This window comes from Drosophila simulans, unplaced genomic scaffold (assembly GCF_016746395.2).
Source record: "Drosophila simulans strain w501 unplaced genomic scaffold, Prin_Dsim_3.1 Segkk97_quiver_pilon, whole genome shotgun sequence".
Lineage (NCBI taxonomy): Eukaryota > Metazoa > Arthropoda > Insecta > Diptera > Drosophilidae > Drosophila > Drosophila simulans.
The window spans coordinates 1-118,028 of NW_025416892.1; the positions used below are offsets into that span (position 1 = coordinate 1).

The 118,028-nt window shown below is 41.3% G+C and overlaps 5 protein-coding genes and 13 long non-coding RNA genes across 85 annotated transcripts; 2 read left to right on the forward strand and 16 right to left on the reverse strand.

The window, feature by feature from the left end:
* The first annotated feature begins 9,865 nt into the window (after positions 1-9,865).
* Positions 9,866-19,328, forward strand: LOC123327470 (katanin p80 WD40 repeat-containing subunit B1-like). The gene is made up of 2 exons (XM_044923891.1): positions 9,866-9,916; positions 18,792-19,328. The coding sequence occupies exons 1-2, from the start codon at positions 9,914-9,916 to the stop codon at positions 19,326-19,328; spliced, it is 540 nt and encodes a 179-aa protein (XP_044779826.1). The 5' UTR covers positions 9,866-9,913.
* Positions 11,958-12,766, reverse strand: LOC120285760. Its single transcript, XM_039298349.2, has 3 exons — positions 12,715-12,766; positions 12,348-12,644; positions 11,958-12,271 (listed from the first exon to the last, which is right to left on the reverse strand). Exons 1-3 carry the CDS (start codon positions 12,751-12,753, stop codon positions 12,257-12,259), a joined length of 351 nt encoding a protein of 116 aa, XP_039154283.1. The 5' UTR covers positions 12,754-12,766; the 3' UTR covers positions 11,958-12,256.
* A 7,217-nt stretch (positions 19,329-26,545) lies between the features above and the next one.
* LOC120285773 lies at positions 26,546-27,363 on the reverse strand. Its single transcript, XR_005545055.2, has 3 exons — positions 26,939-27,363; positions 26,858-26,883; positions 26,546-26,798 (listed from the first exon to the last, which is right to left on the reverse strand). It is a non-coding gene; the product is annotated as an uncharacterized LOC120285773 (long non-coding RNA).
* Positions 27,364-38,222: 10,859 nt separating this feature from the next.
* Positions 38,223-40,778, reverse strand: LOC120285762. 16 transcript variants are annotated; one of them, XR_006542170.1, is made up of 9 exons: positions 40,028-40,777; positions 39,953-39,968; positions 39,844-39,870; positions 39,693-39,775; positions 39,544-39,627; positions 39,468-39,483; positions 38,604-39,400; positions 38,528-38,543; positions 38,223-38,457 (listed from the first exon to the last, which is right to left on the reverse strand). It is a non-coding gene; the product is annotated as an uncharacterized LOC120285762 (long non-coding RNA). The 16 variants fall into 16 exon arrangements; XR_006542177.1 differs by having other exon boundaries at positions 38,223-38,381; positions 38,431-38,457; positions 38,604-38,689; ... (1 more) ...; positions 39,544-39,968; positions 40,028-40,778; XR_006542168.1 differs by having other exon boundaries at positions 39,544-39,775.
* Positions 40,779-40,925: 147 nt separating this feature from the next.
* On the forward strand, positions 40,926-60,303 carry LOC123327469. Of its 2 annotated transcripts, none has more exons than XM_044923890.1 (2): positions 40,926-43,799; positions 59,162-60,303. In XM_044923890.1, the coding sequence occupies exons 1-2, from the start codon at positions 41,427-41,429 to the stop codon at positions 59,609-59,611; spliced, it is 2,823 nt and encodes a 940-aa protein (XP_044779825.1). In that variant the 5' UTR covers positions 40,926-41,426; the 3' UTR covers positions 59,612-60,303. The 2 variants fall into 2 exon arrangements, with proteins under 2 accessions (XP_044779825.1, XP_044779824.1); XM_044923889.1 differs by having other exon boundaries at positions 40,926-43,709; positions 59,072-60,303.
* LOC120285763 lies at positions 44,169-56,169 on the reverse strand. Of its 9 annotated transcripts, none has more exons than XR_005545015.1 (7): positions 46,314-46,499; positions 45,974-46,255; positions 45,892-45,916; positions 44,868-45,833; positions 44,605-44,806; positions 44,419-44,467; positions 44,169-44,364 (listed from the first exon to the last, which is right to left on the reverse strand). It is a non-coding gene; the product is annotated as an uncharacterized LOC120285763 (long non-coding RNA). The 9 variants fall into 9 exon arrangements; XR_005545016.1 differs by having other exon boundaries at positions 44,868-45,757; positions 45,808-45,833; positions 45,974-46,499; XR_006542162.1 differs by having other exon boundaries at positions 44,868-45,452; positions 45,522-45,833; positions 45,974-46,499.
* LOC123327471 lies at positions 51,570-52,443 on the reverse strand. The gene is made up of 3 exons (XR_006542181.1): positions 52,199-52,443; positions 52,076-52,135; positions 51,570-51,894 (listed from the first exon to the last, which is right to left on the reverse strand). It is a non-coding gene; the product is annotated as an uncharacterized LOC123327471 (long non-coding RNA).
* On the reverse strand, positions 52,846-53,758 carry LOC120285772. Of its 3 annotated transcripts, XR_005545053.2 has the most exons (5): positions 53,573-53,758; positions 53,233-53,514; positions 53,151-53,175; positions 53,067-53,092; positions 52,847-53,017 (listed from the first exon to the last, which is right to left on the reverse strand). It is a non-coding gene; the product is annotated as an uncharacterized LOC120285772 (long non-coding RNA). The 3 variants fall into 3 exon arrangements; XR_005545052.2 differs by having other exon boundaries at positions 52,846-53,092; XR_005545054.2 differs by lacking the exon at positions 53,067-53,092.
* LOC120285771 lies at positions 54,095-54,859 on the reverse strand. Of its 2 annotated transcripts, none has more exons than XR_005545051.1 (3): positions 54,820-54,859; positions 54,258-54,749; positions 54,095-54,194 (listed from the first exon to the last, which is right to left on the reverse strand). It is a non-coding gene; the product is annotated as an uncharacterized LOC120285771 (long non-coding RNA). The 2 variants fall into 2 exon arrangements; XR_005545050.1 differs by lacking the exon at positions 54,820-54,859 and having other exon boundaries at positions 54,258-54,398; positions 54,468-54,813.
* Positions 54,884-55,796, reverse strand: LOC123327472. 3 transcript variants are annotated; one of them, XR_006542183.1, is made up of 5 exons: positions 55,611-55,796; positions 55,271-55,552; positions 55,189-55,213; positions 55,105-55,130; positions 54,884-55,055 (listed from the first exon to the last, which is right to left on the reverse strand). It is a non-coding gene; the product is annotated as an uncharacterized LOC123327472 (long non-coding RNA). The 3 variants fall into 3 exon arrangements; XR_006542182.1 differs by having other exon boundaries at positions 54,884-55,130; XR_006542184.1 differs by lacking the exon at positions 55,105-55,130 and having other exon boundaries at positions 54,885-55,055.
* LOC120285765 lies at positions 57,234-68,095 on the reverse strand. Of its 3 annotated transcripts, XR_005545035.2 has the most exons (8): positions 67,811-68,095; positions 67,333-67,613; positions 67,249-67,274; positions 58,682-58,741; positions 58,217-58,500; positions 58,133-58,158; positions 58,049-58,074; positions 57,234-57,988 (listed from the first exon to the last, which is right to left on the reverse strand). It is a non-coding gene; the product is annotated as an uncharacterized LOC120285765 (long non-coding RNA). The 3 variants fall into 3 exon arrangements; XR_005545034.2 differs by having other exon boundaries at positions 67,333-68,093; XR_005545036.2 differs by lacking the exons at positions 67,249-67,274; positions 67,333-67,613; positions 67,811-68,095 and adding an exon at positions 58,805-59,041.
* On the reverse strand, positions 59,531-65,614 carry LOC120285761. Of its 10 annotated transcripts, XR_006542161.1 has the most exons (8): positions 65,439-65,614; positions 65,099-65,380; positions 65,017-65,041; positions 61,169-61,194; positions 60,230-61,119; positions 59,967-60,168; positions 59,781-59,829; positions 59,531-59,726 (listed from the first exon to the last, which is right to left on the reverse strand). It is a non-coding gene; the product is annotated as an uncharacterized LOC120285761 (long non-coding RNA). The 10 variants fall into 10 exon arrangements; XR_006542160.1 differs by having other exon boundaries at positions 60,230-61,194; XR_006542156.1 differs by lacking the exons at positions 65,017-65,041; positions 65,099-65,380; positions 65,439-65,614 and adding exons at positions 61,253-61,277; positions 61,335-61,616; positions 61,675-61,860 and having other exon boundaries at positions 60,230-61,194.
* LOC120285774 lies at positions 63,184-64,114 on the reverse strand. 2 transcript variants are annotated; one of them, XR_005545056.2, is made up of 4 exons: positions 63,589-64,114; positions 63,507-63,531; positions 63,423-63,448; positions 63,184-63,373 (listed from the first exon to the last, which is right to left on the reverse strand). It is a non-coding gene; the product is annotated as an uncharacterized LOC120285774 (long non-coding RNA). The 2 variants fall into 2 exon arrangements; XR_006542185.1 differs by lacking the exon at positions 63,423-63,448.
* Positions 68,096-77,648: 9,553 nt separating the features above from the next.
* On the reverse strand, positions 77,649-81,629 carry LOC120285764. Of its 13 annotated transcripts, none has more exons than XR_005545021.2 (7): positions 80,717-80,731; positions 80,031-80,647; positions 79,831-79,973; positions 78,964-79,492; positions 78,882-78,906; positions 77,858-78,823; positions 77,649-77,796 (listed from the first exon to the last, which is right to left on the reverse strand). It is a non-coding gene; the product is annotated as an uncharacterized LOC120285764 (long non-coding RNA). The 13 variants fall into 13 exon arrangements; XR_005545032.2 differs by lacking the exon at positions 80,717-80,731 and having other exon boundaries at positions 77,858-77,912; positions 77,977-78,823; positions 80,031-80,681; XR_005545026.2 differs by lacking the exon at positions 80,717-80,731 and having other exon boundaries at positions 80,031-80,296; positions 80,366-80,678.
* Positions 81,630-86,104: 4,475 nt separating this feature from the next.
* Positions 86,105-90,007, reverse strand: LOC120285770. Of its 2 annotated transcripts, XR_005545048.2 has the most exons (5): positions 89,822-90,007; positions 89,482-89,763; positions 89,400-89,424; positions 89,316-89,341; positions 86,105-86,778 (listed from the first exon to the last, which is right to left on the reverse strand). It is a non-coding gene; the product is annotated as an uncharacterized LOC120285770 (long non-coding RNA). The 2 variants fall into 2 exon arrangements; XR_005545049.1 differs by lacking the exons at positions 89,316-89,341; positions 89,482-89,763; positions 89,822-90,007 and adding an exon at positions 86,839-86,864 and having other exon boundaries at positions 89,400-89,409.
* LOC120285767 lies at positions 87,832-89,024 on the reverse strand. The gene is made up of 3 exons (XR_005545041.2): positions 88,351-89,024; positions 88,088-88,289; positions 87,832-87,955 (listed from the first exon to the last, which is right to left on the reverse strand). It is a non-coding gene; the product is annotated as an uncharacterized LOC120285767 (long non-coding RNA).
* A 371-nt stretch (positions 90,008-90,378) lies between the features above and the next one.
* On the reverse strand, positions 90,379-104,153 carry LOC120285759. 14 transcript variants are annotated; one of them, XR_005544971.1, is made up of 11 exons: positions 102,656-102,678; positions 102,473-102,591; positions 102,066-102,091; positions 101,979-102,007; positions 101,842-101,925; positions 101,705-101,788; positions 101,568-101,651; positions 101,431-101,514; positions 101,291-101,375; positions 100,736-101,238; positions 99,923-100,663 (listed from the first exon to the last, which is right to left on the reverse strand). XR_005544971.1 is itself a non-coding variant. In XM_039298348.2 (6 exons), exons 1-6 carry the CDS (start codon positions 102,670-102,672, stop codon positions 92,784-92,786), a joined length of 357 nt encoding a protein of 118 aa, XP_039154282.1. In that variant the 5' UTR covers positions 102,673-104,153; the 3' UTR covers positions 92,365-92,783. The 14 variants fall into 14 exon arrangements, 1 of the variants encoding a protein (XP_039154282.1); XR_005544972.2 differs by lacking the exon at positions 102,656-102,678 and having other exon boundaries at positions 101,291-101,369; positions 102,473-102,645; XR_005544973.2 differs by lacking the exon at positions 102,656-102,678 and having other exon boundaries at positions 102,451-102,645.
* A 13,037-nt stretch (positions 104,154-117,190) lies between these two features.
* LOC120285758 lies at positions 117,191-118,022 on the reverse strand. Its single transcript, XM_039298347.2, has 2 exons — positions 117,699-118,022; positions 117,191-117,517 (listed from the first exon to the last, which is right to left on the reverse strand). The coding sequence occupies exons 1-2, from the start codon at positions 117,816-117,818 to the stop codon at positions 117,230-117,232; spliced, it is 408 nt and encodes a 135-aa protein (XP_039154281.1). The 5' UTR covers positions 117,819-118,022; the 3' UTR covers positions 117,191-117,229.
* Positions 118,023-118,028: the final 6 nt, after the last annotated feature.

A 118,028-nucleotide genomic window follows, 5' to 3' on the forward strand; every position in this document is an offset into this window, starting at 1 on the left:
AGGATCGACGGTGAAACCACGTCTAGGATAGGAAAAATTAGAGCTGGAGTTCCCCAGGGCAGCATATTGGGTCCGGTCCTCTACTCAATATACTCATCTGATATGCCCTACCCAATCGTAAAAGACTATATGCGTCACATATCCTTCCCTGATTACAACCAAACAAATACTATCTTAGCTACATATGCAGACGATACCATAATTCTTAGCCGGTCCAAATATACCAATCTTGCGATCAACCTAAATCAAAACTACCTTAACGTTTTCTGTAGATGGTCAAAAAAATGGGACATAGCAATTAATGCAAAGAAAACCGGACACATTCTCTTCTCCCTAAAAAGAGAAGAAACTAATGCATACACTCCTCCAACAATTAATGGACAAAGAGCTGCCAAATTAAACAAACAACGCTATCTCGGACTTATGCTAGACAGAAAACTGACCTTTGGAGCACACATAACGCTACTAAAAGGAAAGACTATAGCTGCTTACAAAAAACTAGAATGGCTAGTAGGAAAAAATAGCCACCTACCTAAAAACGCAAAGATTCTACTCTGGAAACAAATTGTCTCCCCAATCTGGCATTACGCCATAGCAATATGGGGCTCGCTGGTATCGGACACCCAAGCAAATAAAATTCAAACAATGGAAAATAAATATATCAGGCGAATCATTAACGCCAGCAGATATACAAGACAAGCTACCATAAGGACTATTTATAACATTAAATCATTCGATGAAATTTTTGATAAAGCAAGCCAACGCTACGCCAACTCCCTTACTGACCACGAAAACCCTCTAATATACGACCTCCTAATTAACGCCTACAAACCTATCAGACTGGAACTAAGCAGAAGCAGATACGTCAAGCAACTCTCAAAATATTTCCTGCCTCTCCAACAACACCAACCAAAACCACCTGCGGAACCCACCTACAGCTCCATACATGATTATACAAAAAACGAGGAAGCTGAAATAGTCGCCGAAATGAGAACCAGATACAGACAGACCCTTCCAACCCTCCTCCTGATTGCTGACCAAGAATTGGAAATAAGGCAATCTATAGCTGAGAAAATGAGAGTGGAAAAGGAAAAAGCCGAAAGGAGAAAAGCTTTAGAGAAGGGACCACCAGACAGATGGTGTGAACTTGAAATAAATTATTACAGCAAACTATTCAGAAAAGGACTAAGGACCAGAGAGGAAATTCTTGAATTAATGCTCGGACAACCCACCACTGTAATCAAAATAGTAATCCCAGACTACGAACCCGAAGCTGACCAACCTAATTAGTCTTCACAAAACAAATAAAGCAATTAAAACCAAAAATACATTTATTTACAATTAATTCCTAATTAATTAAACTATTTTAACAAAACACTTATCTAATTGCCAACGCGACTACACTAAACCCGCGGCTCTTCCGTTGCTATGTTCCAATAACAAAGGGCCTCCTAATTAGTTGCAAAACGTACCTGAAAAACAAAAGACTAATGCAACCATAAAAACAATTATAATACTCACCACCAGATTAGCTTCCACCAAATGTACCTGAAAAACAAAAACAAAAATTAATGCAATAATTATAAAAACAAATAATTATAAATATAACACTTACCTCCCACCAAATGTACCTGAAAAGAAAAACACAAAATTACACAATCACAAAATCAAATAACAAATATAATTCTCACCCAATCACAAATGTTACTTCCATTTCCATGGCTGCTCCCATAAACTTCCAGCTTGACGAGCGCCAACAGAGAACTGACGCTAAAACCTAAAAGCAAACAATTAACAACATTTTAAACAAACTAAATTAAATCAAATAAAGCACTTACCGCACCGACCACAGACAACAGCTTACCTACAGCTTATGCATTAGACAAGAGGAGATGGGCCCACCAATCGTAAAACAAAATCGCCAATTTTTGCGACTTTTAATACAAAAAATCGACAATATTACGACGCCGTCTCCGCCTCCTGATGCCATTGCTCCAACAAGGATAACTAGCGCAGAGCTGGCGCCACACAAACAATCCGCATTTTTTGTCCTCAAATTGTTTACTTTTCCTCAGTATCGCATCTCCTACGAGTTCTCCGCTAAACTACAACGAAAAGATAATTAATAAGAATATGATACAAAAGATAATTAATTAAGAACAAAGCAAACCGGACAGGCAAACAACCAGGCGACAACAGGCGCCAACAGGCGGTTCCATCTTGCTGACGATAAGCATGCAACTGATCTTTCCTAGATGTAAATCCTGAAACAAGGAAGCACAAGCTAAAACTGGGAATAAATTACTTTAACAAAACACTTATCTAATTGCTAACTCGACGACACTAAACCCTCGGCTCTTCCGTTGCTATGTTCCAAAAACAAAGGGCCTCCAAATAAATTGCAAAAAGTACCTGAAAAACAAAAGACTAATGCAACCATAAAAACAATTATAATACTCACCACCAGATTAGCTTCCACCAAATGTACCTGAAAAACAAAAACAAAAATTAATGCAACAATATAAAAACCAATAAATTATAAATATAATACTTACCTCCCACCAAATGTACCTGAAAAGAAAAACAAAAAATTACACAATCACAAAATCAATCAACAAATATAATTCTCACCCAATCTCAAATTTTATCCATTTCCATGGCTGCTCCCATAAACTTCCAGCTTGACGAGCGCCAACAGAGAGCTGAAGCTAAAACCTAAAAGCACCAAGATTGTAAATTCTGAAACAAGGGAGCACAAGCTAAAACTGGGAATTAATTACTTTAACAAAACACTTATCTAATCGCCAACTCGACGACACTAAACCAGCGGCTCTTCCGTTGCTATGTTCCAAAAACAAAGGACCTCCAAATTAGTTAAAAAACGTATTTGAAAAACAAAATATTAATGCAACCATAAAAACAATTAAAATACTTACCACCAGATTAGCTTCCACCTAATGTACCTGAAAAACAAAAACAAAATTAAACAAAACGAAAACAATGCAATAAATATGAAAACAAATAAATTATTAATATAATACTTACCTTCCACCAAATGTACCTGAAAAAAAAAAAAACACAAAATCACACAATCACAAAAGCAAATAACAAATATAATACTCACCCATTATCTAATTTTACTTCCATTTCCATGGCCCCAATCGTTGCGACGGCTCTCGGCAACTAATCACGCTCCGGAGGCTCCAAGCTGCAAACCCTGGCGAAATGGCCACAAAACGCGGCGCATCTAGCCACTCAAGATGAACGACCAAGCCACAATCATCACTGTCGACTCTCCTGCCATAACGAGACAGATCCCATCACAATAATGGCAGCAGCTCCAAAACTACGTGGCGACCGCTGTGCCGGACCTTTCTTCAGGCATCCTCTTCCCGACGACCGCCGAAGCTGACCTGCAATTTTAACAAACTAAATAAATAATTGCAAACATCTACCACTGAGGGTGGAAGAGAAAAACCATCAAATGACAGCAGCGAGGGATAAACTTACCACTAATAAATTACCTGCAACGCTTTCCGGACATACATATTGCAAGTGGCGCGCATCCAGCGCCTGAAGCCAATTTCCTGCCAAAACACAACTAATACTCACCTCCAATGACTCTCGAGGCCTCCAGCGACTCGATGCTTCCGTTCTCCTGGCGGGGGTAGCTGAAAAGAAATAAATTATACAATGTTAGTCCTACAATTCAATGTTTTATATAAAATCACTACAATTTTATAAATGTAAACATAATATGCAAGACGATAATGTTACCAGTCCACGTCTCTGTCTATAATCCAAAGCTTACAAAAAAAAATACTAACTTAACATTAAATACTAATCTATGTCCAAGCCCCAAACTCACCCCATGCAATGTTAAACTCTAAATTCAAATAATTGTACCTACATATTGCATAAATTGTAATCAAAGGCAAAATAAATTTGTGGATGCGGAACAGAATTCATTCTGTCTCCGTACCTCCACCTACAAAGTTAAAAAAAAAAAAACCTACAAAGTAAAAGTTAAAAGGGAAAAATTAAATAAAATAATTTAAATAAATAAATAAAATAAATTAAATAAATAAACCAATAAATAATAAAATTAAATTATTTAATTTAAACAAACGCGCTTCGCCTGCCTTTTACTTTCACGCGCAATTAACTAAACTCGTTCGTCAATAGACAAATTATTTGTTATAAATTGTCTCCGGCCGCAAAGTATTAAACCGCGACAACAATTAACATAGTGTCTAACGAAAACGAACAATAAAACAGTAATTGTGCTACCGCGAAAAGACGCCGCTCAACCAAAGAATATAAGGAGAAGAATCGCCGAGAGAAAGGAAGAAAGTACACCTGGAGAAATCTTAGAAGAGAAGGAGGAATTCCAAACCAAAGCAACGATAAACTGGAGAATACATTTAAATCAAAAATCCAGGGTATTTATACCACTACAATTATCGTATAAAATTTATAAATTTTTAAATATAACAAAAAATAAAAATGTCCAGTTCTGACCACCTTTTCTCTGAAGACGAGGTACTTTCAATTACCTCAAGTGAGCGATCTTCCCCTATTCATGTTAATATTTCGCCTATGTCTCACGGGTCTGGCAATTCCCTGGTTAATACAGTCAATATTAACCAGAAGAAATTGCCTGCAAATCATAAGAAAAGCCCAATTAACTCTTCTTGGGTAGCCTTTAATTTCTTTAATTCCCTTTCTCTAAATATGAAAGAGAATATAAACGCTAAAAATGCCCAAAGAGACCCCCTCTCGATCACCAATACTGCTGCAGCCAATGTTGGCGCCAAAAGCAGCATCTCGAAGGGGAAATCGCCATCTTCTCCTCCACTCTCTTCACAAATACACAAGCGAAATTCACTCCCCACAATGACTCACACAAACACAGCTGCACTCACAAACACCGACGCTACTCAAAGAGAGTTCAAATCCACCACAGCGACCTGCACTAATGCAGCTGCAGCCACTAATACGGACACAGAATTAAGAGGCGCCAAACCGAGCGACGCTATGGGAAATTTCCCCTCTCTCCCACACACCGACAGCGCAGAGAAAAATCTCAGCTCATCCACCAAAATTGGACGCAATGCTTCTTCCCCTCCTTCTTATACACACACACAAATAAATAAAGCCGCCGAAACAAATTTAGAAAGCTGCTCTAAATCTCCCGCGCTTGCCAATTCAAAAATTCAACCCAACAAAGCCAATGATATTGACAGTGGTGAAATTGCTCCACCACTTATACAAATTAACGAAAGCAAGCAGGAGGAAAGACCAAGTACAACTGCCAAAGCTTTCTGGTCAATTTTTAACCCTAAACCTGACACTTCTAAACTCAGCCTAAGCAAAAAACCCACCATTCGCTCTGTAAATACTGGGAAAAGAAGCATTTCCCCTCATCAAAGGAGTGCTTCTTTACGCCCTGAAGCTCAGGGTGATTTAAAATTCAAATCTAACAACAGATCCATGCCCACTGTGGGGAATTTAACAACAACTCGCACCCTTAGTCGGCCTGCTGCCAAGCGGGACTTATTCAAATCTCCGTCCAGGAGCCCAGACGAGCAACCCATGAGTTTCTCGGAAGTGGTTGCTGGAACAGGTCCAATCTTTGTGGCACCCACAGTTCCGGCTCCTCTAACGAAAACTCCGGCCAAGAGGACAAACGATGACTTGGACTGCTCCAGTTTCAAGACGCCAAATAAACGATTATGCGTGACCACCTATTTCAAATCTCCCAGCATTTTTCCACCCCTCACCACACCCGTTTTCCAAAGCAAGGCAGCCAAATCTGTATACGAGGAATCCAAAACCAGGAATCGACTCTCACACCAGCCGTTACCCTGCAGCACCAATGCTCCTGCACGCAGCGCAACGACGGCACCTCCTCAAAATACAGAAGCTGAGCTGCCACCTTGGAAACTTGTGCCACTAAGCTGCAGAGCGCCACCCATTCTCGTTGACGATGTCAAAGAAATTGTCCCGCTCCTGGAAAAGCTAAACTATACAGCAGGAGTCTCCAGCTACACTACCAGGGCAACTGAAGGGAACGGGGTCAGGATCCAGGCCAAGGACATGACCGCCTACCACAAAATCAAAGATGTCCTTATAGCAAACGGCTTTTCTCTATTCACCAACCAGCCAAAGTCCGAGAGGGGCTTCCGAGTTGTAATCAGACATCTCCACCACTCCACTCCATGCTCGTGGATTGTCAAGGAGTTGCTGACGCTAGGATTCTCGGCGCGCTTCGTCAGAAATATGACGAACCCGGCTACAGGGGGGCCCATGCGCATGTTTGAAGTGGAGATCGTCATGGCCAAGGACGGCAGTCATGACAAAATTATCTCACTCAAACAAATCGGTGGGCAAAGAGTGGATATTGAAAGGAAAAACAGGACACGGGAGCCGGTCCAGTGCTACAGATGCCAGGGCTTCAGGCATGCCAAGAACTCATGCATGAGGCCACCAAGATGCATGAAATGCGCTGGCGACCACCTGTCATCCTGCTGCACCAAGCCAAGAACCACCCCTGCTACCTGCGTCAACTGCTCTGGAGAGCATATTAGTGCATACAAAGGATGCCCCGTTTACAAGGCTGAAAAACAAAAGCTTGCGGCAAACAACATTGACACAAATAAAATACGTACAATTAAAGACGCAACCAACAACTTTTATAGACGTCAAGGCCCTCCTCCACGCAATAACACCCCTAGGCTGCCACACAGCTCAGCAATCCTGAACAGATCAATTGCTGAAGCTCGCCAGGAGGCTGCCAGAAAGTCGGTGTTAAATCCTTTCCGACAGAATATGAATGACAGAAGGCCACGTCTTTCCTCCCATGACACCGCCATTCAGACGCGGCTGAATAAATGGCGCCGAAACACCAACAAGCTACCCAAAAAGGGTAGGATAACTTCTAAAAACAATGCAAAGCCAAGAATGGTACTCAAGACAAGCAACCCAGCGCAACGACATCTGGAAAATTACCAGGACATGCTCCGAAATCAAAGGAGTGAAGAAACTGACCAGGAACCGGAAAATGGTACTCCAATTCCCAGGCAATTTAGCAACGACAGCCCTCCTACTACCAGCAGAGCTGCCAGAGCAAGCTTCAAGCCAAGACTTATTGAAGAAGCCACGCCATCGCCAATAAACTCCAATTACAACTTACAAAAAGGCCTCTCGGACGACCACACAACAAATCTAGCAAATAGAGTCGACAATTTAGAAAAGAAAATTGACAGTTTATTGGCCTTAATCATACAAGGAAGAGTTAACAATCTTGACATGGAAACTTCCAATTAATCCTACATCTACTTATACTTATTCTAACGACATCTATATCCGATGGAAAAGCGCACGTCAATCTGCTCCCAAACTCCTGCACGGTCATCTCCTTCCTCGACGCAGCCTAATTTTCTTAGAATACAAACTCAATTAGATAATGGCATTAAAATATAAACAATAGAATCAATACTCACACCTCAAAGCATCCGGATAATCAAGCTTACGAAAACGCACTCCAGCTGATACTGATGAAAGATACGGAAAAATACAAACAAGTCCTATAAGATGAAGCGGTAGATCGATATGAAAAGGATTAGTGTGGCAGAAACATGATGAATAAAAGGCGACTCGCTGCAGCAATTTATGCACAACGTCACTTACCTGAACTATCTTGCCACACGGTCCTGATTAGTATCCCTTATCACCGATGCAATCTACATGCATGCTGCGCTGCAATAGACGGGCTGATCCAGAACGACGAGCGCCTACATTAGTTGACGCTAAAACCTAAAAGCAAAACAATTAACCAATAAACAATTAAACAAAACAATCAAATATTGCTCTTACCTCCTTGACTACAGCCAACTGGTAATCCAATGCAACAAACAAGAAGAGGCGGTCTCCGCAAAAGAAAAACAAAATCGGCAGCTATCGCGATTATAAACACAAAAAATTTACATTTTTACGACGCCGTCTCCACCTCTTGATGCCACTGCATCATCAAGGATCACTAGCGCGGAGCTGACACCACACTTATAAGCCACAAAATCCGTCCCCAAAATGCATAATTTTCCGCAGTATCGTACGTCCAATTATTTTCCGAAAACCTGTAAAGAAAGAAAAAAAACCAATAAGAATATGATACAAAATTAATAAAGGACACACAGAAAAACGTAATACTTGCCAGGCAAACAAGCAGATACAGATATGCGATTCCATACTCCTGACGCCACGCACGTAAATCCTTCAACGCAACCGACAATAAGAGACAGGCACCGCAAAAGCAAAACAAAATCGCCAACTTTCGCGATTTTAAATACAAAAAGTTGACAATTTTATGATGCCGTCTCCATCTCCTGACGCCAACGCATAAATAAGGATAATTTGCGTGGCGCAGATGCCACATCAATATGGTGCAAAACTTGTCCTCAAATTGCATATTTCTCCTCAGTTCTGTATCTTCGACGAATTCTCTCCTAACCTGTAATGAAAGGAAAATAAATAAGAATGCGATACAAAGATTACTCAAGAACACATAAATAATAACAAACCGGACAGACAAAGTAGCAGATGCTAGTGGACGGCTCCATCCTGCTGACGTCAAGCACGCAGCTCCAGCTTCAAAGACTCTAACTATTGAAACAAGGGAACACAAGCTATTACTGGGAAATATATATTTAAAATATAATACTTATCTAATTGCAACTTGATGACTCCAAAACCGCGGCATTCCAGCTGCAATAGCACAATAACAAAGGTCCTCCAAACTAGCTCTTACAAAATGTACCTGAAAAGCAAAAAATAAAATTAAAATCAACGCAATTATAAAAGCAAATACAATACTCACCCCAGACTAGCTTCCTCCTTAAGTACCTGAAAAACAATAACAAACGCTACTATATAAACAAATATACACAAAGATAATACTCACCTTAAATTAAATTCCACTCAATGTACCTGAAACAACAAAAATTAATGCAATCATCAAATAACAAATAACAAATATTATACTTACCAAATTCTATTTTTACATCCATTTCCATGCCATTCTTGTTGCGGCCGCCCTCTGCAACAAATCTCGAACCGGCGGCCACTAGCTGCCAATCCTGATGCTACGGCCACAAGACGCGGCGCACCTGGCTCTCCTCGGTGATAGATCGAGCTTCAATCCGCACTGACGACTTCTCACTAGAGAGCACTCCACCACCATAACGCCAGCAGCTCAATAAAAATGCAACGACAGCTGCGTGGGATTTGTCTGCGCAACTCCTCTTCTTGACGATCGGCAACTTGCATCTGCAACACAAACAATCTCATTAAACAATTGCATAAATCTGCCACTGACGACATAACGGATCTTCACCAAATGACGGCGGCGCTGGATGCTGCCACCAAGAATAACTCACCTGCAACTCCAGCCGGACATACTTGTTGCAAGTGGCCCACTCCCTGCGGCCACAACAGTCCACAGCCAACACACAACAAAAACTCACCTGTAATGGCTATTTAGGCTCCTCAGCGACTCTATGCTTCCGTCCTTCTGGCGGGGGTACCTGAAAAGAAATAAATTACACAATGTTAGTCCTAAATTTCTATGTTTTCTGTAAAATCGCTACAATTTATTAATGTAAACAAAACATGCAAGACGATAATGTTACCAGTCCATGTCTCTGTCTATAATCTAAAGCCTTCATAAAAAATACTAACTTAACATTAAATACTAATCTATGTCCAAGCCCCAAACTCACCCCATGCAATGTTAAACTCTAAATTCAAATAATTGTACCTACATATTGCATAAATTGTAATCAAAGGCAAAATAAATTTGTGGATGCGGAACAGAATTCATTCTGTCTCCGTACCTCCACCTACAAAGTTAAAAATGGTGCAAAACTTGTCCTCAAATTGCATATTTCTCCTCAGTTCTGTATCTTCGACGAATTCTCTCCTAACCTGTAATGAAAGGAAAATAAATAAGAATGCGATACAAAGATTACTCAAGAACACATAAATAATAACAAACCGGACAGACAAAGTAGCAGATGCTAGTGGACGGCTCCATCCTGCTGACGTCAAGCACGCAGCTCCAGCTTCAAAGACTCTAACTATTGAAACAAGGGAACACAAGCTATTACTGGGAAATATATATTTAAAATATAATACTTATCTAATTGCAACTTGATGACTCCAAAACCGCGGCATTCCAGCTGCAATAGCACAATAACAAAGGTCCTCCAAACTAGCTCTTACAAAATGTACCTGAAAAGCAAAAAATAAAATTAAAATCAACGCAATTATAAAAGCAAATACAATACTCACCCCAGACTAGCTTCCTCCTTAAGTACCTGAAAAACAATAACAAACGCTACTATATAAACAAATATACACAAAGATAATACTCACCTTAAATTAAATTCCACTCAATGTACCTGAAACAACAAAAATTAATGCAATCATCAAATAACAAATAACAAATATTATACTTACCAAATTCTATTTTTACATCCATTTCCATGCCATTCTTGTTGCGGCCGCCCTCTGCAACAAATCTCGAACCGGCGGCCACTAGCTGCCAATCCTGATGCTACGGCCACAAGACGCGGCGCACCTGGCTCTCCTCGGTGATAGATCGAGCTTCAATCCGCACTGACGACTTCTCACTAGAGAGCACTCCACCACCATAACGCCAGCAGCTCAATAAAAATGCAACGACAGCTGCGTGGGATTTGTCTGCGCAACTCCTCTTCTTGACGATCGGCAACTTGCATCTGCAACACAAACAATCTCATTAAACAATTGCATAAATCTGCCACTGACGACATAACGGATCTTCACCAAATGACGGCGGCGCTGGATGCTGCCACCAAGAATAACTCACCTGCAACTCCAGCCGGACATACTTGTTGCAAGTGGCCCACTCCCTGCGGCCACAACAGTCCACAGCCAACACACAACAAAAACTCACCTGTAATGGCTATTTAGGCTCCTCAGCGACTCTATGCTTCCGTCCTTCTGGCGGGGGTACCTGAAAAGAAATAAATTACACAATGTTAGTCCTAAATTTCTATGTTTTCTGTAAAATCGCTACAATTTATTAATGTAAACAAAACATGCAAGACGATAATGTTACCAGTCCATGTCTCTGTCTATAATCTAAAGCCTTCATAAAAAATACTAACTTAACATTAAATACTAATCTATGTCCAAGCCCCAAACTCACCCCATGCAATGTTAAACTCTAAATTCAAATAATTGTACCTACATATTGCATAAATTGTAATCAAAGGCAAAATAAATTTGTGGATGCGGAACAGAATTCATTCTGTCTCCGTACCTCCACCTACAAAGTTAGATACAACTGATACTCACCAAATGACGGCAGCGATGGATGCCGATACCAAGAACAACTAACCTGCAATCGCCGGCCGGACAAAATTGTTGCAAGTGGCCCACTTCCAGCGGCCGCAACAGACCACTGCCAAAATGCAACAAAACTTACCTGTGATGACTCCTGAGGCTCTCTGCGACGCGGTGCTCCTGTCCTTCTGATGGGGGTACCTGAAAAGAAATAAATAAAACAATGTTAGTCTAAAATTTTAATGTTTTTTGCAAAATAATTTCATTTTATAAATGTAAACAAAACATGCAAGCTGATAATGTTACCAATCATGTCAATGTCTGAAATCCATGCCTAAAAAATACTAACTTAAAAAATTAATACTAACAAACTATGTCCAAGCCCCAAACTCACCCCAAGCTATGTTAAACTCAAAAATTCAAATTATTGTACCTACATATTGCATTTATTGTAATCAAAGGCAAAATAAAATTGTGGATGCGGAACAGAATTCATTCTGTCTCCGTACCTCCACCTACAAAGTTAAAAAAAAAAGAGCGCCTACATTAGTTGACGCTAAAACCTAAAAGCAAAACAATTAACCAATAAACAATTAAACAAAACAATCAAATATTGCTCTTACCTCCTTGACTACAGCCAACTGGTAATCCAATGCAACAAACAAGAAGAGGCGGTCTCCGCAAAAGAAAAACAAAATCGGCAGCTATCGCGATTATAAACACAAAAAATTTACATTTTTACGACGCCGTCTCCACCTCTTGATGCCACTGCATCATCAAGGATCACTAGCGCGGAGCTGACACCACACTTATAAGCCACAAAATCCGTCCCTAAAATGCATAATTTTCCGCAGTATCGTACGTCCAATTATTTTCCGAAAACCTGTAAAGAAAGAAAAAAACCAATAAGAATATGATACAAAATTAATAAAGGACACACAGAAAAACGTAATACTTGCCAGGCAAACAAGCAGATACAGATATGCGATTCCATACTCCTGACGCCACGCACGTAAATCCTTCAACGCAACCGACAATAAGAGACAGGCACCGCAAAAGCAAAACAAAATCGCCAACTTTCGCGATTTTAAATACAAAAAGTTGACAATTTTATGATGCCGTCTCCATCTCCTGACGCCAACGCATAAATAAGGATAATTTGCGTGGCGCAGATGCCACATCAATATGGTGCAAAACTTGTCCTCAAATTGCATATTTCTCCTCAGTTCTGTATCTTCGACGAATTCTCTCCTAACCTGTAATGAAAGGAAAATAAATAAGAATGCGATACAAAGATTACTCAAGAACACATAAATAATAACAAACCGGACAGACAAAGTAGCAGATGCTAGTGGACGGCTCCATCCTGCTGACGTCAAGCACGCAGCTCCAGCTTCAAAGACTCTAACTATTGAAACAAGGGAACACAAGCTATTACTGGGAAATATATATTTAAAATATAATACTTATCTAATTGCAACTTGATGACTCCAAAACCGCGGCATTCCAGCTGCAATAGCACAATAACAAAGGTCCTCCAAACTAGCTCTTACAAAATGTACCTGAAAAGCAAAAAATAAAATTAAAATCAACGCAATTATAAAAGCAAATACAATACTCACCCCAGACTAGCTTCCTCCTTAAGTACCTGAAAAACAATAACAAACGCTACTATATAAACAAATATACACAAAGATAATACTCACCTTAAATTAAATTCCACTCAATGTACCTGAAACAACAAAAATTAATGCAATCATCAAATAACAAATAACAAATATTATACTTACCAAATTCTATTTTTACATCCATTTCCATGCCATTCTTGTTGCGGCCGCCCTCTGCAACAAATCTCGAACCGGCGGCCACTAGCTGCCAATCCTGATGCTACGGCCACAAGACGCGGCGCACCTGGCTCTCCTCGGTGATAGATCGAGCTTCAATCCGCACTGACGACTTCTCACTAGAGAGCACTCCACCACCATAACGCCAGCAGCTCAATAAAAATGCAACGACAGCTGCGTGGGATTTGTCTGCGCAACTCCTCTTCCTGACGATCGGCAACTTGCATCTGCAACACAAACAATCTCATTAAACAATTGCATAAATCTGCCACTGACGACATAACGGATCTTCACCAAATGACGGCGGCGCTGGATGCTGCCACCAAGAATAACTCACCTGCAACTCCAGCCGGACATACTTGTTGCAAGTGGCCCACTCCCTGCGGCCACAACAGTCCACAGCCAACACACAACAAAAACTCACCTGTAATGGCTATTTAGGCTCCTCAGCGACTCTATGCTTCCGTCCTTCTGGCGGGGGTACCTGAAAAGAAATAAATTACACAATGTTAGTCCTAAATTTCTATGTTTTCTGTAAAATCGCTACAATTTATTAATGTAAACAAAACATGCAAGACGATAATGTTACCAGTCCATGTCTCTGTCTATAATCTAAAGCCTTCATAAAAAATACTAACTTAACATTAAATACTAATCTATGTCCAAGCCCCAAACTCACCCCATGCAATGTTAAACTCTAAATTCAAATAATTGTACCTACATATTGCATAAATTGTAATCAAAGGCAAAATAAATTTGTGGATGCGGAACAGAATTCATTCTGTCTCCGTACCTCCACCTACAAAGTTAAAAACCTGATTAGTATCCCTTATCACCGATGCAATCTACATGCATGCTGCGCTGCAATAGACGGGCTGATCCAGAACGACGAGCGCCTACATTAGTTGACGCTAAAACCTAAAAGCAAAACAATTAACCAATAAACAATTAAACAAAACAATCAAATATTGCTCTTACCTCCTTGACTACAGCCAACTGGTAATCCAATGCAACAAACAAGAAGAGGCGGTCTCCGCAAAAGAAAAACAAAATCGGCAGCTATCGCGATTATAAACACAAAAAATTTACATTTTTACGACGCCGTCTCCACCTCTTGATGCCACTGCATCATCAAGGATCACTAGCGCGGAGCTGACACCACACTTATAAGCCACAAAATCCGTCCCCAAAATGCATAATTTTCCGCAGTATCGTACGTCCAATTATTTTCCGAAAACCTGTAAAGAAAGAAAAAAAACCAATAAGAATATGATACAAAATTAATAAAGGACACACAGAAAAACGTAATACTTGCCAGGCAAACAAGCAGATACAGATATGCGATTCCATACTCCTGACGCCACGCACGTAAATCCTTCAACGCAACCGACAATAAGAGACAGGCACCGCAAAAGCAAAACAAAATCGCCAACTTTCGCGATTTTAAATACAAAAAGTTGACAATTTTATGATGCCGTCTCCATCTCCTGACGCCAACGCATAAATAAGGATAATTTGCGTGGCGCAGATGCCACATCAATATGGTGCAAAACTTGTCCTCAAATTGCATATTTCTCCTCAGTTCTGTATCTTCGACGAATTCTCTCCTAACCTGTAATGAAAGGAAAATAAATAAGAATGCGATACAAAGATTACTCAAGAACACATAAATAATAACAAACCGGACAGACAAAGTAGCAGATGCTAGTGGACGGCTCCATCCTGCTGACGTCAAGCACGCAGCTCCAGCTTCAAAGACTCTAACTATTGAAACAAGGGAACACAAGCTATTACTGGGAAATATATATTTAAAATATAATACTTATCTAATTGCAACTTGATGACTCCAAAACCGCGGCATTCCAGCTGCAATAGCACAATAACAAAGGTCCTCCAAACTAGCTCTTACAAAATGTACCTGAAAAGCAAAAAATAAAATTAAAATCAACGCAATTATAAAAGCAAATACAATACTCACCCCAGACTAGCTTCCTCCTTAAGTACCTGAAAAACAATAACAAACGCTACTATATAAACAAATATACACAAAGATAATACTCACCTTAAATTAAATTCCACTCAATGTACCTGAAACAACAAAAATTAATGCAATCATCAAATAACAAATAACAAATATTATACTTACCAAATTCTATTTTTACATCCATTTCCATGCCATTCTTGTTGCGGCCGCCCTCTGCAACAAATCTCGAACCGGCGGCCACTAGCTGCCAATCCTGATGCTACGGCCACAAGACGCGGCGCACCTGGCTCTCCTCGGTGATAGATCGAGCTTCAATCCGCACTGACGACTTCTCACTAGAGAGCACTCCACCACCATAACGCCAGCAGCTCAATAAAAATGCAACGACAGCTGCGTGGGATTTGTCTGCGCAACTCCTCTTCTTGACGATCGGCAACTTGCATCTGCAACACAAACAATCTCATTAAACAATTGCATAAATCTGCCACTGACGACATAACGGATCTTCACCAAATGACGGCGGCGCTGGATGCTGCCACCAAGAATAACTCACCTGCAACTCCAGCCGGACATACTTGTTGCAAGTGGCCCACTCCCTGCGGCCACAACAGTCCACAGCCAACACACAACAAAAACTCACCTGTAATGGCTATTTAGGCTCCTCAGCGACTCTATGCTTCCGTCCTTCTGGCGGGGGTACCTGAAAAGAAATAAATTACACAATGTTAGTCCTAAATTTCTATGTTTTCTGTAAAATCGCTACAATTTATTAATGTAAACAAAACATGCAAGACGATAATGTTACCAGTCCATGTCTCTGTCTATAATCTAAAGCCTTCATAAAAAATACTAACTTAACATTAAATACTAATCTATGTCCAAGCCCCAAACTCACCCCATGCAATGTTAAACTCTAAATTCAAATAATTGTACCTACATATTGCATAAATTGTAATCAAAGGCAAAATAAATTTGTGGATGCGGAACAGAATTCATTCTGTCTCCGTACCTCCACCTACAAAGTTAAAAAAAAAAACGATTTTGAAAATATTGTATTAAATGAAAATAAAAATACCATATTGCCAGACCCTTTATTTGTCGATAAATGCGGGAGTACTGCTAATACCACAGAAGCCACTGAAAAAAAGCCTGCCGATAGCCCCTTCCCCATTTCCATTAGCAAAAATTTTAGCACTTCCTCGCCACTAACACATGTAGATACACCTACACAAGACGATGACGCCAGTGCACTCAACACAGAGAAAGCAGCGAAAATAGCTAGAATAATTTTTCCCACACACACACCCTCATGCAATACCAAGCCGATAAAACCCGCCAAACCATCGCCCACTACCAAAGATTCAAGCTCAAACTCAGCAACTAAAACACCCACTAACACAGACACAGCTACAGCAACACAGAAAATTCTTCCCGCCAAAACACATGTAGACACACCTACACAAGATGACGATATTAATGCAACCAATGCATCAAAAACCGCTAAAAGAATTTTTTCCCACTCACAACTACTTGAAAACAAGCCAACACAGCCCGCCAAAAACTCTTCACCCCTCACCCAAACGCAATACACAAACAAAACAGCCAAGACACACACCCACACAGACAAGCCCACAGCGTCACAAAATCTCTTTCCCGCCAAAATGCATATAAGCTCACCCACACAATATAACGACACTAATGCAACCACATCACCAAAAACCGGTCAAATAAACCTCTCTTCACATTCACACTTATGTGAAACCAAGCCAACACAGCCCGCCAAAAACCCAGCAATAGCAGCAGCGAGCATAGCAGCCAAGACACTCACCCACACAAACAAACACACAACAACACAAAACTTTATTCCCGCCAAAACACATATAAACTCACCCACACAACACACCGACAATAATGCAACCACAGCATCAAAAACCGACAAAGCAGCTTCTCCCTCCCACACATACTTACGTGAAACAAAGCCAGCACAGGCCGCCAAAAACCCGCCACCCCTCACCTTAAAGCTAATACCTACCATTGCAGCCAAGACACACACCCACACAGACAAACAGATAGCATCACAAAACCTGCTTCCCACCAAAGTACTTATAAACATACCCACACAACATAATGAAACCAATGCAACCAAATCATCAAAAACCGCCAAAGAAGCTTCTCCCCCCGACACATACTTACGTCAGACAAAACCAATAAAGCCCGCCATAAGCGCATCGCTTTCCGCCCAAGACTCAAACCCCAGCCCAACAATCAGTGACGTCACAGCAATCAGTGCTGTCACAGCTATCAGTGCTGTCATTCACGCAGGCAAACCCACAGCTACTCAGAACATTTTTCCCGTCAAAACTTTTGCAGAATTGGTTAGAGAAAATGCAAAACGCTCTCCAACTCCAATGCAAAATTTACCCAACGCAAAACATGACTCTGCCGCCCTTGGACGCTCACCGAGTGCAGCTAGAAAAAACCTAACAAAAACACTGATTTCTCCCAAAACTCCTGGGAAGCGCCGTGGGGACTGTCTGGATGAGGGCCTAATTCAAACCTCTAACAAAAAGGTTAGAATACGCGACGATTTCTCTGATGATGATCTGGGAGTCACAAATCTACCCTCTGAAACACCCATATTCAAAAGCAAAGTAGCTATTAAAATTCGGCAAGACTCGAGAAGAGAATCTCTGCAGAAGTCAGCTGAAATGGACACAGCTCCAGCAACTAGTCCCTCAAACACAGTAGCTAACCCCGACCTACCGCCCTGGAAAACAATTCCAGCTAGCAGGAAACCACCATCTATCTTCTTGACCAACATTCAGCAGATTATTCCGCTAATAGAAAAGTTAAATTATAAAGCCGGGGTCAATAGCTTTACCACCAAAACTGAACTCGGCAACAACATAAGAATCCAGGCTAAAACAATGGACGCCTACAATGCAATTCAGAATGTTCTCCTTGAGGCAAACATACCCCTCCACTCCCACCAGCCAAAGAGTGAAAAAGGCTTCCAAATTGTAATAAGGCATCTCCACCAGTCAACCCCGACCAAATGGATTGAAAGCCAACTTCAGGATATTGGTATAGCCACAAAACTTATAAGGGCAATGCAGTTTAGGGACACAAGAAATCCTATGCGCATTCATGAGGTTGAAGTTGTACCCAAGGCTGACGGCAGCCATCTCAAGGTCCTGCTATTAAATTCCCTTGGAGGACAAAGGGTCAAGGTCGAAAGGAAACGGGTATCGAAGGATCCTACGCAATGTCATCGCTGCCAGTGTTTTGGGCATACAAGGAATTATTGCAGAAACCCGTTTAAATGCATGAAATGTGGCCAACTGCACGCCACGGTTTCTTGCACCAAACCCAAAAACCTTCCGGCTTTTTGTGCAAATTGTAATGGAAGCCACGTAAGCAGCTATAAAGGATGTCCTGCTTTCCAAGAAGCAAAGCAAAGACTATCCATCAACAAAATTCAATCCCTAAACTCACAACCCACGCACCTTCATACGCTACGCAATAAACAGCCCTACCCAAAACCCACGCACCTCCAGACGCCCCGCAATAAACAGCCCTACCCAAAACCCACGCACCTTCAGACGCCCCGCAATAAACAGCCCTACCCAAAACCCACGCACCTGCAGACGTCCCGCAATAAACAGCCCTACACACACCCCCCCCCACGCACCGTAAACAACACTAAAATACCCGCTAAAATAAGCCAAGTAAAGATGACGCAAAGGAATATATCCATAAGCAAACGCCTAAATAGAATGAGGAATCTGGACAAGAAACTGAGGAAGGAAACAAGCCCGCCGACAACTAGTAAAAAGGTCCTGGCGTCTCTAGAAGAAAGCAGGAAAAATCCAAACAGCGTCCTAAACCCGGCCAACACACATCTCACTCACTTCCGCCCACCCCCAATAGCTGAAGATATCCCTAATTACGGATCCAAGGAGCCTAGTCAGGAGCAATACATTTTAAATCGCATTGAAGGGATGGAAAAGAAGCTAAACAACCTCCTAGAAATCGTCACTAGCCTACTAAACCAAAGAAAAGATTGTCCAAAATCTCCAAAAAATCCTTTCCGAGATCCAATCTTTGTCTAAACGCTCTCTCTAGTATCATCAGAAAGTGACGTCTCTTATGGCTCAGACGGGAAACAGGGACATACTTAAAATCGCTTTTTGGAATGCTGGTGGGATTAATAATAAACTAGACGAGCTCAAGCTGTTCATCGTAAATATTGATGCTCACATAGTCATAGTCACTGAAACCAGACTTGACAACAAATCCACCAAACTAGAGCTGCCAGGATTTTTCACATACTTAGCCCAAAATCCTGTCTCTAGCAAGAGAGGAGGAGCCGCCACTATAGTAAACAGCAGTATTCGACATATGGCCTTAAAACCAATTGAAAAAGAATGCATACAGAGTGCACCAATAGTCTTGCTTCCAGACAACAACAGACGCAGCGAAATGATAGTAATAGCATCTGTCTACTGTCCGCCCTCACCAAAGTGGTCGTCCCACCATTTTACTGACGTTCTCAATTTTGCTGAGAAAACTTTGGGAGGACAGTCTAAGTTCATCCTATGTGGCGACTGGAATGCAAAACATAGGCAATGGGGCTGTATACGCGCCTGCCAACGTGGCGCCGCACTCTTCGAAGCAGTTAAAGCAGACTCCTTGGCGGAGATCATTGCTACTGGCTGTGCGACACATTTCCCGCACGACACAAGGAAAAACCCGTCAGCAATAGATTTCTCCATCTGTAAAGGGCTTGGAAGATTTGAAAAAAGAATTTCTTCAAGGGCGGATCTATCCTCAGACCATCTTCCCATATTACTAGAGATAAACCTAGATATAAACACTCTCTCCTTGCAAAAACAAAACCACAATATCCTCAAGAAAAACACTAACATTGAGCTTTTTAAGAAAGTCCTGGAAAGAAAGGTACTATTAAACACTGAGATAAGGGTAGCAGAAGATATAAACGACGCCATAAATATCTTCATGAAAAACATAAAGGACTCGGTTGCGGAATCAACTCCCACCCTAAGAACAACTGAAAACTCCAGAAGAAGGCAAGCTAACAGAAAAAGTCATACCCTAGCACTGGACGAAACCACAAGCAGACTGCTGGAGGAAAAACGAACACTAAGCAGGGTTTTTAAAGCTACTAGAACGGACGAGGACAAAGCAAAACTAAAAGCTGCTGAAAATCGACTAAAAAAAGCAATAAAAATCTTGAGAGAAAATAGAATCAATGAGCAAGTTGAAGGAATAGACACAAATAACCCGGACAGAATGAGAAAAATGTGGAAACTGCTAGACGAAGGCAAAAGGACAAATCAGCCTAATTTTCCCCTCAAATTAGAAACCCAAAACGGACCAAAATGGACAAAAACGATAAAGGAGACAACAGAAGCATTTGTCTCCCATTTGGAAGGAAGATTTAAGCCAAATAATAATGTACCTGAATACCACATAAATAGAGTTAATACTGAACTAAGAATAATTAAGGAAATCATGCAAACCGAACGACATAATCTAAACAAAAACCCACATAACCTACCCATTACTCTAAAAGAATTGAATGACGAAATAAAAAACTTAAAGAACAGTAAAGCACCGGGAAAAGACTTTATAACAAACCAGCTAATAAAAACTCTACCGACTAAAGCTACCCTGTACCTTATCCTAATCTATAACTCCATACTTAGATTAGGATACTACCCTGAAGCCTGGAAGCATGCACAGGTAAAAATGATTCTAAAACCAGGGAAAAGTACTAACGAGCCAAGATCATATAGGCCGATTAGTCTACTTTCGGGACTCTCAAAAATTTTTGAAAGACTACTCTTAAAAAGACTTTTTAAGGTAGACCTATTCAAAAAAGCTATACCTCTGCACCAATTCGGCTTTAGAAAAGAGCACGGAACTGAGCAGCAAATAGCCAGGGTCACACAGTTCATTCTGGAAGCCTTTGAGAAAAAGGAATACTGCTCAGCTGTTTTTCTTGACATAACAGAAGCTTTTGATAGGGTATGGCATGAGGGACTATTACTTAAGCTAGCTAAGATACTACCTTACAACCTATATATCATTCTGGAGAGCTACCTCACAAATAGAACGTTTGAGGTCAAAGACCAAGCTGGAGAGACTTCTAGAACAGGACAAATAGGCGCAGGTGTGCCTCAAGGAAGCAATCTTGGACCACTACTTTACTCTATCTTCTCTTCAGACATGCCTCTTCCACATAGCTACCGCCCCTCACCAACAGAAAGAATTATGCTTTCAACATACGCAGACGACACTATGATCCTTAGCTCAGACATAATACCAACTGCTGCCACAAGAAACAACGAAATCTACCTTAAGTCATTTTCCGACTGGGCGGACAAATGGGGTATATCAATAAACGCTGCTAAAACTGGACATGTCATCTTCACATTAAAAAACGACTTACCAAAAAATATAAAGACTATGAAGATAAAGGGTCAAACAATAAAGACTGAAAACAAACAATCATACCTCGGCGTAATCCTTGACAGCAAGCTAACCCTTAGTTCCCACGTCACAAAGCTGGTGGGCAAATACACTACAGCCTACAAGAAAATGACATGGGTCTTAAACGGAAGGAGCAAACTCCCTACAAAGACTAAAATGCTGATCCTTAAGTCAGTCCTGTCACCAATATGGCAGTATGCCATAGCAGCCTGGGGTCCCCTTGTTACGGATGCACAGATAAGACGGATTCAAGTTGTGGAAAATAAGAAAGTGAGAGACATATGTAGAGCGGGAAGATATACGAAAAACGAAACTATAAGGGACCGATTTGGAGTCAAAACAGTAGAAGAATTCTACCAACAGGCTGTCCACAGGTTCTCAGAAACCATAAAATCACACCCAAATATATCTGTTCGCAGGATCTTCTCTAGGCACTTTATCCCGAACAGACTAGAAAGAAGCAGGCAGAGGTACTTGAAAATGACAAGGGACCATATCACCCTAAAACAGACTGGACAAACCCTCTCACCTAAACTTCTAAAAATCCCTGATCTAGATGACTGCAGAACCCTAAAAAAGCGAAAGGAGAGAGATAAAATAAGGCAAACACATCTAGTTGAACTCCCCACCCTGCTGAGACTAGAGGAAGAAGAGGAAGAGCTTAGAAGAATAAAAAAACAGGAAGAGATAGAAAGAAGGGAAAGGGAAAGCAAAAAGTGGCCTCCAGATAGATGGTGCGAATCAGAAATCAACCTATATAATAAGCAATATAGAAGGGGCGATCTAACCAGACAGGAAATAATAGAAATATTTAAAGGACAACCACTAAATGTACAGAGAATAATCTTACCCGACTACGAAGGAGACCAAGAACAAAATTAAAATAAATCAGAAAAAAGCAAAATACAGAATTAACCAAAACTGGCGGAAGGGGTGGCAAAATATATAAATAGAGAAGAAATAAATAAAAAAGGCTAAAGGCTCACTTACAGGTTATTTTATAAAGGGAAATGTCTTACATATAAATGGTAAAATCCAACTTATAACACCTACTGGATGATATAGACTGCGCAATCGAATTGCGCTATCCTGGCGAGATGGTGAATGCATCACTGGCGATCCGTCTCTCATTCCAAACTGATGGATTTGTGCCTGAAACAATCGCCGCTTTATGAAGGCTCCATCAGCCGCTTTGTCTGTCACTTCACCACCGTTTTCCTGAAAGAAAGAGAATAATTTTTTAGTCTTCCTTCTCTTTCCTAAAAATACAATAAAATTTCATTCCTGAAAACCGGCGTGTTCTTGGCATCCCAGTTGCGTCGGCCTTAATATTAGCTGCTACAAACGTACCTGGAAAATTAAACAAATATAAAAGCAATTAAAACAACAAACGTAATACTTACCTCCAGAATAATCGCAAACGTAAAGAAATCAAAACCAAGGGATCCCAGCAGCGACGGCCTCAATATGAGCTGCAACAAATGTACCTGAAAACAAAAACAAATATTAATTCAATTATAACAACAAACTTAATACTTACCCTCAGATTAACTGCAAACTTAAATAACCCAAAACCACGGCATCCCAGCTGCGACGGCTTAAATAAGAGTTGCTACAACTGTACCTTAAAACAAAAACAAATATTAAATATAAATTATAACAAATAACTTAATACTTACCTCCAGATCAACCGCAAACTTGAAGAACTCAAAACCACGGCATCCCAGCTTCGATCGCCTTAATATTAGCTGCTACAAACGTACCTGAAAACCAAAACAAATATTAATGCAATTATAACAACAAACTTAATACTTACCTCCAGAATAATCGCAAACTTTAAAAACCCAATTCCTTGGCATCCCAGTTGCGTCGGCCTTAATATTAGCTGCTACAAACGTACCTGGAAAATTAAACAAATATAAAAGCAATTAAAACAACAAACGTAATACTTACCTCCAGAATAATCGCAAACGTAAAGAAATCAAAACCAAGGGATCCCAGCAGCGACGGCCTCAATATGAACTGCAACAAATGTACCTGAAAACAAAAACAAATATTAATTCAATTATAACAACAAACTTAATACTTACCTTCAGATTAACTGCAAACTTAAATAACCCAAAACCACGGCATCCCAGCTGCGACGGCCTAAATAAGAGTTGCTACAACTGTACCTTAAAACAAAAACAAATATTAAATATAAATTATAACAAATAGCTTAATATTTACCTCCAGATCAACCGCAAACTTGAAGAACTCAAAACCACGGCATCCCAGCTTCGATCGCCTTAATATTAGCTGCTACAAATGTACCTGAAAACCAAAAACAAATATTAATGCAATTATAACAACAAACTTAATACTTACCTCCAGATTAATCGCAAACTTTAAAAACCCAATTCCTTGGCATCCCAGTTGCGTCGGCCATAATATCAGCTGCTACAAACGTACCTGGAAAATTAAACAAATATAAAAGCAATTAAAACAACAAACGTAATACTTACCTCCAGAATAATCGCAAACGTAAAGAAATCAAAACCAAGGGATCCCAGCAGCGTCGGCCTCAATCTGAGCTGCAACAAATGTACCTGAAAACAAAAACAAATATTAATTCAATTATAACAACAAACTTAATTTAATGCAATTTAAAACAAACATAATACCCACCTTCAGAATAGCCGACCTGAAAAATATACCTGAAAAACAACAAATAATGCAACTATATAAATAAACAAATACAAATATAATACTTACCTCCAAAAACCGTCCAGCCTAGGCACCTGAAAAATACAAAGGGAAAAAAAAATAAAATACCAGCAGCAACAACAGCAACGACGCAGCCGCCACCGGCAGCGGCAATAGCAGCGACGCAGCCACCACCAGCAGCGACGCAGCCACCACCAGCAGCGACGCAGGCACCACCAGCAGCGACGCAGGCACCACCAGCAGTGACGCAGGCACCACCAGCAGCGACGCAGTCACCACCAACAGCAACAACAGCAGCGACGCGGACGCCACCAGCAGCGACGCAGCCACCACCACCAGCAGCAGCAGCAGCTACGTAGTCACCTTCAGCAACAACAACAGCAGCGACGCTTTCACCACCAACAGCAACAGCGGCGGCGACGCAACCACCACCATAAGCAACAACAGCAGCGGCGGCAGCGACAGCAGTAGCAGGGAATGGCTTCGGCCTCAGTCGCATACCTTGCCAATCGGTTGGACTTACGAAGTATGAGACGTCGATTATCCTGCGGACAAATCCTTCCTTCCGGATGCCTGAATATTTTGTCGAGCCAGCTGATCATTGTTTTTCCGACTCCATACCTGACCACTGGACAATCATCCTGGACAACAATCACCGGCGATTCAAATCTGGAAGAAAGAAATCTGGATCAGTTTGTTTCCTTCAGATTTGTATGTAACTGCATCCCTGACAAACCGGAGCGTTTCCATCAGACGACGCTGGACTGCGGCGCATTTTTCCACCCGCCACAGAATGGACGCTTGCATAAGGCCTGACGGGCCAGATGGGCCGATGCCTGGTACACGATGGCATCTCCGCGGTGGCGCGATGAGCAGCGACGCTGAAAGAAATAATAATATTTAGTTTGCGGTACAAAAAAGGAGAAAACTACATCACAATTTACATCAACAAAGGTAACATATGTTTTCCTTTCCCTTTTCCAAGTAGTAGTGAGACCAGCTACCGAGAATGACCTGGAATACCGGCTAACGCGAAGCAGGGTATCGATAAAGATTCTGGCGGGAAAAATGCCAGAACATCGATTACCAGCTATATTGCTTTTACCCCCGATTTATCGAAGCCCAGGAGTAGTGAGACCAGCTACTGACAATGACCAATGACATCGGCCAACGCGAAGCGATATATCGGTTACCATTCTGACGGGAAAATCGCCAGAACGCCGATTACTAGCCGTGTTTTTTCCCTCCGATTTATCGAAGTCCAATAGCCCGCCTAGGCTTCCCGACCAAAACGGCGCGTCAGTGGTGATTAAAAATCCGACAGAGGCACCAGTGCAACAGCTACCCAAAGTGAACAAGACGGAACGGCATACAAAATGGACGGACACAATGGAAACCAAAGTGAAGGATGGGCAACTGTGCTATCTATCTCCTCGGACGATAGCAACTGCTCGTCGTCGCCGCCATCAGCCAGAGTCTCATCGCTGGAATCCTATGCCACATCAATTTAATTTAGAATATACATCCACCCAAAACTGTTTCCCACTAATACTACAAATTTTCTCTCATAAAATTACTTAAACTTAAAACTACTACTATTTATAAATATTTTTAACTACCGTAAGCTAAGGCTACTTAACGTAAAATCCTAACTTAAATCAGGGCGCGGATAACTGCTGCCAAGCAAATCAAAATTGTCCTCGAAATTGTAATCCTTAAATAACTATCATAGCCAAGGCGCGCACAACTGCCGCCGATCCAAAAATGTAAAATGCCATAAATTGTAACTATATATTTTTAAAACAAAAATCAGAGTACAATAAAATGACAGCACCAACAGGAGCTGAAAATATTAAAAAAAAAAAAAAAAAAAAAAAATTTGCGTGGCGCTGATGCCACATTATTATGCTGCAAAACTTGTCCTTAAATTGCATATTTCTCCTCAGTTCTGTATCTTCAACGAATTTTCCGCTAACCTGTAATGAAAGGAAATTAAATAAGAATGCGATACAAAAATTATCAAGGACACATAAATAATAACAAACCGGACAGACAAAGTAGCAGATGCTAGTGGACGGCCTCATCCTGCTGACGACAAGCACGCAGCTCCAGCTTCCAAGACCACAACTATTGAAACAAGGGAACACAAGCTATTACTGGGAAAAATATAATTATAATATAATACTTATCTAATTGCAAACTTGACGACTCCAAAACCGCTGCATCCCAGCTGCAATTGCATAATAACAAAGGTCCCCCAAATTAGCGCTTACAAAACGTACCTGAAAAGCAAAAAGAAAATCAACGCAATTACAATAGCAATACAATACTCACCCCAGCCAGACTTCCTCCTTAAGTACCTGAAAAAACAATAATAAACGCAATTATATAAACAACTAAATATAAATATAATACATACCTTAAATTAAATTACACTCAATGTACCTGAAACAACAAAGATAAATGCAATCATAAAAAACAAATAACATATAATACTCACCAAACAATATTTTTACATCCATTTCCATGCCTATACCGTTGCGACGGACCTCTGCTACAAATCTTGAACTGGCGGCCCCAAGCTGCCACTCCTGACGATACGGCCATAAGACGCGGCGCATCTGGCTTCTCTCGGTGACCGACCGAGCCACAATCCTCACTGACGACTTCTCTGCCACAACGAGATGAACTCCACCATCATAATGCCAGCAGCTCTACAAAAACGCAATGACAGCTGCGCGGGATTACATTCTTGCCACTGATGATACTTCTTATCTTCAACAAACGACGGAGGCGAGGGATGCTGAAACCGAGAACCTGCAACGCCGGCCGGACATAATTGTTGCAAGTGGCCCACTTCCAGCGGCCGCAACTGACCACTGCCAAAATGCAACAAAACTTATCTGTGATGACTCCTGAGGCTCCCAGCGACGCGGTGCTCCTGTCCTTCTGATGGGGGTACCTGAAAAGAAATAAATAAAACAATGTTAGTCAAAAATTTTAATGTTTATTGCAAAATAATTTCATTTTAAAAATGTAAACAAAACATGCAAGCTGATAATGTTACCATTCATGTCATTGTCTAAAATCCATGCCTACAAAATACTAACTTAAAATTAATACTAACAAACTATGTCCAAGCCCCAAACTCACCCCAAGCTATGTTAAACTCAAAAATTCAAATTATTGTACCTACATATTGCATTTATTGTAATCAAAGGCAAAATAAAGTTGTGGATGCGGAACAGAATTCATTCTGTCTCCGTACCTCCACCTACAAAGCTAAAACCTGACACTATCCCTTATCACCGATGAAATCTACTTGTAGTGCCGCGCTGCAATAGACGGGCTAATCCCAAAACGACGAGCGTCTACAGTAGTTGACGCCAAAACCTGAAAACAAAACAATTATCCAATAAACAATTAAACAAAACAATCAAATATTGCTCTTACCTCCTTGACCACAGCCAACTGGTGATCCAATGCAACATACAAGAAGAGGCGGTCTCCACAAAAGAAAAACAAAATCGGCAGCTTTCGCGATTATAAACATAAAAAATTGACGATCTTACAACGCCGTCTCCACCTCTTGATGCCACTGCACTAAGTAGGAACACTATCCCGGAGCTGACATCATATTAAAAAGAATTAAAATCCGTCTCCAAATTGTATAAATTTCCTCAGTAACGAATTTTCAACGACTCCCCGATAATCTGTAAGGAAAGGAAAATTAATAAGAATAAAATACAAAATTAATCAAGGACACACAGGAAATTACAAACCTGACAGGCAAACCAGCAGTCACAAAAAAACGACCTCATCCTGCCGATGACGCGCACGTAAATCAGGAGACAGGCACCGCAAAAGCAAAACTAAATCGCCATCTTTCGCGATTTTAAACACAAAAAGTTGACAATTTCACGATGCCGTCTCCATCTCCTGACGCCAATCTATAAATAAGGATCATTTGCGTGGCGCAGATGCCAAATCAGTACGCTGAAAAACTTGTCCTTAAATTGTATTATTCTCATCAGTTCAGTATCTTCGACGAATTCTCTCCTAACCTGCAATGAAAGGAAAATAAATAAGAATGCGATACAAAAACTACTCAAGGACACATAAATAATAACAAACCGGACAGACAAAGTAGCAGACGATAACAGACGGCTCCATCCTGCTGACGTCAAGCACGCAGCTCCAGCTTCCAAGACTTCAACTATTGAAACAATGGAACACAAGCTATTACTGGGAAATTTATATTTATAATATAATACTTATCTAATTGCAAACTTGATGACTCCAAAATCGCGGCATTCCAGCTGCAATAACACAATGACAAGGGCCTCCAATTTAGCCCTTACAAAACATACCTGAAAAGCAAAAGAAAATCAACGCAATTATAAACGCAATGCAATACTCACCCCAGTCTAGCTTCCTCCATAAGTACCTGAAAAACAATAACAAACGCAGTTATATAAACAAATATACAATTATAATACTTACCTTAAATTAAATTCCACTCAATGTACCTGAAACAACAAAAAATTAATGCAATCATAATTAACAAATAGCATATATAATACTTACCAAATACTATTTTTGCATCCATTTCCATGGCTATTCCGTTGCGGCGCCTCGCTGCAACAAATCTCAAAACGGCGGCCCCAAGCTGCCAATCCTGACGCTATGGCCACAAGACGCGGCGCACCTGGCTTCTCTCGGTGATAGACCGAGCCACAATCCTCACTGATGACTTCTCTGCCACAACGAGACGAACTCCACCATCATAATGCCAGCAGCTCTATAAAAACACAATGACAGCTGCGTGGGTTACATTCTTGCCACTGATGATACAACTTATCTGCAATAAATGACGGCGGCGAGGGAGGCTGAAACCGTGAACCTGCAACGCCGGCCGGACATAATCGTTGCAAGTTGCCCACCTCCAGCGGCCGCAATTCAGACCACTGCCAAAATGCAACAAAACTTACCTGTGATGACTCCTGAGGCTCTCAGCGACTCGGTGCTCCTGTCCTTCTGGCGGGGGTACCTGAAAAGAAGTAAATCAAACAATGTTAGTCTAAAATTTTAATGTTTATTGTAAAATAATTTCATTTTTAAATGTAAACAAAACATGCAAAACGATAATGTTACCAATTCATGTCATTGTCTGAAATCCAAGCAAAAAAATACTAACTACAACTTAATACTAACTTTGCCCAAGCCCCAAACTCACCCCAAGCTATGTTAAACTCTAAAATTCAAATTATTGTACCTACATATTGCATTTATTGTAATCAAAGGCAAAATAAAGTTGTGGATGCGGAACAGAATTCATTCTGTCTCCGTACCTCCACCTACAAAGTTAAAAAACAATGTTAGTCTAAAATTTTAATGTTTTTTGCAAAATAATTTCATTTTATAAATGTAAACAAAACATGCAAGCTGATAATGTTACCAATCATGTCAATGTCTGAAATCCATGCATATAAAATACTAACTTAAATTTAATACTAACAAAATATGTCCAAGCCCCAAACTCACCCCATGCTATGTTAAACTCAAAAATTCAAATTATTGTACCTACATATTGCATTTATTGTAATCAAAGGCAAAATAAAGTTGTGGATGCGGAACAGAATTCATTCTGTCTCCGTACCTCCACCTACAAAGTTAAAACGCCACACGGTCCCTGACAGTATCCCTCATCACCGATGCAATCTACCTGCAATGCAGCGCTGCAAAAGACGGGCCACAAAAGCTGCCTACGCTTCGACCAGGGCACCCAGCGCGGAGCTGCAAAATCCATCCTTCCTGCTACTCTCAAAATCCAGATCGACGAGCGCCTTCAAGAGCTGACGCTAAAACCTAAAAATAAAACAATTAACCATAAACAAACTAAACAAAACAATCAAATGCACTTACCTACTTGACCACAACCAACAGCTGTTCCACATCTAAAGCAACTGACAAGAGGTGGCGAGCGTCGCAAAAACAAAACGAAATCGCCAATTTTCGCGATTATAAACACAAAAAATTAATAATCCTAAGACGCCGTCTCCACCTCCTGATGCCACTGCACTAAAAAGGATCACTATCCTGGAGCCGACATCATATTAAAAAGAATCAAAATCCTTCTCCAAATTGTATAAATTTCCTCATTACTGTATTTTCAATGATTTCCTGATAATCTGTAAGGAAAGGAAAATTAATAAGAATATAATACAAAATTAATCAAGGACACACAGAAAATTGCAAACCTGACAGGCAAACCAGCAGATACAAAAATGCGACCTCACCCTGCCGACTACGCGCACGTAAATCATGAGACAGGCACCGCAAAAGCAAAACTAAATCGCCAACTTTCGCGATTTTAAACAAAAAAAGTTGACAATTTTACGATGCGGACTCCATCTCCTGATGCCAAAGCATAAATAATGACCATTTGCGTGGCGCTGATGCCACATTATTATGCTGCAAAACTTGTCCTTAAATTGCATATTTCTCCTCAGTTCTGTATCTTCAACGAATTTTCCGCTAACCTGTAATGAAAGGAAATCAAATAAGAATGCGATACAAAAATTATCAAGGACACTTAAATAATAACAAACCGAACAGACAAGGTAGCAGATGCTAGTAGACGGCTCCATCCTGCTGACGACAAGAACGCAGCTCCAGCTCCAAAGATTCCAACTATGGAAATAAGGGAACACAAGCTATTACTGGGAAATTTATATTAATAATGTAATACTTATCTAATTGCAAACTTGACGACTCCAAAACCGCTGCATCCCAGCTGCAATTATACAATAACAAAGGTCCTCCAAATTAGTGCTTACAAAACGTACCTGAAAAGCAAAAAGAAAATCAACGCAATTAAAATTGGAATACAATACTCACCCCAGCCAGACCTCCTCCTTAAGTACCTGAAAAAACAATAATAAACGCAATTATATAAACAACTAAATATAAATATAATACTTACCTTAAATTAAATTACACTCAATGTACCTGAAACAACAAAGATAAATGCAATCATAAAAAACAAATAACATATAATACTCACCAAACAATATTTTTACATCCATTTACATGCCTATAACGTTGCGACGGACCTCTGCTACAAATCTTGAACTGGCGGCCCCAAGCTGCCACTCCTGACGATACGGCCAAAAGACGCGGCGCACCTGGCTTCTCTCGGTGACAGACCGAGCCACAATCCTCACTGACGACTTCTCTGCCACAACGAGATGAACTCCACCACCATAATGCCAGCAGCTCTACAAAAACGCAATGACAGCTGCGCGGAATTACATTCTTGCCACTGATGATACAACTTATCTTCAACAAACGACGGAGGCGAGGGATGCTGAAACCGAGAACCTGCAACGCCGGCCGGACATAATTGTTGCAAGTGGCCCACTTCCAGCGGCCGCAACTGACCACTGCCAAAATGCATAAAACTTACCTGTGATGACTCCTGAGGCTCCCAGCGACGCGGTGCTCCTGTCCTTCTGATGGGGGTACCTGAAAAGAAATAAATAAAACAATGTTAGTCTAAAATTTTAATGTTTATTGCAAAATAATTTCATTTTAAAAATGTAAACAAAACATGCAAGCTGATAATGTTACCATTCATGTCATTGTCTGAAATCCATGCCTACAAAAATACTAACTTAACTTTAAATACTAACTTTGTCCAAGCCCCAAACTCACCCCAAGCTATGTTAAACTATAAATTCAAATTATTGTACCTATATATTACATTTATTTGTAATCAAAGGCAAAATAAAATTGTGGATGCGGAACAGAATTCATTCTGTCTCCGTACCTCCACCTACAAAGTAAAAAATAAAATAATTTAAATAAATAAATAAAATAAATTAAATAAATAAACCAATAAATAATAAAATTAAATTATTTAATTTAAACAAACGCGCTTCGCCTGCCTTTTACTTTCACGCGCAATTAACTAAACTCGTTCGTCAATAGACAAATTATTTGTTATAAATTGTCTCCGGCCGCAAAGTATTAAACCGCGACAACAATTAACATAGTGTCTAACGAAAACGAACAATAAAACAGTAATTGTGCTACCGCGAAAAGACGCCGCTCAACCAAAGAATATAAGGAGAAGAATCGCCGAGAGAAAGGAAGAAAGTACACCTGGAGAAATCTTAGAAGAGAAGGAGGAATTCCAAACCAAAGCAACGATAAACTGGAGAATACATTTAAATCAAAAATCCAGGGTATTTATACCACTACAATTATCGTATAAAATTTATAAATTTTTAAATATAACAAAAAATAAAAATGTCCAGTTCTGACCACCTTTTCTCTGAAGACGAGGTACTTTCAATTACCTCAAGTGAGCGATCTTCCCCTATTCATGTTAATATTTCGCCTATGTCTCACGGGTCTGGCAATTCCCTGGTTAATACAGTCAATATTAACCAGAAGAAATTGCCTGCAAATCATAAGAAAAGCCCAATTAACTCTTCTTGGGTAGCCTTTAATTTCTTTAATTCCCTTTCTCTAAATATGAAAGAGAATATAAACGCTAAAAATGCCCAAAGAGACCCCCTCTCGATCACCAATACTGCTGCAGCCAATGTTGGCGCCAAAAGCAGCATCTCGAAGGGGAAATCGCCATCTTCTCCTCCACTCTCTTCACAAATACACAAGCGAAATTCACTCCCCACAATGACTCACACAAACACAGCTGCACTCACAAACACCGACGCTACTCAAAGAGAGTTCAAATCCACCACAGCGACCTGCACTAATGCAGCTGCAGCCACTAATACGGACACAGAATTAAGAGGCGCCAAACCGAGCGACGCTATGGGAAATTTCCCCTCTCTCCCACACACCGACAGCGCAGAGAAAAATCTCAGCTCATCCACCAAAATTGGACGCAATGCTTCTTCCCCTCCTTCTTATACACACACACAAATAAATAAAGCCGCCGAAACAAATTTAGAAAGCTGCTCTAAATCTCCCGCGCTTGCCAATTCAAAAATTCAACCCAACAAAGCCAATGATATTGACAGTGGTGAAATTGCTCCACCACTTATACAAATTAACGAAAGCAAGCAGGAGGAAAGACCAAGTACAACTGCCAAAGCTTTCTGGTCAATTTTTAACCCTAAACCTGACACTTCTAAACTCAGCCTAAGCAAAAAACCCACCATTCGCTCTGTAAATACTGGGAAAAGAAGCATTTCCCCTCATCAAAGGAGTGCTTCTTTACGCCCTGAAGCTCAGGGTGATTTAAAATTCAAATCTAACAACAGATCCATGCCCACTGTGGGGAATTTAACAACAACTCGCACCCTTAGTCGGCCTGCTGCCAAGCGGGACTTATTCAAATCTCCGTCCAGGAGCCCAGACGAGCAACCCATGAGTTTCTCGGAAGTGGTTGCTGGAACAGGTCCAATCTTTGTGGCACCCACAGTTCCGGCTCCTCTAACGAAAACTCCGGCCAAGAGGACAAACGATGACTTGGACTGCTCCAGTTTCAAGACGCCAAATAAACGATTATGCGTGACCACCTATTTCAAATCTCCCAGCATTTTTCCACCCCTCACCACACCCGTTTTCCAAAGCAAGGCAGCCAAATCTGTATACGAGGAATCCAAAACCAGGAATCGACTCTCACACCAGCCGTTACCCTGCAGCACCAATGCTCCTGCACGCAGCGCAACGACGGCACCTCCTCAAAATACAGAAGCTGAGCTGCCACCTTGGAAACTTGTGCCACTAAGCTGCAGAGCGCCACCCATTCTCGTTGACGATGTCAAAGAAATTGTCCCGCTCCTGGAAAAGCTAAACTATACAGCAGGAGTCTCCAGCTACACTACCAGGGCAACTGAAGGGAACGGGGTCAGGATCCAGGCCAAGGACATGACCGCCTACCACAAAATCAAAGATGTCCTTATAGCAAACGGCTTTTCTCTATTCACCAACCAGCCAAAGTCCGAGAGGGGCTTCCGAGTTGTAATCAGACATCTCCACCACTCCACTCCATGCTCGTGGATTGTCAAGGAGTTGCTGACGCTAGGATTCTCGGCGCGCTTCGTCAGAAATATGACGAACCCGGCTACAGGGGGCCCATGCGCATGTTTGAAGTGGAGATCGTCATGGCCAAGGACGGCAGTCATGACAAAATTATCTCACTCAAACAAATCGGTGGGCAAAGAGTGGATATTGAAAGGAAAAACAGGACACGGGAGCCGGTCCAGTGCTACAGATGCCAGGGCTTCAGGCATGCCAAGAACTCATGCATGAGGCCACCAAGATGCATGAAATGCGCTGGCGACCACCTGTCATCCTGCTGCACCAAGCCAAGAACCACCCCTGCTACCTGCGTCAACTGCTCTGGAGAGCATATTAGTGCATACAAAGGATGCCCCGTTTACAAGGCTGAAAAACAAAAGCTTGCGGCAAACAACATTGACACAAATAAAATACGTACAATTAAAGACGCAACCAACAACTTTTATAGACGTCAAGGCCCTCCTCCACGCAATAACACCCCTAGGCTGCCACACAGCTCAGCAATCCTGAACAGATCAATTGCTGAAGCTCGCCAGGAGGCTGCCAGAAAGTCGGTGTTAAATCCTTTCCGACAGAATATGAATGACAGAAGGCCACGTCTTTCCTCCCATGACACCGCCATTCAGACGCGGCTGAATAAATGGCGCCGAAACACCAACAAGCTACCCAAAAAGGGTAGGATAACTTCTAAAAACAATGCAAAGCCAAGAATGGTACTCAAGACAAGCAACCCAGCGCAACGACATCTGGAAAATTACCAGGACATGCTCCGAAATCAAAGGAGTGAAGAAACTGACCAGGAACCGGAAAATGGTACTCCAATTCCCAGGCAATTTAGCAACGACAGCCCTCCTACTACCAGCAGAGCTGCCAGAGCAAGCTTCAAGCCAAGACTTATTGAAGAAGCCACGCCATCGCCAATAAACTCCAATTACAACTTACAAAAAGGCCTCTCGGACGACCACACAACAAATCTAGCAAATAGAGTCGACAATTTAGAAAAGAAAATTGACAGTTTATTGGCCTTAATCATACAAGGAAGAGTTAACAATCTTGACATGGAAACTTCCAATTAATCCTACATCTACTTATACTTATTCTAACGACATCTATATCCGATGGAAAAGCGCACGTCAATCTGCTCCCAAACTCCTGCACGGTCATCTCCTTCCTCGACGCAGCCTAATTTTCTTAGAATACAAACTCAATTAGATAATGGCATTAAAATATAAACAATAGAATCAATACTCACACCTCAAAGCATCCGGATAATCAAGCTTACGAAAACGCACTCCAGCTGATACTGATGAAAGATACGGAAAAATACAAACAAGTCCTATAAGATGAAGCGGTAGATCGATATGAAAAGGATTAGTGTGGCAGAAACATGATGAATAAAAGGCGACTCGCTGCAGCAATTTATGCACAACGTCACTTACCTGAACTATCTTGCCACACGGTCCTGATTAGTATCCCTTATCACCGATGCAATCTACATGCATGCTGCGCTGCAATAGACGGGCTGATCCAGAACGACGAGCGCCTACATTAGTTGACGCTAAAACCTAAAAGCAAAACAATTAACCAATAAACAATTAAACAAAACAATCAAATATTGCTCTTACCTCCTTGACTACAGCCAACTGGTAATCCAATGCAACAAACAAGAAGAGGCGGTCTCCGCAAAAGAAAAACAAAATCGGCAGCTATCGCGATTATAAACACAAAAAATTTACATTTTTACGACGCCGTCTCCACCTCTTGATGCCACTGCATCATCAAGGATCACTAGCGCGGAGCTGACACCACACTTATAAGCCACAAAATCCGTCCCCAAAATGCATAATTTTCCGCAGTATCGTACGTCCAATTATTTTCCGAAAACCTGTAAAGAAAGAAAAAAAACCAATAAGAATATGATACAAAATTAATAAAGGACACACAGAAAAACGTAATACTTGCCAGGCAAACAAGCAGATACAGATATGCGATTCCATACTCCTGACGCCACGCACGTAAATCCTTCAACGCAACCGACAATAAGAGACAGGCACCGCAAAAGCAAAACAAAATCGCCAACTTTCGCGATTTTAAATACAAAAAGTTGACAATTTTATGATGCCGTCTCCATCTCCTGACGCCAACGCATAAATAAGGATAATTTGCGTGGCGCAGATGCCACATCAATATGGTGCAAAACTTGTCCTCAAATTGCATATTTCTCCTCAGTTCTGTATCTTCGACGAATTCTCTCCTAACCTGTAATGAAAGGAAAATAAATAAGAATGCGATACAAAGATTACTCAAGAACACATAAATAATAACAAACCGGACAGACAAAGTAGCAGATGCTAGTGGACGGCTCCATCCTGCTGACGTCAAGCACGCAGCTCCAGCTTCAAAGACTCTAACTATTGAAACAAGGGAACACAAGCTATTACTGGGAAATATATATTTAAAATATAATACTTATCTAATTGCAACTTGATGACTCCAAAACCGCGGCATTCCAGCTGCAATAGCACAATAACAAAGGTCCTCCAAACTAGCTCTTACAAAATGTACCTGAAAAGCAAAAAATAAAATTAAAATCAACGCAATTATAAAAGCAAATACAATACTCACCCCAGACTAGCTTCCTCCTTAAGTACCTGAAAAACAATAACAAACGCTACTATATAAACAAATATACACAAAGATAATACTCACCTTAAATTAAATTCCACTCAATGTACCTGAAACAACAAAAATTAATGCAATCATCAAATAACAAATAACAAATATTATACTTACCAAATTCTATTTTTACATCCATTTCCATGCCATTCTTGTTGCGGCCGCCCTCTGCAACAAATCTCGAACCGGCGGCCACTAGCTGCCAATCCTGATGCTACGGCCACAAGACGCGGCGCACCTGGCTCTCCTCGGTGATAGATCGAGCTTCAATCCGCACTGACGACTTCTCACTAGAGAGCACTCCACCACCATAACGCCAGCAGCTCAATAAAAATGCAACGACAGCTGCGTGGGATTTGTCTGCGCAACTCCTCTTCTTGACGATCGGCAACTTGCATCTGCAACACAAACAATCTCATTAAACAATTGCATAAATCTGCCACTGACGACATAACGGATCTTCACCAAATGACGGCGGCGCTGGATGCTGCCACCAAGAATAACTCACCTGCAACTCCAGCCGGACATACTTGTTGCAAGTGGCCCACTCCCTGCGGCCACAACAGTCCACAGCCAACACACAACAAAAACTCACCTGTAATGGCTATTTAGGCTCCTCAGCGACTCTATGCTTCCGTCCTTCTGGCGGGGGTACCTGAAAAGAAATAAATTACACAATGTTAGTCCTAAATTTCTATGTTTTCTGTAAAATCGCTACAATTTATTAATGTAAACAAAACATGCAAGACGATAATGTTACCAGTCCATGTCTCTGTCTATAATCTAAAGCCTTCATAAAAAATACTAACTTAACATTAAATACTAATCTATGTCCAAGCCCCAAACTCACCCCATGCAATGTTAAACTCTAAATTCAAATAATTGTACCTACATATTGCATAAATTGTAATCAAAGGCAAAATAAATTTGTGGATGCGGAACAGAATTCATTCTGTCTCCGTACCTCCACCTACAAAGTTAAAAGTAATCCCAGACTACGAACCCGAAGCTGACCAACCTAATTAGTCTTCACAAAACAAATAAAGCAATTAAAACCAAAAATACATTTATTTACAATTAATTCCTAATTAATTAAACTATTTTAACAAAACACTTATCTAATTGCCAACGCGACTACACTAAACCCGCGGCTCTTCCGTTGCTATGTTCCAATAACAAAGGGCCTCCTAATTAGTTGCAAAACGTACCTGAAAAACAAAAGACTAATGCAACCATAAAAACAATTATAATACTCACCACCAGATTAGCTTCCACCAAATGTACCTGAAAAAAAAAAAAAACAAAAATTAATGCAATAATTATAAAAACAAATAATTATAAATATAACACTTACCTCCCACCAAATGTACCTGAAAAGAAAAACACAAAATTACACAATCACAAAATCAAATAACAAATATAATTCTCACCCAATCACAAATGTTACTTCCATTTCCATGGCTGCTCCCATAAACTTCCAGCTTGACGAGCGCCAACAGAGAACTGACGCTAAAACCTAAAAGCAAACAATTAACAACATTTTAAACAAACTAAATTAAATCAAATAAAGCACTTACCGCACCGACCACAGACAACAGCTTACCTACAGCTTATGCATTAGACAAGAGGAGATGGGCCCACCAATCGTAAAACAAAATCGCCAATTTTTGCGACTTTTAATACAAAAAATCGACAATATTACGATGCCGTCTCCGCCTCCTGATGCCATTGCTCCAACAAGGATAACTAGCGCAGAGCAGGCGCCACACAAACAATCCGCATTTTTTGTCCTCAAATTGTTTACTTTTCCTCAGTATCGCATCTCCTACGAGTTCTCCGCTAAACTACAACGAAAAGATAATTAATAAGAATATGATACAAAAGATAATTAATTAAGAACAAAGCAAACCGGACAGGCAAACAACCAGGCGACAACAGGCGCCAACAGGCGGTTCCATCTTGCTGACGATAAGCATGCAACTGATCTTTCCTAGATGTAAATCCTGAAACAAGGAAGCACAAGCTAAAACTGGGAATAAATTACTTTAACAAAACACTTATCTAATTGCTAACCCGACGACACTAAACCCTCGGCTCTTCCGTTGCCATGTTCCAAAAACAAAGGGCCTCCAAATTAATTGCAAAAAGTACCTGAAAAACAAAAGACTAATGCAACCATAAAAACAATTATAATACTCACCACCAGATTAGCTTCCACCAAATGTATCTGAAAAACAAAAACAAAAATTAATGCAACAATATAAAAACCAATAAATTATAAATATAATACTTACCTCCCACCAAATGTACCTGAAAAGAAAAACAAAAAATTACACAATCACAAAATCAATCAACAAATATAATTCTCACCCAATCTCAAATTTTATCCATTTCCATGGCTGCTCCCATAAACTTCCAGCTTGACGAGCGCCAACAGAGAGCTGAAGCTAAAACCTAAAAGCACCAAGATTGTAAATTCTGAAACAAGGGAGCACAAGCTAAAACTGGGAATTAATTACTTTAACAAAACACTTATCTAATCGCCAACTCGACGACACTAAACCAGCGGCTCTTCCGTTGCTATGTTCCAAAAACAAAGGACCTCCAAATTAGTTAAATACAAACAAAACAAAATATTAACGCAACCATAAAAACAATTAAAATACTTACCACCAGATTAGCTTCCACCTAATGTACCTGAAAAACAAAAACAAAATTAAACAAAACGAAAACAATGCAATAAATATGAAAACAAATAAATTATTAATATAATACTTACCTTCCACCAAATGTACCTGAAAAAAAAACACAAAATCACACAATCACAAAAGCAAATAACAAATATAATACTCACCCAATATCTAATTTTACTTCCATTTCCATGGCCCCAATCGTTGCGACGGCTCTCGGCAACTAATCACGCTCCGGAGGCTCCAAGCTGCAAACCCTGGCGAAATGGCCACAAAACGCGGCGCATCTAGCCACTCAAGATGAACGACCAAGCCACAATCATCACTGTCGACTCTCCTGCCATAACGAAACAGATCCCATCACAATAATGGCAGCAGCTCCAAAACTACGTGACGACCGCTGTGCCGGACCTTTCTTCAGGCATCCTCTTCCCGACGACCGCCGAAGCTGACCTGCAATTTTAACAAACTAAATAAATAATTGCAAACATCTACCACTGAGGGTGGAAGAGAAAAACCATCAAATGACAGCAGCGAGGGATAAACTTACCACTAATAAATTACCTGCAACGCTTTCCGGACATACATATTGCAAGTGGCGCGCATCCAGCGTCTGAAGCCAATTTCCTGCCAAAACACAACTAATACTCACCTCCAATGACTCTCGAGGCCTCCAGCGACTCGATGCTTCCGTTCTCCTGGCGGGGGTAGCTGAAAAGAAATAAATTATACAATGTTAGTCCTACAATTCAATGTTTTATATAAAATCACTACAATTCATAAATGTAAACATAATATGCAAGACGATAATGTTACCAGTCCACGTCTCTGTCTATAATCCAAAGCTTACAAAAAAATACTAACTTAACATTAAATACTAATCTATGTCCAAGCCCCAAACTCACCCCATGCAATGTTAAACTCTAAATTCAAATAATTGTACCTACATATTGCATAAATTGTAATCAAAGGCAAAATAAATTTGTGGATGCGGAACAGAATTCATTCTGTCTCCGTACCTCCACCTACAAAGTTAAAAAAACAAAAACTACAAAGTTTAAAAAGTTAAAAGTAAAAAGCAATGTTAACAAAGTTTAAACAAATTAAACTAAATAAACAAATAAAATAAATTAAATAAATTAATAAATAAACAATTAAATTAAATATATTTAATTAAAACAAACGCGCTTCGCGATCCGATTACTCTCACGCGCAAACTAAACTAAACTCGTTCGTCAATAGACAAATTATTTGTTATAAATTGTCTCCGGCCGCAAAGTATTAAACCGCGACAACTAATAACATTCAGTGGTCTAAAGAAAACGAAAAATAAAACAGTAATTGTGCAACCGCGAAAAGACGCCGCCTCAACCAAAGGAAAGGAGAAGAGAAGAAAGGAAGAAAGTACACCTGGAGAAATTTTAGAAGAGAAGGAGGAATTCCAAAGCAAAGCAACGATAAACTGGAGAACACATTTAAATAAAAAAATCCAGGGTATTTATACCACCACATTTATCGTTTAAATTTTTTAAATTTTTTAAATATAATAAAAAATATAAAATAATGTCCAGTTCTGACCACCTTTTCTCGGAAGATGAGGTACTCTCAATTACCTCTAGCGAGCGATCTTCCCCTATTCATGTTAATATTTCGCCTATGTCTCACGGGTCCGGCAATTCCCTGGTTAATTCCGTCAATATTAACCAGAAGAAATTGCCTGCAAATCAAAAGAAAAGCCCAATTAACTCTTCTTGGGTAGCCTTTAATTTCTTTAATTCCCTTTCTCTAAATATGAAAGAGAATATAAACGCTAAAAATGCCCAAAGAGACCCCCTCTCGATCACCAATACTGCTGCAGCCAATGTTGGCGCCAAAAGCAGCATCTCGAAGGGGAAATCGCCATCTTCTCCTCCACTCTCTTCACAAATACACAAGCGAAATTCACTCCCCACAATGACTCACACAAACACAGCCGCACTCACAAACACCGACGCTACTCAAAGAGAGTTCAAATCCACCACAGCGACCTGCACTAATGCAGCTGCAGCCACTAATACGGACACAGAATTAAGAGGCGCCAAACCGAGCGACGCTATGGGAAATTTCCCCTCTCTCCCACACACCGACACCGCAGAGAAAAATCTCAGCTCATCCACCAAAATTGGACGTAATGCTTCTTCCCCTCCTTCTTATACACACATACAAATAAATAAAGCCGCCGAAACAAATTTAGAAAGCTGCTCTAAATCTCCCGCGCTTGCCAATTCAAAAACTCAACCCAACAAAGCCAATGATATTGACAGTGGTGAAATTGCTCCACCACTTATACAATTTAACGAAAGCAAGCAGGAGGAAAGACCAAGTACAACTGCCAAAGCTTTCTGGTCTATTTTTAACCCTAAACCGGACACTTCTAAACTCAGCCTAAGCAAAAAACCCACCATTCGCTCTGTAAATACTGGGAAAAGAAGCATTTCCCCTCATCAAAGGAGTGCTTCTTTACGCCCTGATGCTCAAGGTGATTTAAAAATAAAATCCAACAACAGATCCATGCCCACAGTGGTGAATTTAACAACAGCTCGTACCCTTAGTCGGCCTGCTGCCAAGCGGGACTTATTTAAATCTCCGTCCAGGAGCCCAGACGAGCAGCTCATGAGTTTCTCGGAAATGGCTGCTGGAACTGGTCCAATCTTTGTGGCACCCACAGTTCCGGCTCCTCTAACGAAAACTCCGGCCAAGAGGACAAACGATGATTTGGACTGCTCCAGTTTCAGGACGCCAAATAAACGATTATGCGTGACCTCCAATTTCAAATCTCCCAGCATTTTTCCACCCCTCACCACACCCGTTTTCCAAAGTAAGGCAGCCAAATCTGTATATGAGGAATCCAAAACCAGGAATCGACTCTCACACCAGCCGTTACCCTGCAGCACCAATGCTCCTGCTCGCAGTGCAACGACGGCACCCCCTCAAAATACAGATGCTGAGCTGCCACCTTGGAAACTGGTGCCACTAAGCTGCAGAGCGCCACCCATACTCGTTGACGACGTCAAAGAAATTGTCCCGCTCCTGGAAAAGTTAAACTATACAGCAGGAGTATCCAGCTACACTACCAGGGCAACTGAAGGGAACGGGGTCAGGATCCAGGCCAAGGACATGACCGCCTACCACAAAATCAAAGATGTCCTTATAGCAAACGGCTTTCCCCTATTCACCAACCAGCCAAAGTCCGAGAGGGGCTTCCGAGTAGTAATCAGACATCTCCACCACTCCACTCCATGCTCGTGGATTGTCAAGGAGTTGCTGACGCTCGGATTCACAGCTCGCTTCGTCAGAAATATGACGAACCCGGCTACAGGTGGGCCCATGCGCATGTTTGAAGTTGAGATCGTCATGGCCAAGGACGGCAGTCATGACAAAATTATCTCACTCAAACAAATCGGTGGGCAAAGAGTGGATATTGAAAGGAAAAACAGGACACGGGAGCCGGTCCAGTGCTACAGATGCCAGGGCTTCAGGCATGCCAAGAACTCATGCATGAGGCCACCAAGATGCATGAAATGCGCTGGCGACCACCTGTCATCCTGTTGCACCAAGCCAAGAACCACCCCTGCTACCTGCGTCAACTGCTCTGGAGAGCATATTAGTGCATACAAAGGATGCCCCGTTTACAAGGCCGAAAAACAAAAGCTTGCGGCAAACAACATTGACACAAATAAAATACGTACAATTAAAGACGCAACCAATAACTTTTATAGACGTCAAGGCCCTCCTCCACGCAATAACACCCCTCGGCTGCCACACAGCTCAGCAATCCTGAACAGATCAATCGCTGAAGCCCGCCAGGAAGCAGCCAGAAAGTCGATGTTAAATCCTTTCCGACAAAATATGAACGACAAAAGGCCACGTTTCTCCTCCCATGACTCTGCCATTCAGATGCGGCTGAATAAATGGCGCCGAAACACAAACAAGATACCCAAAAAGGGTAGGACAACTTCAAAAAACAACGCAAAGCCAAGACTGGTATCCAAGACAAGCAACCCAGCGCAAAGACATCTGGAAAATTACCAGGACATGCTCCGAAAGCAAAGGAGTGAAGAAAATTACCAGGAACCTGAAAAAGGTACTTCAAATCCCATGCAAGTTAACAACGACAGCCCTCCCACCACCAGCAGAGCTGCCAGAGCTAGCTTCAAACCAAGATTTATTGATGAAGCCATGCAATCGCCAAGAAATTCCAATCCTAACTCGCAAAAAGACTTCTTGGACGGTCCCACAACTATCTTAGCAAACAGAGTCGACAACTTAGAAAAGAAAATTGACATTTTAATGGCCTTAATCACTCAAGGAATAAACAATAAGCTGGACATGGACACATCCAATTAAATCTACATCTACTTATTTCTATTTAAATAATATATCTATCCGATGGAAAAGCGCACGTCAGTCTGCTTACAAATTCTTCCACTGTCATCACCTTCCTCGACGCAGCCTAATTTATCTGGAATAATAATTCAATTAGTGGATGCACAAAAATAATAAACAATACTCTCACCTCAACGCGCCTGGATAAACAAGCCCAAGACAACGCATTCCAGCTGATCCTGACGAAACGAGGCGGAGAAAATCAACCAGGACATAAAAGATGAATCGGTAGATCGAAATGAAAAGGATTAATGTGGCAGAAACATGATGAATAAAAGGCGACTCGCTGCAGCAATTTATGCACAACGTCACTTACCTGAACTTTCTTGCCACACGTTTCCCGATTAGTATCTCTTATCACCGATGCAATCTACTTGCAGTGCTGCACTGCAATAGACGGGCCATATAAGCTGCCTACGCTTCGCTCAGGGCACTTAGCGCGGAGCTGCAGAATCTATCCATCCGCTACTCTTAAATTCCCTCAGATCGACGAGCGCCTACACTAGAGACGCCAAAACCTGAAAACAAAACAATAACCCAATAAGAAAATAAACAAAGCCAAACAAATAAAGCACTTACCTCAACAAACACAGCCAACTGGTGATCCAACGCAACCAAAAAGAGAAGACGAGCCCTGCAAAGAAAAAACAAAATCGCCATCCTTCGTGATTATAAACACAATAAATTGACAATCTTACAACGCCGTCTCCTCCTCCTGATGCCACTGCACTAACAAGGATTACTATCCCGGAGCTGACATCATATTAAAAATAATTAAAATCCGTCTCCAAATTGTATAAATTTCCCCAGCACCGTTTTTTCAATGATTTCCTGATAACCTGAAAGGAAAGGAAAATTAATAAGAATATAATACAAAACTAATCAAGGACACACAGAAAAATGCAAACCTGACGAGCTCATCCTGCCGATGAAGCGCACGTAAATCAGGAGACAGGCAGCGCAAAAGCAAAACTAAATCGCCAACTTTCGCGATTTCAAACACAAAAAATTGACAATTTTAGGATGCCGTCTCCATCTCCTGACGCCAAAGCATAAATAAGGATAATTTGCATGGCGCAGATGCCACATCAAAATGCTGCAAATCCTGTCCTTAAATTGTATATTTCTCCTCAGTTCTGTATCTTCGACGAATTTTCCGCTAACCTGTAATGAAAGGAAATTAAATAAGAATGCGATACAAAAATTATCAAGGACACATAAATAATAACAAACCGGACAGACAAAGTAGCAGATGCTAGTGGACGGCCTCATCCTGCTGACGACAAGCACGCAGCTCCAGCTTCCAAGACCACAACTATTGAAACAAGGGAACACAAGCTATTACTGGGAAAAATATAATTACAATATAATACTTATCTAATTGACAACTTGATGACTCCAAAATCGTGGCATTCCAGCTGCAACAACACAATAACAAGGGCCTCCAATTTAGCCCTCACAAAACGTACCTGAAAAGCAAATAAATCAACGCAATTAAAAAAAGCAATAAAATACTCACCCCAGACTAGCTTCCTTTTTAAGTACCTGAAAAACAATAATAAACGCAACAATATAAACAAATATACACCAATATAATACTTACCTTAAATTAATTCCACTCAATGTACCTGAAATAATACAAATTAATGCAATCATAATTAACAAATAGCATATATAATACTCACCAAATACTATTTTTGCATCCATTTCCATGGCTATTCCGTTGCGGCGGCTCTCTGCTACAAATCTTAAAACGGCGGCCCCAAGCTGCCAATCCTGACGCTATGGCCACAAGACGCGGCGCACCTGGCTTCCTTCGGTGACAGACCGAGCCACAATCCTCTCTGATGACTTCTTCGCCACGAGACGACTCCACCACCATATAGACAGCGGCTCTCAAGAAATGCAATGACGGCTGCGTGGGGCAACTCATTGCAACTCCTCTTCCTGACGAACGGCAATTTTATCTGCAATATATTCAAACAATTGCATAAAACTGCCACCGACGATACAACTGATACTCACCAAATGACGGCAGCGATGGATGCCGATACCAAGAACAACTAACCTGCAATCGCCGGCCGGACAAAATTGTTGCAAGTGGCCCACTTCCAGCGGCCGCAACAGACCACTGCCAAAATGCAACAAAACTTACCTGTGATGACTCCTGAGGCTCTCTGCGACGCGGTGCTCCTGTCCTTCTGATGGGGGTACCTGAAAAGAAATAAATAAAACAATGTTAGTCTAAAATTTTAATGTTTTTTGCAAAATAATTTCATTTTATAAATGTAAACAAAACATGCAAGCTGATAATGTTACCAATCATGTCAATGTCTGAAATCCATGCCTAAAAAATACTAACTTAAAAAATTAATACTAACAAACTATGTCCAAGCCCCAAACTCACCCCAAGCTATGTTAAACTCAAAAATTCAAATTATTGTACCTACATATTGCATTTATTGTAATCAAAGGCAAAATAAAATTGTGGATGCGGAACAGAATTCATTCTGTCTCCGTACCTCCACCTACAAAGTTAAAAAAACAAAATAAAAAAAAAACTCCGTACCTCCACCTACAAAGTTAAAAAAACCTAAAGGGGAAAATTAAATAAAATAATTTAAATAAACAAATAAAATAAATTAAATAAATAAATCAATAAACAATTAAATTAAATTTATTTAATTAAGACAAACGCGCCTCGCTTGCCTATTACTTTCACGCGCAAACTTAAATTCGTTCGTCAATAGACAAATTAATTGTTATAAATTGTCTTCCGGCCGCAAAGTAATAAACCGCGACAACAATTAACATTGAGTGGTCTAAAGAAAACGAATAAATAAACAGTAATTGTGCAACCGCGAAAAAAAAACCGCGAAAAGAAGCCGCCCCAACCAAAGGAAACCAGGAGAAGAAAAGCAGAGAGAAAGGAAGAAATTACACTTGGAGAAATTTTAAAAGAGAAGGAGGAATTCCAAAGCAAAGAAACGAAAAACCGGAGAACACATTAAATCAAAAATCAAGGGTATTTATACCACCACAACTATCGCAATATTTTTATTTTTTATTAAAAATAATATATATTAACAAAATAAAAAATAAACATGTCCAGCTCTGACCACCTTTTCTCTGAGGACGAGGTGCTTTCAATTACCTCTAGCGAGCGATCTTCCCCTATTCATGTAAATATTTCGCCTATGTCTCACGGGTCTGGCAATTCCCTGGTTAAAACGACCAATATTAACCAGAAGAAATTGCCTTTAAAACAAAAGAAAAGCCCAATTAACTCTTCTTGGGTAGCCATGAATTTCTTTAATTCCCTTTCTCTAAATATGAAAGAGAATATAAATGCCAAAAATGCCCAAAGAGACCCCCTCTCGATTACCAATACTGCTGCAGCCAATGTTGGCGCCAAAAGCAGCATCTCGAAGGGGAAATCGCCTTCTCCTCCATTCTCTTCACAAATACACAAGCGAAACTCACTCCCCACAATGACTCAAACAAATACAGGCGCATACACAAACACCGACGCTACTCAAAGAGAGTTTTTACCCACCACAGCGACCTGCACTAATGCAGCCGCATCCACTAATACGGACACAGAATCAAGAGGCGCCAAACCGTGTGAAGCTATGGGAAATTTCCCCTCTCTCCCACACACCGACAGCTCAGAGAAAAATCTGAGCTCATCCACCAAAATCGGACTTTATGCTTCTTCCCCTCCTTCTTATACACACACGCAAATAAATAAAGCCACTGAAACAAATTTAGAAAGCTGCTCTAAATCTCCCGCGCTTGCCAATTCAAAAACGCAACTCAACAAAGCCAATGACATTGACAGTGGTGAAATTGCTCCACCACTTATACAAATTAACGAAAGCAAGCAGGAGGAAAGACCTAGTACAACTGTCAATGCTTTCTGGTCAATCTTTAACCACAAGCCGGTTGCTTCTAAACTTAGTTTAAGCAAGAAACCAACCAATCTCTCTATAAATACTGGGAAAAGAAACATTTCCCCTCACCAAAGGAGTGCTTCTTTACGCCCCGATGCTCAGGGCGATTTAAAATTAAAATTAAAACCCAACAATAGATCCATGCCCACTGTGGGGAATTTAGCAACAGCTCGCACCCTTAGTCGGCCTGCTGCCAAGCGGGACTTATTTAAATCTCCGTCCAAGAGCCCAGACGAGCAGCCCATGAGTTTCTCGGAAGTGGTTGCTGGAACAGGTCCAATCTTTGTGGCACCTTCAGTTCCGGCTCCAACTACGAAAACCCCTGCCAAGAGGACTAATGACGATCTGGACTGCTCCAGTTTTAAGACGCCAAATAAACGTTTATGCGTGACCACCAATTTCAAGTCTCCCAGCATTTTCCCACCCCTCACCACACCCGTCTTCCAAAGCAAGGCAGCCAAATCTGTATATGAGGAATCCAAAACTAGGAATCGACTCTCACACCAGCCGTTACCCTGCAGCACCAATGCTCCTGCACGCAGCGCAACGACGGCACCCCCTCAAAATACAGATGCTGAGCTGCCACCTTGGAAACTTGTGCCACTAAGCTGCAGAGCGCCACCCATACTCGTTGACGACGTCAAAGAAATTGTCCCGCTCCTGGAAAAGCTAAACTATACAGCAGGAGTCTCCAGCTACACTACCAGGGCAACTGAAGGGAACGGAGTCAGGATTCAGGCCAAGGACATGACCGCCTTCCACAAAATCAAAGATGTCCTTATAGCAAACGGCTTTCCTCTATTCACTAACCAGCCAAAGTCCGAGAGGGGCTTCCGAGTAGTAATCAGACATCTCCACCACTCCACTCCATGCTCGTGGATTGTCAAGGAGTTGCTGACGCTCGGATTCTCAGCGCGCTTCGTCAGAAATATGACGAACCCGGCTACAGGTGGCCCCATGCGCATGTTTGAAGTGGAGATCGTCACGGCCAAGGACGGCAGTCATGACAAAATTATCTCACTCAAACAAATCGGTGGGCAAAGAGTGGATATTGAAAGGAAAAACAGGACACGGGAGCCGGTCCAGTGCTACAGATGCCAGGGCTTCAGGCATGCCAAGAACTCATGCATGAGGCCTCCAAGATGCATGAAATGCGCTGGCGACCACCTGTCATCCTGCTGCACCAAGCCAAGAACCACCCCTGCTACCTGCGTCAACTGCTCTGGAGAGCATATTAGTGCATACAAAGGATGCCCCGTTTACAAGGCCGAAAAACAAAAGCTTGCGGCAAACAACATTGACACAAATAAAATACGTACAATTAAAGACGCAACCAACAACTTCTATAGACGTCAAGGCCCTCCTCCACGCAATAACACACCACGGCTGCCACACAGCTCAGCGATCCTGAACAGATCAATCGCTGAAGCCCGCCAGGAGGCAGCCAGAAAGTCAATGTCAAATCCTTTCAGACAAAATATTAACGACAGAAGGCCACGATTTTCCTCGCATGACACTGCCATTCAGATGCGTCTGAATAAATGGCGCCGAAACTCAAACAATATACCCAAAAAGGGTAGGAAAACCTCAAAAAATAATGCAAAGCCAAGACAGGTTCCGAAGACAAGCAACCCAGCGCAAAAACATCTGGAAAACTACCAGGACATGCTCCAAAAACAACGGAGTGAAAAAAATGACCAGGAACCTGAAAAGGGTAATTCAAATCCCACGCAATTTGGCAATGACAGCCCTCCGACCACCAGCAGAGCTGCCAGAGCTAGTTTCAAGCCAAGAATTATTGAAGAAGCCACGCCATCGCCAAGAAACTCCAATCCTTACTTACAAAAAGGATTCTCTGACGACCCCACAAGAAACTTAGCAAATAGAGTCGACAATTTAGAAAAGAAAATTGACAGTTTATTGGCCTTAATTATTCAAGGAACAGATAACAATCTTGACATGGATACATCCAATTAAAGTTACTCTTACTTATATCTATTCTAACGATATCTATATCCGACGGTAAAGTGCACGTCAGTCTGCTCCAAACTCCTTCACGGTCATCAACTTCCTCGACGCAGCCCAATTTTCCTGGAATACTAATTCAATTAGAAAATGGCAAAAGAATATAAACAACACTCTCACCTCAACGCACCCGAATAAACAAGCTTACGACAACGCACTCCAGCTGATCCTGACGAAACGATACGGAAAAAAACCAACCAGAGCCTAAAAGACGAATCGGAAGATCGATATGAAAAGGATTAGCTCGGCAGAAACATGATGAATATAAGGCGACTCGCTGCAGCAATTTATGCACAACGTCACTTACCTGAAATTTTCTTGCCGCACGGTCCTTTGAAGTATCTATTATCACCGCTGAAATCTACTCAAATTGATGCTCTGCAAAAGACGGGCCAACAACGCTTCCACCTCGTCGATCAGGACACTCTGCTGCTCCCATAAATTTCCAGCTTGAAGAGCGCCAACAGCGAGTTGACGCTAAAACCTAAAAGCAAACAATCAACAACAAATTAAATAAACAAAATAAAATCAAATAAAGCAAATACCTCACCCACGGCAGACATAGCTTACCCACATCCTATGCATTAGACAAGAGGAGACGGCTCCACCAAACGTAAAACAAAAAAGCCAACTTTTTGCCTCTTAACACAAAAAAATTGACAACACTACGATGCCGTCTCTACCTCCTGATGCCATAGAACAAATAAGGATCATGTGCGTGGCGCTGATGCCACACCAATTCACTGCTAAACTTGTCCTTAAATTGTATATTTTTCCTCAGTTTTGTATCTCCAACGATTTCTCCGCTGACCTGTAATGAAAGGAAAATAAATGAGAATGCGATACAAAAATTACTCAAGGACACATAAATAATAACAAACCGGCCAGACAAGTAGCAGGTGCTAATAGACGGCTCCATCCTGCTGACCACAAGCACGCAGCTCCAGCTTCAAAAACTCCAACTATTGAAACAAGGGAACACAAGCTATTACTGGGAAATATATATTTAAAATATAATACTTATCTAATTGCAACTTGATGACTCCAAAACCGCGGCATTCCAGCTGCAATAGCACAATAACAAAGGTCCTCCAAACTAGCTCTTACAAAATGTACCTGAAAAGCAAAAAATAAAATTAAAATCAACGCAATTATAAAAGCAAATACAATACTCACCCCAGACTAGCTTCCTCCTTAAGTACCTGAAAAACAATAACAAACGCTACTATATAAACAAATATACATAAATATAATACTTACCTTAAATTAAATTCCACTCAATGTACCTGAAACAACAAAAATTAATGCAATCATCAAATAACAAATAACAAATATTATACTTACCAAATTCTATTTTTACATCCATTTCCATGGCAATCTCGTTGCGGCGGCTCTCTGCAACAAATCTCGAACCGGCGGCCCCAAGCAACCAATCCTGAAGCTATGGCCACAAGACGCGACGCACCTGGCTTCCTTCGGTGATTGTCCGAACTACAATCCCCACAGACGACTTCTCTGCCACGAGACGAACTCCACGACCATAATGCCAGCAGCTCAATTAAAACGCATTGACGGCTGCGTTGGACAACTCTTCGCAACTCCTCTTCCTGACGACCGGCAATATGCATCTGCAATACAAACGAACTCATTAAACAATTACATAAAACTGCCATTGACGATATAACGGATCTTCACCAAACGACGGCTGCGTGGGATGCCGCAGATGAGAACAAATCACCTGCAACTTGTTGCAAGTGACTCGCTTCCAGCGGCCGCAGCTGACCACAGCCAACTTACAACAAAACTTACCTGTGATGACTCTTGAGACTTCCCAGCGACTCGGTGCTTCCGTCCTTCTGGCGGGGGTACCTGAAAAGAAATAAATTTTACAATGTTAGTACTAAATTTCAATGTTTTTTGTAAAATCATTACAATTTATTAATGTAAACAAAACATGCAAGATAATAATGTTACCAGTCCATGTCTCTGTCTATAATCTAAGCCTTAAACAAAAATACTAACTAATTATTAAATACTAACTATGTCCAAATCCCCAACTCGCCTCATGCAATGTTAAATTCTAAATTCAAATAATTGTACCTAAATATTGCACAAAATGTAATCAAAGGCAAAATAAAATTGTGGATGCGGAACAGAATTCATTCTGTCTCCGTACCTCCACCTACAAAGTTAAAACCTCATCCTGCCGATGACGCACACGTAAACCAGGAGACGGGCCCCGTTAAAGCAAAACAAAATCGCCAACTTTTGCGATTATAGATACAAATATCTGACAATTTTATGATGCCGTCTCCACCTCCTGACGCCAATGCATAAATAAAGACCATCTGCGTGGCGCAGATGCCACACCTTTATGCTGCAAAACTTGTCCTCAAATTGTATATTTCTCCCCTGTTCTGCATCATCGACGAATTCTCTCCTAACCTGCAATGAAAGGAAAATAAATAAGAATGCGATACAAAAACTACCCAAGGACACATAAATAACAACAAACCGGACAGACAAAGTAGCAGACGATAACAGTCGGCTCCATCCTGCTGACGTCAAGCACGCAGCTCCAGCTTCCAAGACTTCAACTATTGAAACAAGGGAACACAAGCTATTACTGGGAAATATATATTAATAATATAATACTTATCTAATTGCAAACTTGATGACTCCAAAATCGTGGCATTCTAGCTGCAATAACACAACGACAAGGGCCTCCAATTTAGCCCATACAAAACGTACCTGAAAAGCAAATCAATCAACGCAATTAAAAAAGCAATAAAATACTCACCCCAGACTAGCTTCCTCTTTAAGTACCTGAAAAACAATAATAAACGCAACAATATAAACAAATATACACCAATATAATACTTACCTTAAATTAATTCCACTCAATGTACCTGAAACAACAAAAATTAATGCAATCATAATTAACAAATAGCATATATAATACTCACCAAATACTATTTTTGCATCCATTTCCATGACTATTCCGTTGCGGCGGCTCTCTGCTACAAATCTTAAAACGGCGGCCCCAAGCTGCCAATCCTGACGCTATGGCCACAAGACGCGGCGCACCTGGCTTCCTTCGGTGACAGACCGAGCCACAATCCTCTCTGACGACTTCTTCGCCACGAGACGACTCCACCACCATATAGACAGCAGCTCTCAAAAAATGCAATGACAGCTGCGTGGGGCAACTCATTGCAACTCCTCTTCCTGACGAACGGCAATTTTATCTGCAATATATTCAAACAATTGCATAAAACTGCCACTGACGATACAACTTATACTCACCAAATGACGGCAGCGATGGATGCCGATACCAAGAACAACTAACCTGCAATCGCCGGCCGGACAAAATTGTTGCAAGTGGCCCACTTCCAGCGGCCGCAACAGACCACTGCCATAATGCAACAAAACTTACCTGTGATGACTCCTGAGGCTCTCTGCGACGCGGTGCTCCTGTCCTTCTGATGGGGGTACCTGAAAAGAAATAAATAAAACAATGTTAGTCTAAAATTTTAATGTTTTTTGCAAAATAATTTCATTTTATAAATGTAAACAAAACATGCAAGCTGATAATGTTACCAATCATGTCAATGTCTGAAATCCATGCATATAAAATACTAACTTAAATTTAATACTAACAAAATATGTCCAAGCCCCAAACTCACCCCATGCTATGTTAAACTCAAAAATTCAAATTATTGTACCTACATATTGCATTTATTGTAATCAAAGGCAAAATAAAGTTGTGGATGCGGAACAGAATTCATTCTGTCTCCGTACCTCCACCTACAAAGTTAAAAAAACAATAACCCAATAAGAAAATAAACAAAGACAATTAAATAAAGCACTTACCTCAATAAACACAGCCAACTGGCGATCCAACGCAACCAACAAGAGAAGACGAGCCCTGCAAAGAAAAACAAAATCGCCATCTTTCGTGATTATAATCACAAATAATTGACAATCTTACAACGCCGTCTCCACTTCCTGGTGCCACTGCACTAAAAAGGATCACAATCCCGGAGCTGACATCATATTAAAAAGAATTAAAATCCGTCTCCAAATTGTATAAATTTCCTCAGTACCGTTTCTTCAATGATTTCCTGATAATCTGTGTGGAAAGGAAAATTAATAATAACAGAATACAAAATTAATCAAGGACACACAGAAAGATACAAACCGGACAGGCAAACCAGCAAATACAAAAATCCGGCCTCATCCTGCCGATGACGCACACGTAAACCAGGAGACGGGCCCCGTTAAAGCAAAACAAAATCGCCAACTTTTGCGATTATAGATACAAATATCTGACAATTTTATGATGCCGTCTCCACCTCCTGACGCCAATGCATAAATAAAGACCATCTGCGTGGCGCAGATGCCACACCTTTATGCTGCAAAACTTGTCCTCAAATTGTATATTTCTCCCCTGTTCTGCATCATCGACGAATTCTCTCCTAACCTGCAATGAAAGGAAAATAAATAAGAATGCGATACAAAAACTACCCAAGGACACATAAATAACAACAAACCGGACAGACAAAGTAGCAGACGATAACAGTCGGCTCCATCCTGCTGACGTCAAGCACGCAGCTCCAGCTTCCAAGACTTCAACTATTGAAACAAGGGAACACAAGCTATTACTGGGAAATATATATTAATAATATAATACTTATCTAATTGCAAACTTGATGACTCCAAAATCGTGGCATTCTAGCTGCAATAACACAACGACAAGGGCCTCCAATTTAGCCCATACAAAACGTACCTGAAAAGCAAATCAATCAACGCAATTAAAAAAGCAATAAAATACTCACCCCAGACTAGCTTCCTCTTTAAGTACCTGAAAAACAATAATAAACGCAACAATATAAACAAATATACACCAATATAATACTTACCTTAAATTAATTCCACTCAATGTACCTGAAACAACAAAAATTAATGCAATCATAATTAACAAATAGCATATATAATACTCACCAAATACTATTTTTGCATCCATTTCCATGACTATTCCGTTGCGGCGGCTCTCTGCTACAAATCTTAAAACGGCGGCCCCAAGCTGCCAATCCTGACGCTATGGCCACAAGACGCGGCGCACCTGGCTTCCTTCGGTGACAGACCGAGCCACAATCCTCTCTGACGACTTCTTCGCCACGAGACGACTCCACCACCATATAGACAGCAGCTCTCAAAAAATGCAATGACAGCTGCGTGGGGCAACTCATTGCAACTCCTCTTCCTGACGAACGGCAATTTTATCTGCAATATATTCAAACAATTGCATAAAACTGCCACTGACGATACAACTTATACTCACCAAATGACGGCAGCGATGGATGCCGATACCAAGAACAACTAACCTGCAATCGCCGGCCGGACAAAATTGTTGCAAGTGGCCCACTTCCAGCGGCCGCAACAGACCACTGCCATAATGCAACAAAACTTACCTGTGATGACTCCTGAGGCTCTCTGCGACGCGGTGCTCCTGTCCTTCTGATGGGGGTACCTGAAAAGAAATAAATAAAACAATGTTAGTCTAAAATTTTAATGTTTTTTGCAAAATAATTTCATTTTATAAATGTAAACAAAACATGCAAGCTGATAATGTTACCAATCATGTCAATGTCTGAAATCCATGCATATAAAATACTAACTTAAATTTAATACTAACAAAATATGTCCAAGCCCCAAACTCACCCCATGCTATGTTAAACTCAAAAATTCAAATTATTGTACCTACATATTGCATTTATTGTAATCAAAGGCAAAATAAAGTTGTGGATGCGGAACAGAATTCATTCTGTCTCCGTACCTCCACCTACAAAGTTAAAAACCTCCAATTTAGCCCTCACAAAACGTACCTGAAAAGCAAATAAATCAACGCAATTAAAAAAAGCAATAAAATACTCACCCCAGACTAGCTTCCTTTTTAAGTACCTGAAAAACAATAATAAACGCAACAATATAAACAAATATACACCAATATAATACTTACCTTAAATTAATTCCACTCAATGTACCTGAAATAATACAAATTAATGCAATCATAATTAACAAATAGCATATATAATACTCACCAAATACTATTTTTGCATCCATTTCCATGGCTATTCCGTTGCGGCGGCTCTCTGCTACAAATCTTAAAACGGCGGCCCCAAGCTGCCAATCCTGACGCTATGGCCACAAGACGCGGCGCACCTGGCTTCCTTCGGTGACAGACCGAGCCACAATCCTCTCTGATGACTTCTTCGCCACGAGACGACTCCACCACCATATAGACAGCGGCTCTCAAGAAATGCAATGACGGCTGCGTGGGGCAACTCATTGCAACTCCTCTTCCTGACGAACGGCAATTTTATCTGCAATATATTCAAACAATTGCATAAAACTGCCACCGACGATACAACTGATACTCACCAAATGACGGCAGCGATGGATGCCGATACCAAGAACAACTAACCTGCAATCGCCGGCCGGACAAAATTGTTGCAAGTGGCCCACTTCCAGCGGCCGCAACAGACCACTGCCAAAATGCAACAAAACTTACCTGTGATGACTCCTGAGGCTCTCTGCGACGCGGTGCTCCTGTCCTTCTGATGGGGGTACCTGAAAAGAAATAAATAAAACAATGTTAGTCTAAAATTTTAATGTTTTTTGCAAAATAATTTCATTTTATAAATGTAAACAAAACATGCAAGCTGATAATGTTACCAATCATGTCAATGTCTGAAATCCATGCCTAAAAAATACTAACTTAAAAAATTAATACTAACAAACTATGTCCAAGCCCCAAACTCACCCCAAGCTATGTTAAACTCAAAAATTCAAATTATTGTACCTACATATTGCATTTATTGTAATCAAAGGCAAAATAAAATTGTGGATGCGGAACAGAATTCATTCTGTCTCCGTACCTCCACCTACAAAGAAAAAATGAAATCTACTCAAATTGATGCTCTGCAAAAGACGGGCCAACAACGCTTCCACCTCGTCGATCAGGACACTCTGCTGCTCCCATAAATTTCCAGCTTGAAGAGCGCCAACAGCGAGTTGACGCTAAAACCTAAAAGCAAACAATCAACAACAAATTAAATAAACAAAATAAAATCAAATAAAGCAAATACCTCACCCACGGCAGACATAGCTTACCCACATCCTATGCATTAGACAAGAGGAGACGGCTCCACCAAACGTAAAACAAAAAAGCCAACTTTTTGCCTCTTAACACAAAAAAATTGACAACACTACGATGCCGTCTCTACCTCCTGATGCCATAGAACAAATAAGGATCATGTGCGTGGCGCTGATGCCACACCAATTCACTGCTAAACTTGTCCTTAAATTGTATATTTTTCCTCAGTTTTGTATCTCCAACGATTTCTCCGCTGACCTGTAATGAAAGGAAAATAAATGAGAATGCGATACAAAAATTACTCAAGGACACATAAATAATAACAAACCGGCCAGACAAGTAGCAGGTGCTAATAGACGGCTCCATCCTGCTGACCACAAGCACGCAGCTCCAGCTTCAAAAACTCCAACTATTGAAACAAGGGAACACAAGCTATTACTGGGAAATATATATTTAAAATATAATACTTATCTAATTGCAACTTGATGACTCCAAAACCGCGGCATTCCAGCTGCAATAGCACAATAACAAAGGTCCTCCAAACTAGCTCTTACAAAATGTACCTGAAAAGCAAAAAATAAAATTAAAATCAACGCAATTATAAAAGCAAATACAATACTCACCCCAGACTAGCTTCCTCCTTAAGTACCTGAAAAACAATAACAAACGCTACTATATAAACAAATATACATAAATATAATACTTACCTTAAATTAAATTCCACTCAATGTACCTGAAACAACAAAAATTAATGCAATCATCAAATAACAAATAACAAATATTATACTTACCAAATTCTATTTTTACATCCATTTCCATGGCAATCTCGTTGCGGCGGCTCTCTGCAACAAATCTCGAACCGGCGGCCCCAAGCAACCAATCCTGAAGCTATGGCCACAAGACGCGACGCACCTGGCTTCCTTCGGTGATTGTCCGAACTACAATCCCCACAGACGACTTCTCTGCCACGAGACGAACTCCACGACCATAATGCCAGCAGCTCAATTAAAACGCATTGACGGCTGCGTTGGACAACTCTTCGCAACTCCTCTTCCTGACGACCGGCAATATGCATCTGCAATACAAACGAACTCATTAAACAATTACATAAAACTGCCATTGACGATATAACGGATCTTCACCAAACGACGGCTGCGTGGGATGCCGCAGATGAGAACAAATCACCTGCAACTTGTTGCAAGTGACTCGCTTCCAGCGGCCGCAGCTGACCACAGCCAACTTACAACAAAACTTACCTGTGATGACTCTTGAGACTTCCCAGCGACTCGGTGCTTCCGTCCTTCTGGCGGGGGTACCTGAAAAGAAATAAATTTTACAATGTTAGTACTAAATTTCAATGTTTTTTGTAAAATCATTACAATTTATTAATGTAAACAAAACATGCAAGATAATAATGTTACCAGTCCATGTCTCTGTCTATAATCTAAGCCTTAAACAAAAATACTAACTAATTATTAAATACTAACTATGTCCAAATCCCCAACTCGCCTCATGCAATGTTAAATTCTAAATTCAAATAATTGTACCTAAATATTGCACAAAATGTAATCAAAGGCAAAATAAAATTGTGGATGCGGAACAGAATTCATTCTGTCTCCGTACCTCCACCTACAAAGTTGCAAAAGGAAGCAGCCAGAAAGTCGATGTTAAATCCTTTCCGACAAAATATGAACGACAAAAGGCCACGTTTCTCCTCCCATGACTCTGCCATTCAGATGCGGCTGAATAAATGGCGCCGAAACACAAACAAGATACCCAAAAAGGGTAGGACAACTTCAAAAAACAACGCAAAGCCAAGACTGGTATCCAAGACAAGCAACCCAGCGCAAAGACATCTGGAAAATTACCAGGACATGCTCCGAAAGCAAAGGAGTGAAGAAAATTACCAGGAACCTGAAAAAGGTACTTCAAATCCCATGCAAGTTAACAACGACAGCCCTCCCACCACCAGCAGAGCTGCCAGAGCTAGCTTCAAACCAAGATTTATTGATGAAGCCATGCAATCGCCAAGAAATTCCAATCCTAACTCGCAAAAAGACTTCTTGGACGGTCCCACAACTATCTTAGCAAACAGAGTCGACAACTTAGAAAAGAAAATTGACATTTTAATGGCCTTAATCACTCAAGGAATAAACAATAAGCTGGACATGGACACATCCAATTAAATCTACATCTACTTATTTCTATTTAAATAATATATCTATCCGATGGAAAAGCGCACGTCTGTCTGCTTACAAATTCTTCCACTGTCATCACCTTCCTCGACGCAGCCTAATTTATCTGGAATAATAATTCAATTAGTGGATGCACAAAAATAATAAACAATACTCTCACCTCAACGCGCCTGGATAAACAAGCCCAAGACAACGCATTCCAGCTGATCCTGACGAAACGAGGCGGAGAAAATCAACCAGGACATAAAAGATGAATCGGTAGATCGAAATGAAAAGGATTAATGTGGCAGAAACATGATGAATAAAAGGCGACTCGCTGCAGCAATTTATGCACAACGTCACTTACCTGAACTTTCTTGCCACACGTTTCCCGATTAGTATCTCTTATCACCGATGCAATCTACTTGCAGTGCTGCACTGCAATAGACGGGCCATATAAGCTGCCTACGCTTCGCTCAGGGCACTTAGCGCGGAGCTGCAGAATCTATCCATCCGCTACTCTTAAATTCCCTCAGATCGACGAGCGCCTACACTAGAGACGCCAAAACCTGAAAACAAAACAATAACCCAATAAGAAAATAAACAAAGCCAAACAAATAAAGCACTTACCTCAACAAACACAGCCAACTGGTGATCCAACGCAACCAAAAAGAGAAGACGAGCCCTGCAAAGAAAAAACAAAATCGCCATCCTTCGTGATTATAAACACAATAAATTGACAATCTTACAACGCCGTCTCCTCCTCCTGATGCCACTGCACTAACAAGGATTACTATCCCGGAGCTGACATCATATTAAAAATAATTAAAATCCGTCTCCAAATTGTATAAATTTCCCCAGCACCGTTTTTTCAATGATTTCCTGATAACCTGAAAGGAAAGGAAAATTAATAAGAATATAATACAAAACTAATCAAGGACACACAGAAAAATGCAAACCTGACGAGCTCATCCTGCCGATGAAGCGCACGTAAATCAGGAGACAGGCAGCGCAAAAGCAAAACTAAATCGCCAACTTTCGCGATTTTAAACACAAAAAATTGACAATTTTAGGATGCCGTCTCCATCTCCTGACGCCAAAGCATAAATAAGGATAATTTGCATGGCGCAGATGCCACATCAAAATGCTGCAAATCCTGTCCTTAAATTGTATATTTCTCCTCAGTTCTGTATCTTCGACGAATTTTCCGCTAACCTGTAATGAAAGGAAATTAAATAAGAATGCGATACAAAAATTATCAAGGACACATAAATAATAACAAACCGGACAGACAAAGTAGCAGATGCTAGTGGACGGCCTCATCCTGCTGACGACAAGCACGCAGCTCCAGCTTCCAAGACCACAACTATTGAAACAAGGGAACACAAGCTATTACTGGGAAAAATATAATTATAATATAATACTTATCTAATTGACAACTTGATGACTCCAAAATCGTGGCATTCCAGCTGCAACAACACAATAACAAGGGCCTCCAATTTAGCCCTCACAAAACGTACCTGAAAAGCAAATAAATCAACGCAATTAAAAAAGCAATAAAATACTCACCCCAGACTAGCTTCCTTTTTAAGTACCTGAAAAACAATAATAAACGCAACAATATAAACAAATATACACCAATATAATACTTACCTTAAATTAATTCCACTCAATGTACCTGAAACAATACAAATTAATGCAATCATAATTAACAAATAGCATATATAATACTCACCAAATACTATTTTTGCATCCATTTCCATGGCTATTCCGTTGCGGCGGCTCTCTGCTACAAATCTTAAAACGGCGGCCCCAAGCTGCCAATCCTGACGCTATGGCCACAAGACGCGGCGCACCTGGCTTCCTTCGGTGACAGACCGAGCCACAATCCTCTCTGATGACTTCTTCGCCACGAGACGACTCCACCACCATATAGACAGCGGCTCTCAAGAAATGCAATGACGGCTGCGTGGGGCAACTCATTGCAACTCCTCTTCCTGACGAACGGCAATTTTATCTGCAATATATTCAAACAATTGCATAAAACTGCCACCGACGATACAACTGATACTCACCAAATGACGGCAGCGATGGATGCCGATACCAAGAACAACTAACCTGCAATCGCCGGCCGGACAAAATTGTTGCAAGTGGCCCACTTCCAGCGGCCGCAACAGACCACTGCCAAAATGCAACAAAACTTACCTGTGATGACTCCTGAGGCTCTCTGCGACGCGGTGCTCCTGTCCTTCTGATGGGGGTACCTGAAAAGAAATAAATAAAACAATGTTAGTCTAAAATTTTAATGTTTTTTGCAAAATAATTTCATTTTATAAATGTAAACAAAACATGCAAGCTGATAATGTTACCAATCATGTCAATGTCTGAAATCCATGCCTAAAAAATACTAACTTAAAAAATTAATACTAACAAACTATGTCCAAGCCCCAAACTCACCCCAAGCTATGTTAAACTCAAAAATTCAAATTATTGTACCTACATATTGCATTTATTGTAATCAAAGGCAAAATAAAATTGTGGATGCGGAACAGAATTCATTCTGTCTCCGTACCTCCACCTACAAAGTTAACTTACCTGAACATTCTTGCCACACGGTCCCGATTAGTATCCCTTATCACCGATGCAATCTACTTGCAGTGCTGCGCTGCAATAGACGGGCCATATAAGCTGCCTACGCTTAGTTCAGGGCACTTAACGCGGAGCTGCAGAATCTATCCTTTCCACTACTCTTAAATTCTCTCAGATCGACGAGCGCCTACATAAGAGACGCTAAAACCTGAAAACAAAACAATAACCCAATAAGAAAATAAACAAAGACAATTAAATAAAGCACTTACCTCAATAAACACAGCCAACTAGCGATCCAACGCAACCAACAAGAGAAGACGAGCCCTGCAAAGAAAAACAAAATCGCCATCTTTCGTGATTATAAACACAAATAATTGACAATCTTACAACGCCGTCTCCACTTCCTGGTGCCACTGCACTAAAAAGGATCACAATCCCGGAGCTGACATCATATTAAAAAGAATTAAAATCCGTCTCCAAATTGTATAAATTTCCTCAGTACCGTTTCTTCAATGATTTCCTGATAATCTGTGTGGAAAGGAAAATTAATAATAACAGAATACAAAATTAATCAAGGACACACAGAAAGATACAAACCGGACAGGCAAACCAGCAAATACAAAAATCCGGCCTCATCCTGCCGATGACGCACACGTAAACCAGGAGACGGGCCCCGTTAAAGCAAAACAAAATCGCCAACTTTTGCGATTATAGATACAAATATCTGACAATTTTATAATGCCGTCTCCACCTCCTGACGCCAATGCATAAATAAAGACCATCTGCGTGGCGCAGATGCCACACCTTTATGCTGCAAAACTTGTCCTCAAATTGTATATTTCTCCCCTGTTCTGCATCATCGACGAATTCTCTCCTAACCTGCAATGAAAGGAAAATAAATAAGAATGCGATACAAAAACTACCCAAGGACACATAAATAATAACAAACCGGACAGACAAAGTAGCAGACGATAACAGTCGGCTCCATCCTGCTGACGTCAAGCACGCAGCTCCAGCTTCCAAGACTTCAACTATTGAAACAAGGGAACACAAGCTATTACTGGGAAATATATATTAATAATATAATACTTATCTAATTGCAAACTTGATGACTCCAAAATCGTGGCATTCTAGCTGCAATAACACAACGACAAGGGCCTCCAATTTAGCCCATACAAAACGTACCTGAAAAGCAAATAAATCAACGCAATTAAAAAAGCAATAAAATACTCACCCCAGACTAGCTTCCTCTTTAAGTACCTGAAAAACAATAATAAACGCAACAATATAAACAAATATACACCAATATAATACTTACCTTAAATTAATTCCACTCAATGTACCTGAAACAACAAAAATTAATGCAATCATAATTAACAAATAGCATATATAATACTCACCAAATACTATTTTTGCATCCATTTCCATGACTATTCCGTTGCGGCGGCTCTCTGCTACAAATCTTAAAACGGCGGCCCCAAGCTGCCAATCCTGACGCTATGGCCACAAGACGCGGCGCACCTGGCTTCCTTCGGTGACAGACCGAGCCACAATCCTCTCTGACGACTTCTTCGCCACGAGACGACTCCACCACCATATAGACAGCAGCTCTCAAAAAATGCAATGACAGCTGCGTGGGGCAACTCATTGCAACTCCTCTTCCTGACGAACGGCAATTTCATCTGCAATATATTCAAACAATTGCATAAAACTGCCACTGACGATACAACTGATACTCACCAAATGACGGCAGCGATGGATGCCGATACCAAGAACAACTAACCTGCAATCGCCGGCCGGACAAAATTGTTGCAAGTGGCCCACTTCCAGCGGCCGCAACAGACCACTGCCATAATGCAACAAAACTTACCTGTGATGACTCCTGAGGCTCTCTGCGACGCGGTGCTCCTGTCCTTCTGATGGGGGTACCTGAAAAGAAATAAATAAAACAATGTTAGTCTAAAATTTTAATGTTTTTTGCAAAATAATTTCATTTTATAAATGTAAACAAAACATGCAAGCTGATAATGTTACCAATCATGTCAATGTCTGAAATCCATGCATATAAAATACTAACTTAAAATTAATACTAACAAACTATGTCCAAGCCCCAAACTCACCCCATGCTATGTTAAACTCAAAAATTCAAATTATTGTACCTACATATTGCATTATTGTAATCAAAGGCAAAATAAAGTTGTGGATGCGGAACAGAATTCATTCTGTCTCCGTACCTCCACCTACAAAGTTAAAAACTCCACCTCCTGACGCCAATGCATAAATAAAGACCATCTGCGTGGCGCAGATGCCACACCTTTATGCTGCAAAACTTGTCCTCAAATTGTATATTTCTCCCCTGTTCTGCATCATCGACGAATTCTCTCCTAACCTGCAATGAAAGGAAAATAAATAAGAATGCGATACAAAAACTACCCAAGGACACATAAATAACAACAAACCGGACAGACAAAGTAGCAGACGATAACAGTCGGCTCCATCCTGCTGACGTCAAGCACGCAGCTCCAGCTTCCAAGACTTCAACTATTGAAACAAGGGAACACAAGCTATTACTGGGAAATATATATTAATAATATAATACTTATCTAATTGCAAACTTGATGACTCCAAAATCGTGGCATTCTAGCTGCAATAACACAACGACAAGGGCCTCCAATTTAGCCCATACAAAACGTACCTGAAAAGCAAATCAATCAACGCAATTAAAAAAGCAATAAAATACTCACCCCAGACTAGCTTCCTCTTTAAGTACCTGAAAAACAATAATAAACGCAACAATATAAACAAATATACACCAATATAATACTTACCTTAAATTAATTCCACTCAATGTACCTGAAACAACAAAAATTAATGCAATCATAATTAACAAATAGCATATATAATACTCACCAAATACTATTTTTGCATCCATTTCCATGACTATTCCGTTGCGGCGGCTCTCTGCTACAAATCTTAAAACGGCGGCCCCAAGCTGCCAATCCTGACGCTATGGCCACAAGACGCGGCGCACCTGGCTTCCTTCGGTGACAGACCGAGCCACAATCCTCTCTGACGACTTCTTCGCCACGAGACGACTCCACCACCATATAGACAGCAGCTCTCAAAAAATGCAATGACAGCTGCGTGGGGCAACTCATTGCAACTCCTCTTCCTGACGAACGGCAATTTTATCTGCAATATATTCAAACAATTGCATAAAACTGCCACTGACGATACAACTTATACTCACCAAATGACGGCAGCGATGGATGCCGATACCAAGAACAACTAACCTGCAATCGCCGGCCGGACAAAATTGTTGCAAGTGGCCCACTTCCAGCGGCCGCAACAGACCACTGCCATAATGCAACAAAACTTACCTGTGATGACTCCTGAGGCTCTCTGCGACGCGGTGCTCCTGTCCTTCTGATGGGGGTACCTGAAAAGAAATAAATAAAACAATGTTAGTCTAAAATTTTAATGTTTTTTGCAAAATAATTTCATTTTATAAATGTAAACAAAACATGCAAGCTGATAATGTTACCAATCATGTCAATGTCTGAAATCCATGCATATAAAATACTAACTTAAATTTAATACTAACAAAATATGTCCAAGCCCCAAACTCACCCCATGCTATGTTAAACTCAAAAATTCAAATTATTGTACCTACATATTGCATTTATTGTAATCAAAGGCAAAATAAAGTTGTGGATGCGGAACAGAATTCATTCTGTCTCCGTACCTCCACCTACAAAGTTAAAAAAAAAAAATGCACAACGTCACTTACCTGAACTATCTTGCCACACGGTCCTGATTAGTATCCCTTATCACCGATGCAATCTACATGCATGCTGCGCTGCAATAGACGGGCTGATCCAGAACGACGAGCGCCTACATTAGTTGACGCTAAAACCTAAAAGCAAAACAATTAACCAATAAACAATTAAACAAAACAATCAAATATTGCTCTTACCTCCTTGACTACAGCCAACTGGTAATCCAATGCAACAAACAAGAAGAGGCGGTCTCCGCAAAAGAAAAACAAAATCGGCAGCTATCGCGATTATAAACACAAAAAATTTACATTTTTACGACGCCGTCTCCACCTCTTGATGCCACTGCATCATCAAGGATCACTAGCGCGGAGCTGACACCACACTTATAAGCCACAAAATCCGTCCCCAAAATGCATAATTTTCCGCAGTATCGTACGTCCAATTATTTTCCGAAAACCTGTAAAGAAAGAAAAAAAACCAATAAGAATATGATACAAAATTAATAAAGGACACACAGAAAAACGTAATACTTGCCAGGCAAACAAGCAGATACAGATATGCGATTCCATACTCCTGACGCCACGCACGTAAATCCTTCAACGCAACCGACAATAAGAGACAGGCACCGCAAAAGCAAAACAAAATCGCCAACTTTCGCGATTTTAAATACAAAAAGTTGACAATTTTATGATGCCGTCTCCATCTCCTGACGCCAACGCATAAATAAGGATAATTTGCGTGGCGCAGATGCCACATCAATATGGTGCAAAACTTGTCCTCAAATTGCATATTTCTCCTCAGTTCTGTATCTTCGACGAATTCTCTCCTAACCTGTAATGAAAGGAAAATAAATAAGAATGCGATACAAAGATTACTCAAGAACACATAAATAATAACAAACCGGACAGACAAAGTAGCAGATGCTAGTGGACGGCTCCATCCTGCTGACGTCAAGCACGCAGCTCCAGCTTCAAAGACTCTAACTATTGAAACAAGGGAACACAAGCTATTACTGGGAAATATATATTTAAAATATAATACTTATCTAATTGCAACTTGATGACTCCAAAACCGCGGCATTCCAGCTGCAATAGCACAATAACAAAGGTCCTCCAAACTAGCTCTTACAAAATGTACCTGAAAAGCAAAAAATAAAATTAAAATCAACGCAATTATAAAAGCAAATACAATACTCACCCCAGACTAGCTTCCTCCTTAAGTACCTGAAAAACAATAACAAACGCTACTATATAAACAAATATACACAAAGATAATACTCACCTTAAATTAAATTCCACTCAATGTACCTGAAACAACAAAAATTAATGCAATCATCAAATAACAAATAACAAATATTATACTTACCAAATTCTATTTTTACATCCATTTCCATGCCATTCTTGTTGCGGCCGCCCTCTGCAACAAATCTCGAACCGGCGGCCACTAGCTGCCAATCCTGATGCTACGGCCACAAGACGCGGCGCACCTGGCTCTCCTCGGTGATAGATCGAGCTTCAATCCGCACTGACGACTTCTCACTAGAGAGCACTCCACCACCATAACGCCAGCAGCTCAATAAAAATGCAACGACAGCTGCGTGGGATTTGTCTGCGCAACTCCTCTTCTTGACGATCGGCAACTTGCATCTGCAACACAAACAATCTCATTAAACAATTGCATAAATCTGCCACTGACGACATAACGGATCTTCACCAAATGACGGCGGCGCTGGATGCTGCCACCAAGAATAACTCACCTGCAACTCCAGCCGGACATACTTGTTGCAAGTGGCCCACTCCCTGCGGCCACAACAGTCCACAGCCAACACACAACAAAAACTCACCTGTAATGGCTATTTAGGCTCCTCAGCGACTCTATGCTTCCGTCCTTCTGGCGGGGGTACCTGAAAAGAAATAAATTACACAATGTTAGTCCTAAATTTCTATGTTTTCTGTAAAATCGCTACAATTTATTAATGTAAACAAAACATGCAAGACGATAATGTTACCAGTCCATGTCTCTGTCTATAATCTAAAGCCTTCATAAAAAATACTAACTTAACATTAAATACTAATCTATGTCCAAGCCCCAAACTCACCCCATGCAATGTTAAACTCTAAATTCAAATAATTGTACCTACATATTGCATAAATTGTAATCAAAGGCAAAATAAATTTGTGGATGCGGAACAGAATTCATTCTGTCTCCGTACCTCCACCTACAAAGTTAAAAACATTCTGTCTCCGTACCTCCACCTACAAAGTTTAAAAAAACAAAGTTAAAACCTACAAAGTTAAAATTAAAACCTCCACCTACAAAGTAAAAGGGAAAAATTAAATAAAATAATTTAAATAAATAAATAAAATAAATTAAATAAATAAACCAATAAATAATTAAATTAAATTATTTAATTTAAACAAACGCGCTTCGTTGCTGATTACTCTCACGCGCAAACTAAACCAAACTCGTTCTGCTATAGACAAATTAATTGTTATAAATTGTCTTCCGGCCGCAATGTATTAAACCGCGACAACAATTAACATAGTGTCTAACGAAAACGAACAATAAAACAGTAATTGTGCAACCTCTAAAAGACGCCGCCTCAACCAAAGGAAACAAGGAGAAGAAACGCAAAAGAAAGGAAGAAAGTACACCTGGAGAAATCTTGGAAGAGAAGGAGGACACTCAAAGCAAAGATACAAGAAGCTGGAGAACACACTAAAACCAAAAATCCAGGGTATTTATACCTTCACTAGTATCGCTTAAATTTTTTAAATATAATAAATAAAAAATAAAAAAATATAAACATGTCTAGTTCTGACCACCTCTTTTCTGAGGACGAGGCACTCTCTATTACCTCCAGTCCAGAAGAGAGAAATTCCCCTCCTCACTTAAATATTTCGCCTAATACAAATCAGAAAAAATTGCCTTTAAATCACAAAAAGACAAGTCCTAAAAACTCTTCTGGGGCCGCTTTAAAAATTGGTAATTACCTTTCCCATAAGGGGAAAGAGAATACAAACACCAATAATGCCAAAAGAGACCGCCTATCGCTCACCAATACGGATGCAAACACGGGTGGCGCCAAATCTGGCATCCCAAAGGGGAAATTGCCCTCTCCTTCGCTCGCCACACACATACCCAAAGGGAATTTACTCACCATTATGACTCCAACTCAAGCAGCTGCACTCACACATACTGACGCTTCTCAAAAAGGGAACACACCTACATCTTCGAACTTGACTAATGCAGCCGCAGCCACCAACACCGATGCAGTTCAAAGAGGCGCCAAAATCAGCGACGCTTTGGGTACTTTCCCCTCCCTCTCGCACAGCGTTCGCAGCATTGATATGAATCTCAGCTCCTCCACCAAAATTGGCCGCAACACAATTTCCCCTCTTTCACATACTCACACTAGCACAAGCAAAAGCTCAGAAAGCCACTCTAAACGTCCCGTGCTCTCCAACACCAATGCACACTCTAATAAGGTGAATATAAGCGACGGAGGGGAAATTCACTCCCCACAAATTCAAACCAACAAAAGCAAGGAACAAAACCAAGATAATAATGAACCAATTACTTACACAAGTTGCTACGCTCCATGGTCGATTTCTAACCCTAAGCCGGACATTTCTAAACTCAGCTTAAGCAAGAAACCCACCAATCGCTCTGTAAATACTGGGAAAAGAAGCATTTCCCCTCACCAAAGGAATGCTTCTTTTCACCCTTCTTCTCAGGGTGATTTAAAACCAAAACCTAACAATAGCGCCATGCCCACTGTGGTGAATCTAACAACAGCCCGTACCCTTAGTCGGCCTGCTGCCAAGCGAGATTTATTCAAATCACCCTCCAGGAGCCCAGACGAGCAGCTCATGAGCTTCTCGGAAGTGGTTGCTGGAACAGGTCCAATCTTTTTGGTACCCTCAGTTCCGGCTCCAACTACAAAAACCCCGGCCAAGAGAACTAATGACGACTTGGACTGCTCCAGCTTCAAGACGCCAAATAAAAGACTATGCGCGACCTCCAATTTCGAATCTCCCAGCATTTTCCCCCCCCTCTATACACCCGTTTTCCAAAGCAAGGCAGCCAAATCTGTATATGAGGAATCCAAAACCAGAAATCGACCCTCCCACCAGCCGTTACCCTGCAGCATCAATGCTCCTGCTCGCAGCGAAACGACGCCACCCCCTCAAAACACAGACGCTGAGTTGCCACCTTGGAAACTAGTGCCTCAAAGCCGCAGAGCACCTCCCATACTCGTCAACGATATCAAAGAAATTGTCCCGCTGCTAGAAAAGTTAAACTATACAGCAGGAGTCTCCAGCTATACCACCAGGGCAATTGAAGGGAACGGGGTCAGGATCCAGGCCAAGGACATGACCGCCTACCAAAAAATCAAAGATGTCCTTAGAGCTAACGGCTTCTCTCTATCCACAAACCAGCCAAAGCCCGAGAGAGGTTTCCGAGTAGTAATCAGACATCTCCACCACTCCACTCCATGCTCGTGGATTGTCAAGGAGTTGCTGAAACTCGGATTCTCTGCGCGCTTCGTCAGCAACATGACAAATCCGGCTACAGGTGGCCCCATGCGAATGTTTGAAGTGGAGATCGTCATGGCCAAGGACGGAAGTCATGACAAAATTATCTCACTCAAACAAATCGGTGGGCAAAGAGTGGATATTGAAAGAAAAAACAGGACACGGGAGCCGGTGCAGTGCTACAGATGCCAGGGCTACAGGCATGCCAAAAACTCATGCATGAGACCACCAAGATGCATGAAATGCGCTGGCGACCACCTGTCATCCTACTGCACCAAGCCTAAATCCACACCCGCCACCTGCGCAAACTGCTCTGGAGAGCATATAAGTGCGTATAAGGGATGCCCTGCTTATAAGGCTGAAAAACGAAAATTGGCAGTGAACAACATTAACATCAGCAAAATACGGACAATCAAGAACGCTAACACAAACAACTATGGACGACAGCACCCTCCCTCTCGCAACAACACCCCCCGGCTGCCATTCAGCTCATCACTATTCAACAGGATAACAGCTGAATCCCGCCATGACACAACAAGAGCTTTCCGGAAGAACCCCTTCCGGCAAAACAGAAACGATGCAAGACAAATCCAGCCACGCCTATCTTCCCACAATTTGGCCATCCAGAAGCGGCTGAGTAAATGGCGCCGCAATCCAGACAATGGGTCCAATAAAGGCACGATCAATCCCAAAGACAAGCCAAACTCACGACCACCTAACATGACGAGCAACCCGGCACAAAGGCACCTGGAAAGTTTCCAGGACAAGCTCCGCAAAGCAAGATGTGAACGCAAGGACCAGGACCCTGAAGAAAATACGACAAACATAAGGAGGGGAGTTGATGGCAGCCCGCCGACCACCAGCAGAGCTGCCAGAGCATCCTTTAAGCCAAGGATCATAGAAGACAACACCCCTACGCCTATGGACACTTACTCAAATCCGCAAAAAAGCACCTCTGACTACCACAGTAAAAGTCTTACACAACGAGTGGAAAATATTGAAAAGAAAATTGACAACCTAATGGAACTTTTATTCAAGTGCCTCGAATCTACCAAAGAGCCGACCATAGCACACCTCATAACCTCCTGAATCTTCAAATCTTCAACGCAATTTAAACTCTCACTATGACTTTAATTCTAAACAACGGACAATCTACCAATACCCTTAAAATAGGATATTGGAACTCTTGCGGAATTACTAATAAAATAAATGAACTGGAGGCCTATATTAAAAAAGAAGATATCCAAATTATGCTAGTAACAGAAACCAGGTTAGAACGAAATTCCAACGCACTAAACTTCAAAGGTTTCCACACATACCTAGCACAAAACCCTACTTCACACAGAAAAGGCGGCACTGCTACCATCGTCAATCAAAACATTCGACACACATGCCTTAATCCCATAGAGACTGATTTCATGCAAAGCGCACCCATAGCACTCATACCTTCAAATCACATACGCGCAAACATGACAATCGTTGCCCCAATATACTGCCCACCTGTATTTAAATGGACCACTGAGCAATTCTCAAAGCTCTTCAATCACTTTGACACGCTCCTCGACGGAAAAACCAAATTTATACTTGGCGGCGATTGGAACTGCAAACACAGACTCTGGGGTAACTTTTTATCTTGCGCTAAGGGAAGATCCCTGTCACAGTCAATCCTTGCAAGAAAAGACCTTGACATAGTGGCCACCGGCCAAGCCACACACTTTCCTTTTGACAAGAAAAAACAGCCCTCTGCATTGGACTTTGCAATCTGCAAGGGCTTCCACACTAAAAGACTAAAAACTTACTCTACAGATGAACTCAGCTCGGACCACCTCCCTATTCAAATAGTCCTAGATCCTGAGGATACCGACTGGCAACTTAATAATACAACAAACAATGCAATTATACAAAAAAGAACAAATCTCACGAAATTCAAGAAAAACCTAGAAAACAAAATATTACTAAATACGGAAATACGCACAGGACAGGACATTGATGACTGCATAGATATTCTTATCAACAATATAAAATCCGCAGCCAATGAAGCCACTCCATCAAATCGCCCCCAAGATTTGCGCACCTACAACTCTTCAAGAAGACCCACAAAGCTAAGACTAGATGATGCAACTAAAAGGCTACTAGAGGAGAAAAAGGAGCTAAATAGAATCTTTAGAGCAGTAGGAACTGACGAAGCCCGAAGATGGTTTAAAAACGTACAAAATAGACTGTCTAAAGAAATCAGAAAGCTCAAACTTAAACTCCTCAACCGCAACCTACAGGACATTGACACCACGGACAGATATAGAATGCAAAAACTATGGAAAACTACAAACACAATCAAAAAGCAACCTCGACCCTGCTGGCCGATAAAAAAGGACAATGATGACAACAGCCTAAGAACTGACTACCCCTGGACCAGGACTTTAGATGAAAAAGCTGAAGCTTTTGCAGCCCACCTTGAGTCCCGCTTCAAGGCAAATCAAAATAACGACGCCAAAGACAGGGACTTCGTCAGAAGTGAATTAGAAAAATTCAAATCTTTAGATGCGAACGGCGAATCCGGTAACAGCACCTTCAAGCCAGTCACTCTGGCTGAACTAAATGAGCTGATAAACTCACTGGAACTAAAGAAAGCCCCAGGAACTGACAATCTTAACAACAAAACCATAAAAAACCTACCCACAAAAGCCAGATTATACCTAATACTTATCTATAACAACATTCTGAAAACTGGACATTTCCCAAACAAATGGAAGCACGCAAGCATCTCAATGATTCCCAAACCAGGGAAATCACCTTTTGCTCTAAACTCCTACCGACCAATTAGCTTACTCTCTGGCCTTTCTAAACTACTCGAAAGAATACTACTAAAAAGACTGTACGACATTGATTATTTTGCCAAAGCAATCCCATCCCATCAATTCGGCTTCAGAAAGGACCACGGAACCGAACATCAGCTAGCCAGGGTGACTCAATTTATCCTAAAAGCCTTTGAAGAGAAAGATGTCTGTTCTGCCACTTTCCTTGACATTACGGAAGCCTTTGACAGAGTATGGCACGATGGCCTACTTTATAAATTATCTAGACTCATCCCCAGATACCTATTTGACCTACTCGAAAACTATTTATCGAATAGAACCTTCTCTGTCAGGATCGACGGTGAAACCACGTCTAGGATAGGAAAAATTAGAGCTGGAGTTCCCCAGGGCAGCATATTGGGTCCGGTCCTCTACTCAATATACTCATCTGATATGCCCTACCCAATCGTAAAAGACTATATGCGTCACATATCCTTCCCTGATTACAACCAAACAAATACTATCTTAGCTACATATGCAGACGATACCATAATTCTTAGCCGGTCCAAATATACCAATCTTGCGATCAACCTAAATCAAAACTACCTTAACGTTTTCTGTAGATGGTCAAAAAAATGGGACATAGCAATTAATGCAAAGAAAACCGGACACATTCTCTTCTCCCTAAAAAGAGAAGAAACTAATGCATACACTCCTCCAACAATTAATGGACAAAGAGCTGCCAAATTAAACAAACAACGCTATCTCGGACTTATGCTAGACAGAAAACTGACCTTTGGAGCACACATAACGCTACTAAAAGGAAAGACTATAGCTGCTTACAAAAAACTAGAATGGCTAGTAGGAAAAAATAGCCACCTACCTAAAAACGCAAAGATTCTACTCTGGAAACAAATTGTCTCCCCAATCTGGCATTACGCCATAGCAATATGGGGCTCGCTGGTATCGGACACCCAAGCAAATAAAATTCAAACAATGGAAAATAAATATATCAGGCGAATCATTAACGCCAGCAGATATACAAGACAAGCTACCATAAGGACTATTTATAACATTAAATCATTCGATGAAATTTTTGATAAAGCAAGCCAACGCTACGCCAACTCCCTTACTGACCACGAAAACCCTCTAATATACGACCTCCTAATTAACGCCTACAAACCTATCAGACTGGAACTAAGCAGAAGCAGATACGTCAAGCAACTCTCAAAATATTTCCTGCCTCTCCAACAACACCAACCAAAACCACCTGCGGAACCCACCTACAGCTCCATACATGATTATACAAAAAACGAGGAAGCTGAAATAGTCGCCAAAATGAGAACCAGATACAGACAGACCCTTCCAACCCTCCTCCTGATTGCTGACCAAGAATTGGAAATAAGGCAATCTATAGCTGAGAAAATGAGAGTGGAAAAGGAAAAAGCCGAAAGGAGAAAAGCTTTAGAGAAGGGACCACCAGACAGATGGTGTGAACTTGAAATAAATTATTACAGCAAACTATTCAGAAAAGGACTAAGGACCAGAGAGGAAATTCTTGAATTAATGCTCGGACAACCCACCACTGTAATCAAAATAGTAATCCCAGACTACGAACCCGAAGCTGACCAACCTAATTAGTCTTCACAAAACAAATAAAGCAATTAAAACCAAAAATACATTTATTTACAATTAATTCCTAATTAATTAAACTATTTTAACAAAACACTTATCTAATTGCCAACGCGACTACACTAAACCCGCGGCTCTTCCGTTGCTATGTTCCAATAACAAAGGGCCTCCTAATTAGTTGCAAAACGTACCTGAAAAACAAAAGACTAATGCAACCATAAAAACAATTATAATACTCACCACCAGATTAGCTTCCACCAAATGTACCTGAAAAAAAAAAAAAAACAAAAATTAATGCAATAATTATAAAAACAAATAATTATAAATATAACACTTACCTCCCACCAAATGTACCTGAAAAGAAAAACACAAAATTACACAATCACAAAATCAAATAACAAATATAATTCTCACCCAATCACAAATGTTACTTCCATTTCCATGGCTGCTCCCATAAACTTCCAGCTTGACGAGCGCCAACAGAGAACTGACGCTAAAACCTAAAAGCAAACAATTAACAACATTTTAAACAAACTAAATTAAATCAAATAAAGCACTTACCGCACCGACCACAGACAACAGCTTACCTACAGCTTATGCATTAGACAAGAGGAGATGGGCCCACCAATCGTAAAACAAAATCGCCAATTTTTGCGACTTTTAATACAAAAAATCGACAATATTACGATGCCGTCTCCGCCTCCTGATGCCATTGCTCCAACAAGGATAACTAGCGCAGAGCAGGCGCCACACAAACAATCCGCATTTTTTGTCCTCAAATTGTTTACTTTTCCTCAGTATCGCATCTCCTACGAGTTCTCCGCTAAACTACAACGAAAAGATAATTAATAAGAATATGATACAAAAGATAATTAATTAAGAACAAAGCAAACCGGACAGGCAAACAACCAGGCGACAACAGGCGCCAACAGGCGGTTCCATCTTGCTGACGATAAGCATGCAACTGATCTTTCCTAGATGTAAATCCTGAAACAAGGAAGCACAAGCTAAAACTGGGAATAAATTACTTTAACAAAACACTTATCTAATTGCTAACCCGACGACACTAAACCCTCGGCTCTTCCGTTGCCATGTTCCAAAAACAAAGGGCCTCCAAATTAATTGCAAAAAGTACCTGAAAAACAAAAGACTAATGCAACCATAAAAACAATTATAATACTCACCACCAGATTAGCTTCCACCAAATGTATCTGAAAAACAAAAACAAAAATTAATGCAACAATATAAAAACCAATAAATTATAAATATAATACTTACCTCCCACCAAATGTACCTGAAAAGAAAAACAAAAAATTACACAATCACAAAATCAATCAACAAATATAATTCTCACCCAATCTCAAATTTTATCCATTTCCATGGCTGCTCCCATAAACTTCCAGCTTGACGAGCGCCAACAGAGAGCTGAAGCTAAAACCTAAAAGCACCAAGATTGTAAATTCTGAAACAAGGGAGCACAAGCTAAAACTGGGAATTAATTACTTTAACAAAACACTTATCTAATCGCCAACTCGACGACACTAAACCAGCGGCTCTTCCGTTGCTATGTTCCAAAAACAAAGGACCTCCAAATTAGTTAAATACAAACAAAACAAAATATTAACGCAACCATAAAAACAATTAAAATACTTACCACCAGATTAGCTTCCACCTAATGTACCTGAAAAACAAAAACAAAATTAAACAAAACGAAAACAATGCAATAAATATGAAAACAAATAAATTATTAATATAATACTTACCTTCCACCAAATGTACCTGAAAAAAAAACACAAAATCACACAATCACAAAAGCAAATAACAAATATAATACTCACCCAATATCTAATTTTACTTCCATTTCCATGGCCCCAATCGTTGCGACGGCTCTCGGCAACTAATCACGCTCCGGAGGCTCCAAGCTGCAAACCCTGGCGAAATGGCCACAAAACGCGGCGCATCTAGCCACTCAAGATGAACGACCAAGCCACAATCATCACTGTCGACTCTCCTGCCATAACGAAACAGATCCCATCACAATAATGGCAGCAGCTCCAAAACTACGTGACGACCGCTGTGCCGGACCTTTCTTCAGGCATCCTCTTCCCGACGACCGCCGAAGCTGACCTGCAATTTTAACAAACTAAATAAATAATTGCAAACATCTACCACTGAGGGTGGAAGAGAAAAACCATCAAATGACAGCAGCGAGGGATAAACTTACCACTAATAAATTACCTGCAACGCTTTCCGGACATACATATTGCAAGTGGCGCGCATCCAGCGTCTGAAGCCAATTTCCTGCCAAAACACAACTAATACTCACCTCCAATGACTCTCGAGGCCTCCAGCGACTCGATGCTTCCGTTCTCCTGGCGGGGGTAGCTGAAAAGAAATAAATTATACAATGTTAGTCCTACAATTCAATGTTTTATATAAAATCACTACAATTCATAAATGTAAACATAATATGCAAGACGATAATGTTACCAGTCCACGTCTCTGTCTATAATCCAAAGCTTACAAAAAAATACTAACTTAACATTAAATACTAATCTATGTCCAAGCCCCAAACTCACCCCATGCAATGTTAAACTCTAAATTCAAATAATTGTACCTACATATTGCATAAATTGTAATCAAAGGCAAAATAAATTTGTGGATGCGGAACAGAATTCATTCTGTCTCCGTACCTCCACCTACAAAGTTAAAATGCAATCTACTTGCAGTGCTGCACTGCAATAGACGGGCCATATAAGCTGCCTACGCTTCGCTCAGGGCACTTAGCGCGGAGCTGCAGAATCTATCCATCCGCTACTCTTAAATTCCCTCAGATCGACGAGCGCCTACACTAGAGACGCCAAAACCTGAAAACAAAACAATAACCCAATAAGAAAATAAACAAAGCCAAACAAATAAAGCACTTACCTCAACAAACACAGCCAACTGGTGATCCAACGCAACCAAAAAGAGAAGACGAGCCCTGCAAAGAAAAAACAAAATCGCCATCCTTCGTGATTATAAACACAATAAATTGACAATCTTACAACGCCGTCTCCTCCTCCTGATGCCACTGCACTAACAAGGATTACTATCCCGGAGCTGACATCATATTAAAAATAATTAAAATCCGTCTCCAAATTGTATAAATTTCCCCAGCACCGTTTTTTCAATGATTTCCTGATAACCTGAAAGGAAAGGAAAATTAATAAGAATATAATACAAAACTAATCAAGGACACACAGAAAAATGCAAACCTGACGAGCTCATCCTGCCGATGAAGCGCACGTAAATCAGGAGACAGGCAGCGCAAAAGCAAAACTAAATCGCCAACTTTCGCGATTTCAAACACAAAAAATTGACAATTTTAGGATGCCGTCTCCATCTCCTGACGCCAAAGCATAAATAAGGATAATTTGCATGGCGCAGATGCCACATCAAAATGCTGCAAATCCTGTCCTTAAATTGTATATTTCTCCTCAGTTCTGTATCTTCGACGAATTTTCCGCTAACCTGTAATGAAAGGAAATTAAATAAGAATGCGATACAAAAATTATCAAGGACACATAAATAATAACAAACCGGACAGACAAAGTAGCAGATGCTAGTGGACGGCCTCATCCTGCTGACGACAAGCACGCAGCTCCAGCTTCCAAGACCACAACTATTGAAACAAGGGAACACAAGCTATTACTGGGAAAAATATAATTACAATATAATACTTATCTAATTGACAACTTGATGACTCCAAAATCGTGGCATTCCAGCTGCAACAACACAATAACAAGGGCCTCCAATTTAGCCCTCACAAAACGTACCTGAAAAGCAAATAAATCAACGCAATTAAAAAAAGCAATAAAATACTCACCCCAGACTAGCTTCCTTTTTAAGTACCTGAAAAACAATAATAAACGCAACAATATAAACAAATATACACCAATATAATACTTACCTTAAATTAATTCCACTCAATGTACCTGAAATAATACAAATTAATGCAATCATAATTAACAAATAGCATATATAATACTCACCAAATACTATTTTTGCATCCATTTCCATGGCTATTCCGTTGCGGCGGCTCTCTGCTACAAATCTTAAAACGGCGGCCCCAAGCTGCCAATCCTGACGCTATGGCCACAAGACGCGGCGCACCTGGCTTCCTTCGGTGACAGACCGAGCCACAATCCTCTCTGATGACTTCTTCGCCACGAGACGACTCCACCACCATATAGACAGCGGCTCTCAAGAAATGCAATGACGGCTGCGTGGGGCAACTCATTGCAACTCCTCTTCCTGACGAACGGCAATTTTATCTGCAATATATTCAAACAATTGCATAAAACTGCCACCGACGATACAACTGATACTCACCAAATGACGGCAGCGATGGATGCCGATACCAAGAACAACTAACCTGCAATCGCCGGCCGGACAAAATTGTTGCAAGTGGCCCACTTCCAGCGGCCGCAACAGACCACTGCCAAAATGCAACAAAACTTACCTGTGATGACTCCTGAGGCTCTCTGCGACGCGGTGCTCCTGTCCTTCTGATGGGGGTACCTGAAAAGAAATAAATAAAACAATGTTAGTCTAAAATTTTAATGTTTTTTGCAAAATAATTTCATTTTATAAATGTAAACAAAACATGCAAGCTGATAATGTTACCAATCATGTCAATGTCTGAAATCCATGCCTAAAAAATACTAACTTAAAAAATTAATACTAACAAACTATGTCCAAGCCCCAAACTCACCCCAAGCTATGTTAAACTCAAAAATTCAAATTATTGTACCTACATATTGCATTTATTGTAATCAAAGGCAAAATAAAATTGTGGATGCGGAACAGAATTCATTCTGTCTCCGTACCTCCACCTACAAAGTTAAAATGCAATCTACCTGCAATGCAGCGCTGCAAAAGACGGGCCACAAAAGCTGCCTACGCTTCGACCAGGGCACCCAGCGCGGAGCTGCAAAATCCATCCTTCCTGCTACTCTCAAAATCCAGATCGACGAGCGCCTTTAAGAGCTGACGCTAAAACCTAAAAATAAAACAATTAACCATAAACAAACTAAACAAAACAATCAAATGCACTTACCTACTTGACCACAACCAACTGTTGTTCCACATCTAAAGCAACTGACAAGAGGTGGCGAGCGTCGCAAAAACAAAACGAAATCGCCAATTTTCGCGATTATAAACACAAAAAATAAATAATCCTAAGACGCCGTCTCCACCTCCTGATGCCACTGCACTAAAAAGGATCACTATCCCGGAGCCGACATCATATTAAAAAGAATTAAAATCCTTCTCCAAATTGTATAAATTTCCTCATTACTGTATTTTCAATGATTTCCTGATAATCTGTAAGGAAAGGAAAATTAATAAGAATATAATACAAAATTAATCAAGGACACACAGAAAATTGCAAACCTGACAGGCAAACCAGCAGATACAAAAATGCGACTTCACCCTGCCGACTACGCGCACGTAAATCATGAGACAGGCACCGCAAAAGCAAAACTAAATCGCCAACTTTCGCGATTTTAAACACAAAAAGTTGACAATTTTATGATGCCGTCTCCATCTCCTGATGCCAAAGCATAAATAATGATCATTTGCGTGGCGCTGATGCCACATTATTATGCTGCAAAACTTGTCCTTAAATTGCATATTTCTCCTCAGTTCTGTATCTTCAACGAATTTTCCGCTAACCTGTAATGAAAGGAAATTAAATAAGAATGCGATACAAAAATTATCAAGGACACATAAATAATAACAAACCGGACAGACAAAGTAGCAGATGCTAGTGGACGGCCTCATCCTGCTGACGACAAGCACGCAGCTCCAGCTTCCAAGACCACAACTATTGAAACAAGGGAACACAAGCTATTACTGGGAAAAATATAATTATAATATAATACTTATCTAATTGCAAACTTGACGACTCCAAAACCGCTGCATCCCAGCTGCAATTGCATAATAACAAAGGTCCCCCAAATTAGCGCTTACAAAACGTACCTGAAAAGCAAAAAGAAAATCAACGCAATTACAATAGCAATACAATACTCACCCCAGCCAGACTTCCTCCTTAAGTACCTGAAAAAACAATAATAAACGCAATTATATAAACAACTAAATATAAATATAATACATACCTTAAATTAAATTACACTCAATGTACCTGAAACAACAAAGATAAATGCAATCATAAAAAACAAATAACATATAATACTCACCAAACAATATTTTTACATCCATTTCCATGCCTATACCGTTGCGACGGACCTCTGCTACAAATCTTGAACTGGCGGCCCCAAGCTGCCACTCCTGACGATACGGCCATAAGACGCGGCGCATCTGGCTTCTCTCGGTGACCGACCGAGCCACAATCCTCACTGACGACTTCTCTGCCACAACGAGATGAACTCCACCATCATAATGCCAGCAGCTCTACAAAAACGCAATGACAGCTGCGCGGGATTACATTCTTGCCACTGATGATACTTCTTATCTTCAACAAACGACGGAGGCGAGGGATGCTGAAACCGAGAACCTGCAACGCCGGCCGGACATAATTGTTGCAAGTGGCCCACTTCCAGCGGCCGCAACTGACCACTGCCAAAATGCAACAAAACTTACCTGTGATGACTCCTGAGGCTCCCAGCGACGCGGTGCTCCTGTCCTTCTGATGGGGGTACCTGAAAAGAAATAAATAAAACAATGTTAGTCAAAAATTTTAATGTTTATTGCAAAATAATTTCATTTTAAAAATGTAAACAAAACATGCAAGCTGATAATGTTACCATTCATGTCATTGTCTAAAATCCATGCCTACAAAATACTAACTTAAAATTAATACTAACAAACTATGTCCAAGCCCCAAACTCACCCCAAGCTATGTTAAACTCAAAAATTCAAATTATTGTACCTACATATTGCATTTATTGTAATCAAAGGCAAAATAAAGTTGTGGATGCGGAACAGAATTCATTCTGTCTCCGTACCTCCACCTACAAAGCTAAAAAAAAAAAAAAAACCTACAAAGTAAAAGTTAAAAGGGAAAAATTAAATAAAATAATTTAAATAAATAAATAAAATAAATTAAATAAATAAACCAATAAATAATAAAATTAAATTATTTAATTTAAACAAACGCGCTTCGCCTGCCTTTTACTTTCACGCGCAATTAACTAAACTCGTTCGTCAATAGACAAATTATTTGTTATAAATTGTCTCCGGCCGCAAAGTATTAAACCGCGACAACAATTAACATAGTGTCTAACGAAAACGAACAATAAAACAGTAATTGTGCTACCGCGAAAAGACGCCGCTCAACCAAAGAATATAAGGAGAAGAATCGCCGAGAGAAAGGAAGAAAGTACACCTGGAGAAATCTTAGAAGAGAAGGAGGAATTCCAAACCAAAGCAACGATAAACTGGAGAATACATTTAAATCAAAAATCCAGGGTATTTATACCACTACAATTATCGTATAAAATTTATAAATTTTTAAATATAACAAAAAATAAAAATGTCCAGTTCTGACCACCTTTTCTCTGAAGACGAGGTACTTTCAATTACCTCAAGTGAGCGATCTTCCCCTATTCATGTTAATATTTCGCCTATGTCTCACGGGTCTGGCAATTCCCTGGTTAATACAGTCAATATTAACCAGAAGAAATTGCCTGCAAATCATAAGAAAAGCCCAATTAACTCTTCTTGGGTAGCCTTTAATTTCTTTAATTCCCTTTCTCTAAATATGAAAGAGAATATAAACGCTAAAAATGCCCAAAGAGACCCCCTCTCGATCACCAATACTGCTGCAGCCAATGTTGGCGCCAAAAGCAGCATCTCGAAGGGGAAATCGCCATCTTCTCCTCCACTCTCTTCACAAATACACAAGCGAAATTCACTCCCCACAATGACTCACACAAACACAGCTGCACTCACAAACACCGACGCTACTCAAAGAGAGTTCAAATCCACCACAGCGACCTGCACTAATGCAGCTGCAGCCACTAATACGGACACAGAATTAAGAGGCGCCAAACCGAGCGACGCTATGGGAAATTTCCCCTCTCTCCCACACACCGACAGCGCAGAGAAAAATCTCAGCTCATCCACCAAAATTGGACGCAATGCTTCTTCCCCTCCTTCTTATACACACACACAAATAAATAAAGCCGCCGAAACAAATTTAGAAAGCTGCTCTAAATCTCCCGCGCTTGCCAATTCAAAAATTCAACCCAACAAAGCCAATGATATTGACAGTGGTGAAATTGCTCCACCACTTATACAAATTAACGAAAGCAAGCAGGAGGAAAGACCAAGTACAACTGCCAAAGCTTTCTGGTCAATTTTTAACCCTAAACCTGACACTTCTAAACTCAGCCTAAGCAAAAAACCCACCATTCGCTCTGTAAATACTGGGAAAAGAAGCATTTCCCCTCATCAAAGGAGTGCTTCTTTACGCCCTGAAGCTCAGGGTGATTTAAAATTCAAATCTAACAACAGATCCATGCCCACTGTGGGGAATTTAACAACAACTCGCACCCTTAGTCGGCCTGCTGCCAAGCGGGACTTATTCAAATCTCCGTCCAGGAGCCCAGACGAGCAACCCATGAGTTTCTCGGAAGTGGTTGCTGGAACAGGTCCAATCTTTGTGGCACCCACAGTTCCGGCTCCTCTAACGAAAACTCCGGCCAAGAGGACAAACGATGACTTGGACTGCTCCAGTTTCAAGACGCCAAATAAACGATTATGCGTGACCACCTATTTCAAATCTCCCAGCATTTTTCCACCCCTCACCACACCCGTTTTCCAAAGCAAGGCAGCCAAATCTGTATACGAGGAATCCAAAACCAGGAATCGACTCTCACACCAGCCGTTACCCTGCAGCACCAATGCTCCTGCACGCAGCGCAACGACGGCACCTCCTCAAAATACAGAAGCTGAGCTGCCACCTTGGAAACTTGTGCCACTAAGCTGCAGAGCGCCACCCATTCTCGTTGACGATGTCAAAGAAATTGTCCCGCTCCTGGAAAAGCTAAACTATACAGCAGGAGTCTCCAGCTACACTACCAGGGCAACTGAAGGGAACGGGGTCAGGATCCAGGCCAAGGACATGACCGCCTACCACAAAATCAAAGATGTCCTTATAGCAAACGGCTTTTCTCTATTCACCAACCAGCCAAAGTCCGAGAGGGGCTTCCGAGTTGTAATCAGACATCTCCACCACTCCACTCCATGCTCGTGGATTGTCAAGGAGTTGCTGACGCTAGGATTCTCGGCGCGCTTCGTCAGAAATATGACGAACCCGGCTACAGGGGGGCCCATGCGCATGTTTGAAGTGGAGATCGTCATGGCCAAGGACGGCAGTCATGACAAAATTATCTCACTCAAACAAATCGGTGGGCAAAGAGTGGATATTGAAAGGAAAAACAGGACACGGGAGCCGGTCCAGTGCTACAGATGCCAGGGCTTCAGGCATGCCAAGAACTCATGCATGAGGCCACCAAGATGCATGAAATGCGCTGGCGACCACCTGTCATCCTGCTGCACCAAGCCAAGAACCACCCCTGCTACCTGCGTCAACTGCTCTGGAGAGCATATTAGTGCATACAAAGGATGCCCCGTTTACAAGGCTGAAAAACAAAAGCTTGCGGCAAACAACATTGACACAAATAAAATACGTACAATTAAAGACGCAACCAACAACTTTTATAGACGTCAAGGCCCTCCTCCACGCAATAACACCCCTAGGCTGCCACACAGCTCAGCAATCCTGAACAGATCAATTGCTGAAGCTCGCCAGGAGGCTGCCAGAAAGTCGGTGTTAAATCCTTTCCGACAGAATATGAATGACAGAAGGCCACGTCTTTCCTCCCATGACACCGCCATTCAGACGCGGCTGAATAAATGGCGCCGAAACACCAACAAGCTACCCAAAAAGGGTAGGATAACTTCTAAAAACAATGCAAAGCCAAGAATGGTACTCAAGACAAGCAACCCAGCGCAACGACATCTGGAAAATTACCAGGACATGCTCCGAAATCAAAGGAGTGAAGAAACTGACCAGGAACCGGAAAATGGTACTCCAATTCCCAGGCAATTTAGCAACGACAGCCCTCCTACTACCAGCAGAGCTGCCAGAGCAAGCTTCAAGCCAAGACTTATTGAAGAAGCCACGCCATCGCCAATAAACTCCAATTACAACTTACAAAAAGGCCTCTCGGACGACCACACAACAAATCTAGCAAATAGAGTCGACAATTTAGAAAAGAAAATTGACAGTTTATTGGCCTTAATCATACAAGGAAGAGTTAACAATCTTGACATGGAAACTTCCAATTAATCCTACATCTACTTATACTTATTCTAACGACATCTATATCCGATGGAAAAGCGCACGTCAATCTGCTCCCAAACTCCTGCACGGTCATCTCCTTCCTCGACGCAGCCTAATTTTCTTAGAATACAAACTCAATTAGATAATGGCATTAAAATATAAACAATAGAATCAATACTCACACCTCAAAGCATCCGGATAATCAAGCTTACGAAAACGCACTCCAGCTGATACTGATGAAAGATACGGAAAAATACAAACAAGTCCTATAAGATGAAGCGGTAGATCGATATGAAAAGGATTAGTGTGGCAGAAACATGATGAATAAAAGGCGACTCGCTGCAGCAATTTATGCACAACGTCACTTACCTGAACTATCTTGCCACACGGTCCTGATTAGTATCCCTTATCACCGATGCAATCTACATGCATGCTGCGCTGCAATAGACGGGCTGATCCAGAACGACGAGCGCCTACATTAGTTGACGCTAAAACCTAAAAGCAAAACAATTAACCAATAAACAATTAAACAAAACAATCAAATATTGCTCTTACCTCCTTGACTACAGCCAACTGGTAATCCAATGCAACAAACAAGAAGAGGCGGTCTCCGCAAAAGAAAAACAAAATCGGCAGCTATCGCGATTATAAACACAAAAAATTTACATTTTTACGACGCCGTCTCCACCTCTTGATGCCACTGCATCATCAAGGATCACTAGCGCGGAGCTGACACCACACTTATAAGCCACAAAATCCGTCCCCAAAATGCATAATTTTCCGCAGTATCGTACGTCCAATTATTTTCCGAAAACCTGTAAAGAAAGAAAAAAAACCAATAAGAATATGATACAAAATTAATAAAGGACACACAGAAAAACGTAATACTTGCCAGGCAAACAAGCAGATACAGATATGCGATTCCATACTCCTGACGCCACGCACGTAAATCCTTCAACGCAACCGACAATAAGAGACAGGCACCGCAAAAGCAAAACAAAATCGCCAACTTTCGCGATTTTAAATACAAAAAGTTGACAATTTTATGATGCCGTCTCCATCTCCTGACGCCAACGCATAAATAAGGATAATTTGCGTGGCGCAGATGCCACATCAATATGGTGCAAAACTTGTCCTCAAATTGCATATTTCTCCTCAGTTCTGTATCTTCGACGAATTCTCTCCTAACCTGTAATGAAAGGAAAATAAATAAGAATGCGATACAAAGATTACTCAAGAACACATAAATAATAACAAACCGGACAGACAAAGTAGCAGATGCTAGTGGACGGCTCCATCCTGCTGACGTCAAGCACGCAGCTCCAGCTTCAAAGACTCTAACTATTGAAACAAGGGAACACAAGCTATTACTGGGAAATATATATTTAAAATATAATACTTATCTAATTGCAACTTGATGACTCCAAAACCGCGGCATTCCAGCTGCAATAGCACAATAACAAAGGTCCTCCAAACTAGCTCTTACAAAATGTACCTGAAAAGCAAAAAATAAAATTAAAATCAACGCAATTATAAAAGCAAATACAATACTCACCCCAGACTAGCTTCCTCCTTAAGTACCTGAAAAACAATAACAAACGCTACTATATAAACAAATATACACAAAGATAATACTCACCTTAAATTAAATTCCACTCAATGTACCTGAAACAACAAAAATTAATGCAATCATCAAATAACAAATAACAAATATTATACTTACCAAATTCTATTTTTACATCCATTTCCATGCCATTCTTGTTGCGGCCGCCCTCTGCAACAAATCTCGAACCGGCGGCCACTAGCTGCCAATCCTGATGCTACGGCCACAAGACGCGGCGCACCTGGCTCTCCTCGGTGATAGATCGAGCTTCAATCCGCACTGACGACTTCTCACTAGAGAGCACTCCACCACCATAACGCCAGCAGCTCAATAAAAATGCAACGACAGCTGCGTGGGATTTGTCTGCGCAACTCCTCTTCTTGACGATCGGCAACTTGCATCTGCAACACAAACAATCTCATTAAACAATTGCATAAATCTGCCACTGACGACATAACGGATCTTCACCAAATGACGGCGGCGCTGGATGCTGCCACCAAGAATAACTCACCTGCAACTCCAGCCGGACATACTTGTTGCAAGTGGCCCACTCCCTGCGGCCACAACAGTCCACAGCCAACACACAACAAAAACTCACCTGTAATGGCTATTTAGGCTCCTCAGCGACTCTATGCTTCCGTCCTTCTGGCGGGGGTACCTGAAAAGAAATAAATTACACAATGTTAGTCCTAAATTTCTATGTTTTCTGTAAAATCGCTACAATTTATTAATGTAAACAAAACATGCAAGACGATAATGTTACCAGTCCATGTCTCTGTCTATAATCTAAAGCCTTCATAAAAAATACTAACTTAACATTAAATACTAATCTATGTCCAAGCCCCAAACTCACCCCATGCAATGTTAAACTCTAAATTCAAATAATTGTACCTACATATTGCATAAATTGTAATCAAAGGCAAAATAAATTTGTGGATGCGGAACAGAATTCATTCTGTCTCCGTACCTCCACCTACAAAGTTAAAAAGCACAAAAACAATAAACAATACTCTCACCTCAAAGTACCCGGATGAGCAAGCCCAAGACAATGCACTCCAGCTGATCCTGACTAAACGATGCGGAGAAAATCAACAGGACATAAAAGATGAAGCGGTAGATCGATATGAAAAGGATTAGTGTGGCAGAAACATGATGAATAAAAGGCGACTCGCTGCAGCAATTTATGCACAACGTCACTTACCTGAACATTCTTGCCACACGGTCCCGATTAGTATCCCTTATCACCGATGCAATCTACTTGCAGTGCTGCGCTGCAATAGACGGGCCATATAAGCTGCCCACGCTTAGTTCAGGGCACTTAACGCGGAGCTGCAGAATCTATCCTTTCCACTACTCTTAAATTCTCTCAGATCGACGAGCGCCTACATAAGAGACGCTAAAACCTGAAAACAAAACAATAACCCAATAAGAAAATAAACAAAGACAATTAAATAAAGCACTTACCTCAATAAACACAGCCAACTGGCGATCCAACGCAACCAACAAGAGAAGACGAGCCCTGCAAAGAAAAACAAAATCGCCATCTTTCGTGATTATAAACACAAATAATTGACAATCTTACAACGCCGTCTCCACTTCCTGGTGCCACTGCACTAAAAAGGATCACAATCCCGGAGCTGACATCATATTAAAAAGAATTAAAATCCGTCTCCAAATTGTAAAAATTTCCTCAGTACCGTTTCTTCAATGATTTCCTGATAATCTGTGTGGAAAGGAAAATTAATAATAACAGAATACAAAATTAATCAAGGACACACAGAAAGATACAAACCGGACAGGCAAACCAGCAAATACAAAAATCCGGCCTCATCCTGCCGATGACGCACACGTAAACCAGGAGACGGGCCCCGTTAAAGCAAAACAAAATCGCCAACTTTTGCGATTATAGATACAAATATCTGACAATTTTATGATGCCGTCTCCACCTCCTGACGCCAATGCATAAATAAAGACCATCTGCGTGGCGCAGATGCCACACCTTTATGCTGCAAAACTTGTCCTCAAATTGTATATTTCTCCCCTGTTCTGCATCATCGACGAATTCTCTCCTAACCTGCAATGAAAGGAAAATAAATAAGAATGCGATACAAAAACTACCCAAGGACACATAAATAACAACAAACCGGACAGACAAAGTAGCAGACGATAACAGTCGGCTCCATCCTGCTGACGTCAAGCACGCAGCTCCAGCTTCCAAGACTTCAACTATTGAAACAAGGGAACACAAGCTATTACTGGGAAATATATATTAATAATATAATACTTATCTAATTGCAAACTTGATGACTCCAAAATCGTGGCATTCTAGCTGCAATAACACAACGACAAGGGCCTCCAATTTAGCCCATACAAAACGTACCTGAAAAGCAAATCAATCAACGCAATTAAAAAAGCAATAAAATACTCACCCCAGACTAGCTTCCTCTTTAAGTACCTGAAAAACAATAATAAACGCAACAATATAAACAAATATACACCAATATAATACTTACCTTAAATTAATTCCACTCAATGTACCTGAAACAACAAAAATTAATGCAATCATAATTAACAAATAGCATATATAATACTCACCAAATACTATTTTTGCATCCATTTCCATGACTATTCCGTTGCGGCGGCTCTCTGCTACAAATCTTAAAACGGCGGCCCCAAGCTGCCAATCCTGACGCTATGGCCACAAGACGCGGCGCACCTGGCTTCCTTCGGTGACAGACCGAGCCACAATCCTCTCTGACGACTTCTTCGCCACGAGACGACTCCACCACCATATAGACAGCAGCTCTCAAAAAATGCAATGACAGCTGCGTGGGGCAACTCATTGCAACTCCTCTTCCTGACGAACGGCAATTTTATCTGCAATATATTCAAACAATTGCATAAAACTGCCACTGACGATACAACTTATACTCACCAAATGACGGCAGCGATGGATGCCGATACCAAGAACAACTAACCTGCAATCGCCGGCCGGACAAAATTGTTGCAAGTGGCCCACTTCCAGCGGCCGCAACAGACCACTGCCATAATGCAACAAAACTTACCTGTGATGACTCCTGAGGCTCTCTGCGACGCGGTGCTCCTGTCCTTCTGATGGGGGTACCTGAAAAGAAATAAATAAAACAATGTTAGTCTAAAATTTTAATGTTTTTTGCAAAATAATTTCATTTTATAAATGTAAACAAAACATGCAAGCTGATAATGTTACCAATCATGTCAATGTCTGAAATCCATGCATATAAAATACTAACTTAAATTTAATACTAACAAAATATGTCCAAGCCCCAAACTCACCCCATGCTATGTTAAACTCAAAAATTCAAATTATTGTACCTACATATTGCATTTATTGTAATCAAAGGCAAAATAAAGTTGTGGATGCGGAACAGAATTCATTCTGTCTCCGTACCTCCACCTACAAAGTTGAAAATATATAAATAGAAAAGAAATAAATAAAAAAAGGCTAAAGGCTCACTTACAGGTTATTTTATAAAGGGAAATGTCTTACATATAAATGGTAAAATCTAACTTATAACACCTACTGGATGATATAGACTGCGCAATCGAATTGCGCTATCCTGGCGAGATGGTGAATGCATCACTGGTGATCCGTCTCTCATTCCAAACTGATGGATTTGTGCCTGAAACAATCGCCGCTTTATGAAGGCTCCATCTGCCGCTTTGTCTGGCACTTCACCACCGTTTTTCCTGAAAGAAAGAGAATAATTTTTTAGTTTTCCTTCTCTTTTTTAAAAAAATACAATAAAATTTCATTCCTGAAAACCGGCGTGTTCCTGTAAAAGCACCTGAACTGCGGCGCTTGTTTTCCTTCCTGCCAAAATTGGGATGCCTGCATCAGGGCTGACGGACCCGAATGGCCGACGCCTGATACATGCTGGCATCACAGTGTAGGATGTGGTGATCAGTGACATTGGAATGTAAGATGACCAGGCCTGTTGGGAGCCTCGAGAATGATGCCAACTTGTCTCTCGCCTACCACTCCGATGTCAGCACAGCAGCAACAAGTAGCGCCCTCATTAATAAACGGGATCAGCAGGTGTAAACACATGCCCCAGCAGAAGCAACAACAAGCAGCTGCAGCAACAGCAGGGAGTTTTCTTGCCTCAACAGCCATTTGGAAATTTTGACGACCCGACTTTTTGTCTTGACCCTGGTCAACACACTGGAACAAATTAACAGCGGCGTTTTACCCTGGAAAGAAGAAAACTTGTATTATCCATCCATCTCTCACAGTTGTGTACCAAAAGTGCATTCCTGGCCAACCTAGCATGTCTCCTGGCAACTACGTTGGACTCGACGAATGCCTCCCTCCAGCTGCAGTTTGTATGCTCGCATCAGGGTAGACTGACCAGGCAGGCTGTTTCCACTCAAGCTAGCGTCTCCGTGGCGGTGTGGCAAACAGCAACAACGAACCGTATAATGGCGAAGACGACGACGATCCGGCCGGATAGCAGCTCAACGACGGCTCCAGGTCAGCACAGCCCGCCAGCCCGTAGCTATTACAGCAGCAATCAGCAGCGACGCACTCACCACCACCAGCGATGCAGTCGCCACCCGCAGCTACGCAGTCATCACCATCAGCAGAAACAGCAGCTACTCAGTCACAAACATCAGCAGCAATAGCAGCGACGCAGATGCCACCGACAGCAGCAACAGAGGCGACGCAGCCACCACCATCAGCAGCAGCGAAGCAGTTGCAGTTGAAGAACCCAAAACCACGGCATCCCAACTGCGACGGCCTTAATATGAGTCGCTACAAATGTACCCTAAAACAAAAACAAATATTAATGAAATTATAACAACTAACATAATACTTACCTCCAGAATTAACTGCAAACTTAAAAAACCCAAAACCACGGCATCCCAGCTGCGACGGCCTAAATAAGAGTTGCTACAACTGCACCTTAAAACAAAAACAAATATTAAATATAAATTATAACAAATAACTTAATACTTACCTCCAGACCAACCGCAAACTTGAAGAACTCAAAACCACGGCATCCCAGCTTCGATGGCTTTAATATTAGCTGCTACAAACATTAATCGCAAACTTTAAGAACCCAATTCCTTGGCATCCCAGTTGCGTCGGCCTTAATATTAGCTGCTACAAACATTAATCGCAAACGTAAAGAAATCAAAACCAAGGGATCCCAGCAGCGACGGCCTCAATATGAGCTGCAACAAATATTAATCGCAAACTTGAATAACCCAAAACCACGGCATCACAGCTACGACGGCCTCAAAATTAGCTGCTACAAAAGTACCTGATAACAAAAAGCAAAAATTTAATGCAATTTAAAACAAACATAATACCCACCTTCAGAATAGCCGACCTGAAAAATATACCTGAAAAACAACAAATAATGCAACTATATAAATAAACAAATACAAACATAATACTTACCTGCAAAAACCGTCCAGCCTAGGCACCTGAAAAATACAAAGAAAAAATAAAATACCAGCAGCAACAACAGCAACTACGCAGCCGCCACCGGCAACGGCAATAGCAGCGACGCAGCCACCACCAGCAGCGACGCAGGCACCACCAGCAGCGACGCAGTCACCACCAACAGCAACAACAGCAGCGACTCGGTCGCCACCAGCAGCGACGCAGCCACCACCACCAGCAGCAGCAGCAGCTACGTAGTCACCACCAGCAACAACAACAGCAGCGACGCTTTCACCACCAACAGCAACAGCGGCGGCGACGCAACCACCACCATAAGCAAAAACAGCAGCGGCGGCAGCGACAGCAGTAGCAGGGAATGGTTTCGGCCTCAGTCGCATACCTTGCCAATCGGTTGGACTTACGAACAGTCGCCGGCGTTTTCAAGAAACAAATCTGGATCATCTCATCAGGCCTGACGGGCCAGATTGTCCGATGCCTGGTACAGGATGGCATCTCCGCGGTGGCGCGATGAGCAGCGACGCTGAAAGAAATAATAATATTTTATTCTGCAGGGCCAAAAAGGAGAAAACTACAACACAATTTACATCAACAAAGGTAACATATGATTTCCTTTCCCTTTTCCAAGTTGTAGTGAGACCAGCTACCGAGAATGACCTGGAATACCGGCTAACGCGAAGCAGGGTATCGATAAAGATTCTGGCGGGAAAAATGCCAGAACATCGATTACCAGCTATATTGCTTTTACCTCCGATTTATCGAAGCCCAGGAGTAGTGAGACCAGCTACTGATAATGTCCAATGACATCGGCCAACGCGAAGCGATATATCGGTAACCATTCTGACGGGAAAATCGCCAGAACACCGATTACTAGCCGTGCTTTTTTCCCTCCGAATTATCGATAGCCCAATAGCCCGCCTAGGCTTCCCAACTAGAACGGCGCGTTAGTGGTGATTGAAAATCCGGCAGAGGCACCAGTGCAACAGCTAACCAAAGTGAACAAGACGGAACGCAGCATACAAAATGGACGGACATAATGGAGACCAAAGTGAAGGATGGGCAACAGTGCTATCTATCTCCTCGGATGATAGCAACTGCTCGTCGTCGCCGCCATCAGCCAGAGTCTCATCGCTGGAATCCTATGCCACAAAAATTTAAATTAGAATATATATCCACCCAAAACTGTTTCCCCTTAATACTACAAATTTTCTCTTATTAATTACTTAAGCTTAAAACTACTACTACTTATAACTTAAGCTTAAAACTACTACTACTCATAACTCAAGCATAAAACTACTACTACTTATAAAAATGTTAACTACCACAAGCTAAGTCTACTTAACGTAAAATCCTAACTCTAATCATGGCGCGAATAACTGCTGCCAAGCAAATCAAAATCGTCCTTGAAATTGTAATTTTTAAATAACTCTCTTAACCATGGCGAGCACAACTGCCGCCGATCCAAAACTGTAAAATGCCATAAATTGTAACTATATATTTTAACAAAAAATCAGAGTACAATAAAATGACAGCACCAACAGGCGCTGAAAATATTATAAAAAAAAAAAAAAAAACCGACAGCTCAGAGAAAAATCTGAGCTCATCCACCAAAATCGGACTTTATGCTTCTTCCCCTCCTTCTTATACACACACGCAAATAAATAAAACCACTGAAACAAATTTAGAAAGCTGCTCTAAATCTCCCGCGCTTGCTAATTCAAAAACGCAACTCAACAAAGCCAATGATATTGACAGTGGTGAAATTGCTCCACCACTTATACAAATTAACGAAAGCAAGCAGGAGGAAAGACCTAGTACAACTGTCAATGCTTTCTGGTCAATCTTTAACCACAAGCCGGTTGCTTCTAAACTTAGTTTAAGCAAGAAACCAACCAATCTCTCCATAAATACTGGGAAAAAAAGCATTTCCCCCCACCAAAGGAGTGCTTCTTTACGCCCCGATGCTCAGGGCGATTTAAAATTAAAATTAAAACCCAACAATAGATCCATGCCCACTGTGGGGAATTTAGCAACAGCTCGCACCCTTAGTCGGCCTGCTGCCAAGCGGGACTTATTTAAATCTCCGTCCAAGAGCCCAGACGAGCAGCCCATGAGTTTCTCGGAAGTGGTTGCTGGAACAGGTCCAATCTTTGTGGCACCTTCAGTTCCGGCTCCAACTACGAAAACCCCTGCCAAGAGGACTAATGACGATCTGGACTGCTCCAGTTTTAAGACGCCAAATAAACGTTTATGCGTGACCACCAATTTCAAGTCTCCCAGCATTTTCCCACCCCTCACCACACCCGTTTTCCAAAGCAAGGCAGCCAAATCTGTATATGAGGAATCCAAAACTAGGAATCGACTCTCACACCAGCCGTTACCCTGCAGCACCAATGCTCCTGCACGCAGCGCAACGACGGCACCCCCTCAAAATACAGAAGCTGAGCTGCCACCTTGGAAACTTGTGCCACTAAGCTGCAGAGCGCCACCCATACTCGTTGACGACGTCAAAGAAATTGTCCCGCTCCTGGAAAAGCTAAACTATACAGCAGGAGTCTCCAGCTACACTACCAGGGCAACTGAAGGGAACGGAGTCAGGATTCAGGCCAAGGACATGACCGCCTTCCACAAAATTAAAGATGTCCTTATAGCAAACGGCTTTCCTCTATTCACTAACCAGCCAAAGTCCGAGAGGGGCTTCCGAGTAGTAATCAGACATCTCCACCACTCCACTCCATGCTCGTGGATTGTCAAGGAGTTGCTGACGCTCGGATTCTCAGCGCGCTTCGTCAGAAATATGACGAACCCGGTTACAGGTGGCCCCATGCGCATGTTTGAAGTGGAGATCGTCATGGCCAAGGACGGCAGTCATGACAAAATCATCTCACTCAAACAAATCGGTGGGCAAAAAGTGGACATTGAAAGGAAAAACAGGACACGGGAGCCGGTCCAGTGCTACAGATGCCAGGGCTACAGGCATGCCAAAAACTCATGCATGAGGCCACCAAGATGCATGAAATGCGCTGGCGATCACCTGTCATCCTGTTGCACCAAGCCAAGAACCACCCCTGCTACCTGCGTCAACTGCTCTGGAGAGCACATTAGTGCATACAAGGGATGCCCAGTTTACAAGGCAGAAAAACAAAAGCTTGCGGCTAACAACATTGACACAAACAAAATACGTACAATTAAAGACGCAACTAAACATTTTTATAGACGTCAGGGCCCTCCTCCACGCAATAACACCCCTCGGCTGCCACATAGCTCAGCAATCCTGAGCAGATCAATCGCTGAAGCCCGCCAGGAGGCTGCCAGAAAGTCGGTGTTAAATCCTTTCCGTCAAAATATGAACGACAGAAGGCCACGTTATTCTTCCCACGACACTGCCATTCAAACCCGGCTGAATAAATGGCGCCGAAATATTAACAAGATACCCAAAAAGGGTAGGACAACCTCAAAACACAACGCAAAGCTAAGACTGGTATCCAAGACAAGCAATCCAGCGCAAAGACATCTGGAAAATTACCAGGACATGCTCCGAAAACAAAGGAGTGAAGATAATGACCAGGAACCTGAAAAAGGTAACTCAAATCCCATGCAAGCTAGCAATGACAGCCCTCCGACCACCAGCAGAGCTGCCAGAGCTAGTTTCAAACCAAGAGTTATTGATGTAGCCACACCATCGCCAAGAAACTCCAATCCATACATACAAAACGGCTTCTCGGACGACCACACAACAAACCTAGCAAATAGAGTCGACAACTTAGAGAAGAAAATTGACATTTTAATGGCCTTAATCATACAAGGAAGAAACAATAATCTGGACATGGACACATCCAATTAAATCTACACCTATTTATAAATATATTAACGATATCTATATCCGATGGAAAAGCGCACTCCAGTCAGCTCCCAAACTCGTGCACGGTCACCACCTTCCTCGACTCAGCTTAACTTTCCTGGAATACAAATTCAAGTAGATAACAGCAATAAAATATAAACAATACCCTCACCTCAACGCACCCGGATGAACAAGCCCAAGACAACGCACTCCAGCTGATCCTGACGAAACGATGAGGAGAAAATCAACCAGGACATAAAAGAAAAATCGGTAGATCGATATAAAAAGGATTAGTGTAGCAGAAACATGATGAATAAAAGGCGACTCGCTGCAGCAATTCATGCACAACGTCACTTACCTGAACTTTCTCGCCACACGGTCCCTGACAGTATCCCTCATCACCGATGCAATCTACCTGCAATGCAGCGCTGCAAAAGACGGGCCACAAAAGCTGCCTACGCTTCGACCAGGGCACCCAGCGCGGAGCTGCAAAATCCATCCTTCCTGCTACTCTCAAAATCCAGATCGACGAGCGCCTTCAAGAGCTGACGCTAAAACCTAAAAATAAAACAATTAACCATAAACAAACTAAACAAAACAATCAAATGCACTTACCTACTTGACCACAACCAACAGCTGTTCCACATCTAAAGCAACTGACAAGAGGTGGCGAGCGTCGCAAAAACAAAACGAAATCGCCAATTTTCGCGATTATAAACACAAAAAATTAATAATCCTAAGACGCCGTCTCCACCTCCTGATGCCACTGCACTAAAAAGGATCACTATCCTGGAGCCGACATCATATTAAAAAGAATCAAAATCCTTCTCCAAATTGTATAAATTTCCTCATTACTGTATTTTCAATGATTTCCTGATAATCTGTAAGGAAAGGAAAATTAATAAGAATATAATACAAAATTAATCAAGGACACACAGAAAATTGCAAACCTGACAGGCAAACCAGCAGATACAAAAATGCGACCTCACCCTGCCGACTACGCGCACGTAAATCATGAGACAGGCACCGCAAAAGCAAAACTAAATCGCCAACTTTCGCGATTTTAAACAAAAAAAGTTGACAATTTTACGATGCGGACTCCATCTCCTGATGCCAAAGCATAAATAATGACCATTTGCGTGGCGCTGATGCCACATTATTATGCTGCAAAACTTGTCCTTAAATTGCATATTTCTCCTCAGTTCTGTATCTTCAACGAATTTTCCGCTAACCTGTAATGAAAGGAAATCAAATAAGAATGCGATACAAAAATTATCAAGGACACTTAAATAATAACAAACCGAACAGACAAGGTAGCAGATGCTAGTAGACGGCTCCATCCTGCTGACGACAAGAACGCAGCTCCAGCTCCAAAGATTCCAACTATGGAAATAAGGGAACACAAGCTATTACTGGGAAATTTATATTAATAATGTAATACTTATCTAATTGCAAACTTGACGACTCCAAAACCGCTGCATCCCAGCTGCAATTATACAATAACAAAGGTCCTCCAAATTAGTGCTTACAAAACGTACCTGAAAAGCAAAAAGAAAATCAACGCAATTAAAATTGGAATACAATACTCACCCCAGCCAGACCTCCTCCTTAAGTACCTGAAAAAACAATAATAAACGCAATTATATAAACAACTAAATATAAATATAATACTTACCTTAAATTAAATTACACTCAATGTACCTGAAACAACAAAGATAAATGCAATCATAAAAAACAAATAACATATAATACTCACCAAACAATATTTTTACATCCATTTACATGCCTATAACGTTGCGACGGACCTCTGCTACAAATCTTGAACTGGCGGCCCCAAGCTGCCACTCCTGACGATACGGCCAAAAGACGCGGCGCACCTGGCTTCTCTCGGTGACAGACCGAGCCACAATCCTCACTGACGACTTCTCTGCCACAACGAGATGAACTCCACCACCATAATGCCAGCAGCTCTACAAAAACGCAATGACAGCTGCGCGGAATTACATTCTTGCCACTGATGATACAACTTATCTTCAACAAACGACGGAGGCGAGGGATGCTGAAACCGAGAACCTGCAACGCCGGCCGGACATAATTGTTGCAAGTGGCCCACTTCCAGCGGCCGCAACTGACCACTGCCAAAATGCATAAAACTTACCTGTGATGACTCCTGAGGCTCCCAGCGACGCGGTGCTCCTGTCCTTCTGATGGGGGTACCTGAAAAGAAATAAATAAAACAATGTTAGTCTAAAATTTTAATGTTTATTGCAAAATAATTTCATTTTAAAAATGTAAACAAAACATGCAAGCTGATAATGTTACCATTCATGTCATTGTCTGAAATCCATGCCTACAAAAATACTAACTTAACTTTAAATACTAACTTTGTCCAAGCCCCAAACTCACCCCAAGCTATGTTAAACTATAAATTCAAATTATTGTACCTATATATTACATTTATTTGTAATCAAAGGCAAAATAAAATTGTGGATGCGGAACAGAATTCATTCTGTCTCCGTACCTCCACCTACAAAGTCAAAAAAAATGCTTTCAACATACGCAGACGACACTATGATCCTTAGCTCAGACATAATACCAACTGCTGCCACAAGAAACAACGAAATCTACCTTAAGTCATTTTCCGACTGGGCGGACAAATGGGGTATATCAATAAACGCTGCTAAAACTGGACATGTCATCTTCACATTAAAAAACGACTTACCAAAAAATATAAAGACTATGAAGATAAAGGGTCAAACAATAAAGACTGAAAACAAACAATCATACCTTGGCGTAATCCTTGACAGCAAGCTAACCCTTAGTTCCCACGTCACAAAGCTGGTGGGCAAATACACTACAGCCTACAAGAAAATGACATGGGTCTTAAACGGAAGGAGCAAACTCCCTACAAAGACTAAAATGCTGATCCTTAAGTCAGTCCTGTCACCAATATGGCAGTATGCCATAGCAGCCTGGGGTCCCCTTGTTACGGATTCACAGATAAGACGGATTCAAGTTGAGGAAAATAAGAAAGTGAGAGACATATGTAGAGCGGGAAGATATACGAAAAACGAAACTATAAGGGACCGATTTGGAGTCAAAACAGTAGAAGAATTCTACCAACAGGCTGTCCACAGGTTCTCAGAAACCATAAAATCACACCCAAATATAGCTGTTCGCAGGATCTTCTCTAGGCACTTTATCCCGAACAGACTTGAAAGAAGCAGGCAGAGGTACTTGAAAATGACAAGGGACCATATCACCCTAAAACAGACTGGACAAACCCTCTCACCTAAACTTCTAAAAATCCCTGATCTAGATGACTGCAGAACCCTAAAAAAGCGAAAGGAGAGAGATAAAATAAGGCAAACACATCTAGTTGAACTCCCCACCCTGCTGAGACTAGAGGAAGAAGAGGAAGAGCTTAGAAAAATAAAAAAACAGGAAGAGATAGAAAGAAGGGAAAGGGAAAGCAAAAAGTGGCCTCCAGATAGATGGTGCGAATCAGAAATCAACCTATATAATAAGCAATATAGAAGGGGCGATCTAACCAGACAGGAAATAATAGAAATATTTAAAGGACAACCACTAAATGTACAGAGAATAATCTTACCCGACTACGAAGGAGACCAGGAACAAAATTAAAATAAATCAGAGAAAAGCAAAATACAGAATTAACGAAAACTGGCGGAAGGGGTGGCAAAATATATAAATAGAAAAGAAATAAATAAAAAAAGGCTAAAGGCTCACTTACAGGTTATTTTATAAAGGGAAATGTCTTACATATAAATGGTAAAATCTAACTTATAACACCTACTGGATGATATAGACTGCGCAATCGAATTGCGCTATCCTGGCGAGATGGTGAATGCATCACTGGTGATCCGTCTCTCATTCCAAACTGATGGATTTGTGCCTGAAACAATCGCCGCTTTATGAAGGCTCCATCTGCCGCTTTGTCTGGCACTTCACCACCGTTTTTCCTGAAAGAAAGAGAATAATTTTTTAGTTTTCCTTCTCTTTTTTAAAAAAATACAATAAAATTTCATTCCTGAAAACCGGCGTGTTCCTGTAAAAGCACCTGAACTGCGGCGCTTGTTTTCCTTCCTGCCAAAATTGGGATGCCTGCATCAGGGCTGACGGACCCGAATGGCCGACGCCTGATACATGCTGGCATCACAGTGTAGGATGTGGTGATCAGTGACATTGGAATGTAAGATGACCAGGCCTGTTGGGAGCCTCGAGAATGATGCCAACTTGTCTCTCGCCTACCACTCCGATGTCAGCACAGCAGCAACAAGTAGCGCCCTCATTAATAAACGGGATCAGCAGGTGTAAACACATGCCCCAGCAGAAGCAACAACAAGCAGCTGCAGCAACAGCAGGGAGTTTTCTTGCCTCAACAGCCATTTGGAAATTTTGACGACCCGACTTTTTGTCTTGACCCTGGTCAACACACTGGAACAAATTAACAGCGGCGTTTTACCCTGGAAAGAAGAAAACTTGTATTATCCATCCATCTCTCACAGTTGTGTACCAAAAGTGCATTCCTGGCCAACCTAGCATGTCTCCTGGCAACTACGTTGGACTCGACGAATGCCTCCCTCCAGCTGCAGTTTGTATGCTCGCATCAGGGTAGACTGACCAGGCAGGCTGTTTCCACTCAAGCTAGCGTCTCCGTGGCGGTGTGGCAAACAGCAACAACGAACCGTATAATGGCGAAGACGACGACGATCCGGCCGGATAGCAGCTCAACGACGGCTCCAGGTCAGCACAGCCCGCCAGCCCGTAGCTATTACAGCAGCAATCAGCAGCGACGCACTCACCACCACCAGCGATGCAGTCGCCACCCGCAGCTACGCAGTCATCACCATCAGCAGAAACAGCAGCTACTCAGTCACAAACATCAGCAGCAATAGCAGCGACGCAGATGCCACCGACAGCAGCAACAGAGGCGACGCAGCCACCACCATCAGCAGCAGCGAAGCAGTTGCAGTTGAAGAACCCAAAACCACGGCATCCCAACTGCGACGGCCTTAATATGAGTCGCTACAAATGTACCCTAAAACAAAAACAAATATTAATGAAATTATAACAACTAACATAATACTTACCTCCAGAATTAACTGCAAACTTAAAAAACCCAAAACCACGGCATCCCAGCTGCGACGGCCTAAATAAGAGTTGCTACAACTGCACCTTAAAACAAAAACAAATATTAAATATAAATTATAACAAATAACTTAATACTTACCTCCAGACCAACCGCAAACTTGAAGAACTCAAAACCACGGCATCCCAGCTTCGATGGCTTTAATATTAGCTGCTACAAACGTACCTGAAAACCAAAACAAATATTAATACAATTATAACAACAAACTTAATACTTACCTCCAGATTAATCGCAAACTTTAAGAACCCAATTCCTTGGCATCCCAGTTGCGTCGGCCTTAATATTAGCTGCTACAAACGTACCTGAAAAATTAAACAAATATAAAAGCAATTAAAACAACAAACGTAATACTTACCTCCAGATTAATCGCAAACGTAAAGAAATCAAAACCAAGGGATCCCAGCAGCGACGGCCTCAATATGAGCTGCAACAAATGTACCTGAAAACAAAAACAAATATTAATTCAATTATAACAACAAACTTAATACTTACCTTCAGATTAATCGCAAACTTGAATAACCCAAAACCACGGCATCACAGCTACGACGGCCTCAAAATTAGCTGCTACAAAAGTACCTGATAACAAAAAGCAAAAATTTAATGCAATTTAAAACAAACATAATACCCACCTTCAGAATAGCCGACCTGAAAAATATACCTGAAAAACAACAAATAATGCAACTATATAAATAAACAAATACAAACATAATACTTACCTGCAAAAACCGTCCAGCCTAGGCACCTGAAAAATACAAAGAAAAAATAAAATACCAGCAGCAACAACAGCAACTACGCAGCCGCCACCGGCAACGGCAATAGCAGCGACGCAGCCACCACCAGCAGCGACGCAGGCACCACCAGCAGCGACGCAGTCACCACCAACAGCAACAACAGCAGCGACTCGGTCGCCACCAGCAGCGACGCAGCCACCACCACCAGCAGCAGCAGCAGCTACGTAGTCACCACCAGCAACAACAACAGCAGCGACGCTTTCACCACCAACAGCAACAGCGGCGGCGACGCAACCACCACCATAAGCAAAAACAGCAGCGGCGGCAGCGACAGCAGTAGCAGGGAATGGTTTCGGCCTCAGTCGCATACCTTGCCAATCGGTTGGACTTACGAACAGTCGCCGGCGTTTTCAAGAAACAAATCTGGATCATCTCATCAGGCCTGACGGGCCAGATTGTCCGATGCCTGGTACAGGATGGCATCTCCGCGGTGGCGCGATGAGCAGCGACGCTGAAAGAAATAATAATATTTTATTCTGCAGGGCCAAAAAGGAGAAAACTACAACACAATTTACATCAACAAAGGTAACATATGATTTCCTTTCCCTTTTCCAAGTTGTAGTGAGACCAGCTACCGAGAATGACCTGGAATACCGGCTAACGCGAAGCAGGGTATCGATAAAGATTCTGGCGGGAAAAATGCCAGAACATCGATTACCAGCTATATTGCTTTTACCTCCGATTTATCGAAGCCCAGGAGTAGTGAGACCAGCTACTGATAATGTCCAATGACATCGGCCAACGCGAAGCGATATATCGGTAACCATTCTGACGGGAAAATCGCCAGAACACCGATTACTAGCCGTGCTTTTTTCCCTCCGAATTATCGATAGCCCAATAGCCCGCCTAGGCTTCCCAACTAGAACGGCGCGTTAGTGGTGATTGAAAATCCGGCAGAGGCACCAGTGCAACAGCTAACCAAAGTGAACAAGACGGAACGCAGCATACAAAATGGACGGACATAATGGAGACCAAAGTGAAGGATGGGCAACAGTGCTATCTATCTCCTCGGATGATAGCAACTGCTCGTCGTCGCCGCCATCAGCCAGAGTCTCATCGCTGGAATCCTATGCCACAAAAATTTAAATTAGAATATATATCCACCCAAAACTGTTTCCCCTTAATACTACAAATTTTCTCTTATTAATTACTTAAGCTTAAAACTACTACTACTTATAACTTAAGCTTAAAACTACTACTACTCATAACTCAAGCATAAAACTACTACTACTTATAAAAATGTTAACTACCACAAGCTAAGTCTACTTAACGTAAAATCCTAACTCTAATCATGGCGCGAATAACTGCTGCCAAGCAAATCAAAATCGTCCTTGAAATTGTAATTTTTAAATAACTCTCTTAACCATGGCGAGCACAACTGCCGCCGATCCAAAACTGTAAAATGCCATAAATTGTAACTATATATTTTAACAAAAAATCAGAGTACAATAAAATGACAGCACCAACAGGCGCTGAAAATATTATAAAAAAAAAAAAAAACAAGACGGAACGGCATACAAAATGGACGGACACAATGGAAACCAAAGTGAAGGATGGGCAACTGTGCTATCTATCTCCTCGGACGATAGCAACTGCTCGTCGTCGCCGCCATCAGCCAGAGTCTCATCGCTGGAATCCTATGCCACATCAATTTAATTTAGAATATACATCCACCCAAAACTGTTTCCCACTAATACTACAAATTTTCTCTCATAAAATTACTTAAACTTAAAACTACTACTACTTATAAATATTTTTAACTACCGTAAGCTAAGGCTACTTAACGTAAAATCCTAACTTAAATCAGGGCGCGGATAACTGCTGCCAAGCAAATCAAAATTGTCCTCGAAATTGTAATCCTTAAATAACTATCATAGCCAAGGCGCGCACAACTGCCGCCGATCCAAAAATGTAAAATGCCATAAATTGTAACTATATATTTTTAAAACAAAAATCAGAGTACAATAAAATGACAGCACCAACAGGAGCTGAAAATATTAAAAAAAAAAAAAAAAAAAAACCCCAAGCTATGTTAAACTCAAAAATTCAAATTATTGTACCTACATATTGCATTTATTGTAATCAAAGGCAAAATAAAGTTGTGGATGCGGAACAGAATTCATTCTGTCTCCGTACCTCCACCTACAAAGCTAAAAAAAAAAAAAAAATCCCCACAGACGACTTCTCTGCCACGAGACGAACTCCACGACCATAATGCCAGCAGCTCAATTAAAACGCATTGACGGCTGCGTTGGACAACTCTTCGCAACTCCTCTTCCTGACGACCGGCAATATGCATCTGCAATACAAACGAACTCATTAAACAATTACATAAAACTGCCATTGACGATATAACGGATCTTCACCAAACGACGGCTGCGTGGGATGCCGCAGATGAGAACAAATCACCTGCAACTTGTTGCAAGTGACTCGCTTCCAGCGGCCGCAGCTGACCACAGCCAACTTACAACAAAACTTACCTGTGATGACTCTTGAGACTTCCCAGCGACTCGGTGCTTCCGTCCTTCTGGCGGGGGTACCTGAAAAGAAATAAATTTTACAATGTTAGTACTAAATTTCAATGTTTTTTGTAAAATCATTACAATTTATTAATGTAAACAAAACATGCAAGATAATAATGTTACCAGTCCATGTCTCTGTCTATAATCTAAGCCTTAAACAAAAATACTAACTAATTATTAAATACTAACTATGTCCAAATCCCCAACTCGCCTCATGCAATGTTAAATTCTAAATTCAAATAATTGTACCTAAATATTGCACAAAATGTAATCAAAGGCAAAATAAAATTGTGGATGCGGAACAGAATTCATTCTGTCTCCGTACCTCCACCTACAAAGTTAAATGTCTCCGTACCTCCACCTACAAAGTATAAAAATCTCCGTACCTCCACCTACAAAGTTAAACTCTCACGCGCAAACTAAACTAAACTCGTTCGTCAATAGACAAATTATTTGTTATAAATTGTCTCCGGCCGCAAAGTATTAAACCGCGACAACTATTAACATTCAGTGGTCTAACGAAAACGAACAATAAAACAGTAATTGTGCAACCGCGAAAAGACGCCGCCTCAACCAAAGGAAAGGAGAAGAAACGCAGAGAGAAATGAAGAAAGTACACCTGGAGAAATTTTAGAAGAGAAGGAGGAATTCCAAAGCAAATCGACGATAAACTGGAGAACACTATTAAACCAAAAATCCAGGGTATTTATACCACTACAATTATCGCAAAAAATTTATAAATTTTTAAATATAAATTTTTAAATATAATAAAAAAGAAATATGTCCAGTTCTGACCACCTTTTCTCTGAAGACGAGGTACTTTCAATTTCCTCTAGCGAGCGATCTTCCCCAATTCATGTTAATATTTCACCTATGTCTCACGGGTCTGGCAATTCCCTGGTTAATACCGTCAATATTAACCTGAAGAAATTGCCTGCAAATCGAAATAAAAGCCCAATTAACTCTTCTTGGGTAGCCTTTAATTTCTTTAATTCCCTTTCTCTAAATATGAAAGAGAATATAAATGCCAAAAATGCCCAAAGAGACCCCCTCTCGATCACCAATACTGCTGCAGCCAATGTTGGCGCCAAAAGCAGCATCTCGAAGGGGAAATCGCCATCTTCTCCTCCACTCTCTTCACAAATACACAAGCGAAATTCACTCCCCACAATGACTCACACAAACACAGCCGCACTCACAAACACCGACGCTACTCAAAGAGAGTTCAAATCCACCACAGCGACCTGCACTAATGCAGCTGCAGCCACTAATACGGACACAGAATTAAGAGGCGCCAAACCGAGCGACGCTATGGGAAATTTCCCCTCTCTCCCACACACCGACAGCGCAGAGAAAAATCTCAGCTCATCCACCAAAATTGGACGTAATGCTTCTTCCCCTCCTTCTTATACACACATACAAATAAATAAAGCCGCCGAAACAAATTTAGAAAGCTGCTCTAAATCTCCCGCGCTTGCCAATTCAAAAACTCAACCCAACAAAGCCAATGATATTGACAGTGGTGAAATTGCTCCACCACTTATACAAATTAACGACAGCAAGCAGGAGGAAAGACCAAGTACAACTGCCAAAGCTTTCTGGTCTATTTTTAACCCTAAACCGGACACTTCTAAACTCAGCCTAAGCAAAAAACCCACCATTCGCTCTGTAAATACTGGGAAAAGAAGCATTTCCCCTCATCAAAGGAGTGCTTCTTTACGCCCTGATGCTCAGGGTGATTTAAAAATAAAATCCAACAACAGACCCATGCCCACAGTGGTGAATTTAACAACAGCTCGTACCCTAAGTCGGCCTGCTGCCAAGCGGGACTTATTTAAATCTCCGTCCAGGAGCCCAGACGAGCAGCTCATGAGTTTCTCGGAAATGGCTGCTGGAACTTGTCCAATCTTTGTGGCACCCACAGTTCCGGCTCCTCTAACGAAAACTCCTGCCAAGAGGACAAACGATGATTTGGACTGCTCCAGTTTCAGGACGCCAAATAAACGATTATGCGTGACCTCCAATTTCAAATCTCCCAGCATTTTTCCACCCCTCACCACACCCGTTTTCCAAAGTAAGGCAGCCAAATCTGTATATGAAGAATCCAAAACCAGGAATCGACTCTCACACCAGCCGTTACCCTGCAGCACCAATGCTCCTGCTCGCAGTGCAACGACGGCACCCCCTCAAAATACAGATGCTGAGCTGCCACCTTGGAAACTGGTGCCACTAAGCTGCAGAGCGCCACCCATACTCGTTGACGACGTCAAAGAAATTGTCCCGCTCCTGGAAAAGTTAAACTATACAGCAGGAGTATCCAGCTACACTACCAGGGCAACTGAAGGGAACGGGGTCAGGATCCAGGCCAAGGACATGACCGCCTACCACAAAATCAAAGATGTCCTCATAGCTAACGGCTTTCCTCTATTTACCAACCAGCCAAAGTCCGAGAGGGGCTTCCGAGTAGTAATCAGACATCTCCATCACTCCACTCCATGCTCGTGGATTGTCAAGGAGTTGCTGACGCTCGGATTCTCAGCGCGCTTCGTCAGAAATATGACGAACCCGGCTACAGGTGGGCCCATGCGCATGTTTGAAGTTGAGATCGTCACGGCCAAAGACGGCAGTCATGACAAAATTATCTCACTCAAACAAATCGGTGGGCAAAGAGTGGATATTGAAAGGAAAAACAGGACACGGGAGCCGGTCCAGTGCTACAGATGCCAGGGCTTCAGGCATGCCAAGAACTCATGCATGAGGCCACCAAGATGCATGAAATGCGCTGGCGACCACCTGTCATCCTGCTGCACCAAGCCAAGAACCACCCCTGCTACCTGCGTCAACTGCTCTGGAGAGCATATTAGTGCATACAAAGGATGCCCCGTTTACAAGGCTGAAAAACAAAAGCTTGCGGCAAACAACATTGACACAAATAAAATACGTACAATTAAAGACGCAACCAACAACTTTTATAGACGTCAAGGCCCTCCTCCACGCAATAACACCCCTCGGCTGCCACACAGCTCAGCAATCCTGAACAGATCAATTGCTGAAGCTCGCCAGGAGGCTGCCAGAAAGTCGGTGTTAAATCCTTTCCGACAGAATATGAATGACAGAAGGCCACGTCTTTCCTCCCATGACACCGCCATTCAGACGCGGCTGAATAAATGGCGTCGAAACACTAACAAGATACCCAAAAAGGGTAGGACAACTTCAAAAAACAACGCAAAGCCAAGACTGGTATCCAAGACAAGCAACCCAGCGCAAAGACATCTGGAAAATTACCAGGACATGCTCCGAAAACAAAGGAGTGAAGAAACTGACCAGGAACCTGAAAATGGTACTCCAAATCCCATGCAATTTAGCAACGACAGTCCTCCTACTACCAGCAGAGCTGCCAGAGCTAGCTTCAAGCCAAGAATTATTGATGAAGCCACACCAACGCTAATAAACTCCAATCCTGAATTACAAAAAGGCCTCTCGGACGACCACACAACAAACCTAACTAATAGAGTCGACAATTTAGAGAAGAAAATTGACATTTTATTGGCCTTAATCATACAAGGAAGAGATAACAATCATGACATGGAAACATCCAATTAATCCTACATCTACTTATAGTTATATTAACGATATCTATATTCGACGAAAAAGCGCACGTCTGTCTGCTCACAAACTCCTCCACTGTCATCACTTTCCTCGACGCAGCCAAACTCATCTGGAATAATAATTCAATTAGTGGATACACAAAAATAATAAACAATACTCTCACCTCAACGCGCCTGGATAAACAAGCCCAAGACAACGCATTCCAGCTGATCCTGACGAAACGATGCGGAGAAAATCAACCAGGACATAAAAGATGAATCGGTAGATCAAAATGAAAAGGATTAATGTGGCAGAAACATGATGAATAAAAGGCGACTCGCTGCAGCAATTTATGCACAACGTCACTTACCTGAACTTTCTTGCCACACGTTTCCCGATTAGTATCTCTTATCACCGATGCAATCTACTTGCAGTGCTGCATTGCAATTGACGGGCCATATAAGCTGCCTACGCTTCGCTCAGGGCACTTAGCGCGGAGCTGCAGAATCTATCCTTTCCGCTACTCTTAAATTCTCAGATCGACGAGCGCCTACACTAGAGACGCTAAAACCTGAAAACAAAACAATAATCCAATAAGAAAACAAACAAAGCCAATCAAATAAAGCACTTACCTCAATAAACACAGCCAACTGGTGATCCAGCGCAACCAACAAGAGAAGACGAGCCCTGCAAAGAAAAACAAAATCGCCATCTTTCGTGATTATAAACAAAATAAATTGACAATCTTACAACGCCGTCTCCATCTCCTGATGCCACTGCACCAACAAGGATCACTATCCCGGAGCTGACATCATATTTAAAAGAATTAAAATCCGTCTCCAAATTGTAAAACTTTCACAATACCGTCTTTTCCAATGATTCCCCGAAAATCTATAAGGAAAGGAAAATTAATAAGAATATAATAAAAAATTAATCAAGGACACACAGAAAATTACAAACCTGACAGGCAAACCAGCAGACACAAAAATGCGACCTCATCCTGCCGATGACGCGCACGTAAACCAGGAGACGGGCCCCGTTAATGCAAAACAAAATCGCCAACTTTTGCGATTATAGATACAAAAATCTGACAATTTTACGATGCCGTCTCCACCTCCTGACGCCAATGCATAAATAAGGATCATCTGCGCGGCGCAGATGCCACACCTTTATGCTGCAAAACTTGTCTTCAAATTGTATACTTCTATCCTGTTCTGCATTATCAACGAACTCTCTCCTAACCTGTAATGAAAGGAAAATAAATCAGAATGTATACAAAAAGTACTCAAGAACACGTAAATAATAACAAACCGAACAGACAAGGTAGCAGATGCTAGTAGACGGCTCCATCCTGCTGACGACAAGAACGCAGCTCCAGCTTCAAAGACTCCAACTATGGAAATAAGGGAACACAAGCTATTACTGGGAAATTTATATTAAAAATGTAATACTTATCTAATTGCAAACTTGACGACTCCAAAACCGCGGCATCCCTGCTGCAATTGCACAATAACAAAGGTCCTCCAAATTAGCGCTTACAAAACGTACCTGAAAAGCAAAAAGAAAATCAACGCAATTATAATAGCAATACAATACTCACCCCAGCCAGGCTTCCTTCTTAAGTACCTGAAAAACAATAATAAACGCAATTATATAAACAACTATATATAAATATAATACTTACCTTAAATTAAATTACACTCAACGTACCTGAAACAACAAAGATCAATGCAATCATAAAAAACAAATAACATGTAATACTCACCAAACACTATTTTTACATCCATTTCCATGCCTACATCGTTGCGATGGACCTCTGCATCAAATCTTGAACTGGCGGCCCCAAGCTGCCACTCCTGACGATACGGCCAAAAGACGCGGCGCTCCTGGCTTCTCTCGGTGACAGACCGAGCCACAATCCTCACTGACGACTTCTCTGCCACAACGAGATGAACTCCACCACCATAATGCCAGCAGCTCTACAAAAACGCAATGACAGCTGCGCGGAACTACATTCTTGCCACTGATGATACAACTTATCTTCAACAAACGACGGAGGCGAGGGATGCTGAAACCGAGAACCTGCAACGCCGGCCGGACATAATTGTTGCAAGTGGCCCACTTCCAGCGGCCGAAACTGACCACTGCCAAAATGCATAAAACTTACCTGTGATGACTCCTGAGGCTCCCAGCGACGCGGTGCTCCTGTCCTTCTGATGGGGGTACCTGAAAAGAAATAAATAAAACAATGTTAGTCTAAAATTTTAATGTTTATTGCAAAATAATTTTATTTTAAAAATGTAAACAAAACATGCAAGCTGATAATGTTACCGTTCATGTCATTGTCTAAAATCCATGCCTACAAAAATACTAACTTAACTTTAAATACTAACTTTGTCCAAGCCCCAAACTCACCCCAAGCTATGTTAAACTATAAATTCAAATTATTGTACCTATATATTACATTTATTGTAATCAAAGGCAAAATAAAATTGTGGATGCGGAACAGAATTCATTCTGTCTCCGTACCTCCACCTACAAAGTTAAAAATAAGAATATAATACAAAACTAATCAAGGACACACAGAAAAATGCAAACCTGACGAGCTCATCCTGCCGATGAAGCGCACGTAAATCAGGAGACAGGCAGCGCAAAAGCAAAACTAAATCGCCAACTTTCGCGATTTTAAACACAAAAAATTGACAATTTTAGGATGCCGTCTCCATCTCCTGACGCCAAAGCATAAATAAGGATAATTTGCATGGCGCAGATGCCACATCAAAATGCTGCAAATCCTGTCCTTAAATTGTATATTTCTCCTCAGTTCTGTATCTTCGACGAATTTTCCGCTAACCTGTAATGAAAGGAAATTAAATAAGAATGCGATACAAAAATTATCAAGGACACATAAATAATAACAAACCGGACAGACAAAGTAGCAGATGCTAGTGGACGGCCTCATCCTGCTGACGACAAGCACGCAGCTCCAGCTTCCAAGACCACAACTATTGAAACAAGGGAACACAAGCTATTACTGGGAAAAATATAATTATAATATAATACTTATCTAATTGACAACTTGATGACTCCAAAATCGTGGCATTCCAGCTGCAACAACACAATAACAAGGGCCTCCAATTTAGCCCTCACAAAACGTACCTGAAAAGCAAATAAATCAACGCAATTAAAAAAGCAATAAAATACTCACCCCAGACTAGCTTCCTTTTTAAGTACCTGAAAAACAATAATAAACGCAACAATATAAACAAATATACACCAATATAATACTTACCTTAAATTAATTCCACTCAATGTACCTGAAACAATACAAATTAATGCAATCATAATTAACAAATAGCATATATAATACTCACCAAATACTATTTTTGCATCCATTTCCATGGCTATTCCGTTGCGGCGGCTCTCTGCTACAAATCTTAAAACGGCGGCCCCAAGCTGCCAATCCTGACGCTATGGCCACAAGACGCGGCGCACCTGGCTTCCTTCGGTGACAGACCGAGCCACAATCCTCTCTGATGACTTCTTCGCCACGAGACGACTCCACCACCATATAGACAGCGGCTCTCAAGAAATGCAATGACGGCTGCGTGGGGCAACTCATTGCAACTCCTCTTCCTGACGAACGGCAATTTTATCTGCAATATATTCAAACAATTGCATAAAACTGCCACCGACGATACAACTGATACTCACCAAATGACGGCAGCGATGGATGCCGATACCAAGAACAACTAACCTGCAATCGCCGGCCGGACAAAATTGTTGCAAGTGGCCCACTTCCAGCGGCCGCAACAGACCACTGCCAAAATGCAACAAAACTTACCTGTGATGACTCCTGAGGCTCTCTGCGACGCGGTGCTCCTGTCCTTCTGATGGGGGTACCTGAAAAGAAATAAATAAAACAATGTTAGTCTAAAATTTTAATGTTTTTTGCAAAATAATTTCATTTTATAAATGTAAACAAAACATGCAAGCTGATAATGTTACCAATCATGTCAATGTCTGAAATCCATGCCTAAAAAATACTAACTTAAAAAATTAATACTAACAAACTATGTCCAAGCCCCAAACTCACCCCAAGCTATGTTAAACTCAAAAATTCAAATTATTGTACCTACATATTGCATTTATTGTAATCAAAGGCAAAATAAAATTGTGGATGCGGAACAGAATTCATTCTGTCTCCGTACCTCCACCTACAAAGTTAAAAAAAAACCTACAAAGTTAAAAAAACCTAAAGGGGAAAATTAAATAAAATAATTTAAATAAACAAATAAAATAAATTAAATAAATAAATCAATAAACAATTAAATTAAATTTATTTAATTAAGACAAACGCGCCTCGCTTGCCTATTACTTTCACGCGCAAACTTAAATTCGTTCGTCAATAGACAAATTAATTGTTATAAATTGTCTTCCGGCCGCAAAGTAATAAACCGCGACAACAATTAACATTGAGTGGTCTAAAGAAAACGAATAAATAAACAGTAATTGTGCAACCGCGAAAAAAAACCGCGAAAAGAAGCCGCCCCAACCAAAGGAAACCAGGAGAAGAAAAGCAGAGAGAAAGGAAGAAATTACACTTGGAGAAATTTTAAAAGAGAAGGAGGAATTCCAAAGCAAAGAAACGAAAAACCGGAGAACACATTAAATCAAAAATCAAGGGTATTTATACCACCACAACTATCGCAATATTTTTATTTTTTATTAAAAATAATATATATTAACAAAATAAAAAATAAACATGTCCAGCTCTGACCACCTTTTCTCTGAGGACGAGGTGCTTTCAATTACCTCTAGCGAGCGATCTTCCCCTATTCATGTAAATATTTCGCCTATGTCTCACGGGTCTGGCAATTCCCTGGTTAAAACGACCAATATTAACCAGAAGAAATTGCCTTTAAAACAAAAGAAAAGCCCAATTAACTCTTCTTGGGTAGCCATGAATTTCTTTAATTCCCTTTCTCTAAATATGAAAGAGAATATAAATGCCAAAAATGCCCAAAGAGACCCCCTCTCGATTACCAATACTGCTGCAGCCAATGTTGGCGCCAAAAGCAGCATCTCGAAGGGGAAATCGCCTTCTCCTCCATTCTCTTCACAAATACACAAGCGAAACTCACTCCCCACAATGACTCAAACAAATACAGGCGCATACACAAACACCGACGCTACTCAAAGAGAGTTTTTACCCACCACAGCGACCTGCACTAATGCAGCCGCATCCACTAATACGGACACAGAATCAAGAGGCGCCAAACCGTGTGAAGCTATGGGAAATTTCCCCTCTCTCCCACACACCGACAGCTCAGAGAAAAATCTGAGCTCATCCACCAAAATCGGACTTTATGCTTCTTCCCCTCCTTCTTATACACACACGCAAATAAATAAAGCCACTGAAACAAATTTAGAAAGCTGCTCTAAATCTCCCGCGCTTGCCAATTCAAAAACGCAACTCAACAAAGCCAATGACATTGACAGTGGTGAAATTGCTCCACCACTTATACAAATTAACGAAAGCAAGCAGGAGGAAAGACCTAGTACAACTGTCAATGCTTTCTGGTCAATCTTTAACCACAAGCCGGTTGCTTCTAAACTTAGTTTAAGCAAGAAACCAACCAATCTCTCTATAAATACTGGGAAAAGAAGCATTTCCCCTCACCAAAGGAGTGCTTCTTTACGCCCCGATGCTCAGGGCGATTTAAAATTAAAATTAAAACCCAACAATAGATCCATGCCCACTGTGGGGAATTTAGCAACAGCTCGCACCCTTAGTCGGCCTGCTGCCAAGCGGGACTTATTTAAATCTCCGTCCAAGAGCCCAGACGAGCAGCCCATGAGTTTCTCGGAAGTGGTTGCTGGAACAGGTCCAATCTTTGTGGCACCTTCAGTTCCGGCTCCAACTACGAAAACCCCTGCCAAGAGGACTAATGACGATCTGGACTGCTCCAGTTTTAAGACGCCAAATAAACGTTTATGCGTGACCACCAATTTCAAGTCTCCCAGCATTTTCCCACCCCTCACCACACCCGTCTTCCAAAGCAAGGCAGCCAAATCTGTATATGAGGAATCCAAAACTAGGAATCGACTCTCACACCAGCCGTTACCCTGCAGCACCAATGCTCCTGCACGCAGCGCAACGACGGCACCCCCTCAAAATACAGATGCTGAGCTGCCACCTTGGAAACTTGTGCCACTAAGCTGCAGAGCGCCACCCATACTCGTTGACGACGTCAAAGAAATTGTCCCGCTCCTGGAAAAGCTAAACTATACAGCAGGAGTCTCCAGCTACACTACCAGGGCAACTGAAGGGAACGGAGTCAGGATTCAGGCCAAGGACATGACCGCCTTCCACAAAATCAAAGATGTCCTTATAGCAAACGGCTTTCCTCTATTCACTAACCAGCCAAAGTCCGAGAGGGGCTTCCGAGTAGTAATCAGACATCTCCACCACTCCACTCCATGCTCGTGGATTGTCAAGGAGTTGCTGACGCTCGGATTCTCAGCGCGCTTCGTCAGAAATATGACGAACCCGGCTACAGGTGGCCCCATGCGCATGTTTGAAGTGGAGATCGTCACGGCCAAGGACGGCAGTCATGACAAAATTATCTCACTCAAACAAATCGGTGGGCAAAGAGTGGATATTGAAAGGAAAAACAGGACACGGGAGCCGGTCCAGTGCTACAGATGCCAGGGCTTCAGGCATGCCAAGAACTCATGCATGAGGCCTCCAAGATGCATGAAATGCGCTGGCGACCACCTGTCATCCTGCTGCACCAAGCCAAGAACCACCCCTGCTACCTGCGTCAACTGCTCTGGAGAGCATATTAGTGCATACAAAGGATGCCCCGTTTACAAGGCCGAAAAACAAAAGCTTGCGGCAAACAACATTGACACAAATAAAATACGTACAATTAAAGACGCAACCAACAACTTCTATAGACGTCAAGGCCCTCCTCCACGCAATAACACACCACGGCTGCCACACAGCTCAGCGATCCTGAACAGATCAATCGCTGAAGCCCGCCAGGAGGCAGCCAGAAAGTCAATGTCAAATCCTTTCAGACAAAATATTAACGACAGAAGGCCACGATTTTCCTCGCATGACACTGCCATTCAGATGCGTCTGAATAAATGGCGCCGAAACTCAAACAATATACCCAAAAAGGGTAGGAAAACCTCAAAAAATAATGCAAAGCCAAGACAGGTTCCGAAGACAAGCAACCCAGCGCAAAAACATCTGGAAAACTACCAGGACATGCTCCAAAAACAACGGAGTGAAAAAAATGACCAGGAACCTGAAAAGGGTAATTCAAATCCCACGCAATTTGGCAATGACAGCCCTCCGACCACCAGCAGAGCTGCCAGAGCTAGTTTCAAGCCAAGAATTATTGAAGAAGCCACGCCATCGCCAAGAAACTCCAATCCTTACTTACAAAAAGGATTCTCTGACGACCCCACAAGAAACTTAGCAAATAGAGTCGACAATTTAGAAAAGAAAATTGACAGTTTATTGGCCTTAATTATTCAAGGAACAGATAACAATCTTGACATGGATACATCCAATTAAAGTTACTCTTACTTATATCTATTCTAACGATATCTATATCCGACGGTAAAGTGCACGTCAGTCTGCTCCAAACTCCTTCACGGTCATCAACTTCCTCGACGCAGCCCAATTTTCCTGGAATACTAATTCAATTAGAAAATGGCAAAAGAATATAAACAACACTCTCACCTCAACGCACCCGAATAAACAAGCTTACGACAACGCACTCCAGCTGATCCTGACGAAACGATACGGAAAAAAACCAACCAGAGCCTAAAAGACGAATCGGAAGATCGATATGAAAAGGATTAGCTCGGCAGAAACATGATGAATATAAGGCGACTCGCTGCAGCAATTTATGCACAACGTCACTTACCTGAAATTTTCTTGCCGCACGGTCCTTTGAAGTATCTATTATCACCGCTGAAATCTACTCAAATTGATGCTCTGCAAAAGACGGGCCAACAACGCTTCCACCTCGTCGATCAGGACACTCTGCTGCTCCCATAAATTTCCAGCTTGAAGAGCGCCAACAGCGAGTTGACGCTAAAACCTAAAAGCAAACAATCAACAACAAATTAAATAAACAAAATAAAATCAAATAAAGCAAATACCTCACCCACGGCAGACATAGCTTACCCACATCCTATGCATTAGACAAGAGGAGACGGCTCCACCAAACGTAAAACAAAAAAGCCAACTTTTTGCCTCTTAACACAAAAAAATTGACAACACTACGATGCCGTCTCTACCTCCTGATGCCATAGAACAAATAAGGATCATGTGCGTGGCGCTGATGCCACACCAATTCACTGCTAAACTTGTCCTTAAATTGTATATTTTTCCTCAGTTTTGTATCTCCAACGATTTCTCCGCTGACCTGTAATGAAAGGAAAATAAATGAGAATGCGATACAAAAATTACTCAAGGACACATAAATAATAACAAACCGGCCAGACAAGTAGCAGGTGCTAATAGACGGCTCCATCCTGCTGACCACAAGCACGCAGCTCCAGCTTCAAAAACTCCAACTATTGAAACAAGGGAACACAAGCTATTACTGGGAAATATATATTTAAAATATAATACTTATCTAATTGCAACTTGATGACTCCAAAACCGCGGCATTCCAGCTGCAATAGCACAATAACAAAGGTCCTCCAAACTAGCTCTTACAAAATGTACCTGAAAAGCAAAAAATAAAATTAAAATCAACGCAATTATAAAAGCAAATACAATACTCACCCCAGACTAGCTTCCTCCTTAAGTACCTGAAAAACAATAACAAACGCTACTATATAAACAAATATACATAAATATAATACTTACCTTAAATTAAATTCCACTCAATGTACCTGAAACAACAAAAATTAATGCAATCATCAAATAACAAATAACAAATATTATACTTACCAAATTCTATTTTTACATCCATTTCCATGGCAATCTCGTTGCGGCGGCTCTCTGCAACAAATCTCGAACCGGCGGCCCCAAGCAACCAATCCTGAAGCTATGGCCACAAGACGCGACGCACCTGGCTTCCTTCGGTGATTGTCCGAACTACAATCCCCACAGACGACTTCTCTGCCACGAGACGAACTCCACGACCATAATGCCAGCAGCTCAATTAAAACGCATTGACGGCTGCGTTGGACAACTCTTCGCAACTCCTCTTCCTGACGACCGGCAATATGCATCTGCAATACAAACGAACTCATTAAACAATTACATAAAACTGCCATTGACGATATAACGGATCTTCACCAAACGACGGCTGCGTGGGATGCCGCAGATGAGAACAAATCACCTGCAACTTGTTGCAAGTGACTCGCTTCCAGCGGCCGCAGCTGACCACAGCCAACTTACAACAAAACTTACCTGTGATGACTCTTGAGACTTCCCAGCGACTCGGTGCTTCCGTCCTTCTGGCGGGGGTACCTGAAAAGAAATAAATTTTACAATGTTAGTACTAAATTTCAATGTTTTTTGTAAAATCATTACAATTTATTAATGTAAACAAAACATGCAAGATAATAATGTTACCAGTCCATGTCTCTGTCTATAATCTAAGCCTTAAACAAAAATACTAACTAATTATTAAATACTAACTATGTCCAAATCCCCAACTCGCCTCATGCAATGTTAAATTCTAAATTCAAATAATTGTACCTAAATATTGCACAAAATGTAATCAAAGGCAAAATAAAA

Bases quoted from the DNA above. Each gene is read 5' to 3' on its own strand.
- LOC120285758 (XM_039298347.2), bottom strand. From the start codon at position 117,818: ATGATTTTACAAAAAACATTGAAATTTAGTACTAACATTGTAAAATTT. The intron at 117,518-117,698 runs GTAAGTTTTGTT...TTTGTATTGCAG, and splicing joins AGTCTCAAGAGTCATCACAG to ATGCATATTGCCGGTCGTCA.
- LOC120285760 (XM_039298349.2), bottom strand. From the start codon at position 12,753: ATGGAGCCGTCCACTAGCATCTGCTACTTTGTCTGTCCG. The intron at 12,645-12,714 runs GTTTGTTATTAT...CTTTCATTACAG, and splicing joins TCTGCTACTTTGTCTGTCCG to GTTAGGAGAGAATTCGTCGA.
- LOC120285759 (XM_039298348.2), bottom strand. The intron at 102,092-102,450 runs GTATGCGACTGA...TGTATTTTTCAG, and splicing joins AAGTCCAACCGATTGGCAAG to GTGCCTAGGCTGGACGGTTT. The intron at 102,008-102,065 runs GTAAGTATTATG...GTTGTTTTTCAG, and splicing joins AGGCTGGACGGTTTTTGCAG to GTATATTTTTCAGGTCGGCT.
- LOC123327469 (XM_044923890.1), top strand. From the start codon at position 41,427: ATGTCCAGTTCTGACCACCTTTTCTCGGAAGATGAGGTACTCTCAATT. The intron at 43,800-59,161 runs ATGCGGCTGAAT...TCTGCCATTCAG, and splicing joins CCCATGACTCTGCCATTCAG to ATGCGGCTGAATAAATGGCG.